This window comes from Trachurus trachurus (genome assembly GCF_905171665.1).
Source record: "Trachurus trachurus genome assembly, chromosome: 21".
NCBI lineage: Eukaryota > Metazoa > Chordata > Actinopteri > Carangiformes > Carangidae > Trachurus > Trachurus trachurus.
The window spans coordinates 16,895,087-17,005,054 of record NC_139899.1 but is presented as its reverse complement, the minus strand read 5'-3'; the positions used below and the strand labels follow the sequence as shown (position 1 = coordinate 17,005,054).

Below are 109,968 nucleotides of genomic sequence, written 5' to 3'. Positions count from 1 at the left end.
CTGCTGCATGTACCTTTATCTTTTACTCAGGCCATGTATAACTGTAGACTATATGGTTGCCTGGCAACGACTCTCATCAACCCATCCTTTCTGCTAGTGAGCAGCAAGCAAGCACACTGTCAGATCCAGTCGTGCCACGTTACTATGAGGATGTTGACCGCATCTTGTGCTTCATGGGATGGAAATTAATGTTTATTTCATTGTCAGAGTTTCTGATTATTCTTAGTTAATTACACATCCATGAACATATCGTTGAACTTGAAAATAAGGTCGGAGAGGTTTCAGTGTTTTAAATAGACTTAAGTGCAAACAGTGCACTCCCTTGGCTTGTACAAAATTTGGATGTGGCAAACACAGAGTGAGAGAGAAACAAATTGGGCATAATGTCTACTTATTAGTACAATGTTGAGGTAGCTTAGGTACTGGAGCATGTATGCTTTTTAATAGTTCGGCCAATTTTATATCCCACTGCATTTCAGATGGGAACATTTTACTATTCACCTCTTATTTATCTCATAGCTACAGTTACTAGCTATGTTGTATTACAAGATCCTCTGAGGGTACTCATTGTCCTGCATAATAAATGTGTAATTCCCACAGGATTCTTTGACAACTGAAACATAATCGTGAGCCATGTTTTTCTGTTCACAAATTCTGGTTGCTGTAGATTAAACTACCCAACAGCACAAACATCAGATAAAATAGCAGATTTAAAATAGCCTACTAGTTACAAATAATGCATTATAACAATTTCCCAAACTGTGTGTTTACTTTTACTTGTAATGCAGTCATTCCATATGTCTGTATGTTTATTTAATGGACCAAACTAGAGCAAAATGTATTGGACTTGGTGTTGCTACATTGAACCATTTGGGGTCATTCCTATGTTCCCACAGCCCTATGTTCCCACAGCCTCATGTTCCTTTATGCTCATAGAGAGAGTGGGATACCCATGCTGCCCTTCAATTGTTAAATCTGCCATGTTAACATGAAGTGATTGTCTATGACCAGTAGGCTACATTACCAAATGTCCACTCTCACAAGGTTGGAAAAAAATCTACTTAGCAATTTAGCTGCTTTTCATGATGATTGTTAAGTTAACAGGCTGTAGGGCCAAGAAAGTTGACAACAAGGTGATGGGGAATGTAGTAGCCTATAGGTAAATATTTGAGTGTTGGGATCATCTCTAAATTACACTTTGAGGTGCCTACAAATAGAGAAGTAGCAAGAAAGCAAAACAGCAGTGAAAGCATGATATGCATACTGTTGTAGCTACTAAATAAACGCTGGTAGGTAAGGGATATCATTACTGTTACAGTGAGTGTTTGAAAGGGCAGAGTGTGAGATGGTTGGCAAAGTGTGAGATGGTCTGTTGCTCATTAGGTAGGCTATATGGTGCTCCAGTGGCATAGTAGCCTAGAAACCAGTTTACTCTTTTCACACACTGATCGTGGGGAAGGTTTTATGTGCAAAGGTAACTTGAGAGGTAGTCTATTGACAAGGGAAGCCATAAACTCTTCTCATCTGTCAGGGCCTGTCTCAAAAATGGTTGGATATCAGATTTAATGGCTGACGTGGCCACTCAGTCTGGACTCAGCTCCAGTTTAAACTTTCTCCTGTCTAACACCTTGTCATTTCCACCTATAGCCCTAATTGTCACGATTTAACATTTTCATTTTAGGGCTTTCAGTTGTAGAGCAAAGAGGGGGACTGGAAGAAATCGGTGTTATTGTGTAGGAAGGCAAAGAAGATGGAAAAAAAACAAACAGTGCATGTGTAAGTTAACTTGAAGTGGCATTATCTTTTTAGCTGTTTGCTGCTCCCTCAGTATGAGGCGAGTAATAAGATCAATCAGTAGCCTATCAATAAGAAGCCAGTGTATGCGAGTGTATGCCATTGCAAAGCTCTGGTGATGCAATAAACCGTAGCTAATAGGATTGGCTATTGAAAGTTACGGTATCGTGAGGAAGCCATTAATCAAACAGATGTGAAGGTCTTTCTGTCACGTAACCAGAGACTGTTGGGAAACAGGACGGAGCCAGCAGCATGATGATGAAACAAGTCACATGATGAGCCGTGACGTCAGCCGGGAGTAACTTTACCGGGAGGAAGCGGCAGCACGTCACTAGCGACCGGCCCGGCCACAGCAGGACGAAGACCAGAGGAACTAAAACTCAGAAATAAGTCGGACTAAGACATATTAAGAAAAGGTAAGACGACGATTCCCAAACTACACAGCTTTTCTCGCCGCCGTGTTCAGTGTGGAGTTGTTTTATGCGACTTAAATTCGCGTTTGCCGGTTTCTTTTGTGACAACGTGGTCTCAGTGTAAAACGCCGGTTGTTTCCCGAGGTCACACGGGACTTTCTTTTTTTTTTTATCCCGAGACTTTGATCAGTTTAGTCACGTGTTAACCAAAATATACCTTTATTTAACTTCTATTTGCTACTATCAGAGCTCATTCATATGTCTTTAAGTACAATATGCCTATATAACGTTATTTGGCCTTTTGTGAGATACGTCTGCCATGTATTACCGCTATTTGTTGTTAGAAATCTTATGAACAGCACGAAAACAGTGAATGAAGGCTATACACAGCTTTCTTTGTTTTGTAAGAGAAACTGTTGTAAAACTGAAGTTACCTAAAACGGTTTGGTAACAATGCCAGGCCCAGACCGGTTGCGCAACTTATTAATGGGCGCCATCTTGTGGTTACACAAGGGTATAACTATCATGGTACTTTACAAAACCAGATGAGATACAAAGCATAATTTTTTATCAAATAGCCTACTGTTGTTCCAAATTAGTCCAATAACCCTATGTGTGTTTCTCCTTAATAGAAACCATGCCTGGAGACGTCAACAAGGGCAAGAAGGCATTTGTCCAGAAGTGTGCCCAGTGTCATACTGTGGAGAATGGTGGAAAGCATAAGGTTGGTCCCAACCTTTGGGGTCTGTTTGGACGCAAAACAGGCCAGGCTGCGGGCTACTCCTACACTGAGGCCAATAAGAGCAAAGGTAAGTGCTTGTTTGTGTGTATTGAGTGTTTTTAGAGTCCTAGGAATTACACTGTTTGGGTAAAAACATTGTGTCCGTTCTCTCTAATCCTAGGCATCATCTGGAACGAGGACACCCTGATGGTTTATTTGGAAAACCCCAAGAAATACATTCCCGGAACAAAGATGATCTTCGCCGGCATCAAAAAGAAGAACGAGCGTACCGACCTCATAGAATATCTGAAATCTGCAACTTCATAAAGAACTCTCTCATCTTTGCCAATTGCTGTGTCTTCACAAACTGCTCAAGAGGCCAGGACTTGTCATTCTCTTAAAAAAAACAGGCTGAACAGCAAGTAATCTGATTGGTGCCGGCAGCTGTACCTCTGTTTCTAACATGATCCTCCATTGTGGCGGAGTAAATGATATCCTGGTTTTAACAGGTTCCTTTTCTAATATAAATTATTAAACCATATACTGTCTACTCTGAATGATGTAGGGACTTGAAAGTTATGTTTAATGTTTGCTAATTGACTGTCTTCCAGTATTTTGTTACTCCATGATTTCACAGAGTTGTCTTAGTAGTTGTCTAGTCCAAGAATAATTATACTTTTCTGCTTCTGAATTGATGATACCTCAACAGTCTTTTATCATATGATGCCTTTTTTGAAATTACAAGTTAAATAAAACTGACACTAATCATTATCTTTGACAATTTGTTAGTCTGAATAGGTCCCTACACGTGACTGTGTGGTCAGTATTAGATAAAACGCAGGGGTGCAAATGACGATGAAATGCCTTTTTATTTTTTGTGTTTAAACAGTCTTGGCTACTGTAGTAGATTTGTGAATGAAATAAATTAAAGTAAATGTAGCTGAATATTCATATACCACAGTGTGCTCTCAAATTTTCTCCGACAGGGAGATGGTTAAATATAACATGGCATGTCCCCTGCATTGTGTAATTCATCTACAAGTGCCCCATAACTGGAATACCACAGGTGTCACTGCTGTTTTGATATGTGACATGCTTACTGTACGTTTGATTCTTTTCCCAGGGAGATTAGCCTTTTTCCCTTTTAATGAAGAAACTTGAAATGTATATCTTTTAAAAGTCTGATTTTGTTCAGAAACTGATATGAATGTCATAAATGCTGCATGTTTTTGAGGATGTTTGTCCTCCATTAAAGTTGGAGAAGTTCCTTCTTGTTGACTGTCAGTTTCTGAATGCGTCCGATGGATCCCTGTTGAAAGACAAAAGCTGGCATAAGACAGAATTACGTAATAAGATCTTATCAAAAGCTGTACAATCTAAGAAGAGTTCAGTTTTCACAGTAAAAAGATCATGTGACAAGGGAAGTCGCAGCCAACACTGCCATTTACGTCACAGTTGGGACTGAGCTGTATTCCCAGTCCATGTTGTGGAGTGTTGCTCCCTCTAGCGTTCAAATATCACATCTGCACAAGATCCACTGTTAATAATATTGTATGAAGGAATTTGATTTTCTGGCTCCCTCCCCTTTGCCAATAAGAGCTGCGGTTTTACAACTAAATAGTATGGATAGCCTGCATGCAGATCAAGTCTGATGCATGTGATATAAATATGGAGCGGAGATGCATTAGGCTATATGTTATTGGTGAGGTGAAACACGTTTCCTCAAGCGGCAGTCATTCACTTTAATTACTCTTGTCAGCCTTGTAGCATCACCAACGCTTTCTCAGGTAATGCATTAGAAATCATTATGTTTGATGGTAGGCTACTTAAGCAAGTAATTACAATGCGCAAACATGAGGGTGTTTTTTGTGCTTCTTACAGCCTTAATAACAGTGATTATTGCTGAAGGTAAATATCATATTTTTAATATGTTGTGCACTATAGGATATTCTGCAAGTCTGGGCATTTGATGGATGAATTTACCCCTGTTATCATCCTCGGCATCTTCATTATAGGCAGTGTGCCTCTAAAGGAGGGCAAACGGTTCAAATGGCCAGAGCGCTTAGTGCTGAGGCAACCCTGAGCTCCAGTGTGTGTGTGTGTGTGTGTGTGTGTGTGTGTGTGTGTGTGTGTGTTTGTTTGTGTGTGACGAAGCGAGCGTCAGCGGGACAGAGCCAACCACAGCCAGCGTCATTTGCACACAAGAAGACTCATACGACGGAGATGCCTCGGTGTAGTTGCGCTGGTAAGATTTCCTCTGCCTGTGCAAGTCTACACCTGAGCCCGAATTTGCGTCCACGCTGGATCCGCTTTGAAGATCTTAAATGAAGTGAAAGGTGTGGAGATGCTGTGGAGGGATGTACTGGTGCGCAAAGGGAGTCTCCATCCTTCTCCCCATGCAGCCAGAGCTTCAGGGGTGTTACCAGCATCTACATCTTGGAAGTTGTGGTGTTCAAACGATTCTCTGCTTTAACCCTCGGTAAAGCCTCATCGATGGTATTTCTCTGCGCGACTTCATGGATTTGGTTCACTGAGGACCATCAGAAGAACAGACATGGCAGTGCCAAATATGGTGTTCTCTGACGTGGAAACTTTTCTGGACTCGCACCCCGAGTTATTCGAGGACTACCTGAACAGAAAGGGGAATTATAGCATGGTGGAGAAATGGCTCAAGAATCATCACCAGGCGAGCAGCAAAAGTCCGGCGGCGGCTGCTGCTCCCGCCGCCGCCGAGTCCAGGGAGAAGAGCAGCGCGTGCAAGGACAGCTGGGCGAGCAAATGTGACGGTCTGCAGCGGAGAGCCTCGCAGAAGGAGCTGCGCAAAACTTTCGCCAGATCAAAGGCCATTAATGTCAACAGGACATACGACGAGCATGTTAACTCCAGGGCCCAGGAGCCGCTGACGAGCATGAGGAGGAGAGCCCTGCTGAGGAAAGCCAGCTCTCTGCCCCCGACCACTGCGCACATACTGAGCGCGCTGCTGGAGTCCAGAGTCAACATCCCCCAGTACCCATCCACAGCCGTGGGTTTTAAATATTACCTCAAAGAGCACAACGAAAGAGAGTTTTTCCTGGAGCTTGTAAAAGACATATCTAACGACTTGGATCTAACGAGTCTCAGCTACAAAATCCTGGTGTTTGTTTGCATTATGGTGGACGCAGACCGCTGTTCCTTGTTTTTAGTTGAGGGCACGGGCAACAAGAAAACACTGGTGTCCAAATTCTTTGACGTGCACGCGGGGACCACAGTTTTACCCTCAATGAATTCAGATGAAGTTCAAGTTCCGTGGGGGAAAGGGATCATCGGATATGTGGCTGAACATGGAGAGACAGTCAACATCCCGGACGCTTATCAGGTCCCTGCTCCTCCTTTGTGCATTTGCATGGGATTTTAGAGATTTTCAGTTCGTCCTTCTATTTTGTCCCTGTTAATTGACCACCAGTCAAAGTATGTGACAGAGCTGAGTGTGTGGAAATCAACACCACCAGCAACAGTCAGCTGGGCACAGTTTATCCAAGATTCAGGTTCACACAAAACATCACAGACGAATAAAAACAAGGCAACAAAGGAAGTGTAATAGCCTCTTAAGAGTTAACAGTAAGCTTTGACAAGGAAGGCAATACTAGATTACATTAAAGAAGTAAAGACCAAATTGCCTAATGAATGATGCCATCAGCTGCTTCTCAGAATAGAAACACCTGAGTAGACCTGTTTTGGACTTAGAAAACATTGACAGTAGAAATGAAGAGTTAGATTGGTTTACTAACAAAACACACTAGCATACTTAAACTAAGACACTTGTCCAAGTAATATTTTATTGAGAAAAACTTCACCCCATGCTGATGTTTGTCATGCTGCGCCTGCATTTAATTTAGACTTTTTTGTTTATTAGTAAGACTTAGAGTAATGCACTGTCATCTGAAAAGAAAAGGGGCAAACCTGCATTTTTTTTCTCTTTGCGCTGAGTGCTTACATTGTGTCTTTTGTTTTACACTGTCCCTGTGGATTGCAGGATCGTCGGTTCAGTGATGAAATTGACAAGCTGACAGGGTACAAGACAAAGTCTCTCCTGTGCATGCCCATTCGCAACAGTGATGGAGAGATCATTGGAGTTGCTCAGGGCATCAACAAGACGTCAAGTGGAGAACTCTTCACTGAAGACGATGAGAAGGTAATGTCATTATGATGATTGTGAGTTTATAGATGTGTAAATCACCGTGTTTGTTTTTCTCAATGTTGTCTGGTTCCACAACTAGTCGTTATCCTAATTAAAAGTAGACTTTCATCTTCACTAAAACCCCCCATAGTTGAAACTTGTGATAATCTTTTTTTGTGGTGACTTACTTGAATTAATTACTGAAAACACTGGGTGAAATCTCCCCTTTATAAAGAGTATGTAGAGTTTATTTCAATAGAATAGCAAACAAGAGACAAGATAAGGATTTTATGCGGACATGCTATTTTTGTTAATTCAGAATACACAAATACCTTACCTACATTGTCACATGTTTCTACAGCTGATCATTTGGTCAGAATCTAAGCCACAGTTCAATCCACCTCTTTTGTCCACAAAACAGAGATTTTGCATAGATATTAATGCTCCTCAGAGGATGAACCACAATGACTACTAATCTCACAGTTTTTCATCCAACTCTACAATGATGTTGATGTTTTTCAGCTTGTGTGAAACACCTTGTGTAAGATTTCTCCAAATTTGCCTTGTTAACTGGCCCAAAATCTCCCACAGACATTCAGGTTTCCTGATGATTAATCCCCATCACCACGTGATCTTCTGACTTTGCATCTAGAATCATTGACTGGTTATTACATTTTTAGTTGTTTTTAGTTAGTTTTTCACCACCTTTTGGATGAATAGCAATGACTTTTCCCCTCATCAACAGCTAATGTTGACAATATCAACATTTTTGGTTAATGAACAGTAACTGGAAACATAATTCCAAATCTACATGAATAGCAAAACAGACTAAAGACAAGGTACACATAGTGTAAACATGGTAAGCATTAGACTTGACAAAGGTCCTGTGCCGAAACATTGTCTGAATAAAGAAAAAAAAATTCTGCACTTCTAGCCAAATGTGCAGCAGTTTTTTTCCTTTTTTCAAAGCATTACTTGCCGACCATCAGCATGTAAGCACTGCCATTATAAGTATGTTGTCATTGCTGATATTAACGTAGCCACAGTTGTTCCCAAACATAGCTATGTAGAGCAGCATGGCCTTAGATTCTTAGTCTTGTTATTATTGCAGCACAGGGAAGTGAAGTGCAGAGGAAAGTGCAGGCCTGAAGTAAATGCTCATTGTCTTCATGATTCATGTGTGGCATTTCAAAGATGTCACAGTGTTTTTTTAGGGCGAATGCTGTGATGTTAGTGGTACACAAATGAAGCAGGACTGTAGTGATGCGAATAGTCATTTCTCATTTATGTTATACTCACATAGTTGCAATAACAAACACGCACACACGCACACACACACACACACACACACACACACACATATATATATATATATATATATATATATACTTTACACATGAGTAAATTGGGATTTTTCTCATATTTTGTCCCCCTGTGTATTATGATTTGCACTGTGGCCTGAAAACAGCCATTCATTGGTGGTTGTGGTGACTGACGGATGAAAGATTTTTACATGTGTTAGGCTACAATTTTTGCACCCATCCTATACAGGGACTCTTTCCTATATTTAATATAGTAACGAAAGCCTTGGATTTATAAGTACATTGTGTGTTTTTCTACAGTAATCTTTTAAAAACTGCTTATTTCAATTCAACAGGCCTACATTATGTGTGCAAATTCACATTAACAGCTATGCATCCAAATAAATTGACATAGTAGCAATGAATATTGGTACTGACAGGACAGCAGAACTAAATCAGACTTAATGTGTACACAGGAAGTACACATGCTAGACAATGTCTCAGTGCTTAGTTTCTAGCTGGGTCATAGCCTGTCTCTCAGCATTATTCAATTTTCAATATTCAGAACATGGAAAAAGAAAAAGAAAAAGTATCTCCCGAGGGGCCAGGACCCTGCTGTAATATCACCAAGAATATCAACTTTATATGAGTTGTTCTGAATCTGAAGTTGGTTGGTGCTTTAATTATATGGTGAGTGTCTGTTTTTAATTTAGTATCTGTGTTCAGATGTCATTATTTACAGTATGTGACAAGAATTAACACCATGCAGCGCAACAGGACTTGTGGAGGAGAGCTGTTCATTGGAACAGATCAGACTCATGCTTGTCAGCTTCCAGGTGTGACTGTGTGTACCTGTGTTGATGGGGCTGCACGGATGGTGTGCTGTTGATCAGATGCTCATTTAGTTTTTTACTCCTTTACGCATCAGCTTGCCCTTTCAAGAGACAGACACAGATGTTGATGAATGAAATTGATTGTACAAATATAGTTTGTCAAAGCAGTGAGTGGGGGTCTTACATGTTGCGCTGATCCAGATAGTCTTCTGTTTCTGAGCGATTGTTTATTTGGCTTATTACCATCACCAGAGAGACATGGGGAGCATGTGTTTGTCCATCGGCACACTTGAATAGATGTTGCAGAAAGGCACTGACAGGCGCACACTGACTTATTCTCTTATTACAGCTATGAGCCCCTGAAGCGGAAAAAAGATGAAACATGAAAGCACAAAACTAGTTGTGTTTTTATTGTAGAGTTGGATTTCACTGTAGCAAATAGCTGTAGTTTTTTATCAACAGTGTTTTTTTTCCTCCATTGGAGCTCTAGTGTCAAAATTGCATTGTAAGACTCTATCCATTCTTCATAACAGATGGAGATTAGGAATTCTTTTTTCTCTCCCTTGTTTTGAGCACACGTTTCACGTTGCATTAACATCACACAAATGCTTGGGATGGCTACAGCTGAATTAGTAATGAAATGCAATACTAGCGTCACAGTAAGCTTGCTGCACAACACCGCTGCAGCTCTGCTTTTATGGAAGACCTTGTAATATGAAAATATATCACAGCATTAAATGATACTGCAGTAGGAGATGTCATCAGAGACTTTGTGTACCTTTATTAAAACAATTATTGTTTGCTACATACTGAAACCTTATAGGATATTTAAACACATTATATGGCGGGTTTTAAATCCCACGCTGCCTTAATTGTGTTCTGTTGATCCCTGCAGGATTGGAATCTGTTGGAGAGCTTGGATAATGGTTTAACCCACGTATAATTGCACCGTCTCATTATCTGTAGAGAAATACCATTGGCTTAATTTGAATGTATAAGCTGACCTCATCCTGCCAATTCCTCATCTTACATTCTTATCTTAATTCAGCTTTTCTTTCACTTCAGATGGCCTTTCATACCTTTTACATGAAATGTACTATCCACAGGTAGGCATTTTCATACATTTTTGCTTAATAAGATGTGATTTCCCCCATGTAGGTTCCATCTGCCAAAATAGTTTAACATCTGTGTGAGTTCATTGGCAAATACCATTCCCCCCTTGCTGCTGTGCTCCCTCCGGCTGCCAAAGTTCCTGTCAAATTGGCTTGAAGCAATACTGTAATAGCCACTTTCACACAATTTCCCAACGTAAATCTACAGCTTCATGTTTTTAATACATCCCTGCAGGATATCAGAGTTCTTTATATGACCACAAAAAGGCACACAAATCCACTTAAATCAAGAGATTTTAAAAAAGAACGTTTGCAATATGAGGCCAGGATGCAGGTAAGGAGAAGAGTATGAGAATGTATTACGTATGCATGATGGTGAAGTGTGCTTCTGTTACTCCTATGCAAAGTGAACAGAGAAAAGGGTAGACCTACCTACTGTACCTGGCCTCTCAAAGTGGAACAGGTAGAGTGGATGATTGAGGGACTGCAGTCTTTGCCGTCTGATATTCTGATTTCATTATAGGTCTAACCACCCAGTGGAGCATAAAGTTGTTTTTCATACGCATATATGCCAAAGAGAGAAAAAAGGTGGACCTAAAACTGTGCCATGGGGGATGCCAGAGTAGGCGACAAAAAGGAGAGGACTCGCCACACTGTATGCTCCCAGAGTAGGACATTGCACCCCACTGCAACAAATAATAATGTCTGAGTGGTACAGCTTTCAATACAAGTAAAACAGATTCAACTTTTAAACAGTTACCGCCAAGAAACAGGCAGATAGTGATTTTTTTTTTGCCTTGAATTGAGCCAATTCTCTGCATTAAAGATTGTATGGAGACATGTTTATTGGAGATAAGTATCCAAGACTTAAAATGTGCGTGTGTGTTACTGATTGAGGGATAACTTTTCCAATCAATTCAGAAAAAACAGAATGAATAGTATAGCCTACAGTAAACCAGTGACTCGTACCAAATTAGGTCAACCTCTGATGTCCACACTAGGTGGCCTACAAACCATTTAACTTTAACTCCCAGCTGGATTAGAAAAAAGAAAAGATTTTGGTAACACTTTATTTGACGCTTATCTCTATATAGTGCATTATAACCATACTTATAATGAGTTATAATGCAGTTATAGAACTGTATAACTATAGTTATAAACACTCATAAATGATCTTTATAACAATAATCATAACACACACTCAAATATGGCTGAATATGGAGTAGAAAGGAATATCAGGGGTCGAGTTTGGGTTTGAGTTTCTGAAAGACATCTATTTTAGTAGGGTGACCATATTATGATTTCCAAAAAAAAAAGACACTCGGCTCCACCTCGAGATACTTAAATGATATTTGAAGTTTAGACTTCAATTACACTATATCTATATGGATAGAAAATTCAGCTTTACAACAAAATAATATCTCTCTATAGCCAGAGACACACATTCAGACAGGCTTCTCAGGGGTTATTAATGGTACGAAAATAAAATAAAATAAGACCTCTGGAATGAAATATATTAGAAAATCAACCTATAAGAAAAGTCCGGCTGGTCTTGAACCTGTGCCACAGCAGTTAAAACTCAGATGTCATTGTGTGCGATCTACCAAGTGAGCTATCAGGACCCACATTTCAACAGTTTGTAATGAGAGGCAATGCTGCCTCAACGTTTACTCACACACAACCAAATGGTAAGATGTGCAATGCACCATCAATTTAACGGTCCCATGAAAAACAATGAAAACTGGACATATTCAGGGAGGGTTATGAATCTGGACAGGACATGAAAAGCAGAGCCATCATAGACTCAGAGTAAAAGTATTATTCTGAGTGGCTACATTCATTTTGAACTGACTTTGATATGAAGAACTGTGGCTCACTGCCCACAAAGCAGTTCCCTGGAGAAGATCATTATAATGGGTAAGGTCTGTAACCATTGAACAAACAGTGCAAATGATTTTCCTTTTTTTGCCGATGGAGGATTTTAGTGTTTTACAGTTTGTCTAGGCCGTCAGCAGTGGTCTCTATTTCTTGCATAGTCTGTGTAAGCACTTTGACACAAAATAGGAAAAAGTGAAATCAAAGAATTTTTTATACTAGCTAACCTTCAGATATGTGTCAAAAATAAGCCCATCACAATATTGTCTTCTTGAGCCAGATTCCCTTAGTGAGGCACCTCATTCCATCATCAATACAACTTCTATTCACTGACTTTAAGCAGTTGACGTAGAAGCAGCGAGTATTTTGGGTTGATCTGATTCAAGCACAGAAAATGCATGGTGCCATTGCACCCTACTGCTCATTAGTAAATCTCTTCATTACATAATTTATAATTATTGAAGTTAATTGATGATGCTAATTTTCTCAGCAATGAAAGTAGCATGTGTACACAAGCTTGTACTGGTGCCAGGAGAGGTGCCAGTACAGTTCCCTTGATGTCCTTGTGAATAAATTCAGTGACTTGATTGAGTGAAACACTTTGGTTTGGTCTTAATACAGGGCTGGTATAGCTTTCACTCTGCATTTAAGTTATATACCACCAATTGTAAACAGTTTATCTTTTAAGAGTAAAGTCATATTTCTTTTTAAGGTTCTGTTTAAGAAGTACAAGAAAACCTCAAAAGAGTCATCGTAGTTTGAGATTTTGTACATTTAGTGGAAAAGTTTCCAGAATTTGTTTAATGGCGGCAAAAGAATTAATCTGAGGAGCAGTAAATGTTTGTAAAGCGTGATCTGTGTTGATGTTACTGCACTAATGCAACATCTGCTGCTTCGTTATTGTGACCTCTGTTTTGCTTCTGGCTTTTTTCCATGTACCTGCGATGTGTAGAAAATTTTAATTATTAATGGATAATGGCTATTGAACAGCACAACTTTTGTGATATAGTGTTAGTGTTTATTAGGTGAGTTACATTGTTATAGCCATAGGTTACAGCCGGTCAATTCAGTACATGCTATGATTTGTATTGTACATCATAATACTAATCGTTGTTATCCTGATTTTATGAAGTATATTTACATGTACTCATGTTGCTGTTTGTGTAGATATCCATGATTCTGAGTATATGACAGCGACTTACTTTTGGATATTTGTCGGGGCAAGGGTTCCTGTTGCATAAATATTTGATGTCACCTTCAAAAGAAGCAATCATTGCTAAGTGTATTTGTAAAACAGCTATGTACTTTGCTGACACAAGCTGGGGAGTCCCATATGAGATTGGAGAAAATTGAGAGCTTCAGTTTTTTTTTTCCGAGAGCAATCCTTGGCAAAACAACAATGGCTTCACCTCAACCCTCGTGCAAAGTGAGCACAGTTATTTAGGGGGTAAGTGGGGGGAAAAAAGTGTTGGTTATGTCATTTATCTTGGTCTAGCTTCATATGAAATTCCAGATGTGCAAAAGGCAGTCACTGAGGTCAGAGGGACCGACTGTCCCTGAGCTCTTGTCCAGTTAGTTTTGTTATTAAACCACTCTTTACTGGTCAGTCCACAGGCAAAAACGTCTTGTTTGTAATGCCATGTTGTATAATGGCCTGTCTGACAGAACGTAATTAGAGAAAGCAGTGCTTTTCTTGGGTTTGCCTGTTAGTTCCACAGGCAGATCCAGCTCAGCCAAGGTCCAGCTCGCTAATGAATCTGCTCCTGCTGGGGCTATTGATGGCCACTGCCTTTCTGGAAGATCATTATTAGAGAATTCCAAAGGACAGCTGAAATAGCATTATGTATGAGCTTATTGTTCGGCATCATCTGTTTTCTGCGTTTGAAAACAACTGCATAAGGCGCTTGATTATGTACTGTATAATGACTGAATTAAGTGCATTAAGTTAATTTACTCATTAGCATGACGGAGTAATGTTTCATATTATGTTACCATTAGAAATGACTTTAATTGTGCAAACAGCATCATAATATGCACATCAGTGCGACATGCCAGAGCAGAATAATTCTGTTTTTTATCGTGTTGATTGAAGGAATTGCACTTGTATATAAGTACAGTACTTTATCTTGTTTATCAGTATTTAAGGCCAAATGGCTTATTTCCTTTGTGGTCCTTCACAGTAAAGCTTTGTCACTGGATTCTCAAGTATGAATAATCCATTCGTGCTGAAGCCAACATGCTATTTAAATTCACAAAGCCCTACCATCATTGAAAGAAATTTTAAAGTAAAGCTAACCCAGGAGACCTTTTTGATTGGAAAGAGAAACTGTAGCAATTAGAGCAGGGTGTCTCAGCCTTTCCCAGTCTGTGATGCCATTTTAGGTCCACACAATAATCATGAACCCAGCAATTAGAGACGTCAGGTTGTCATGGATTTATAACTCAGTTGTTTGAGTACAGAATATGCTCCAAACGTATTATACTTAATTATTAATATATTTTGAATACCAGTTTTATATGTTCTTCTTAAAGGTTGAATATGGAGAATTACCAGAATACCACCATCTATTGATAATAGGAACAACAACAACAGAAAAATAATTCCTGCAGTCGTATCCAGACTGTTGCTAAGTTTAACACACCTTTGCTAGGGACGCTGATCTGATCAGAGTAGCACAGAGGAGAAGAACTATGCAGGATATTTACCAAATGTTTCATTTTTACCTTCATTAAACAGCTTCGGACTAATTGTGACGTTAGACAAATGACTTGTAACTTGTTACAGGGAGAGTGGAGGTTCGCTTCCACATTGTGTCTGAAAACCAAACCTGCATGATCAGAGCCTCTGACCCGCGGTGTCACAGCTCTCGTCCCAGTGGCACCGCAAGTCTGCAACACAAACGCGCCCCGTAAACCGTTATCTCTTGTTTATGACAGATAAGACTACACAAATACACACATCGTGACATGTATATGATAATCCATCGATCCACTGATTGATTATCAAAGGCTTTGTTGAAAACAAATGCACACGTCTGGGAGGAGGCTTAGCTAAACAGAAGAGGAGTGATGGCTACTGGCTGGTACGATGTAAACAGGAAGTCATCGTCGAACCGGTCAAAATTTCCTAAATTATTTAATTTAGACTAAATATAATCTTTTATGGAAAAGCAATACTTGTATTCTGCACACCTCTAAACGCCCCTTGGATGGATTATTTTTGAAAAATATAGCTTTTAATAAGCATTCTCCATATTCAACCTTACTGTATGTATATCAAACACATATAAATAAGCTCTATTAGTCAATTTATTTGTTGTAACTGGGAGCTAAGTACGTAAAAAATGTTTTTTGAGCACATCAGCAGTGCATGCGTCACGTTTTCAACACAGTGCTATAGGACTGTGTTCCTCACATGTTCATTTGCAGCTGATGAGTAACTGATACATTATCTTTTCTGAAAGGTGAAAGAGATATCCCTGTATCAGCAGCCACAGCTGAGTAACTTCCCATTCATGCATTGTTGTAGTGTCCCTACCCTCAGGTCGCACCGGAGGCTGGTAAATATTAGTGGGTTTGTTGTACTGATTGTATTGTTTACACAGCAGCCAGATGCTAAAGATAGATAACTAAACAAAGAGGCAGAGTAAGGAAGCACACAACCTAAATTCTGTTGATTCCATGGTACGAGGGCTTGACTGTCTCTCAGATAAGGGCACATTGTAGAGCAATTGTAGTTGTACAGTTGTATTCAACCTGTGTGTTCATGCCCCAGCTGTTTTTAGGAGAGGGCAGCTCAGCCACCTCCTGTGTAGTGATGGTTTGCATTTTGCTGTTCGTTATGAATGAACTGCGGCACAGAAGAAGGAAATGTAGTTCGATTCCACACAAGTGAGATGTTGATTCGATTTCGGGATATGTAACTACAGTCATTAGGCCACATCAAGTGATTACATTATTTATGTGAAGAAAATATGAGTGAAAAAAGGAATTTATATTATCAGCCCAAGGCAAAAGTAAGTTGGACTCCTCAGTCAAATGGTAAAATGTCAGTTGAATTGATTTATTTGTCGTAGGAAGTAATGATGCCAATGAAAGGCCATTTCTTATTTGTTTCAGTTCAGGAGCGAAGTTTTTCTTGGATGAAAATATTACTCACCTACTTTCTTTTCTTATTGTTTTTGTTCTCCAAATAGCTATAATTATGTAGCAAGTCTAAAAATATAACATTACAGTATTGGAAGAGCAACGTTTTTCAATTGCCCCATTGCCAACGTTAGCATTAACAGCTGTTTATTTAACAGTCTTGAAGAAACAGTACAAGTTCAGTAACAAACAGAAGAACTCTCAGTGGAAAGTAACGCCATTGTTAACTCTTTTCTGATAGCGTCTCACTGTAGCCTCCAATCTGTTCTGAAAACGTACTGCTGCTCATATTATAATCTTAAAAAGATAATAACTAAAGCTCTCATCAGTTGACAAACATCACCACCTGCTCCTGGGGAACAGCAGAGAAAAATAGCTTTAACAATAATTTGTTGCCTTCAGTGTTTTTAGACATCCGCAAAACATTTGCAAATCCCAGTCTTCACTTCTTCACGGCCTGTCATGACTCTATGTTCATTACTGCCATCTGTAGATGAGTGGGACAGTGTGGAAGGACTGTATATTTTGTATTTTTCAAACAAACAAAGTGTTTGAACCACTCATAAAAACACTTACTTATAGGTGTTTCCGTCTTTTGTTTTGTTTCATTTGAGGGAGCCTTTGCAAGACCTGGCCAGGGACAGCAGATGAAAACTAGCCTTTTGGATAAACCTGGCATATTTACTGAAATGTTTATTAATGTGCTCCGTCCCTGTCAAAATAAACAAGTAAAATAAAAAGAAAATAAGTTCGAAAACTGAAGATGTGACAGCTGCACATCACACTTCAATGCTTGTCACAGAGCTAAACTCTAATCTAAAGCCACCAGTGTACGGAATTGTAGGTTTTTTAAGGCAACTTTATATGTAACAGCTGCACTTGTGACATTTGGGGCCATTTGGGTAAATAATCCTGTTTCTTCTGTATGTAGCTCAATGATGACAGTGGTCAATTTGTCAACAGGTGCTGCAGATGTACCTGCCATTCTGTGGTATTGCGATCTCCAACGCCCAGCTCTTTGCTGCTTCCAGGAAGGAGTATGACAGGAGTCGGGTAAGGGCCAATGATCCAGGCAGGATAATAGCCCCCCACCCCCCAGCCCCTCATCCCTGGGATCAGCATTACTTCCTCCCCCCAGATGCTGACATTGAGGCTGAGTATTGATCAGCAGCAGCCCACTTGCTGCCACTGCAGTGGGGATCACAGAGCGCCATGCAGCCCCTGCATGGACAGTTTCTCCGGCTCTGTGGAGGGGGATGGGCCTGTATCCAGATGAGGGCCCGTTCCATGATCTAAATCTCCTAGGGGATGTTAAGAGATGCACTAATTCATGTCACACATTGATCTGTGATGGAAGAGAACATAATGAGAACACAGCTCAGTGAACGGAGGAGAGAAATGAGGAGAGCACCATTTACACAAATGTTTTGATGTGCTTGTATTTAAAATTGGATTGGCACTGCCTTAGGTAATTTACTTTTATTGGGGGAATAATCCCAATATATCACCCTCTTGGTTTGTGGTTTAATGACCATAATAATAATCATACAGTATAACAGCTGATTGAAGCAAAATGTATTTATCACATTACTACCTCCTGACTGATTATTCATTGGGTTTAACAACAGCGTGTGGTTCAGATTGTTGGGAATAATGCTCGTTGTATCTTGTTTTGTTGCTGGTGTTCAGGCACTCTTGGAGGTAGTCAATGACCTATTTGAGGAGCAGACTGACCTGGAGAAGATTGTCAGGAAGATCATGCACCGTGCCCAGACGCTGCTGAAGTGCGAGCGCTGCTCTGTTCAATTGCTGGAGGACATTGAGTCACCGGTACTGATTTTCTCTCTCCTGTCCGGCTGTGTTTGTGCATCAGTCTGTACATACCGGCATGCTTCTGTTTGTTCTTTCGGTCTGACCTAGCTTTCACCAGTAAACACAGTGTAGCTCCATTCAGGTTTTCCAACAGCCTTTTTCTAAAAAATTCTTCTGTTTCAAATCCCACAGGTGGTGAAGTTCACAAAGTCGTTTGAGCTTCTGTCCCCTAAGTGTAGTGCAGACACTGAAAGCAGGTATGCATTGTTTCATTGACATCTGGTCTGATGGCTAACCCTACCGTATCTTTTCTGTCAGTTTTCCATCTTTTCACACTAGTAACCATTTCACTAAATAACCACATTTCCACCTTTGTTTGCCTCTGGCACCATGCCACCCATAAATACTGCACACAGCTTTCTTGAATCTGTAAAGCTTCCATCAATGACAAAATAAATAAAATAAAAACAAGGGAAGTATAAAAATTGAATATTCTGTAGTGCTGTGGGAGTAATATGCTGAATCTGAATAGAAGGCATACTTTTGGAGCACTAATTAATTGGGTTTTGCTGCTTCTCACCACTGCTAGGCATGGCTGAGTGGAGAAAGAGAGGCTTAATATTGTGTGGGATGTTTATGGATGGAAACCAACGCTGAGCGGAAGACAAATTATCCCCTGAGTCCTGCACTCGCCGTAACTGATGTGGTCACTTCACGTCAGCAGTGATAGCCACAACAGTAATCTTAACACAAGAAATACCAATAGTCAAGTAGTCACCAAAGAAATTAAACTTTCCTTGATTACCCGAGTCTTTCTGACTAAACACACTCCCCTCTGAGCTGTGATTCAGGTGTCACATATTCAATAAATAGTGAGTGTGCGATTTTAAAGTAATAACACCACACAACATTTTTAAATCAAGCTTCAATAAGAAAAGCACAGGGTCTTTATGATGACCCCGGTTTTCCCAAAGGTTCACATCTGAATAGGAAAAGCTGCTGTGCAAGATTTATGTGTGTAATTAGGGTTCTGTACTGTAGGTTTTCTAATATGCCTTACAATCCCCCAGCCGCCTCCATGGGGAGGATAATGTTGAGTGACTGTACAGCGCTGCTAGTTTATCTGTGGCAGCTAAATGACAGACGTGAGGCAGGGAAGAGACAGAGGGGACGTAGAGAGAGAGAGAAAGAAAGAAAACGGTGAGGTATCTTACTATGTCACTCAAGAGGTTTATTCCCTTGCGCACTGTGAGTTTCACATCCACAGCTCAGCTGTTATCACTAGATCAAAGGGATTCAAAAGATCTGACGTCAGTGTTTCTCCATCTTTATCATAATATCAAAAGACAAATCGAGTGACGCCAAACATTTACCTGGTTATGTCTGAAGATAAAGAGTCGGCGACAACCCTCTGCGATAAATGTGAATGGAGAAGCCTCAGCAGGGCTACAGGTGCTACAGTGGCTGAGTGTGGGGGCGTCTGGAAACGAAGAAGGCAATCACACAATTAACTTTTCAGTGCTTCATAAGCTGCAGGAGAAGCTTACTGATATCTACTGTATGAGAAGTTCATTAAATGCAAGTCAACGTGAAAGAGACTTCACAAGGAGAAATAAGAGTGGTCTTTTGCAAGCTTGCATTTCAGGTGTGAAAAAGAAGAAAACCTATTTTTTACTTGAATACAATAAAACATTTTTTTGTTTTTATGATAAAGTTATCATCCAGAGAGTGTGTTTTGGTTCCACACTGTTTCTTCTACTCTTTTCCTTTTGTCATTTCCCTCCTCTCATTTTCTGTCCCTAGTTTCAAAGACAGTATGGAGAAATCATCGTACTCAGACTGGCTCATCAACAACAGTATTGCGGAGCTGGTGGCCTCCACAGGTCTACCTGTCAACATCAGTGACGCCTATCAGGACCCCCGCTTTGATGCTGAGGTAAACACACAGTAATGCTGCTTTCACATTTGATGTCACAAGGATTTGATCTGAGTGAGATAATTAGCAGACAATTCAGTCATTCAAGTATGAATTATGTATAAGTACACGAACAATCTATAAGTACATCAACACTTGATACAGTGCCTGGTGTCGGAGCCATTTTAAGACGCCTCTTTACTTCCAGTGGCTCCTTTAAACCACTAAGGGGCTGTTCACACTTTGAAGTCACATCCAAGTGGGGTCAGATGGGGAATTTATAATTACTACTGTATGAAAGGCTTCACCGGAATGACACTGTAAGTGCATTTTGCTGAGGGGACAGATGTTTTTTTTAACAGAAGAACATCAATGTCAAATGGTTTACATCCATTTATGGTCCTGTGTTTGACATTACAGTTAAAATGGTTTCATAACAATTTACGCCTAGTTTTTTTTAACAACTTTATTTAAGGTATTTTCAGTTATACAGACAAAAGTTAACATAATTTATGCCTATTATTAATTGACTTTTGAGATGTCTCATCTGAATTTAATTATTCACATGTGATCTCTTGGACATAAAACCGACCAGAGCTGATGAAGCCTCCGGAAAAATCTTCAATACCAAAGTTAAAATCTTAATTGCCTTTGGCTTCATAAAAAACACACAGTTCTCGTCTTATTAGCACCACATAGAAAGAAATTACACACTATCGAGTTTTGCACTCTGTCAGCTGTTAGCTGATCTCTATAGGATGAAGCGATTACCACAGACAACTGTGCTGATGCTGCGTAGATCTAAACAGAATCCCACACTGGCTGGCGCAGCAGTCCACGCTGCTTTCAGCTGCAAGCAGTAAATGTCTGACATGGTCAACCTTAAGTAGCAGTGGCAGAAAAAAAAAGACAACTTGCACTCATTCATGGCACTACCGTTACTGCCTGGCTGGGCAAAAAGGCGACTACCTGGCTTTCACTGAAATTAACTGAGATGGCAGCTTGATGCCCCTATGGATCCTTACTGTACATTGAATCCTTTATTTCCAATATATCTTAGTAGCACTGCTCTGTCGTGTGCATAGTTAATACTCCAGTGGTGAAAATATAATTTGGTTTAATGTAAGTTAGATGTGGTTTTAAATCTTTCAGTAGGAGTGGCGACACTCCACTTGAGTGTCAGTCATATTTTAAAATAGGTTTGAAAATAGTACAAAAATCTCAGAGCGGTTTTCATTTATTTATAATGGAAAATGTATATTTTCATTTTTAAATTAGTCAGTTTTGTCATTTAGTTCATAAAACAGTGGAACGTACCAAAACAGTTTCCTGAAACTTGAGGCGATGTTTTCAAATGGCTTGTTTTGTGATGTGGAAACATTTCTGTTTAGGTCCTCATTTATACTGAAAACCAAAGTATAATCCTGAGCACAGTGCATGGAAATGTGTTTCTGTATCAGGGTGGGTGCTGTCATATCACACCGCATTTATACCCTTTATCTTTTTAGGCAGACCAGTTCTCGGACTTCCACATCCGGTCTGTGCTGTGTGTTCCTATATGGAACAGCAACCACCAAATCATTGGTAAGTTTTTAAGTGTTTTCTATCTTTTTGGGTGTATTAATGTATTAACTATATTGTAAGTACATATAAACATTAAGCATTTATGAACTTTTCACATTTTAAAAGGGAGATTAAAACTCACATTTTATATTGTGAGGTTTTGTGTTTTTTTTTGTATTCTTTTTTTTTATTATAACACAGATCAAAGGTCTGTGCTAATTCTGTGAAAGTATGCTCAGTCCACTGATGAAGACTGGCATCCCAGCTCTCATCAAAGGTGCTGGGTGGGAGCTAAGGTCAGCGATATGTGCAAGCCAGTCCTGTTCTTCCACACCATACTGGGAAATTCCTTTCCTCGTGGACCTCTCCTCATATAAGACCCTCAAACTTAGACGAAAAACAGGCAGAAACCAAGACACGTCCACATACTTTGGGCTACATGTTATATGTATGATACAGGTACATTTTATTTGGCACTTACATTATGTAGCACTAACATGTGCTCATAACATAGGTTTCCTGATTTGTTTTCTTCCGTATTTTCTGCAGAGTGGACAATAGAGAAGCTTGAGTGTTCACTCAGTTGAGGCTGCATGTGTGTGATTAGATCCACGCTGCAGCACCACTCCACACTTGGAGGTTTCCTTCTCCTGGCTGTGTGCGGTGTGTTTGTGTATCAGCCCCAGGCCGACACTACACTGACACTCTGATAAATCATTGATCTTTTGCGCCTGGTTTTGGTGCTGGATATTGCAGGGGGGGGGGGCACTGACAGCAACTCGGCTTGGTCCACTGAGATTTCATGCAGGAAGTCATTAGTTTTATTTGAGTGCAAAGTGATCAGCATATTTGTGTGTGCGAGTGTGCGCAATGTCCTTGTGCGCTCACTTTTTTTTTTTTTTTGCGTAGGTGTAAGTGCATTTGTCGGTGAAAAGAGAGGGAAGAGTGAAGGGGCAAAGAAATGCTGTGTGTGGGTGGGTGGCACCTGAGGATCTGGATTGAAAAACCATTACACAAACAAAGCAGCAGGAGATTAAATACAAGTCAAGGATACATTCGCTTAGAAAACAAATGTCGTCGAGTCATCTGCCAAGGTTACATCCAGCTGCTTCAGAATGTAATACAAAAAAATACTGTTGAGACTAGACACAATTATGAGGTTTAATGTCAAATATTAACTGTGAGTAACATCAATTCCAGCATTTCCTTTAGAAATATGCTGTGAAATTCACCGTAATAACCAAAGCTGATACTGTTTGTTGTGGTTCCTTTGGGTGATTCACGGTTCAAATCCCTAAAAAAGATAAGTTTAAGTTAGAAAGAAAGTACTGGTTTTACTGGTGTGATAATAAGACTGAATTACCATTTGGTCTCTGACTCTGTATTGCTAAAAAAAAAAAATTGGCTGTGGATGGTGATTGAGAGAGAGCCACACTGCAAAATTTTAATTATCAATTTCATCACATCACAACAAGCTAACTTTGAAATAAAGCAAATAAATAATTTAACTGAATTGCCTCAGGCCAGAAACACACCACTGTAGCAGGATTGTAGCTACACTTTGATAGAGTCTGCTCACCGACTTGTAATGTGTGGGGTCAGGATTCACATATTCAGATATGAAACATGTGAATCTGCAAATTTAGTTTTAACTGTTTAGAGCAACAATTAAAGGATTGAGTGTGTATTAAAGTCTCCCTCTCCCCTCTTCGTCATTTTAAAAAACTGCTCATGCGTGCATGGTTTTTGTGAGTGAATTAAAAACATTTTTTTAAATCTATTCTCAGTTGGATTGACATGTTGACTCTGTTTATATATACATATATATATATATATATATATATATATATATATATATATATATATATATATATATATATATATATATATATATATATATATATATATATATATATATATATATATATATATATATATATATATATATATATATATATATATATATATATACACTGCCCATCCCATTTTCATAAATGGCTACTTTTTCTTGGTGTAATTCGGTTCAACACCCAATGAAAGTGCATTGTACAGCCACACAACACTATGGGTCATCTGTGTAAACAACAACAGTGCTGTAAACGACTGTCGTGTTATGGTTTTTGATAATTGAGTAACACTTGTGACAGTGGGAATGTGGTGTAGTTAAAGATTATGTGATGGTTGCAGGGCTCTAAGCAGCCATTTCATTTGCTTATGCTTGGGGGCCACCTGAGCTACAGCTCATCACAAACTACATGCTCATTAGAGAGAGCAGTAATAGATCTGACAAGACCTGTATTTTACATCTAATGACACCACAGTGAAAATTGTCGTCAGCTCCGGCACTAATCCCTTCACCTCCGTGGATTTCCAAGTACACACTGAAATTAAAATGTCACCATGGCAGGTTCGTTTGACCTCCTAGAGATAAATAAAATGGTAATGTTTTGTGTGATTACCTTCTACCTTCTCTTACTAATTTCTTAGGAACAATAAAAGTCAGCCCATGTCAATTAAACATTCATGCTTTATCACTAAAGGCTTTCTGTTTCCGAAACACATAATACTGCTCACATTAAATGGCTGTGCAGCATCCTGGACAACATTTAATGTATGTACAGTGTATCTGTCATCTTGTCAGTCTCGTAAAGCTATCATTGAGTCTGCTGACATTTTTACATAGTTTTACAAAACCGTCCCTATTGAATCTCTACATATACATATGTATATATCTACTGCTATTTATGTGAGAGGATGTTGTGTCTCTACTTAATTTCCATTAATAATGCATGTAAGTCAATGACGTACAGTGTGTGGGTTTGATCCTCTTTTAATTGGAAGCGTATTATATACATTAGAGCCTTGCCAATATCATGCTTAAAATATTACTATCATTAAGTTCCTATTGTTTGGATAAACTGACTTTGTGTCACAGGTGTCGCTCAAGTGCTGAACAGACTGGACGGGAAACCATTTTATGACGCAGACCAGCGTCTCTTTGAGGTATTACAAATGTATCCACACCTTTTTTTCTTTTCTTTTTTTTATGTCAAGTATCCATTGGGTGCATTAAAAACTGTGTTTTCTGTGTTTTGTTCTCTCCTTAGGCATTTGTGATCTTTTGTGGGCTGGGCATTAACAACACCATCATGTACGACCAGGTGAAGAAATCTTGGGCAAAGCAGTCTGTGGCTTTGGATGTAAGAACACAACACCTTATTGGATTTTCTACCTTATGTCACATTTTGTTATTTTAAAACAAAAAACAAAACATTACTTTGGAAACTCTGAGTGTTGACCTCAGTTGACTCCGCGCTGCCCCTGCTCTTAACTTCAGTTTTCTTTTGTCATTCACTGTGTTTATATTTCCTTAAGTATATCTTTATTTTCCCTTCCAGTCAACATAGGCTTCTGCACAGCTGACACAAAACGTCTTCTGACTTATTCTTTCTCAGGGGTCTTTATGCTTGGTTCCTTTTTTTTTCAGTCTCATATTTCCACAAGAATGTACGCATGAAAAAAGTGCTGATCTTCCTTTGTAGATAACCTTCTCACAAAGGTTTTATTGAGAATTAATGAGAGGCAGTGAGAAGCAATCCCTCATCTGCCCCGCAGTATGTAGCCATTCAGCACTACTCAGCCTTTACAGTATGTCCTTAGATTACAATGGGGAGCTTCCAGGTGCATTATAGTAGTTAGCTCTGTTTCAAGATAGCGGGAGGAGGGAACAGAGGGATGGAGCAGTTAAAGGAGAGACATACAATGCACTAATATGTAGATGCATTGCTCCTGGCAGTACTGAATAAACATGAGCGTTTATGATCAAATAACCAACTGCAGGTCTGTGCGAGGTATTTCTCTCAGGAAATGAAGGGAACATGGCGATGGAATCAGGGCTGACATTTCTGCTCTTGTAGACAGTTCGAGAAGCGAGTGTTAACTTCCTTCATCTGGAAGATCCCCCGAAATGCAGGGTGGGGTGGGGGACGCAATAACAAATGTGCAGAATTTCCAGTATTTTCTTCTCTTGGAGCTCTTACTGCTTATTCTAATGATTGTAGAAGTATCTTGAGTGACACCATGTCATTATTTTGCAGGTTCTGTCTTACCACGCCACTTGCTCCAAGACTGAAGTTGACAAATTCAAGGTAACAAATATTGACAGTCGCCTTCAGTACATTTGTCTGCGCAAACCCATTTGTTTCTCTCAACAGTTACAGTTGTCTGGGGTGATTCAGTTTACGGTATTCCTCTGTGGCATAGCCCTCTGTTGGTAAAAACATATGACTGAGCCACTAAATATGGGTGTTATATTGAGCCAGTTCAGCAAACATACCAGAAGATCTCGTTGCCAAATGTGTACTGATGGCCCCTTGTGGCGCTCTTGACCACAAGTAGTACTGAGCAGAAAGTGGGACCCCCTTCTTTTGTTTATATTGTGTGAATTGTGAGATTCATATCATGCCTTCAGTTTCACATTATTTTGTTGAAACACAGTCAACACGACATTTTGTTTGTTTTTAGGTTAGCTTCAGAAGCACCTTTGATCTACAGCTAAAGAAAGGCCTATTTAAGTAAGGTTTGCTTAAAACTACAGAACCCAGCTGTTTCAGAAATACAAAAATAGTTTTACAAAAATAGTTTTACAAAAAAGTTTTACAAAAAATATCCAAAGTGATAGTTTGGGTTATTTGATGGGGTTGTATGAGGCTATCTGTAATCAGTATATCGCCTGCAGTAGGTCTGAGTCAGAGCACCCCCCCCAGTTTGGAGAAGCAGACAAGAAACTGAGAGATGAACTGCTGTGGATGGAAACAGCAGAAAAAATGGGTTTATTCACTACCAAAAATGCCTCCCTAAAAAAACAATATGATAAACTAATAATTTTGAACATTTTCACTGCTTATTATTTCTGTCAAATACCCGTTTATGACTCAACAGCTAATCTGCAGTGTTATGCAGTATGTGGTGTAACTGCACTTATGCATAGAAATGTGGAAGTTTAACAGTTTGAGAAAATGCAGCGCTAAAGAAAAGCGCTGTTTGGGCTGGCTGCTTCTCCAAACTGGGACCTCAGGACTCAAAAGGTAAACACTGACTATGGTTAAGCACCCATTACAATACCCATGTCAAATAACCTCAACTATCACTTCAGGACATCTATTAACAAAGACCAAGCTCATACTGTAGGAGCGCATGTTTCTGAGTGTTCATGAAGTGTGCTTTCCCTTTAATAAAACAGCAGATGCTGTTAAAAGTCTAATAGCAGCTCTGTAAACAGGAATTGTTGGTGCAAGCTATTTTTAGAACGGCGGAGCAGAGCCGCGAGCTGCTCAGAGCTACGCTGGTTTCCCTCATCAAACTCATCAAATACACAATCCAACAACTCCAAAACTCTCTCGTGGACAAGTTGTGACCTGCACATTCACCACACTATGGGCCCTAGTTTCTTAGACCGAGCGAAGTCTAACCTCAGGGCAGCTTCGCCACGCCAACGGGGCGTGGACCAGGTCCATTTCGCAAGATTGGTGGGCCGCGCAGTCAGACTACCAGCGCAAGCCCTCCCCTCGTCCCTCCCACCGGCGCAAACGGCGAAGAGGGAGGAGACAGGGCAGGAGGGAGACAGGAGGAGGAGAGAAAGGCGTGGAGTGGGTTTGACACAGCCGAGTCAGATCTTCACCAATCAAATGAGCTCCTCTCCTCACCTTTAACTGCGCGGAGGGCGATGCGCCTGCAAGTTTGTCATTTTATACTTGGACATGGACGGAGGAGACAGCGACGCCAGAGGCCGAACCTCTCCCCGGAGGAAACAGCTGTTTTGGTCCGGAGGTCCAAGCTCAGAGTGACCAATAATGAGTTTACTAATAATAATACAAATATCCTTAATCAGGTTTGATCTGATACACTGAGAACCCCTGCCCAATGTAAGAAACAACAACTAATAAACTAATAAAGAAACTCACATTTATTCAAACCCTGTGTAAGCAAGATGAGAGGTGTAATCACAACATAAACAAACACCATGTGTAACGGATGAAATCAGCGTAAAGGACGCTCTCTATCTCTCTCTCTCTCTCTCTCTGTCCGTCTCTTTTTTTTCTGTGATAGAGATGCTGAGTATACTGTAGTAGGCTATATACTGACTATCTGATACCGAGGCTGTTGTGGTGGACTAAGAGAGATGAAGATTTGTGTTTTGTTTTTCATTACGGCTGCCTGATGCGGTCGCTTGCGCTAATGAATTAATAAGTAAATAAATAAATAAAGCGATCATCACAAGGGCAGAGTGGTATCTCAACACGGCAGCGACATGCAGTCATCCACCCTCAGTCCTGCTTTTGGGACATCCACAGCTGCTTTTCAGTGCCAGTTCGTCCCTGCTGTGTTAATTCAGGTGGAGTTTCCTTTACGCGCCGACAGCCTTTGATCTCTGCTTTGATCTGACGTCAGATGTGACGGGACAATCTATATAGATATAAATTCACGTGTTGATTCCATTAGTTGCATTAAATAGTGGTTATTGTGGATATTTATTGCATTGAAATGTGTCTGGAACTGTGGAGATCTGCCTGTGAGGTCTTGGTGACGTGTGTGCACTGCAGGTCAGTCAGTCAAACTTCCACTGCACCTGCTGCGCTCCGCCCTGCGCTGAGAGTAGACCTGGTTGGAGGTGGCGAGCTTTCAGCGCAACCTCGGCGAGACATTTTCGCACAAAACTTCCACTGCACCAAGCTGAATCTGTGACGCCTCCCCCTGCTGCGCGGCCACGCCTATCTCAGCGCAGCGCGATCTACAAATCTCCCAATCTGACTTTGCGCTAGGCTGCGCTGGTCGAAACTTGCATTAGACCGGCTGCACTACCTTGCGCCACCTGCGCTGCGCCAGCAAACTAGGGCCCTATGAGATAATAACAGAGCGTTACGAGACAGAGTTGTTTTCTAGGTAAATTCATGTAAAACCGCTGATGCGCGTTCCCGGGGGATGCAGTTGGCAAGCTGTCTCTGAATTTACCTCGAAAACAACTCCGTCTCGTAACGTTCCGTTATTATCTCATAGCGTGGTGAACGTGCAGGTCACAACTTATCCACAAGAGCGTTTTGTAGTTGTTGGATTGTGTATTTGATGAGTTTGATGAGGGAAACCAAGAAATCCCATTAGCCTCCGTAGTGTAGCTCTAAGCAGCTCGCAGCTCTATTCCGCCGTTCTAAAAATAGCTTGCACCGACAATTAAAGGTAACAAACCTACTCCTACGGTAAGACTATAGGGATTATGGCAATGGGCCAATTTGCCAAAATGTTTAACTATCCCTTTAAACCCTAGTGATGTGAACAAGTCTAACAAAACTGCTTTGTCCCTGTGAACATTTTGCGTTGATGAAAGTGTCTCCTGTAGTTTGCAGTGTGTAGGTGTTACCCTAACCCTCTCGTGATGCAGGTAATTGCCATAATATAATTGTGTTGTTCTCTTACTTCAGTAGATGTGTTTCTTGATATCTTGATATCAATTGAGACATATTAGAGAAAATAACTGTATCAACATTGCATTATAATTCTATTAAACCTCTGTCACTTCATTAAAGCATGAAGTGAGGCAGTAAAGTAGACTTACACTGTGGTGTACACTAAGGTAAAATCTTAGATATTTACGCCACAGTTAATTTGTTTTGCTCATGGGCCCTTTAATTAAGATTTTTTTTTCAATAAAATAACAATATCTCATTCATTTTAATGGGAAAAAATCTATGGCAACACAGAGGAGTTATTGGCAGTCTGTCTTCGAGACTCATTCTCCAGTTCCTCCACACAACTGTGGTTGCATGGATGCATAAATATGGGCAGAGAATTCCCCAATGAAAATAAACTAATTGTGGTATTTGAAATGGATTACCCAAATCAATAGACAATCATTCTCATTGCATTATTTATAAAGATGAAAATATGAAAATATCTACATTTTTAATTGGCATGACATTTCTGAAATATAGATATGACCTACTTTCCTGCACTTTCATGTGTAGGATTTTCCCCTGTGGCCATTACCGTGAAGTAGGAACCCTGCTTTCCAGTGTGCTTGTGTGATCTTTCAGCCCCCTCATCCAGCATCGTGCTCCGCTTCCTGCCTTTCCCCCACTTTCTTTCGTAACTGCTCTACATATGGAGCCACGGCACAGCAAACAAACCTGGCTGACTTTAGTAACCCGGGGCTGTGAATTAAGAGAGAGGAGAATACCTGCTGACCTGACAGGCAAACATTTGTGAGGGAAACACTGAGCTCTGGTGGCTGTCAGACAGAGAGGGGAAGACAGACACAACTGTACTGAAAGTGTACCAGGATTTTTAAATGGAGCTTCGACTCTTTGGATGGAGATGGAGGTTACTTTGCATGAAATGGGTCCATTACAAATACTGACTCGAGCCACAAAGGACATGTCTGCTCATTGTGCTCATTAGACCACAGTGAAGACAGAAGACACGGATGCTTCAGTGTGAATATGCTTAATTGGAATCACGCATGTGTTATGTGTTTTTGTTTGGTTCATAATAGAAGAGGAAAAAAAGCTGTTGATGATCACTGCTGCACAACTATGTTTGTCAATGAGTTCTGAAAGTAAATAACAGTGAAATCTGCCCTCATTAATCTTAACCCTCTCCCAATGAGTCCTCAGAGTCTTAATTAGCATGTCTCTATATTTCCACGTATCATCGGAAAATGGCACCGAATCCTCTGACCTCTCCATCCTCCTCTGCTCTCTGAACTCATATTCTCCTCAATTTCTCTTTTCCTCCCCGATGTTTCTATTTGACCGTGACCAAACAGGCTGCTAACATCCCCCTGGTTTGCGAGCTGGGCATCGATATGTTGTCCTTTGATGATTTCTCCCTGGATGTTGACGCCATGATAACAGCCGCTTTGAGGATGTTTATGGAGTTGGGAATGGTGCAGAAATTCAAGATCGACTATGAGGTTAGACCACTGCCTTCTTTTGTCCGTTTCGTTTTGTACACTTGACAGAGTTCACCCACAGCGCTGCTCCTTTGGTATCCTTGCCCAGGACTACTGACCCATGTGCTCATCTCTCTCTCTCTCTCTCTCTCTCTCTCTCTCTCTCTCTCTCTCTCTCTCTCTCTCTCTCTCTCTCTCTCTCTCTCTTTTCCTTCCTCCTCTCCAGACGCTGTGCAGATGGCTGCTGACGGTCAGGAAAAACTACAGAATGGTCCTCTACCATAACTGGAGACACGCATTCAACGTCTGCCAGTGCATGTTTGCCATGCTAACGGTAAAGATCATGCCAACATTTGCTCTACGATGGAGCTTGCAAAAAAATGTGGATTCTTGTCACCTTAATGAACATATTGTGGCAGTAAAGCAGCATTACTGAAAGCCTGCCACACAAGGAGACCAGCAATGGCGGAAAGCAACTAGCACATCTACTTATGTCCTTAATTACAGTGCAGTGGTACTTGTGCTGTACTTGAGTGAATTTTCCTGTACTATAGTATGTTCCCACACTACTACATTGCGGGTGGAATATTGTCCTTGAAGTCCACGTCATTTACCTGACACCTGACCGTTGTAACGGATCAACAGCTGCTGTGTCCTGATTCACAGGCCACGTGCTCTTGGGGAACCTTAACAGCATGTAATCTTATTTTCGCAAAACCTTGAGGTTTGAAAGGCGTCAGTTTTAAAAGTTTTACATGGAAACACAGTAGTGTTGGTGCTGACATATTATTTTCATATCCAGCATGCAATGAATCTTGGGATATGTCTGGCCACAAAGCATTTACTCATCATTACATCCTTTTGCTGCCCGGGAAAAGAGAGCTGCATTTCTCAGACACATTTAAAGGAGACTACATAATTGGACAGTCTTTTCGCATCACTGTCACACAATTCACTGTCTCAGTCATCACAAAACTGCATTTTTAAATACTCCAATCATTTCCTCAGAAAACATGTATGGATCATGATGCAACAATAATACCCCTTTGCCAGGGTTATGCACTATGATGAGTGCTGTAGTCAAAGTTAGGTAGTTAATGACACAGTCCTGTGTTTAGATCAGAGTGAAATGGCGAATAATTGCATTATTATCAATACAAACAGCCAATTCTGTGCAGAGCCAGAACTAGAGATGTTTGTGTAAATGGAGACCCCTAGAGAGTTTCTTTTTTGCAGTTCCTGTAGGCCTTTACTTTATCAGGTCCTTAGGGCAACACACACACACGCTCTTATACAAACAGTACAGTGTAGTTCATTTAATCAAGCACAGCATTAGTGAATGGCGTCCCATCTGAATTGATTATTGGCAAAAGGAAATGAAATAATAGTGTGTAAGCTGTTCTGGGCCCCTCCACTCTCCTGCCATGTGTTTTAATGAAAGGGCCGTGCTATCTTTGCCGCTATCCCCACAATGACCTATAGTGACTCATTCAGGACATGGCATCCAGAACCCATTCATCCAAGCCATAAATCTCCCCTGTGCAATTGCGTTACTGCAGTCCCACTGGCATTATAAGGAGATACTGTTTTTGTTTTTTTGGGTTATGCTGCTGTTGGAGAGTTTTCCATTTTTATTCAACCTTCCCCTCACAGCTTCATGGAATAAAAGAGGAAGAGATGCAGCTGTGGGGGCGCATAGTGTGTGTTTTGTTTGTTTTCTAATCGGCCTCCTCTCCTCTGTGCTCATCAGACAGCGGGCTTCCAGGAGACTCTGACAGAGGTGGAGATCCTAGCGCTCATTGTAGGTTGCGTGTGCCATGACTTGGACCACAGAGGCACCAACAATGCTTTTCAGGCCAAGTAAGTGTGGCACTCCCAACACAGAACAGGGCTACGTTCAGACTGCAGGCAAAAGTGGCCCAAATTGTTTTGGGGTCAAGTGACCAGGTCACCAGGACACTCAAATGTGGCCCAGATCCGATTTTTTCAAATCAGATTTAGACCACTTCCATATGTGGTCCTGAATCAGATTCAGATTAAATTTTTTCCAGTGCGACCCCAGACACACACACACAGAGTAATAAAAAACGGCTCGATAAAACGTTGCATGCAACGGCGTGTGTTTACTTACAACAGAACAGTAGTGAGAACATGGGCGAGAGGAGATTATAAATAAAAAAGGACACATGGTGTTAAACTTTGGGTTGTATTTACCTTGTTGACGTTGTTTCTTAATAAATATAAATAAATATTTAGATGGCAATGTGAACAGCCAAACAAAAAATCGGATCTGAGCAAAAAATCCGATTTGAGCATTAAGTCTTGCAGTGTGAACGTAGCCACACCAACGGTGCTGTATTCTACATAACTGCCTCTTTTGAATGAAAAGGGACAAAAGTTTTCAGCCTGTTTGTAAACTGTATTCACTCACTCACTCGAAACAAAGCACACCCCTGATAACGTCTCAAATGATGTTAAACAACATAAATATTACCGAAATAAATGTTATGTTTTTACTAAATCAGCTATTTAAATCTAACTTTATTTATGAGTAAATGATCTGAAACGATTTTTCCTTTATTAAACTAAATTACTTTCTGTTTAATAGCTTTATTTAATTATTTCCGTATAACTTTATTAGTAACTAACTTGTCTTTTACAACGGGGCTACATAAGTGTTCTCGCTTCCTCTCTCTCTCTCTCTCCCTGACATAAACACGCTCCCTCCTACACACTGTTTATAGTGTGTTTTCCCACCCGCAGCTGTCTGCAGTGGCTGCCCAGATCAGCAAGAGTCAAGTGGCAAGTTGTATAAGGCTTATATAAGGATCTGCTTAACAAAGAGACTGAAAACAGTGCTGACTCGGAGCACATTTAGATCAGCAGGTAAAATTGCTATTAAATGGCTTAAAGTCAGTGTTTTCTGGCCTCGCTAATGTTGCTAAGTTGAATCTCAAACCAAGATGGAAAGCAGGTGTGGGACAAACATCATCATGAGCTGAACAAGGGACGTTTTTGTATTTTCATCTTTGGGCTTGAATACGTTTTGTACATCATGAGATGAGATCTCAATTAACTGATCTGACCCACTTTGCTCTTGAAATGTTGGTGTTGCCAGTCTCATCATATCGGCTGTTGAAAACAGCAGATATTAGAGTTTTTGTTTGTTATGTTGAGCTAAATCGTCTGAATTTAGATGACTGTTGTTGACTCGGCTAGTCCAGAATCAGTTTAGGTGACAAAAGACAGAGGTTGTAATAAAGATCTTGTAGCCTATAAGGCAGATTTTCACTATGAACACATCCTCTCTGTTTAAGAATTAGAGAGCTTTTAATTTATTGTCTATGGAGATGTGTTTTTTCTTCATCAGAGGGTGTACTGTAGCCCTAATGGAGGATGTGTTGGGAAAAATAAAAATGTTTGATTTGTTCTGTACTCCAGCATAAAAGAAAATATACCTACAAGAAAATAATTGGAAAAGTTAACATATGCTTGAATAAAATAATAACTATTGTTTGTGGTCATATTAATTTTAATGAAGGATATCAGACCTGGACTGCAGTCATTCTCACTTGTTGATGGTTTCAGGGGTTGTTTGCCCTTTTCTTAGGTCTTTAGCAAGTAAAAAAACATCTTCAGGTGGACTGAGGTCACCTCGCTGATTTGGAAAAGATTTTTCTGAAGAGGCCGTTGAGTCTTCTAACATTTTATAATGTTGTTTGAAGTCACTGTTACTGTTACTGAAACTAGCACAGAAACTACAAAACTCAGACAAATCAGCACCCAGGCTATTTGCATGTGTTTATTTTAACTGTGGAAACAAATAAAGATACAATTTGATTATTATCTAAATTTGAAATGACACTGAAATAAAAACCGAAGGCAACTCTAAAATATTACAAAAAACTAATGGAATATCCCAAAATTTAAAACCCTGGCCCACTCTCCTCAGCACGCGAGCTTCGGCTCTCATGAGTATTTTTTCACACTGAATGATGATCGTAGTCAATGTTGAACAGTTGAATTTCAGCCGCAGTTTAGGTTACGACTCTCCAGCTTCTTTTATTATTGAGCCATAAGTTGGCGACAGTGTGCCAACTGAATTGGTGAGGGAATTACAACAGACTCAACAGCAGACTTTGTTTCCCAGTATGTGCTGAATGCTGATTATGTTATCCCTCTTCTTTATCCCTGTGTGTGTGTTGTGCTTGTTTGTTTGTTTGTTTGTTTGTGTGTGTGTGTGTGTGTGTGTGTGTGTGTGTGTGTGTGTGTGTGTGTGTGTGTGTGTGTGTGTGTGTGTGTGTGTGTGTGTGTGTGTCAGGACGGGCTCAGCCCTGGCTCTGCTTTATGGGACCTCTGCTACACTGGAGCACCACCACTTCAACCACGCTGTTATGATCCTGCAGAGCGAGGTGCACGATGTTCCAGTATCTGCTGCAATGCAGTTACCATGAATGTTCTGCTAATGCCTACCACTGCATGTTGTATTTGTGCAATAGCAATACATTTCCTATTATAACAGCATTATCACCATTTGCAACTGAGTTATTAACCCCTTAACAGCCCTCTTCCTGTGGAAGTTGTTTACTCTGCCGTGTCTTATTTATAAATTAGTTTTATGAGAGAGCCTCCTTTTGTAATAATGACATTATAATGTTTATAATTACAGCAATAAGTCAGTTAAAAAGAAAGAAAGCAGCGGTGAAACAAATAGTGTGAATGGTGGCTCAGTTCCTTCAGGTGACCCAATAAGTCAGCAGTATGATCCGTACCAGGATCCTGGCTCATCTAAATTATGTTATTATTAACTCCTGTGCTTCTCCTGCCAAAACATGCCAACATGAATGTTGTGAGAAACGTCTGTTACTGTTCCTGCAAGTAGAACAAGATCAAAGTTTTTTTTACTTAAAAGGGGGAGTTTGATATTTTGATAGTGCTCTCTTGTAAAACAAATAGCTTAGCTTAGCTTAGCACAAAGACTGGGTACAGAGGACTGCTAACCAAAACCAAAAACCAAAAGGTAAAATGTACTACTTGAAGTGACCATGAAGTTTGCAGACTCCAGGACAGAGAGAGTTCAGATGTTGCCTCTGGTTTGAAGTCTTATGCTGCTGGTGATAGACTCATCTTTACCCCTCAGCAAGAAAGCAAATATGTGCATTTCCCCCCAAAAATGCTGAAATTTAATGTAATCTGTGGCTCCATCGTACCGTTACAAAACCCTTCCTTGACTTTGTAAAATGGGCACAGTTACTTAGCCGTCAAGTCATGTGTGTCCAGAATCAAAGTCAGAAAGCAGTCTTTGGTATCTCTCTCTCATTCTCTTTACTTTACAACCATGTAAATTAATCAAAATGCAGAGTTTGTGCCCAGTGAGCCTGAAGGTAAACGGTGTGGTACCTCAACGTCTGCTCTGTGTGAGCGAGTAAACAAATAGCTCACGCCGCCCTCAAATCAATGTAATTACAGAGGCGATAGATTTGGTGGTAATTGGTTGAGAGAGACATTTTACCAGGTGACTGGGTTTGCGTGAAGTTGTAATTAAAGACATTTTGAGGGAGCAGCTGAGACGAGGCTTAGCGGCGCAGGTTCCAGTGGCTTCATTATCACGGTGCTGACAACACAGTAAGCTGACAAATGTTTGCTCAGAATATCATAATGGTTTCTGTTGATACTGGGGTTGGACTACCGCTGTCCTATTAGCATATAAATGAATAGTGTGGCTAATTTGAGTAGAAAGGAAAGCTCACGATTCAATCCGCAAGCCCGCACCACCCATTAATTAAAACGTAAACTTTTAAACGTCACTCACTCCCTTTGTACCTCTCGGTTTCCTCTCGTCAGTCTCACTTCCCATTTCGCCTCGCCTCCCTCCTTCATCTGCTCCAGTTGTGACAGAATGAGAGAAGTCTTTTGTGCCTCTGCTGTTACGTAGATCAATATTTCATGGGAGCACACGAGCTGATGGAGGGAATCATGGGCGCACTGAGGCCGTTGTCAGACTTGAATTGTCGGTCTTAAAAAGGAAAATGATGGCCATCCAGTTTAAAAAGATCTCTTGTTTAATTGTTGTGCCATTATCATCCCCTCACTCTGGTCCTTTTTTTGTTATCACCTCTTCATCTTCCAGCAGCACAGACTCTCCATCCTCGAGAGGAAGGTGTCTAAGTGGTGAATGAATGTATAATACATGAAGGGGAGAGGCCTGTTTTAATGATAGAGAGCCTCAAGTGCGAGATGCTGCTTACTTATTAAGAGCTTCTGGCCTCCACAGATCCATTCACTTTTACTGATGCATGTTTCCTCTCTTGTACCATTAAGGTTTAATTGTGCAAACAGGCCTCTTTTTTTTTTGCAAAAGGCTTTTTTGACACGTCACAGAGGGAAACGTGGAACAACTCTATACTCAATAATGAGCAGTAAACTGAGATTTTAGATGCTTATGAATCCTTTTCAATTTGTATCATCACTGCCACCTGAGGTGTTGCATGTATTCAATGTGACACATTGCACTGTGCGATTATTACCAGGAAGTAAAGCACAATGGTATAGATGTGACTTTTGTCTTGGTGCTAAATTCATATTCAGAATTTTGACACACGGACAGCAGATATAATGTGTAACATCTGTGCACCAACGGCGCTCTGTAATATAAGGAGTGATTTTGAGTACAGTCGTGGTGTCATATACCCAACCCCAGTTCATGTAATTGATGTTAAAATTAATGTTAATGTAATTACAACACTTGTGCTTTTCAGTCTAAATGTCTAAAAGATAGATAAACAAAATCCAGAGCTGCTCCTCTGGTCTTGTGATGGCTCATCTTATTTTGCCACTGGCCAAGTTGTCTTTGACCAAAGCAAGAGTGAGCCAACAGCTCATGATCCACCCAAGAAAACCTCCACTGTGGTTTCTGTAAAAGGAGGTGGCCTGTGTTGACTAATTTGGGCACAAAACTGATTAATAATCACAGTTTTCATTTTCCTTTCATAAAATGATTTACATAGCCTGATAATTTGACTGATTTGCCTTTACATTCATTCTATAATTATGTGAATTTTATTCATTTGTATCTTTGATTCACTGAATTGACTGAGGTCACAAACAAGACCAGAGACCTTACAACACCACCAAGATTGAAGAAATATGTTCTCTTTATTTATTTGATACATCTGGGTGATAACGGTATTATGATTGAGGCTGACAACTGGAAAAAGCAGTATATTCTGACCATTGCTCTTGATGACATATAGACATAAGACATTCAAACCTTTTAAATAATTGAGTCATTATACAAAAAAGATCCCAGTTAAAGCTATCTAACAGGTAATGGACTTGTATTGAATATGTGTTACCCATGCTAAAGGTAATGGTTTGGTTTGGTTTGGTTTGGTTTGGTTTATTAAGATCCCCATTTGCTTTTGCGAGGCAGCAGCTATTCTTTCTGGGGTAATCATTGCTGTAGGTTATCTTTAGTGTGTTACTTCAGATTCTCTGTTCTCATGGAAAAATGACATACATGTATATATCTAGAAATTCTTCATGTTTTGTTTGTATCTGTCTCCACAGGGTCACAATATCTTCTCCAACCTCTCGTCCACAGAGTACAGCGACCTCATGCAGCTGCTCAAACAGTCCATTCTGGCCACAGACCTCACACTTTATTTTGAGTATGTTCTGCTTAACACACAATCTCCACACTAAAACACACTTAGCTGCTACTGTGCCCCCTGAAAAACGGTTCGCTGTGGGTTTGTAGACTTATTTTGGGTAACACCGCCCCCTTGTGGAGCCTATTTAATTTACAGCTTCATATTCAGATTCTGTTTCTCCCGTAGGAACAGAAACACCTTCTTTGAGCTGGTCAGCAAAGGAGAATACAACTGGAATGTGAAGGCTCATAGAGACATGTGCAGGTGAAGCAATAACAGCTCTGTCACTTTTAGATGTTTTTGTACTAAAGGCAATAAATAAATCTGTTGGACTGATTCTCCTCTCAGGTCCATGATGATGACAGCCTGTGATCTTGGTGCTGTCACAAAACCTTGGGAAATATCGTGCAAGGTGAGAAATGTAGGGTAAATTCTCCACCTGTATGTAAAATAAAGAAAGAAGCATTCAAGCAACCTGAAGCGAAATGACAAAATATCTAACTGGAAGACAACTGACAGAAATCTATTTTAATAATCAATTAACAATTTCCAATTGTGATTTTTCAAGATTCTCTAGTTGTGGGTATTTGGTGCTTTTATTTATCTTACAATCCAAATCCAGATATAACCTGTTTCTAATGATACCTGTCAAACAAAACGAGCTGTTTTGTATCACCACCTTTATTTTCCCCCTAATTTCCTGACTTTTTTACCAACCAAACTACGAACTGATTCTTTGAGACCATAACTGATGAAAATACATTTTAAAAAGAGTTATTTACTATTGCACATTAATGGTTTCTGTTTTTTCAGGTGGCAGAGCTGGTGACCAGTGAGTTCTTCGAGCAGGGCGACAGAGAGCGATCAGAGCTGAAGCTCACGCCCTCTGTGAGTGCCGACGAACAATCTCTGGCTTTAGTGCTTTCTGCAGTTTGTTTCACCTGCATGACCTCCACAAGCTGATGGTGCTGAAGATATGTTTTTCTGTCCGCAGTTCCAAACATAACTGACTGCGTAGGAAACATGAGAGCTCGTGTCTTGTAGTGTGAGAAAAGTGTACCGTCAGCTTGACCGCTCCACTGCCTCGCTGCTGTGCCAAGAGCTAAACCGTAGACCGTGTAACAATCATTCTTTAAAAAAAAAAAGGTCCTCCTGCACAGGATTCAAAGCAAATACTGACCTTTCTATTCATTCAGCTGTAAACATGGAAAAGGAGGTGTTTTGGTTTAGTGGAGCTTTGACTCTCTAATAATGGAAGATAAATTGTCTCTATTTTGCATGTGTAAAAATAGCATAATAATAACAATAATGAACAGGGAGTTAATTCTTCATACTGTGCTGGGAGCCACAGCACCTCAACACAAGAGTCCTGTCTGTTTGAGTGAGGAGCTTTGAAGACTGAATTGTGTCTCTTAGTTCTTAAAGGGGGGGGGGGGGACGCTTTCTGTTTGCAATTAATGGCTGTTGACTAATCGAGCCAGGCCACATTGCCTCCCCTCTGAAATAACTAATGCAGTAGCCTCTGGTCTGCCGCCAGTGTCAAACCTTTACCGCTCTGTGTGTGGGTGTTGGAAATTAAATATTAACTTCTAAGTCGTAGCCCAGTAACTATCTCTGAAGCACAGCCTCAGTGGAGCCTCTCAAGTTCAGGCTGCAGAAGAATGAAGGAGAATAGAGAGTGTACATGAAATGAACTCATTTGTCTCGAAGGGAGAGAATTTTCTTTAAGCAAAGCAACACTTTCGGAACTGTAAAACCTGACTTGAGTCCTATCTCAGCTTTGTCTCTCCAGTTCGAACACGAATGTAGGTGTAAACAAAGTCTCTCCTTCTCTCTCCTTCGTGTTTCAGGCCATCTTTGATCGAAACAGGAAGGATGAGTTGCCGGGGCTTCAGCTGGAGTGGATTGATGGAATTTGCTCTCCGCTGTACGAGGTAACGCTCAAGTCTTCCTCTGACATCAGCCCTCGCTGTCCTTCCTCAGCTATTGTCCCTGGACTGACGCCAGCAATGAAACTGTCACAAACTATTCAACCTGTGCAGCCGCAGATTTCTCTCTGACAAAAAAAAAGAAAGAAATGCTTTATTGAAAGCTCTGAACTTCAAGGTTTTCATCCTGTTCACGGCAGAATGAGTGTGCGCTTTCTGACTGCAAGAAAGCTCAGCGTGTGAATAGAGCTGTGATGTTAGATGGGAGAAATCCCCTTAGTAAGACAGTGTGTGCGTTGGGCTGCTTCACTGTACAGTAATGAAATAAGGACTGATTCTTGACACACATGGACACAAAGGCGTTTTTGACTGCAGGATCCCAAAAGAGCAAATATCAGGGTCAGAGTTGGAGTCGGTGACTGTGTGTGAGGGATAAAGGAAATCTATAGTGTCCTCGCTGGTATCGTAATGTGTGTGTGTGTGTGTGTGTGTGTCTGAATGACGCCAAGAAAGACTCACCTGCCCCTCCCACTGCCAGCAGCGGTGGCTGTGTGGGAGGGAGAAGAAGAAGAAGAAGAAGAAGGACGACTTAGTGAGGAGATCAGGTCTGTTAAGAGATGAGGCGTGTTAAAGGCAAATTCATGAAAGTCAAACAGAAGAGGAGCCGTGAAAGAAGTCAGGGATAAAGTCGTTCATTCATTCTTACAGCACCGGGTGATTTTTTCACTTTTGTACTATTAGACCTCCTCCTTTTTTTTCTCTAATGCCATATTAAACACATTACTCTTAGTCTCCATGGGTAGAAAACAAACAATGGATCATCTTCACTTCTATTGAATTATCACAGGATCAGTGTCAAAAGTTAGAGCAGACTAATCTGTGCAGCGCTCGGGTTTCACCAGTTTTACTGTCTGTGTAGTGTAGATAAAAAGCATCAAAGTGGTGTGTGCGTGTGTGTGTGTGTGTGTGTGTGTGTGTGTGTGTGTGTGTGTGTGTGTGTGTGTGTGTGTGTGTGTGTGTGTGTGTGTGTGTGTGTGTGTGTGTGTGTGTGTGTGTGTGTGTGTGTGTGTGTGTGTGTGTGTTGTCTGCGTGGGGGGTTTGTCTCCACACTGCTTCATGTTAAGGCTGATGTTTGGAGAATGCAGATATGGTGCTCACGATCATGCTGCTGCCAATTAAACTTGCGAGGGGGAGAACAGAAGAAGTTGGGAGGCGGCAGGGATTTTGTCCGTGGGCGGAAGAGATCTCGTTCTTGATCTCGCTGATCTCTTTCTCCTGGTGGTGGCTCGCTACTTTGTGGAATCCTAATCCCCCCCACCACCACCATTATATAACCTTCCATCTTCATACCCCACCATATGAAAGCCAGTCTCTCTCTATCTCCCCTTCCTCTGACTCTACCTCAGCGGAATAATGAGGTTTGCACCAACCAATGGCTGCGTCCCACCGAGGGTACGCACACCACAGAGAGCGTGGGGAATTGTTCTCCTGTAGAAAATCCTCTTTTGTGCAGTCGAGACAAATCCACAAAGATTTAGATGATCAGTTTTTGTACTTGTTTAAAATGACAGTTGTAACTGCTGTAGGCCACACACCATCATAGTGTAAGGACGGCTTCAAGTAGTGAACATTTTCACAACACTCACTTTAACATCATACAAACATCTAATAAATGATTTATATCACAATCTCATGTAAGCAGATATAAATGTGTATTAACATGTCTGTAAACGATTGTAGATGATAAATGTTACCTATACCGTTTAAGTTGATATAATATGTGTATTAACTATTAAGATTAATAATAATAATAATAATGATAATGATAACAATTTGTCTTAATAGGAGTAGTTTCATACAGCAATAAACACTGATAAATGTCCTCAAATATGTAACCAAGTATATTATGAGGTGTTATTAACTATGATATGAGAGAGAGAGGAAGTAAAGTCAGTTGTTTAATACATTAATAACATTTTATATAATTAAACAGAGCTGTATTACAATATCTAACTTATTCTTATTGGCCTGCCAACTTACATCCTTTGTGTCCGATTATGCGTTATGTGATTTAAAAAAAAATCTTAATCAACTATAACAAATGTCAGAGAAAAGTGAAGAAATGCTTCTTTCTTTTCTTTAAATCACTCGTTTTGTTCCACAAAAGTCTAAAACCCCAAATCACTGATTTGGTAGGCTGGAGTTGGGCCTTTATATTAAAAACGTGAGAAAAGTAATTAATCAATTGTTATTTGCGTTGTGTTTTCATGAAGACAGGGAAGTTGTTATAATTGTTCAAAAGAAGGAGTGAATCCACCCTCTGAATATAAATGCATGTGTAACAACCTGCCTGCATTTAAAGTTCACTTCATTGACAACTGTAATTAGTTGTGTTACAGCAGATATGACTTACCTTTCATACAAACAATAGACAATCCCCAGCGTAGGTGTACATTATGCACTTGAATCATTTTCAAAGGCTGTCCATCCAACTCCTATAGACGCACGTGTGAGAATAAATTAAACATTTTATTGTTCCAAACATGGGACCTGTGCCCACATGTTATATTTCCATATGAAACCAGCTTAATGAAACAGTAACTAATTACACAGACTTTGCTGGAAATCCAACAGACACAGAAGAGGGAACAAAATCCCTGTTTCTATTAGGTCTAGGTCTCTCAGGTAATTTATTAAACTGCTGGGTGACAGCTTTTACTACACAGTTACAGTTAAACACAGAAAAATGACAAAGGCGACTAATCTCAGTCATACATGTGTGTCTAATCTTTAAAGAGCAGCCATTTAACGGACTGCTGCTATCAACTGACTGTATGTTGCTGTTATTGTAGTCGGCTGTTCTTTGTTTTGTTTAATTTGTTTTGCCTGTACAGTGTTCGATGAATAATGTGCTGCTTTTCTAGCTCTAGCTGACTGGATATTACAGTTTGTGCTGCTTGTTATAAAGCTGAACGTCAAGACAAAACAAAACAAAACAAAACACGCGATTATTGTTGTTGTTACAGTATATCCCAAATCCTCAGGGTCATGTCAGACCACCTGGATGAAAAATGTTCTTTTTGAAATCCAGCTTCTCTGTTAAAAAGATACCAGCCTTCCCTCCAGCGACACCATGGCATTTGTGGCTTTTAGTGAAATATCAGCAGTGAATGGAACTGAACTGTAATCTCGTGGATGATCTCCTGACTTTCCCTCTAGCGCCATCACCAGGTCAAATTTTGGATGTGTCCAGTTACGTCAACAAATATACTTACAAAACTGACAGTCCCACCTCTATGCTCAGAGGTAGCTTGTGTTTAGTGTTATTTATTTATTTGGTATCATGCTAACACACTATGCTAAGATAGTTAACATAGCATTGGCCAAACATTGGCTAAATATTATCACATTAGTATTGTTATTGTAAGTGCAGTCTCCACATTTGCTAAAACATCTCAGGATAACAAATATTTAGCTCTATGATAATAAACAAGAATCATAAACTGAACTGGGACTGCTGCTTTTACGCTGATGATGTTTTATTTTATATTGCTTTATTATTTTTGTGTTACACTTAACTTTGAACCCACACATCCATTATAAAACATCAAATTACACTTTATACCACTGCACTGATGTTTGTGAGTAATGTTTATTCTCCTCTGTCTCCCTCTTCCTCTTAGACTCTGGTCAAGTTGAATCCCAAACTCCAGCCGATGCTTGACATGATCAAAGCAAACAGAGCCAAATGGGAGGAACTGAACAGGAAGAGACAACGTGGCCAGAGTGTTTCTGCGCCCGCCAGCCCATGCAGCGGCGACGGTGCAGAAACCGGCAGCTGCACCGTCGCCAAAACCGGCAGCACGCCTTGCTGCAGTGGCGACGCCGACAGCACAGCGTCCAAACCCGTTAGTTAGCTTCCGTCCCCACCTCCGAGCTGATCTCTTAGGCTTCTACCCTCCAAAAATGCAGCCTGCAACAGAGGCAGTGCAGTGCATGCAGAGGTTCTTGGGCTCTGCTCCTCTTCGCTTTTTGCTACTAGAGATGAGCTTTAGACTTGAGTGCGGCGCTATCATAGAGGTTTTTTCCGCTCCCTTCAGTCTTCCCGTGCTGAAGGCTGACGGAGCTGCGTTTGGCAAGCTTGTCGGAGCAGCTACAAATCAACTGATGATACCACATCAGAAACGGAAACTGAAACCACTGTGTCCACATGTCAACCAGTGAGCTAACACTAGCTATCCTGGGCATTGCACAGATTTTTCAGCACAACAAGGCATGAAGAATATTGGCGAGGGACGTTGACCTCTGCCTGTGGTCGTTTTTTTTTTTGCTCTTGACACTCCTTGTTGCTCGCATTTTGTCTGGGGTGACAGAGACCATTTTTTTGTAAATTTGTACATAGGCTATTGGGTTATTTACAAGTGCTGTTCAAAAACAACTGTAAACTCTGGATTGTAATGTGGCTGTAGAGTTTCTGAAGGAGAAAGGGGTGCAGGAACAGCAGGACCTGTGACAGTGCTTGCAATGCAAATTGAGTGCTCCTCTCCCTCCCTTCCTGTGCCTTGTTTTAAGATCCTAATGAAAAATGCATGGCCTCTTCACCGAGATTCTTAGATAGTGTTGAAATCCATGTTGAAACGTATTTTTGCCATAATTTGTAAAAAACCAATGACTGCAGTTTTCGTCTCAACCCCATGTTCGCCACTCACATTATATACACATGGAAATCTATTTTGCCCAATTTTATAAAACGCAGGGTCTCACTTGTCTCACACACAAAACACACACACACAATGTGCCTTGATGAAGTTGTTCTGGTATCACATATGAATTTCTGCAGAAAATTATTATCTACTGATTAAACACTGACAGCTCCAACACAAAGCAAAGTAATTTACTTTAAAGGAACGGATCGAAATTCCTGGAAATACAATTACGTACTTTCTGTTGAGGAGTTCGATCAGGTCAATCCCACTGTAATTCTCTATTACATGTCACAGCTAGCAGCTTAGCCTAGTTTAGCATGACGACTGTAAACAGGGGGAAACCACCTACCAGCACACCCGAAGCTCATTAATTAACACTTTAGCATTTCATTTTGATCCATACAGAACCAAAGTGTAGAAAAGACCTGACAGTTTTACAATGGATAACGTGTTGGACGATCTCTTGTCCGCAACCATTAGACTTATTTCTTAGTCTCCACCGGTTTATTCAGGAAACATTTGAAGAAGTAAACCAGATTCATACTCATTGTGCTAATTAAAGAGCTTTAAAGGTGCTGTTTGGTGGATTTTCTGCTTGTTGGACTGAGCCAGGATAATATTTCAAACTGTTGTACTAGCCAGCTACAGTAGCTAACAGCAGCTGATCAACTGTAGCTTCACTACTGACAGATGCAAGATCCATATTTTCTCACTTTATTTCCCTCCCAGTAAACAAACAAGTGCATTTCCTGAAATGTCCTAAACTTTTGATTTAAGTTTTTTTTAGCCTGTTCTCAATGCTCACAAATGCTACTTAAAACAGTTTTTATAAATCTCTAGAAGACTGAGATACAGAGACTTGTACTGAAGTGCCCATTTAGTCACAAGCTATTTATTTTAATTTTATTCTTATTAAGTATTTATTTTGGGGTGGGGTGGGGGTATGCGTTATGAGTTGTGTTGTACCTTTGTTAACTGGAGTTTAAAATGTGACTGTGCACATTGTATGGCATGGATTTGTGTGCTCTACTGTATTTTAGTCGAAAGAGCTGAATTGAGTCAACCAGAAGAATTTTGAATTGCATGTTTTATGCAGTATTAAATTCAACCACTTGCTAATGATGTAGCAAACATGTGAGCCAACAAATACCTCATATTTTGAACTTCATCAGTAAACACATTATCTCATTGGAAATGCATGATTTAAATTCTATTGCATCATGTTACATTTATTATGAATATTGCTGTTCTATTTTTCTATTAGGTCTCCAAATGGGGCCAAACCTCTACTCGCATTTTTTTTTTTTTTTTTTTGCAATGTAACATGCTTCTTGTAATTTCTTCTTTCCCAGTTTGGACTCTGGATTTATTCATGGTGGGCTTAACTGAAAGAAACCTAAGGCATGAAAAGGCAAATGTGCAATGTTTCTGTTGAGAGTTTAAATAAAAATATGCTGCTACTTGTGCTCTGGTTTATTCAGTCATCAAAGTCTTTTTCACCACTCCACCACATTAAATATCATACTGTAAATGTCACTCTACAAGCTTCACTCTGTAGTGGTTTTGATGACTTCATTGCTGACCAAGTACAACAGACAACTTGCACTTTTAAATGCATCAGTAATGCATAAACCGATTTCAAGCATCCAAACAATTCGTTTGCATCAGTAATGGGGCCTCAAAGCTGAGATTGTTGTGAAAATTGTGATGTTAAACACAAAATTTTGTTATATGTAAGTACCTTTAAAAGGGGGACTATATACTGTATTTCAATACAGGATATTTCAAAATCAAGAAAATCCCCTTAGACCTCAGAGTAAAGAGCCTTAACCCAGTTTCCACAGTATTTCTCCCAGTGCAGTGCTGACCTCCTGTGGACAACTGTATTGATGCACACAAGTGGTATCTCTCAATGAAATACCACTGGCATAAGCACATTTCATTGAGACACATTTAAAGTCGGGAAGAAAAGATTGCATGACGCATTCACACTATAAGGAAATTAATGTTTTAACAAGAGAATGGGAGCCAACTGCAAATACATGAGTATGCAATCAATATTACACAACTCTGACTGTTGCAGTGTTTAATCAGAAGTGATGTTAAAGTCTAAATCCTTTGTGTCTGATTTATATTCAACACATTCATTCAGACAATCCTGGGTATTAGGCCACAGCATGCTGCAGTGAATTTCATCGTCCAAGGCTGAGCTCTACTGTTGTTGATAGGTGGCGGTGACGTCAGCAAGCCAGTGTGTGTGGGTGGCTGTGTGGGCGAAGATGACTCCCAAATGAGCCTGTGTGTGGATATATGGGAGAAAAAAAAGAAGAAATAAAAAGCCTGTCAGGAAGCGAAAGACAGGCTCTGTCAAATTCCTCTGTGGTGGTTTACCTTGAGCTCAGTGGGGTGCAGGTAGAAGAAGAGCGAACAAAAAGCAGCTCTCAGCCTCTTGTTGAACCTCCCAGCACTGGCTGACAACATAAATAAAGGTTACTGCTCAAGAGCTGAGCAGGAATTAAAGCATATAACAAGGCTGTGCAGGGAGGTTGTGGATCTCTGCTCTCTTAACAGTGTTGTATATTCACTTAAACAAAAAAGAAATCTACGACTGTGATGTTTTAGTTCGATTTATTGCACAAACAGCGTTGACAAAATGTACTTTGATGTTACTACATAGTTAGGAGAAGTGGGGGGGAAAAAAACATACATCCGTAACATTCAAAAGCTCTCACACATTTATGACAGGTTAAATATCAGATGGTGAGTGGATCCCAAACAAGTCTTTTTATTTGCTGGGGTATTAAGAATTAAAAGTACATGGTGGTCCAGGTAGATGTGAAGCTCAGATCAGTGGGGAAGAAAAGCAAACAGCTCTCTTATGACTAATCCTGGCTTCAAAACGAGTAGTTAAATTAAATGATACAAGTCTGGGTATCAAATGTTACAGAATCCATTCTAGAAACCGTTCACATAATATCCATACACAAACAATCAACAACAAATAACAACCAATCATATGGATCAGAAACAATTCAGATCAGTACAGTGTATTTAATAACCTAGGAAACATGATGTCATTGAGTCTTTAGCACATGTAACAGTAACAAACATGGACATTTTATAGCTCTCAGAAGGGTCGTCTTTGCATATGTGGATTAAAAAAAAAGAGAAATCTAGTTTATCTGAGTGTGGTGTTACTGTTGTGTAGAGATGAAGGTGGCTGTTACACAGTCAAACTGATGTTTACAGTAATGTTCATATGGTCTGATGCGTTGAGTCTTTGGTACAACGTGAGCACCGGGATCCAGAGGCCTGAAACTGCTTAACACGGTCACACTGAAGCAGCCATGATGGGGAAAAAACAAGATGGCTTCTATTTTATTTCATCTTTTTAAAGCCCCCCCGCCCCACCCTCCAACTACGTTACTTTCTCAGTAACAAACCATGCAAGGAAAAAAACAATTTGAGTACAAAAACTAGACACACAAGGAATATCTCTCTTTGTTATCATACTGTCACTCTGAGGGTTGTTAGATATTTGGAGGAGTTTTTTCTTCTTTCTTTTAAAAAGTTTGTCAGCGGAGGAACACGCACATATACAGTCGAGAAAGTCTCTTTATGGCAATAGGTCAGTACAACAAAAGGCTCGAGGGGATGAAAAGGACAAAGAGGAAACAGGAGATGCTGAAACCGTCATGTCTCTGTGTCTGGGTCTGTTTCACTTCACTCAGTGCAGCCCAGAGTGAGGAGGAGGAAGGCAGACAAACGCTTTAGAAAGGCACAGAGCTTTAGAAAGCGCATTCATTGAACTTACCACTAAAGAAGTGCCCCACTCACACACACACACACACACACACACACACACTCACTCACTCACACACTCATACAACACGCAAATTTAACACACATACAGGTGTAACATTAAAACAAATTAATTGGTGAACTATGTTGGCAAGGATTTTTTTAAGGAAGAGATTAAACAAATACAAATAAATGTGATAATAATAATAATTAAAAAAAATCAAGGTTTAGTTGCATCCTGGCCGCCGCTGAGGCCTCAACACAACAACATGAACAACAATGATTGTTACAGCATATTAAGTGCAATATAATGTAAAAGAAACGACAACAAAAACAAACAACCAAAAAAAAAGGGTTCGGGTGAATGAGTAAATGGCACCGAATTACACTATTGATGAAAAAAGACATGATGTCTGTCCATGTTAGATTCACTTTTAGTTTCTATTAATCCAAAACGCACAGGGTGCTTTTTTTTTTTTAGAAAAAGGTGACATACAAGATGGACACGAGCGGGGGACGAGATTAGAGGAGGTTCCTGTTGCCGAAGATGTTGTTGGGGTCCACAAAGTCTTTGACAGACTTAAGCATCCCAATGCCCACGTTGGAGACGGTCTCTCTCATCCACTCCTTCCGAAGTTTCCCCACTGAATGACAGAGGAGAGAGAGAGAGGGTTGGGGGGGGGGAGAGAGAGAGATAAATAAATAAAGTGGTGGAAGAAGACCGAAGGGGAGAAATAGAGGAATCGGCACGGCTGATTGCTCAGCAGGCTGCTGGGAGCCAATCAATCTTGTGAGAGTGAGTGAATAAACAGAGGGTGATAAATGCTTTTATTCAGAGAGGAGAAATGTTTTGCATGGCATGATTTATGGAGCTCAGCAGACTATCAAACTCATTAGGCTCTGTGTGTTCCCAGAGGAGGAGGCCGGCTGGCGGTTGTAGCAGGCCGTCCCCGGCTCCCTCGCTCTTTGAGCCACCACCACTCCCCTCCAATTCCCTCCCTCCGCAGTCACCGGGGGTGGGTTTTCTTTTTTTTTTTTTATTGTTGTTGTGTGCGTTTCTGTTTCATTGTGCACACGAGTGCGCTCCTCCTGCTGACCCTGCCGCGGCGTTGTGCTCGTCCGTGCCCTCTGACACCGGCCCCGATCGCCAACGTGGGGGCGCCCCGAAGCCAACCGCAGAGCGCCGCACAATGGTCCTCTGTCCTCGGCAGGACTTTGGCTCCGAGCCGCTCTTCACCCCCTCCCTCCTCCAACCTGAGGAGCGAACGTGGCTGTGGCATGGAGCCTAGTGAGGGTGCCCATTGCTTCACCAGCTGTCCGGTCCGACATACTCCACGGCGTCTGTGCCCGACAGGTTCTCAGCGCCGAGTCTGGAGCCAGCGTGAAGTCTGGTGTCTACGGGTACAGGGGGGGGACTGGGAAACCTCGCCGGAGACAAACTCTTGTTGGAAAACTTCTAATAAAAATAGTAACTTTAATTGTTGTGAGAGCAGATAAAGCTGCACAATGTGGTGGCACGGTCTCTGAGCTTCTACATTTTGACCCATGAACCTGAATAAAGCAGCAGCGGATAAAACTGAGCCACAGCTGAGATGTAAAGATGCTGGGACCAACCTTTTTTAAAAGGTTGCATTTATTTATTGGTATATTGCACTGATTTGATGGTTTGGACAAAGATGATGGGCCATGTAAAAATGGATTACCAATTGAAATAAGATAAGATTTTAAGATGTTATTATATAGTAAGGCTGGACAGTTAATGGCTATATAATCAAAACCAACCAAATCAATATGGCCAAGTGCAATATTCAAACTATAAGGGCGACAATGTTTTTGTTAATAAAAAGTAAAATGTGATTGTTGTGCATTGTTATCAATGTAAGTGTTGTGCCCTAAGCCTTCAAGAGAAATTGGTCCAACACCCAACTATATATTTTTAAATGAAAATTTTAAATGAAAATATAAAGCAAGAATGAGCATTCATACTGAAAACTCATAGCGCAATATCTGTCCATATAATTGCAATTTTGTGTATATCGTGCTGTTATATAGCATCTTTTGTTGGTTTTATTTAACTGGGCATTTTGTTCAGGACTCTGAGCTGCTGTATGAGCTCATTTTGTGTCCCTGTGACCACATTGTGATAAAGTGCTGTTAGATAAAATGACCACAATAGGGATCCAATGGCCAAAGTTTGCCCCAAGGCTCAGTAAAAGCTTGACCCTGCCATGGCTAACAGAGTGGAATTGATTAGTCAATCAAAAGAAAATACTAATCACATATCAATGTCAATTCAAACCAGGCTCCAGTTTCTCGATTGCGAGCATTTGCTTCTTTTCTCTTGGAATATCTTTGGGTCTTAGCTCAGGGTTGTGAATGGACATTTTCCAAGCAATTATAGATTAATTGATCATTTAACAATATTTGTTAATTAAAGCTTTAGTTGCTCGGCCTGAATTGAACTGTTGCAGTTAAAGATTAATGCATCTTTGAACACCGATCTCCAACATCAGCCCTGCAGCGTCCATAGATTTGAACAAAGTCACCATCAGAAGATTTAAGGTGAGTTACAGTGCGGTGTTGGACCAGCTCTAGGTAAATATGAACTTTCGAAGGTCACGTCAACTTCAGAAAAACACTCGGTATCTTTACTCCAAAACTCAAAAAAAAAGATAAATCTGAGAACAGATCAGCCTGGGCCAGCTGCTGCCTGCTGGGTAAACACTTCCACCCGGAGGCGTAATCGCTGAAGATTAGATACAGAGGCCTGAAAATACGAAGGTGTGTGATGAGTGTTCACGTGCCTTTCGTCTGCTCCGGTAGCAGATGCCCCCCCCCCCCGTCTCTCCCTCAGCATGTTAATAGGGCATGTTGAGGGAAGGGGCCGCCCTGACACATTAGAGCACCGTGTTATCAGAACCCAGCCAGGAAACCCAGATGGGGATCAGCCGTAAGGCTAGTGAGGCCCGTCTCCTGACAAAACAGGGCAGACAGCGGGGTCACCAGAGACTCTGATACCGCACCAACCTCCAGATGGTGACGGAGGGACCAATCAGCTGCTAACCAATAAGTAAGAAAGTAGCCTGCTCTCTACCAACCTCCTCCTCCTTAGTCCTTCCCCCTTGTTCCACCTCCGTCCCTCCCTCCTCTAAGGAGAGAAAACAGAAGGTGCTGGGACTGCATCATTGCCTCCATCACTGTGATAATTTACACATCTATCTTGTCATATTCTCTCTTTTTTGCCTGCTATCGCAATCAATCTCACCATGCTTGGTCTGTGCAGCTGAGACATGCAAAGAAGTGCAGGTAGTTATTTTAAATGACAGATTTTTTTTTTCTTTTTAAAGGTGGCATATTTCTCTAGTGTGGAAAAGCCCGGGGTGGATGGCACGAGGGGAACTTTACTAAATCAGGTCATTTTTTTCTGTCTCTTGGGTGCAGGGCCTTGTGTGCAGGTTCAAGTTGGCAGACTTAGAGAGACTGGAGAGGCTGTGGAGCCACAAGGTGAGGTGAAGACGCCGGGCACCCAGGGGTGGCCTTCGTACGGAGGAAGACAGCGAGAGGCCGAGCTGAGCTTCACCCCTCCAACACGCGGCTCTTACTCCTCGCCGCGTTTCTCTGACAAATGGGGGTCAGGACATGAAAGAGAGGATAAAGTAGTGGCCCTGCGTTCCTGTGATACGGCCGAGGTGCAGGTATCGGCTGAGAGGCTGATAGATGGATGACTCTCCTGGTGATGGATGTTCAACAACTCCTCACCACTGTGACACTGGTGACCTAGTTAAAGAGGACGTTCCTCGCAGTGTTGCGGCTCCCAGAAACCAAAGAGTAATCAAACAGAGAGAGGTTTAGCCGGTGAGGAGATGCGATAAATCTGACTCTCTGTTAAGTGAAACTCACCAACACTGTTGAGATGGAGCGCACTCAACACATGAGCTTGAGCATTATGTCCTGCAGAAACACCAGATTCCCTTACCTACGCCCACGCTGGCACAGCGCTGACCTGCTGTAAACACGGGGGCCACAAAAATGTATATTTCCTCCGGTGGCCTCCCACCTCACCATCCTTGACTACATCTGTTTTGTTTGATACACAAAAACCAGCGAAACTAGCTCCATTTGTCAAGCGCTGATTGTGGGCAGACAAACCGGCCTGTCTGCGCCCAGATAGCAAGCCCCGCTGTTATTAATCACAATTACAGAGTGGGCCCCGCTCACGGGAGCTGCATCAATATCCCCTCCTCTCCGACACCCCCCCGTCACCTCCTTGTGCTGCTCGGGGTGGCCCGGGCCACCATTTGGAGGTCAGTATACAGCCCGCGATAACGGCTGCATCATTTACCCCGGCCTGCCGCCTCCTTTTTATTAGCAATCTTTTAATTTTGAACCCGTCCCCGCCTTCAGGAAAAATTGTGATTTAATATCGCAGCTGATTCACTGCATACTGTTTTTGACAGGTGTGATGAATAGCCTGAAGTGATGTATGAAAACAGCGAGGCGGATGGCAATATAGATAAGGCAGCCATTTCGGTTAGCCCTGATGGGGCCCAGAGAGTTGCCCCCCCCCACACACACACACACACTCCTACCCCTCCCCACCCTTTCATTTGGTCACTGGTGAAATGAACAAATAGCCGAGTCAGAGGCGTTCGTGGGAGCTGAGGGAAGATATTTTGGACACGTGAAGGAACCAATGAAAAGATTTCTGACCACATGCGTGTTTACAGCACGACTGGCTGCCTGATCGCCGGCGTGGAAGAGAACGCAGGGAAAGCTCGCCATGCTGCCGCTGCCACTCACCACAGCCCCTTTTCATAAATTATCATTTAGGAGAAGGTGCAAATATAAATGTTCATGTTATGAAACTGTCATCCAAATCAGGCTGCTACTTGTGAATAATGTGCAGCTGTTTTCAGCAGTGACACAGTGTGTGTTTGCAAATGTATAAGTGTGATATAGATTTAGATATTTGCAGGATGATATATTTTAAGTTCAGTACCTCCATGGTGATGTGACAAGCTCCCTCCATTGGCAAGGATTTCTTCTCTAGCTGCATGCTAGGGAACAAAAAAAAAGAAAAAAGAAACCACAATCATTTTCATTATATCATATAATACTATATTCTGACATTCACTCTGTGGGGTGCTGGCCGCTGGGGAGTCAACATATCATTACATGAGCTGTAATGACAGGACAGAAACGTTGCATGATGCCGGGAGCTGGACTTACCTCCACTTGTTCATACACATGTACTGGGTCACCGAGTCCCCTGTAGTTGAAGGCAAAGTAAAAGTAGACACAAGCACCAGCGTCATACGTTTGAGTCACCCTGTGGGGAAAACACACACAAGTTGTGTTTAAACAAGCGAGAAAAGACTCATTATTGAAAATCTAATTTCCATGAAACCAGAAATGCAGTGTTTTGGCAAGACGTTCCATTTTCATATGATAAGTGCATTCCCCCCCTTCCTTCGTAATTGGAAGACAAAGTGAAGTGGGAGGTTTGGCTTTCCACGGTGAACCTCTGACCTCAATTCTATTCATTGTTTCCAGAAAGCGGAGGCAGTGTGGAAGCAGTGTCACCTTTAATAATATAACATTATCAGACATGAAATGGCCATCAAACACTTCTAATGAATCATCTGAGCCACATTTGCACTGCAGGTAAGAGGATGACTCAACTGTCACTTTGAAGTGGAACAAAACATTCATCAGTTTTGTTGTTTTCCAAAAAAAGAAAAGAAAGAAGTGGTTTCCTCCAAATAAAATGCAGATTGAATTGAGGTGTTTTTTCTCTTCAACAATATGTGTAATAATCTCTTTGTTGAGGATAAAATATTCTCTCTCTGACCTGGTTCCCTGTGGAGGAGCAGGGTGCAGAGCCCTTGTTCATTTGACATGGCCCATCACCTGGCACACTGACTGTTCTAGAGGTTAAATGGACAAATCAATCATGTGACAGACTGCAGCCGGGAAATGAATGGCTGTAGCATAATCAGGCTGAGGACTAATCGGTCCTCAACCAGCCCGCCGTCTGTCAGATTGTCTGTCCTTCTGTCCGTGTGGCCCTTGCTGACTCACGAGGGGTTGGGGCCAGGACGGGGAACGCAATCTCATTTTTTTGGTTGGAAGAAGAAAAAAAAAAACCCAGTATTTTTGATCGTTGTAAAATAAAAAAGTTCCAAATACCACCACATGTTTGTTTTTTGTTTTGTTTTGTTGTTGTTGTTTTTTTTTTACATTTTTTGTCAATTATTTTATTTACACAAAGGTCTTCACTGCTTAATGTGTTCAATGTGTTCAGACAAAGTACTTCTTCTGGATCTAAAGCCTTACATATTGTATATATCGTATATATTGTATATTCCTCTTTGTCATAGACCTGAGGTTGTCCAAAAACTATTACAAGCACATCAGTAAGCTACACTGCTGCACTGGGTGACATGCTTCTTTGTTATAATGAACATGGGCACTGTAGTTTATTATGAATCAATCCCCACACATCTTCCTGCCACCTGTTCATACAGTACGTGCTCGCTCACCAAATAAGTATTAATCCACAACACAAAACAGTCCCCAGCTTTCCCACTGGGAAAAGCCGGCACGACAGGAAAGAAGAGTCAGTGAGTATTGAAGGACAGCAAGACGCATTGTGGGTTTTGGTGGTTTTGTAGAATTACTTTAAATAAATAAAAATATAGCCGGCCTTAACAACATTTAGGAATATCAGCTTTTTTTGCTGAACGAGGAAAAGATTTTGCAGAAAAACGTGTTTATATTAGAGATGGAACATTCACTTGGTTGATGGAAAAGAAAACGAAATAGATTTATAATAGATTGATTGTCACTGAGCAAAGAGGTCCAACATTGCTGCTTCTTAAATGTAATAATTTGCTGATTCTCTCAATTTTATATCAATGTAAATTAAAAATGTTGTGTTTTGAACTGCTGACTGGACAAAATACATCAGTTTGGGCTCAGTGAACTTGTAATACTGAATGCTTGATTGATTAACTGAAAAAAAAATCTATACATTAAACAATAAGGGAAATAATCATAAATTGCAGCCCGTGTTGAGAAAGGTAATCAAATTTGTCTTTGGTGTTGGTATGGGATATAAGAGACTGTATACTATCTACACTGGTATCCATTGACAGTGTGAGGCAACGTTTGTCTTCAAACAATACCTGCATGTGGATAACGGTGGAAACTGCACTCCTTTCTCTTTACACTCTCGAACGATACGCGCCTTTACGTTTCGGCAAATGTCCAACACCCTGGAAGTAAAGTGAAAGGCAGATTGAAAGAAATGTGTGGGTCAGACCAAATGGATACAAATGAGACTTTGTAATGGCACACTGCTTGTTCATGAAATGTGTTAAAGATAAGAGTCCAAACTGTGGCGGCTGTGTGTTTATAACATGATAAAGTCAAGTAGGGTGAATCTGATGCAAAATTATTCAAAGTTAGAAAAAGATCACAAGGCCAGGAAAGAGGAGGAGGCAAGACTGACTAACATGATGGCCATTGTGGTGTGGAAATGGCTGCCAGCCCTAAGCATGTGCAGCCGTGTGTGGAGTGTGGAGGATGGGGAGAAGGATGGGTAATGAGCCAGTCACATATGCTCGCCTCAGTGCCTGATCTCTTGGTCTCTCCCGTCAGGCATGTTGCACGACAAGGAGATGAGTGTGATCCTGTTTGTTGTGTGTGTCTTTTTAAAAAAAAGGAAATATGTAGAAAATGCAAAACACACTACATGTGGATGCAAGATGAATATGTGTCATACATTACATTTCCCCTGACACTAAACATACGCAGATATCTCCTCTCTGGATGGGTACATGTGCATGTGTGTATGTGTGCATTAATAGCAGTGTGTTTGTAGGCTGAGGAGGCAAAGCTTCCGCCAACGCAGAGCTGGGTAATGGGGGTGGGGGTGGGGGGGGGGGGGCAGCCATGAAGATGAACATCAGGGACAGAGGCAAAGAGAAGTAAAAGAAAGGAGGGGGAAACAGGAGCAGGAAGAAGACAGAGGACTCTCTGAGGTCTGAATGTGTGGGAGGTGAGTAAGGAAAAATGTTAATGGCATGCTTTTTAAATTTAACAGAAGAAAGCCGGCAGCTAATGTAGGTCTATTTACCTGTCCCAAGGCACAGAGGTTTCAAAGGACTCTCCGATCACATAGTAGTCCATCCCCAAGTCCTGCGCGGAAGACAATATTAGCATTAACAGGCTGAAAAGTCATGTCATGTTTCCCTAGGAAACCTGGTTAATACCGTTCATTGGGCAACAGGTTTCCTCGTGCTAAATTTTAATAGTATTAATCATACATTTCTTTTGTACTTAGTTGTTTTGTTTGTTTGTGTTGATTTTCTCATGTTTTATTGTGATTTGTTTTGTTGATGCATGTTTAGGAACAGGTAATAAATTGGAAATTGGGCAAATGAGTCTTTTCAAGCCAAACATTCTAACCCACGTTTGTGCAGAAGACGAGCCAGTAGTAGAAATAAGAAAATGTTAAAGGGATAGTTCAACATTTTGGCAAATTGGCCCATGCCATAATCCCTATAGTTTTAGGAGTAGGTTCATTACCTTTAATTGTCGGTGCAAGCTATTTTTAGAATGGCGGAGCAGAGCCGCGAGCTGCTCAGAGCTATGCTACAGAGACTAATGGGATTTTTTGGTTTCCCTCATCAAATACACAATCCAACAACTCCAAAATGCTCTTGTGGGCAAGTTGTGACCTGCACATTCACCACGCTATGAGATAACAACGGAACATTACGAGATGGAGTTGTTTTCGAGGTAAATACAGAGACTGCTTGCCAAAAAACTGCCCCAGATGGGCACTCGCATCAGCGGTTTTGCATGAATATACCTCGAAAACAACTCCGTCTCATAACGTTCCGTTATTATCTCATCACCCCTGGGTGCTCCCTGCTCCTAAAACTATAGGGATTATGGCAATGGGCCAATTTGCCAAAATGTTGAACTATCCCTTTAAAGACTGTATCTGTTCAGCTCTGCACAACTCCTAGAAGTTAAGACTTCAACAGGCCTCTTACAGACCTGACCTAAGACAGCGCTCTATTGTTATTCTGACTGCAGCCACTGTGTTTTCCCCATGACATAGATACCTCAGTGTTAGACACCCTGACAACAACTGTGACCAGATCAAATCAAAGACCTCCTGAGGTCACATTCTGCAGCCTCTCTGTGGTGCTCACTATCCTATCTGCTGTCAGGATGCATCACCCCGCCCGCCCCACCTGCCCATCAGTTCAGGCTGAGGGGAAAAGAAAAAAAAAAAAAGCGCCAAAGGAGTGAGTGACCCACCCGGAGGTAAGCGATGACGAAGGTCAGCATGTAGCCTCTTTGCCCATTGTCTTCTCCAGCTGCCAGGCCCCTGGAAGCAGATAACAGGGTTAATATTTAACAGCTCTTTTCTTCCAGCTTTGTTGGTCCGACCGCTCCCCCTCACAACAGCTGCCTGGGAGCCTGTCAATCCAACAACGCACAGATCAATGAAGCTATGCTCTGTGCATCGCCACAGGTCAGCCACACATCCATCACCTGCAGTGGGTAATCAGATTTTCATCTACCACCCAAACTAATCAGGCCGAGCTCATTAGAAAATCACTATATTGATTTTCACCCTTCTTCCTGTTTCCAGCCACCACAAGAAAATATTCCGCACAGAACTGCACTAATCCATCACTGGCTCTTGATCTGATAGGTGATCACGATTTATTTGAAATAATGCAATAAAGCAGAGGGTGCTGCATGTAACTGACACGTTTCCTATGATTTAATTGCTGGCTACTACCAGGACCCATAACATAATCAGTAGACAGTAGCCTTAGAGGATCCCTGGTAGTTCCCTGTTTGACTGGTTTAGGTTTCGGTTACAACCTATTAAGAAGAACTGTCTATACGGTATACTATTTGTATGTATACTACACTGTCTACTGTTAGAGATTTTGTTACGATTTAAATTTGTTTTGTTTGAAGGAGCACATGTTTGATTTGGTTATTATGTCACATTGCACCATTGCAAGAGTTCACAGCCATCATCAATAAAGGGTCACTGTTGATCACTATAACCGGTTGAATGGCACAGAGGTTAATCTGTGGTAGGATGAATGGTTCTATAATGCTTCTGTTTGTTGAACAACAGGCTCAGGAGAGAGAGAGAGAGAGAGAGAGAGAGAGAGAGAGCGTCCCTCTCAGGCTGACAGGTAACTGATTTCCACCATAAGTCCTCATTGATCCATTTCATGATCAATCACAACAGCGGAGCACTTCCAGGCTGTGTCCTCTCGCCCTGTGCTGCCCGAGGGGAGCTGTGTCCCGCTATCACCGCCCACACCACACCTACTTTCACATAAAAGCTGACCTGACAGGAGGACATCCACAGGTGATCCATCAATCCACAGCGAGAACAACTACAGAGTGCAGGACCAAATCTGAAGAGTGAAAACTGTGCTTCTCCATCCTCTACACTGCCACAACCACATAATGGGTGCTTAAATAAAGTGGTATCGACGCCTCAGGCAGCTTCCTTTCAAGTTTGAAATCAGACTAAATGGGGCTTTTTCATTTCTGTTCTCTTCCATGGCCAGGATCTTTGACTGATCTTTGGAGTGCTACAAGTCAGAGAGAAGGAGGGGGAAACGACTACTCACCCAAATTTTGCAGCAATGTCATAAACTTGCTTCTCATGCTGCAGGACCTTCTCACGGTCTCCCTCAAACAGCAGGGTGGCCACACACAAGCGGTTGGGGTCGAACCCTTTGAACTGGTGATTAAAGAGTTGGAATCATTTTTCATAAAAAAAAAAACACTAGCGGGAAAAAAATGGTGATGTATGACTGAATATTTTTGTACCTTGGTGATGTAAAATTTCTTCAACCCGTCCAAAAAGGATGTGAATATTGAAGACACTTGAGGCTTCAGGGCATGGCCTATGGAAATAACAGATAAAAGTCAGCTCCATTTATTCACAAAGATGTGAGCCTAAGAGACTGATCATATTTTTCGCACGTTAGTCATACCCTGCCTCTGCTGGCATGCTTCAGCGTTCTGAGAGGGCAAGCGAGTCAGATTTATTTGGGGGTTTCAAACAAAAGGAGGAAAAACAAATGGTAACATTTGAATAACTTTACAACTGGCCAGTGGCTGCCAGCGACAGCGACTATAAATCAGAGGGTTTCCGAAGGGAAGTGGGGTTGACACAGCGATATCCGTCTTCCTCACCCACACTTTTTGATTTATTCCTGATCGGACGCACAAAAGCGCCTGTGGACAAGCGAAAATGAGGGGCTGGGGCCAATGGGATGGTTATCAATCACAGCGGGGAAGTCATGGGTGATGTCGCCGAGACTTAACAGTTCATTTATTTCCCTCCATGCTCAAGTCTCTTCATCACTTAGTGTCCTAATTGTTTCCATTCCAAAATTTGATTGCAGGTCTTTAGGTGTCTCACAGCTTTCATACTCGTTAATTAAATACCAAACATCCAGAGAGAGAAAATTACACCTACACTGTGAATAATTTCACTTTTAACTCTCTCCTCTAAGGCTTGTTTTTTTTTTTTTTTTTTATTCACATCTCAACACACCTTGCTGCTTACTACAATGTTCTCATTTTTCATCTTGTGTATCACGACAGGCGGTGCTAAATTGTACTTGTAGTCCCAATCTGGAAAAGACCTGTGAATACATCAACTCTCCTTACTCAACAGCCAGCATGATTAAAAGTGAGGACAAGCCACTAATAAGCCCAAGAAGGTATCACAGAGCCATGAGTTTTAGTTATTAGTGAAAAACCTGGTCGCTTCATCTTCCCTACTTAATGCTAAGAAGTGCCTACTCTGTGAAAAGTGGAAATATAGTGGAGATAATGAGATCCCTGGAGACTGGGGAACTTTACAGAGATCTCCGGCAACGGCAGATGTATTCCACTAGACCTTAAGAAACAACATCATAAAACTTCAATGTAACAACTACTTAATTTTGGCCAGGGTCTTTTTTTTTTAATCTTGTTTGAAGTTTAACTATGTGTGTGTGTGTGTAGAAATAATAATCAATTTAACGATTCAGTGCTGCAGAATGAGGGAAAAAATTATTAGATTCTGTGCAGTGCTATTAATTGTTCTTCTCTCAGAGGTTTACAACACATCAATGAAGCATCAACCCAAATATTGAAAAAGATATACAGTGTGGGAAACTGGGAAATTAACCCTAAATTAATATGATTAGTACTATGCTGCTGGGTAAAGGATCCTGCAGTCTTTGATCAAAGCCAAAGGTTATGTTTGGGGGCAAATGGGAAATAAAACGTCGTGAAAATTAAAACCAGGTCAAATTAAAAAAAACCTTTAAGGCAGTGATATGCTGAGCCTGGGCTATAATTTGAATGATGTAACAAATTAACTTACCAAATTTAAACTGTTCATTATCCATGAGTCGTATAGATGCTGGAGCACATCTCTGGAGGAAAGAGAATTGATTTATATTAGTTTGTTGAGTTATGGCAAAATGGCAGAATAATGTCAAATGAAAATAAAGCTTTCAGGTAAGATCTGACCAAATTCATTCAATATTTATTAGAATCAAAAGTCAGTGCAACTGTTTGGCTTTAAAGCCAAGTTTCTTGTTTGATTTTTTTTGAATATACAATAAACAATATACAAAGTCTATAGACTTTAAGTCAGTTCCTACAGCTCAATGCATTTGATAAAAAGTTTCACTTGGCACTTTTAATAAGCTTTGTTCTCGCATCACCAGCCCATGGTGCTTTGGTTGTAGCAGGAGAAAAGAGGAAACAGTGATCGGAAAAAGGATGAACCGTACTTAATGTGTGAACGTACTGATCAACATCCAGAACTATTGACAGAGTGCTGATGAGAGCCTAAGGGTTAGGTTAGGTGCTGTTGGAAATGCCCATAAAAACAGGGGTTGGTGTGTCAGAGCCTTCACACAACAAACGTAAAAACTGACCCCATCGGGGCGGCATTTAGCTCACTTGGTAGAGCTGCCGCCCCATGTTGAGGCTACAGACCTCACTGCAGGCGGCCCCGGTTCGAATCCCGCATCGGGCAGCCCTTTCCTGCATGTCATTCCCCCTCTCTGCCTCCCCATTTCCTGTCTCTCTCTCTCCACTATGCTATCAATTAAAGGCATGATAAGCTCTAAAAAAAATGCTGACCGCATTGTGTTCTACTGGTGAACATAAACACTAAAGATGCTGTTGATACAAAGACAATGTTCTGCAGTTTGGGCAGTCAACAGTCTCAAAATAGGGATTTGATTTAAATTATTTTGCAAATGCTGCAAAGAATTGAATTTTATCTTACCTGACCTTTACTTTTTACCTTTTTCTGGATTCGTTTTTGTGTTTTTAAGAGATAATAGGCCGGTTTAAAAATACATTTTGATGTTTTCCTTCTGATTTCTTTTGGCAGGTCAATTGGAAAGTTTTGTGAAATAAGACTCTAAACACCAAACTTTCTGGCCTTAGTCTCATTTTATGACATAACATTTCAAAGGCTAAATTAACACCGTACCTGTCTGGCAACCTCTCGAAGACAAGCAACTCCCTGCTCAAAATTAGGGAAAACAACAGAGCCGTATTTCTGATACTCCGGCATGGGACGAATCTTCAGCGTTACCTCGGTAACCACACCCAGGGTTCCTGTGGAAAATCATAGTAAAAGATTTTTCAGTATCACAAAAAGAAGTAAATCAATTCCAACAATTTATATGACCTAAGCCCCTCACAGAGCGGAACTCAAGACCGTTTTACAGGGTTCTGGTACATGTCCCAAGGGTTTTTGGGGTGACCTCTGTATCACATTTCACCCAGTAGATCTGGTTTTCTACCACACACTGGGGGACGACTAAGATTTATCAGCTTAAGAGCAGGAGGAAATAAAGCAGGGCTCTATCAAAGGCAGTGAGGCCAACAGCACTCCCACCACATACACAGGTACAAGGAAACCTCTGGCTGACCTTATGACCCTGAAAACTGTCAGTCGTAAGCTGCTGCCGCTGAAGGAGTCACATTGCATGTCTGAAAACCAGAGGGTCTGCTCTCCCTCCCACAGCAAAATGTGTCTGGGATTAATACTTGGAGAAAAGGCTGTTCCCATACAAGTAGCTAAGTTCACAGTAAGCTTTAGCTAGGGAGTGACATTTGCCATCCCTTTGATTTCATCATTATTTTTTTTAGAAGTTAAAAAAGGCTGTGTTGACTTGTAAAGAGAAAGTCAGAGCACTGCTTATTTTAACATTTTGTTAAACATCATTTCTCTCTCTCAAGGAGATGGGTAAGAAAAGGACTTTGAGTGACAGAAAAAACAGAAAACATTGAAAAAACTTGGCGCAATCAAACAAAAGAGGATTTGACAGAAACATGCACAAGATGCTGGCTTGGGCAATGTTTTTCCCCATTTGGGAAATGCTTGACACACACACACACACACACACAAAGTGCATGGTAAAAACAAAACTACACCCCAGTTTCTGCCACAATAAATATCAGCAGCAGGAATTCTAGCCAAACTTTCATCTTAATGAGATAAGACAATGTGTCACAACGTCTAACCCAAGTACAACAACTGTTCCCAGTAAAAATGACAAATGTGTTGGAAAGCCTTGTGTGAATCATTATGGCTGACAACTACAGAGATTGACTGAAAGTCACGATGAGTAGAAACTACAGACAACAGAGCATTTTAGGGAAAATGGTAAGTTTACGCATTATGTCATCTAAGATTTTAATATTCTGCCACCAGCAGTCAGTTTCAGTTGAAATTTCTGTTGCTAGCAGCAACTGCTAATGTCACAGCAGCAATACAATCTTGCCTATTGAATTTTAAGATGTCAGTTTTTCTTCAATTAAATTATTGCTAAACAAGCAGCAAGCAACAACAGTCTGAGGCTGTGTGTTGCTAATACATTCTTAATTATTATGATAATATAATATTTGTAGAAGTGTATGAAGTGTTACAGTCCCGGAGCATTGTGTTTTATTTGTCTTTTTTTTCTGCTTTGCATCATAAAAATGAAACATATTTGGGTTTGGACTATATGTCGAATAATCCAACTACAATGGACATTTAGGACATTTAATTGTTTCTGTGATTAATTGTGAAAACAATGAGCAAGTAAAAATCATTAACACAACGATTCTTATTTGCTGTTTGTGAATTTTATCAGTGTGAAACTGAGCTTTTGACATCTTTAAGCCTGAATCTTTTGCGTCACTACAGATGCTGTCCATTTACAGATGCATCACTGCTGAAACATAGCCGGTCCATTAGGAGGCCTCCTCTGCCTGTTATAGCCGTTAATGAGCCCTCAAATGTGACACTACATGCCACACGCTGCTCCCTAGTGGTCCAGTGGAAAACATGTGACACCATTAGGCTTTAGTCAAGGAAAAAAAGCTCCTCCCTCATGATAGTAGGCAGGAGGAGTCACAGAGAGCGAGAGAGGAGGAGTCAGAAAGGCAGAGAGAGAGAGAGAGAGAGAGAGAGAGAGAGAGAGAGAGAGAGAGAGAGAGAGAGAGAGAGAGAGAGAGAGAGAGAGAGAGAGAGAGCGTAGGAGGAGCTAGAGCAAAGGGGTAAAGGAGGGTGAACAGATGAGGAATAAAGGGAGGTAATAAGAACAGCAAGGTCAGAAAAACACTCTCTTGGGGGCAGATGCAATGCAAAGAAATTGTGGGGTGCAGCTTAATGCTTCTTTTTTTTTTTTTTTACAGTGACTGGGGCTATTAAACCATCCTCATCTCACAGGATTAGTATTTGGGGAGAGGAATGATTCACTACCACAAGCCTCTCTGCTTTTACCATTAAACATTTTTGACCAAAAAAAAAAAAGCTTTGGGGATAACACTGACCACTGAGCCACCACTACAGAATCAAAGAAATGCCTCTGTCTATTAGTTTAACACTGGTTGGCTTCACATAACGACATTACAACCTCCACAGTTGAGGAGTTTAAAGGACAAAGGGATTATCATTGATTATTCCAATCATCCTTTCCACTGGTTGTAGCGGGGCCAATGAAAATACTTTGCATTCGGGCCATTTCAAGGTCAGAGAGATAGAGAGACCCAGTTGTTGTGCGGTGAATGAGAAATTCGGGGTTTCACAGTAATTTCTAATAAAATGGATGCGTTCCACTTAGCATGCAGAGCGGAGCTGAGGGTTTTAAGAGTGGTGCTTTGTTGTCGTTGTTGTGGCCTACTGTCAGCCTGCAGCGCGGGACTTCTGGGGTGAGGAGATAGATAATTTTAATGAAACTGAGCAGTGGTGTGACCTCTTAGCTCCAGTGTTAGGCCTCCCTGAAGAACTTGCACTCCCAGAGACGTGTGGTCCCGTCCTGTCTCCACTTGCGCAACAATTCCCCGCAGTAAATTCACCTTTTTACTCCACATACTCTTAATGTTGTAATATGAGGCAAGAGAGTTTATAAATTGGGCTTTTTAAAAGATCCCTATGAGAAAATAATCTCTCTATGTTGAAGCCTCATTTTTTGTTTCCTCTCAAACAAAGGTTGAGTTTGTACAAGCGTCAACATTTCTGTTATACAAAGATTTAACTTTAAAGAAACACGTTGACAATGAGGAAGCAAGACTTCAGGAGGAGGAATGAAGTTGGATGATGTATTTAAAAACCCGTGGCTATTTTGGAAACATCAAACTTGTTTGATGTGGTTTTGCCAGCCAAGTGTCAACGCACTTCCTCATCGACTGCATGGAGTTTTCTTTTGTGTGACATCTGAAGTATACAGTGTGTCTACCCCTCTGAAAATGACTGAGACTGTCATAATGTATGAATTATTTTACATGCCTTTTACACATATACATTTCTATGAGAAGGTTTCCTTTGATTCTTAGTTCATACACATCAGATTGGAAATCTCAAGAGGGCCATCATTTTAACATCAGAGGGGAAGTGTTGACAGGAGCCCTGATGTACAGTACTGTGTTCGCTGACGTCAGTGCCCTACATATTTTCCCACTGGAGAAGTGAGATTAAGGGAAACTACATGAACTCCACATAACCTCATGAACTTGCATGTGTTTACAATTTATGGCAAATATTATTCAGGCTTTGAGAATTCATAAGATCATTAAGTGAGCACTGACTGAGTCATCCAGAGTAAAAAAAAAAAAAAAAATCCAGCTGACTTCATATAAAATATTGCGAGCATGGCAAGTGTCAGCCAAAAACAGGAGGCGTGATTGTCATCAGTTTACACAGGTCTGAGTTAAGTACCACAGATTTATATTGCTTATGCTTATATTGTATAACAAGAACAGTCATCATACAACTTTTTTAAAGTCTTGCCTGCATCTTGTGCATATGTATTACTGTTCATATGGCAATAAATAACTACATTTGATTTTGAATTTATACTGACGCACTCTTGGTACTGGCAACATCTCTGAATAGTACAAATGGAGACTTCGTCCATGATCCCAGCCTAGTCAGGGAGCAGATTGCTGAGCTTTGTAGGGTGAATATAAAGTTTGCATCCACAGCTGTTAAACATAACGATGCCAAGAGTCTCTGAACCTCCTCATTATGTAGGGGGAACCTGGCATATGGCAGTATTCTCTGTGGGCGTTCACAAGGACAGGGCACTGCAGATGGGGTGGGGAGGACACTTGCTGGTTCCTAACTAACACCCCTCCAGATTCACCTCCTCACCAAAGCTGGTTAATGTGTAAGAACCCCACGGCATGAGAACTGTCCTGATGTTACAGTTTTATCGCGAAGATTTTACAGTCCCACGAACCCATGTTAACACACGACCTCGCACTCGCACATGTGCACATGCTCACATGCCCTGCTGCAATGAAGTCACATGAGAAAGGGAGCAAACCTTCTGAGCCCATGATGAAGTGGTGAATGTCTGGCCCCGTGGACATGCGTGGGCCCTGACAACTCTTTTCAATGACACCACGAGGGGTCACCATCTTTATGTGTACGACCTAATCAGTGAGAAAAAAGCAACACAATAAACACTTGTTAGAAAAATGAATACAAACAGTTTAACATATCTCTATTCTACAAATGTAGATGTAAACATTATAATTTGGACATTGTGTGCCATATGTTTCGTGCTCATCATAACAGTCAGATACTGTGTCAGAGCATGAGGGGAAAGTCCAAAAAAACTTTTGCTAATAATTTCCTTTTTAATGACTGCACAGTAACTGCTATGACCCAACTGTCACCCCGTGTTTGGAAAAAAAACTGGAGTAGGAACACAGAGGTGAGAGTGGTCCGCTTACCAGGTCTTCAATGTTGCCGTAGATGTTCTTCTTCATGCCTGATGCTCGGGTTGCTACCCAGCCCCCCAGGGAGCTGAACTCCATGGAGTCAGGCTCGTGCCCTGTACAGTAGCCACTCTCATTAAGCTGAGGCAAAAAAAAAACAAAAAAAAAACAGGGGGAAAAAAAGCATATATTTGTTTTTGTAATTAAAAAGGAGCCAAAAGTGTTTGGAAAACAGTGACGTTATAAATCCACAAGAATGTTTTAATAACATCCAAAAAGAACGAGAAAGCAAAGGGAAAAAAATAATTGCAGCTCTGCCGCTGAATTTCACTGCTCTCGTTATGCTGCAAAGCTAAAACCCGCGGTTTATGACTTCATAGATTTTTACAACAGCCTAAAATAAACCAAGTGGAAAGACCATGAAAAGAGTAAGACGAGAGATCGGTGCATTATTTTGACAGAGCTGAATTCTGCTGCTTGACTGGAGCATTAATGTCATATGTAAAAAATGACAGCGGCACACTTTCAGGGGACACATTTCATTTTTCATTCAAATGGCAATTACAGAAACTTTACCTCTGTCTGTCTATGTAGAACTGTGTGTTCTGCAGACATGACACAAGGTTGCTGAGCACAAACCTCTCTTTCTTGCCACGTGGCCACAACAACGTGTCAGAGCACTTTTGGGATTGTTTTGTAATGGCACATGAGATGAACCATTTGGACATCAGGAAGCCAAATACTCTCTTCAAGGCAGTCTAAACCCCAAAAGACTGCATTTGTAGGCATAACATTCAATAGTAATAATAATAATAATAATAATAATAACCTTAAAGAACATCAACAACCCCCACCAGAAGCACAATACAGGGGTAAAAAAAAAAAAAAAAAGGCCTTGTTTTATCACAGCACTCCCCTGGAAGGCAGTTTATAATGCAGACCCATCTGCTCCATCAAAATGGCCCAGTCTAAATGCAGAGGTTGATTCTGCTTTAGATGCAGCTCACACATTCCTCCACATCAAACGCCCACTCCTTCTCCATTTTTCTGAATTAGCTTGATGGTGCCATCTGCTCATGACCATCGCCTCACTCTCTAATCTCTCCCCTTCAGCACTCTGCTCCCGTCTCAAACGCCTTCCTAAACCCTGTTCGATCCTCTGAGCAGAAAGTACCAAGGTGACTGAGCGTGGACAACCTGCGTGCGAGTGGTCACACAGCTTGACTGTTGGCACGTTTTTGTTTTTTTTACAGCGATGGAAGCCCGTCCAGTAATGACTATGAATATGGATGAGCAGTACTTACCAATCTCTCCAGATCCTGACCAACGATGCCAGCTTCCACATGGGCAGTTAAATTTTTCTCGTCAATCCACAGAATGCGGTTCTGCAGTAAAAAAAACAAAAAAAACAACATGACCAAGGGGGTCATAAACATTTGGTATGCATGTTTTTCTGCCACACAGTATAAAAATAATGTATGAAGCTGTGTGTTTCCTTCACATCATTCATTTAATATAGGTTAAAAGATGGTTATAAAATGTCAGACATTAAGCTTATGTTATGTTGACTTAAAAATATCTCATATAACATAAATGCTGCCTTCAAGCTCAGTGCATGAAGACACTTCCCTCGGCAGTTAGCATACAATACTGAAAGTTTTGCACTCGTATGTCCTTATAGTTTGACGGTCACATGTCTGTGGGTAAATGTGTGCAGAGGGGCTAAGGGACAGAGAAAAGAGTCAGTTTCCCCAAGGTTAAACTCTTATTTAGCCTCTTATTTGGGCCGCCGGGCACTTGGCCTACCCCTACCTGCAGGAGGTCATTTCACACCTGCCATCAATTATTCTCCGGGGGTAATAAACTTTATGTTCCTACCACACTGCTCCTTTCATGTGCTTCCAATGGAGCCACCTCAACTCTGACCCCTGACACAGAACACTGGTCACTGGTGTCTGTGGCACCAAACTCAATGACCGGTAGGCTAGCAGCATCCAGACAGCTTATATATCACTTCTATGTGCACAGGGATCAAAGGGCTATACTGTACTGGTCACAATATTCACCATTTTATATTATAACCAATGAAACTTTATCATTTTCATCATGAGGGCCGCGCTATTCCTTTAAGATTAATGGCTCCAACCACAGAATCATAACTGTGTCCCAACTGCACACTGAATACACACTCAAGACATTTTTTTGGTTTCAAAATTGATAAAGCAGGATATTAGTAACAAACTGGAAGGTATTCAGAAACAGTTAATGTGCTACAATTTATATTTTTTCAGTCACGCCATAATATCACGGCCTCACTTCATGATCTTATACCTCCCAATTAGTCTCTCTCTTCCACCCTCAGTAAACAGTTACACCAGAAAGGGTGATGCAAGTTATTTCAGAAGCCCTGTAATTACCAGCTCTGAAACCCCATTTAATCTAAGTTAAGATGGTGTCAAGACATGTTGGATGTTGCGTTTTAGTATGATAAATTTTGAAGCTACCATTTATAGTGGTGATATCTTACTTAAAATTATATTAATGGCTTATCATTTTATATTTTGTCATTCTGCATTTCCATTAAAAAAAAAAATGTATGAATGCCCATTTCTGGAAGCCCATACCACAGTCTCTAAGATACAGTCTCAGAAACTTGGCATTTTAAGTTTCAGAGTGGTAGCATTCATTCAACTCTGCATGACACTTGAACTACACTGAATTTGTTTTCAGTTTTTCTTCTCATCAGTGTACATCAAGCCCTGTGAAATAAACAGACACAGGTGTTTACATACCATCTGTGAGGTATCCAGAGAGACAATGGAGCGAGTTTCCTCTTGGGGGCACTCGAGAGCACTAGAGACACTAGTCCCTCCTAAGAGAAGAAAAACAACAAAACACACAATGTATACATTTAGATATACATGAACACTGCTACCCTCGGTATCCTGCATCAGTGTGAGCTCTGGCAGACGTATTAACCTCAGTGCCTTAATACCTGCTCTACCACCGAGTATTGAAAAAACACAGTTTGCACAGTGCAAAGGACACAATTTTTCTAAGATGACAGGTTCATTCATAGATTATGCGGCTTCATTAACAAACAAAAAAGAATTTCACCAGCATAGGGTGGAAGTAAAGTACATCAAATGTAAATACACACTGATACACACTGATTTGAATCTTTAATGTCACCTCATGACTCACCTCCATACGGCATCAAACAAACATTATGTTTGGATGCGAGTTCCACAATTTTCACTACATCATTGTGACAATCTGTAACGACACAGAACATCGTTTTAAAAAATTAGAGGCCATCATATGAGAAATGTTTGTATTTATTGTGTTATATTGCATTCATAAATTAAGTGTTCTCATAATAAGAGCAGACACATTGCACAGGAAATAAGGGACGGCACAGAGCACTACATGTATACAGAAGACAATAAATAACTTTATATGGCCTGAGCCATTAGAGCAGGGGGACCGGCAGAGGCATGGTGCATTTTGATTCGCCTGATGGTTGTGATATGCCCGGGGCTTTCCTCAGGCGGAGTCAGACTGCATGAAGCTACGCTCTCTGGGGTGGGATGTGCTGGATCAATACAAATGTGGTTCAGCCAATCACAGAGCCTACATCCATTCACACCGGAGTGGTGAGCGAGTGGGAAGAGAAGCAATACCCACCTACATGGATGTGCTTGACTGGCCCCAAGTGCCTATAGAGGCAGTGAGAAATGCCTTGGGTGCTAGTACATTTTGCCATCCAATTAAACACACAGCTTTGGCCTGCGGATTACAGTTCAACAAACTAAACCTTCACTTAAAATACACATGTCGACTTGGAGGGACCAGTGAGGAATGCAAATTGCAGGTCAAAACATCCATTAGACACACAGTAAATGAGAACGTATTTGCGAGGTCAGAAAAATTAAAATTTGGTGCCAGTATGGATGAAACGATGCCTACAGTTGCTTGGTGATTTGCTGCCCATTTGGGAGGCTGCTAATCAAGTTTCAACCATCAGTCAACACTCATTTGCATGATAAAATAGTGCCAGCCATAACAACAGAAAACCAATCTCAGAATCATAATTCATGGGTGTACTGTGCAGGGCCAGACTGTGGAGTATTGGGTGTCAACCGTCCTCCCCCTGACGCTTCTTATTAAGCCTCCACTCATACATATTAATATCCCTGCCTCTGCAGAGATTAACCCTTTAAATCACCTAAGCCAGTAGGGGGATCAGTGGTGCTAGGCGCAAAGAGAAAAACAGACCAATAAAACACACACATACACACATGCACACACACACACACACACACAGTTGACACAGCTTCTGAACTCACTTGGCCAAACCACCATATCTGGAACACGACCAAGTTTCCCTTCTCGGAGGGCAAAGATCTCGTGTAAGCAATGGCCTGAAGGAAAATAGAGAAATGAGAACAGAGAATCATGATCACCAGAAATAAAATAAAAAATGCATTATTTCAAAATTAAAAATCCAGGCTCATGCAGATTGCAAATGAAGGGTTACAATGTGATTTTTTGGGGTTTTGTTTTTGGGTGGGGACATGCCTTACCGTGGGCACGAAACACTCTGTCCTCGGCATCATGGGAGAAAGGAATACCTGTGGATTTCAGCTCCTCAATGAAGGTCTCATTGAGGGTGGGGGGCCGTACAGAGCTGCTATTCAGAATGGGCTGAAACAAAACAAGCCATTGAGGTTTTGAACCATGACCGAGTGCTCTTCTTTACTATTCACTAACGAAGCATGCCTTGTACTCACTGTTGCTGGAGTTTTATGCTGTAGACTGGCTCCAAATGTGCCTTCAAACCAATCTTTCAGACCGGGGATGACCATACCACTTAGTCTATACCTGGGTTGTGAAAATACAGATAGTGTGGATGAAGTTGAGGAAGAAAAAAACACAACAGAGCCTCGTGTATTCAGCAGGGAAAGTCACAAGTCCTGAACTGAAAATGTTTTAGTGCTTGTCTGGTCTTATTTATTTGGAAAACCAAGCGTGTGTCTAATAAGAACAGAGTGTGGGGTTTGAGTCCAATGAGGTTATTAGGCAAGCAGAGCAGTAGTGACAGTGCTGTCCATTCGAATGCCCTCACCATCCCTTGCATAATTGAGCTGCTGGCACAGCCTGGGCCAGCCCATCAGGGGGACTGTGGTGTGCCTTTGTCCAAGAGACCATGAAACACACTCCGTAATGAAAAAAGCCTCTGTCACAGGGAGCGCAGAGGAGGAGAGCACTGTCTTTGACATCCATTCAACTGTGCCCCTGTCTTGGTTACTGTACGCCGCCTAGGTAGCTTTTCAGTCGAGGAGGGGGGAGCCGGGCGGTTTGTGGCAAACTGCTGCAACAGGAGGAAACCATTTGTTGTGCAACATCCTGTTCAGCCCCACTCATTACTCAAAATACATCCTCATGCGGCCAGTGCCAGGTGTCTGTGTTTACAATTTGATGGGAAAGGCTGCCTCTACCAAAGTCATATGTCATGATTACAATAAAAAGATCCATCTCTACTTCTGCTCTTGTCATGAGAGACAAGGATGAAACTGCAGAGAGAGCTATTCTTTGTCAGTCTGAGCACTGCTGGCTTTGTTTCTGCACACCCTGAAGACATTCAAACTAAATCTTTCTTCTTAAACTGTCAGTGAACAACTGTGTTTACCCCCACAACTCTGCAAAGACACATCAGTAATTAAAAAGGCAATGCATTTCTGAACAGATTGGGGGAGAGGTTGGCTGTTAATGAGCAACAGAGTTTGGGAAAAGCCGAAAATCCAAACCAGTGACCTTCTCAAATGACAATGAGCAGTTCAAATGCCAACCACTAGGTGGCAGTAGCACCACATTGCTGTGAGCGTAGGAAGGAGGCAGCAAACTGATTTCAAAAGCTGGCTTCACAGCTTTTGTGAAAAATGTTCAAGGCATAGCTCCAGCCTCAAGTCACAGCAAGTATGGAGGCAGAAGCTTAACACCACCGCTGTGCTAAAGCTCAATCAGAGGCTGTGTGCTGCTGATCCACTTCCCTCAACCGTTAACAGTTAAGAGAGGTGGTGTAGTATTATACTGTACCTTTTGCCTGTAAATTCAGCTTGACCTTTCTTATTGAAGAGGAATCTTGAATCACTGTATCCCCAACCATTCCACTTCATAATCTCCTGCCTGTGGAAAGATAAATATTGGCACAGGTTAAGTTAACAACTCATATCCATACACTGAGGTGAAGACATGACATGAAATATGATCACAGGTAGTTACAAAAACACATGTGAAGGTGATTCTTTGGGGAGGTGACCTGGCAAATTCTTAATTTGCACCACAGTCTCTTTGGGATGTTAACAGACTTTACATAAGCAATTTCCTCAAGATAAAAAAAAATGGGGGGAAAAACATCCCTCCTGATAATCTAACACTTCCTGCTGATATTTCAACACAGCTAGACACACAGCAAAATGTATGTTTCCTCCTTTTATCCAGTCCTTCACAGCCTTTCCAGTCATAACAGTGGGGGTGGCTATCAGTTGGCAAATTTGCTCTGTGGGAGGCTGCAGACAGGCACACCTAGTGTTTTCCCCAGATGCCCACCACTACACAATGCTGCGAGGACAGGCTTGAAGGCAGGCAACTTGTTGACATGGTAATGGAGAAGAAGCAATACATTCAGACAGCAGAGCAACAGCTATCAGCAGAGGAAGCCACAAAATCTCCCTCCATATGAAAATATTTCACATTTTATGACATCTAACAGGCCATTCTTATCCGTGGCTACTTTGAATAATGTTTCTATAATTAGGCCTAGGTCCCAATGTATATCCTTGTTTGAGAAGCTTCAGCTAATCATTTAGGAGAGCAATCCACTTAAACAGCAAACAAGCCCCAGTTTCTTTGCTGGCGCAGCAGCGACCACAGTGGAATGCAGCCAGTAGCTAATTAAGGTATTCCCCCCAAAATGGCTGAGCTTACAATCCAAAGAAGATGTGGAATTTCTCAAATGAATGCTACTATGCTATTACTGTTGAGAGATATCCCATTATAATCACCAGCTGCTCGGCCGGAGACGATGCTACATTGTCTTCGCTGTGTGACACTGTGCAGAGCTTGTGTGCTTGTGAGTATATGGGTTCGGTGCAGAGAGAGACGGCTCTACCACCACCACCACCACTCACAGAGCAACCATAACTCACAAGCCACTTGGGATGGGATTCTAACACAGTGGAGTAAAAAAGCCATAATTAAGATTAATACCTGCCAAAATGGAGTTTCCTATAAATTAAGAGTGAGAACAGAAATGAGAGTGACACACTGATTCATACTTTAATGAATCCTGTCCACCAGTGATATGTTGTCATAGGTACAGAACATACTGACTAATAATCAATCAATAAGAGGGGGGGAATGTGTGGCAAGGTCAGTGAGTACAGACAACTGTTACAAACTATCTAAGGATATTAGCGAGGTTCTGTTAAAGTGTGGCGCTACTTGAATTCTTGAATCCACAAAAGAAAAACCTCCGTGAATCGTGTAGAAGCTTTTAATGCTGAACTAACATTCCTTCCTGTATCAATATCGAAAAAAAAAAACTGTCTTTCAAGCATATCTTGTGTATTGTAATACTCAAATTGCAAAATCGTTATTTAACATTAAGACGTAGTCAACCTTGGGTCAGTCGCCCTTTGACTATGAGCCCAGAGAGGAGGTTATGAGATCTGTGGATATGCACATGCCTTTAATTAAATGTAGCCTACACTACGCATGACAAATTGTTGAAATACCTCTCAGTAAAATGGGATGCAGTTCAACAGGACTTCAAACCACAGCCTTGAGAGTGACACAAACCAAACATTTTAACCTGGGGAGTGGGAATTATATCACCTCATGTTGACTGCCAAATATGCAAATTAAAACAAAACTGGATATCACTTTGTCAAAGAATCAATGATGGTTGCAGTGGCTGAGCTATATCCTTATGCAATGTTCAAACTCTTACCTGGGCCCCCACTAAACCAGTAAATCTGGATTTCCCCCACTTACGGTAACTAACCATACAAGACATATAGTAGCTACTCAGAGTGTCAGAGATCTATACAGGCTGAAGTGAGGAAGTATGTTGATACTTCCCGAAAACTACTGGTATGTTGTTATTTCATCATGGTATGTGACTGTTTTCAAAAACCAGGGTCATCCGACATCAAGTGTCTTCCTGAATATTCAGTGCACCATCATGTTGCCCCTGTTCCTGTTTGAAAAAAAAAGTATTGTTTTATAACTCTGCTCTGTGTGGATATCTATTGTTGCTCTGTTACGGTAGTGTGACTTGTGATGTTGTTGGACAAGCTGCTCTCAAATCTATTGTTGTTACAAAACTGTTTAGACAACAATGGCTTAAGTTGGCAGCCTGTGTTGATGGTGTCATAAACACAAGGACAGGAGGACGTGATGAATTTCACATCTAGCCAAACTGTCTAAACTCCCCCAGAGCTAAACTCACTTTCAGCTTCAGTTATAATGTCAGACTGACACTAGATGTCAGCACAGTGGTGGTGTTTCCTCAAAAGGAGCTGAGCTGCCAATAGGTTGAAAGTCAGACCACCACTTGTCCGGACCAATCAGATCAAGGACAGGAGTTTCACTGTCTCCTCCGACAGTTGTTGTTACAATTACATGTTTTTTGTTTAGGCTAGCTACTACACCAAGAAATCCAGTTAAACAAAACTCAAAAACGTATAAGAACCAGCTCTGAATGATTTCTACTACAAACATATGTCGACTGTCATAAGGATTACGTGTACAAGACAAGTCGGAATAAACCACATAGCTTACAGATACTGAGTGATAAAACTTATGAATCAAACTGTAACTACGTAACGATTGCACGTAGCAGTCAAGGTTACCACAACAACTGTAGCGACAAGCACGGTTACAGTACAGTAACTTAACAGTTACAGTAGCAGGCCATTTATTCAACGACACTATTATTATTATATCTGAAGCATCGGAAATTGGGATAGGCTGTAATGATAACTTAACACTTCGGAAAAAGCTTTCACGTCCTCACTGACACTGGAAAAAATATATAATATGATGCGATATAAGCTAGTAGTAAAGCTACGGTTGACAAACTTTGGAAAAAGTCGACCACACCAACATTAAACTCTGTGTAAACCTAGCCGCACCCACTCCGTAGGAAATGAATGGCTACTCTGTCATGTTAGCTAGCAGGCTAACTAAAACAGCTCCAGTTGTGTTTCCCTGCGTTATCTGTGTTTACCGGAGAGACGGGAGCCAAACTGTCACTGTATGTCACCCGACTGTTGTTGTTTAGCGAGTGAGCCCCAGTGCTGTTGGACTTAATAACAAGCTAAAAGCCAGCAGGATGGACCCTCGTCCACCCGCTCCATCACAGCCTTGTACCTCCTCCTCGGCACCGTCTTCTCCTCCCTGGAAGCGTCCGGCTTGCTGCTCTCCTCCTGGGCGTTGCACTCGGCGGCTAGGATGGCGGAGTCACCGGCGTCCACCGGTCTCTGTAAATGCCCGGCAATTATCCTCAGTCTTTGCTGTGCTACCCGCTGCTTGTCGGAGGAGCCGCCGCCGCCGCTGCTGTTGGACGCCATGCTGCTTCCGTGTTTGTGAAAGGAGGGAGCGGATCCATGAGCGAGCGGCTGTCAGAGGTCAGCGCAGCGAAAGTGCACTGCGTTCAATGACCGTCGGAAATATCACACTCGGTTCACATTTTAATCCCTTTTGGTCACGTTTGTTGTGTCAGAGACAGCCTGCATTATGGGACACATTATATACAAGTATAGCTTGTTAAATGTAAGACTGATCATTTTCGGTAGTGTTAAAAGGGTATATCAGGCATCAGATTAAAACCCCATGTGACAGATTTGCAATTTGTGTGACAGATATTTCACTCGTAGGCTACCATCATATTTGTTGATTCTAGCATACGCTTTATTTTACATGATTTTAAATCATAGCTTATTCCTATATTTGGGTTTTAGACAGTTATTTGATAAAACTACCATAGAAGATGTGCTACATTCTGAGAATACAGAATATGCAATTATAATCAGTGCATTAATCAATAATAATAATACAAATTCTCAGTTTAGATATGTAGGTTATAATAGGCCTATGATGTGGGTTTGGTATGGTTTCAGGACAGGGCTAACGTGGGAGAACTATTACTACCTGTAACTATGATAGGGCCCACTGTAAACGTGTTGTTTTTAGTTCTCTTTACTTAGCCTAACTTATAAACACAAGGACATAGACATAGTTACATGTGTTCATTTCATTCTGGAAGTGGGGCTAACGATGAGCCTTGAATGCACCACCATACGTATTTCCCGGCATGCCTTGTGGCATAGGACTGGTTGCTATATGGTCTTCATTGAGTCAGGAATTTACAGTCAGTTTACATAGTTGGGAAGCAGTAACATAAGGAATTCAGCTCTGTTACCACTTGAAATGTTCAAAAGGACAGGAAGTGAAGTCAAGAATGTATTTTAAGGGAACTGAAATGATGCCTAGATTATCATCTAAATATCAGTTTTAGGTTGTTCTTTAATTGTCTCATATTACATATTTTAGTAACACTGGCAATAAATAATGTAATGACAGCCCCATCTTTTAATCACTTCCTAAATCCCACTATCTTCCACATTTTTAGAAAATAATCCTGTATCTAACTTTGAATCTTTTCATTGAATACTATACCGTTGGTGGTTGGCTATCATCAGTGTGTTAAAATGCCACATGTGTTACTTTTGTGATGTTGTTGTAAAAACTGAGAGTAAACCGAAACAATGTGACTTCACTGTTTATCTTTCTTCCTCACCTCATTGCAGTCATCTAACCAGTGTGACTGCTGTTTCCATATGGCACAAACCAGTGCTCTTTAAGTAATGTTTTAACACAAACCTACAGCATCATATTTGCTAGTGTAGAATAAAAATGAACGGTTAAATTATCAAAAAAGAATAAGACAGACTCTGAATAAAATACTTAAAACACAGACAAACTTTATTAGAGAAAACAGTCATTTGTCAACAGAAAAATTACATCATTCTATAAACTTAAATGTCCAGATGTTTGAGGATTTACTTCCCACAGGTTTTAAGTATTAACTCCCAAAACAAAGTTCTGTAATGCACTGACTGCAGGCAATTAGAGTCTAAGTGTATCACAGAACTTTATTTGGAAAGCCACAGTGCCACCTCATAGGTTTGTCCTTGTGCAGAGCCTTATCCTCCTCACGACTGGGTGCTCCTTTAACCTGTAGTAAGGCACAGAGAGCAAGGGAAAACAGGACAGCCATGTTGGATTTTAATACTTTAATACAAAATGTTCTCTACAATTATACAAGAGAAAATTCCTACTATTGAACGAAGTAGCTAAGACTTGAATGCCATATGACCAGGCCTACGGAAAGGCTTGCGGTAGAGACCTACAGGTTCAGCAGGCCATATGGAGTCCTTTTATACATTATCAGAGCTCTACAGAAATGATTAGGTATATGGTAAGATTTGATTTGAACATGGGCAGTTATTGATCTTGATGTATATACCACCTAGAAAAAGATCTCTGAATTGATTTACTTACCTCTGGAAGCATGACCATCTGGTTGGTTGCAAAGTTGAATTTCCAACCAGTCTCTAACACTGACTGAGCTAGTGATTTATCAGTTTTAGTGATCCTAACTTTTGCAGGATTATTCCACTGTTGTGCCAGTGGTGTCATTGATTCTACCTGTTGAGCTTGAGCAACTTTGAGGGCTGAACAGGCCCAGGAGAATGAGCTATTCATCAAACAATGCAGATGGATATGATAGCAATGAAGAAAGTGCAGAAGGCCAGCTGAGCTCCAGGAGTATTAAGTTCTGTCAGTTTCAAGGTACTTTAGGGCAACTTGCATTCAGCAGCATTGACAGCAACTTTACAAGTGCAGCATGATGAAATCAAACAAGTGGGACTAATACCACCTTTCAGTCATTATTATGGTTTTATATGTGATATACGAGGGAAGAAGTAAGTTCGAGAGCCATACTGTACCTGGTGTAGGTAGACGCAAGGGAACCAGCTGCTATCCAACACGAGGGGCAAACAGTCTGGATCATAAAATGCAAAAAGAAAAAAAGAGAAAAAAGCAGAAAGCGATCTGGTGACATTGCAGGCCATGGCCGGGTCCACAGTGCAAACGCTCGTTTTCACTGCGGTTGATGTCCTGTCGGTGGACTTGCAGCGCTCTAATCGTAAGGTGGCTACCGCCGCTTTCACCTTTTCTTCCCCCAGTCCTGTGCAGTTCACTATATGCAGCTGGAAGAATGTCGACGTGGAGCTGCCAAACGTGAACGCGTGTTCAGGAGCGCGCATGAAGGGGGAGAAAAAAAAGAAGGCTTTTTTAGTGTAATTTCACGCAGTGGCACAGTGAGCTGCACTTCAGTGTGAGCTTCTTTACAGATATGTGCTAGAGTCCGCCTCATTACCTCTACATATTTTAAAAGAGACTTCATTATATCGTGATCCCACTTCTTACTTATCAGAAATGTGAGACTTGTTCAAATTTTTTGTCAACTTCGGGGGTTGTAGACGCCTTAGCAACTAAAAACTAAATAGTAATCTTGGATTGACCCGAAGCCACTTAAAGTTTATATATGGCAGATCATATCAGCACGTCTGACCTGTCCTCCAGTGTTGAAAGAATCAGTCTACTCAGACCCTGAAGGTTTCTGGTAAAAGTACAGGAGTGTATCAACTAAATGTTTCTTAATAGCATCAAAAGTAACAGTATAATGGAGGTTGCCTTCTGTCAGATAACTGGGTTGCTATTTTGATACATTGATAGTATCAGTCAGTCAGACTTTATTTGTATGGCACTTTTCATACACCTATAGCCTTATCCAAAGTGCTTTAGAGGATAAAAGCAAAAATGTTAAAGATGTTACATCTGCAGAACCAGCTGGAAGAAGTATTCAAACCCTATACTGATAATGGTTTCAATACCACTGTCATTACTAGCCTACTCTGTTTTGGTTAAAAGCCCTGCTTTCATGATCTCACTCAAGATTTGTATCAACAAAATACTTAAGACGATATTTAAAGATCACACAAATAGTTACGTATTATAATACTTAATATACTATTGTTGCTGGTAAAGGTGGATCTCATTTTAATATGTGGGGCAGGGAAGTTTAAGCTGTAGCATTGCAGTGTTTTTTGTGAACTGGTAGAAGTAGCCTACTTTACAAATGATAAAATATTAGTTTATACAAGTAAAAAAGAAAAAATACCACAGTTCCCCCTGAAGTGTGGTAAAGTGGCGGTATATCAGAAGAGAATGGAAAAGTACAACCCAAACATATTCTACTATATAGCACTGCATATAGCACATAATAGCCTAACTACATATAGCACTGCATCATTTAATAAATTGATCACATGATTTGCCTGTAAAGTTTTTATCGACACAGTGACTAAACTGTAACAACATTTGAATGTCAAGTTAATGTATGGCATTGAGTAAAAATAAAACTTGTCCATCTGAAAGTGGAACACAGGAGGAAATGTAGGCCCACACAAGTAAATGTCACCACTGTACACCATATGAGACTGTGTGATGTGTAAAAGTTTCATTTTTAATCACATTATGTATTACGTAAAACCGCAGTTTAATATATCTAACAGACTAATAAACTTTAGTACTTCATCATCAGTATATAAACTGACCAGGTCAAATAAACATGTAGCCTACTATCACAGCATACAGATCTATATGTTTCCAGGTAGCATTTTATAATTTAGGCTGTTTAATATGGATATTTGCACCTCCTGCTCCTTTCAGATCACCACTGGACCTTCTGCTGTCATCAGACATGTCAGGCGCATCCCTGCTGCAAATTCCATGAAACAAAAGTCAATTTGTCTCTCATTTGCAGTGAGTGACCTGAAGGTTTCCACAGGACAGTGGGGTCCAGCGCCACACCGGCCGCGGTTACCAGCAGGGGGCGCTATGCACCAAACTAAACTCCTCGGATGGAAAAGTTTTAATTTAACAATTAGCTTGATAGGAAATAGCTACAAACTGGACTACAAACGTAAAACTATTGTTTTTATTTAATACATGGCGTTCATTTTCCGTGTCTTCAATGATTTTCAGACACAATAACAACCAAAACTTTGTTTGTTTTTATTATTATGATCCATCATGTGTAGTCAGCTCAAGTCTGTGTGTTGTTTTAGCTTCTCAGTTTTATTAATATGTTGTCTTATGTTTTTATTTAGTAAAAAATGATGTTTCTTTACATGCCTGTCAGCTCAGTCTAGTGTGCTCCATAACGCATGCACACGCCGCCCTCAGCTCCAGCCTCATAGGCCGGAGAGAGGGGGACGATCCCGGCGCCGCAGCTCAGTGGGCAGGGCCACCATTTCCGTAATGTTCATTAGATTTTTAGAGGAGGCAATATTTCCCCTCAGCTCAGCGGCTGCGACGGCGACTCTATATTCTAGGCTCAGGACCAGTTCGCCATTTTAATCCGGCGTTTGAGGGAATAACACACGCGTTTATCAGCCATAGACCGTCTCCTCACGGCGACTCGGATCTCCATAATGATGGAAATGGAGGTGATGCGTCCCGGTCAACAGGTAAATACACCCGATTGTTACACGGGGATCAGAGGGGATGAAGCGGCCGGGAACTTTTTCTTGAATGCGATCTGACAGGGAGACAGACGTAATTAGGCTATAGCTCAGGTGAACTTTTGTAAATGTTTATTATGGCGAATCAGATCAATAATATACAGTGACAACCTTATTATAGCGCAGATATGACACGATCATAGAAATAACCAATAGAAAATAACATCTCCGGCGTGAACAAGACCTTAAAAAACACACTGTTGGGCTTTATTTCTCAGATTTTAAGGTCGCCCTCTGTACAGCTTTCAGTTCTGCAAGTCATCCACTTGTGACGTTTTTCCTGGGCAGGAAATAAAACCACTGATATTAGAAAAAAAAAGAAAAACAGGCTGATATTTTAAGTGATATAATTGGCTGTGTTTATTTAAAAATAGATGACATGATTGTATATTTCCTCCTCAAAAAAGTTTGGTAAACAGAAATCCTCTCGAGCTGTTTCTCGTAACTGCCTCCCCCCTCCTCCTCCTCCTTCTTCCCCTTTCCTCCAAGCATGTGATCCAGATCTGATACAGACAAACTTGGTGAATTATGTCTAGAAAGGATTCACTCTTTCCGTTTCTTCTTGTCTCTGAATGGGTTTGTTGGTTTTTGGTTACATTTAAAAACATGTTAAAACAGAGCAAACAACCTGACTAGACTTGTGTGTGTCTGTGAACTTGAGCTTATCCCTCATGGTGCCATGGTTATGTACATAGATCTTCAGTGTTTAGTTGGATATGTCACACACGCCCACCCACCCACCCACCCACACAGACACACACAGACACACACAGACACACACACATACACATAGCCTACACACAGGGTCAGTTGAAGTCCACATAGATTGAAGAGGCTGTTTTGGAAAACGTGTCCATGTTTCATCATCCTTGGTCATGGGTGGGTGAATGATGAAAGAAGGAGCAATAAGTGGTCAGCCCCCCATCCCTCCTCTGTGAGCTCCCTTTATTCAGTTGGAGAGAGAGGTAAATGAACAACCCACACTTAAAGCAAACCACGGCTTAAGTTCTTTTCTTTTCTTTTCTTTAATAGTCTTTCTGTGTTTCCTGACTATTGGGAGTTGTGTGTCTTTGTTTGTGTCTCTTTTATAAACTGATGACATGCTGTTTAGCTCGTACACCTGTGTATTGTCAGGGAAATTTGAGTAATTTTCTCAGCTAGTTTCCTTGTTTTGGTGCCAGTTCAGGTCTTGTGACCATCATGATACTGACACCACACTGATAACCTGATCGCGCACACACAAACACACACACACACACACACACACACACACACACACACACACACACACACACACACACACACACACACACACACACACACACACACACACACACACCCAGTTACACAAGCTATTTGGCAGTAATACAAGTTAAGTATAAGTAAAGGTGAATTAACTTAATTGCGTCAGAAGCAGTGAAAGGGGCCGACTGACCCTCCCATGTGTAGGTGTAGTAGAGTTTTTTTTTTAGACATAGGCGGTTGTTTTCTAAGGGACTCGTGTGACTTGTCTGGTGAGCTTAGAAGGTGTGACCAACGGACAAGTGTGTGGTTTGTGCAGTTTTGAAAACATGGATGACCTCAAGAAGTGCGCTCAGACGTCCCGCATAGGCATTCTGGGGCATTTCCTCATTCCTGCAGTAGCCATAATGTCTGGTTGAGCGCTCACCTCACAGGCGGTGAGTATGATTTATAGTGGGCAGCCTTAGTAACGCATAATCCTTCAACGGTCATACCACTGATGCAACACAGAGGCAAAGAGGGTTAGTGGGTTCTTATTTTGAAGTGTCGTAGCTGAAGTCAGAACAATCTGTGTCAACAATGTCTTAAAATATGTATTGGTGCTTGTTTGCTGCTATTATTGTCAGCAGGGGAAGGTTTACCACGGACCCTTATTGTCGTTGAATCAGAAAAAGTCAAAAGAGAAACATAATTATTCAGTGTTTTCTCCTCCTCTGTTTCACATCCTCTTCTGCTGTTTGTTGTTCTGCTTTGTGTGATTTGTTTCTCTTCGGGTACATGTTGGCTTTTTATAGACTATGTATATTCTGGCCTGTAACCAACATTAAGCATTAATATAAAGCCAAGGCTGTCGGTTTTGTTGATTCTGAGGAACAAACAAGTCACATGCTCCTTTTCTTGTGAACCAGTGTCTTGGGTTTATGCAACATCCTAAGGCCTTGTGAAATGGTTTCCTTCTGTAAATAAGTAAAAGACTGGAGGAAGAGAGAACCACAGTTTATCTGAACAAACTCGTGTTTAAAAAGTTAAATAACATACGGCCCATGCAAGGGGAAATCTACAGGAAATGGTATTAAAATATCCCCACAGTTGTCAGTATGCTGTGTGTCCAGCGTTCTGTATCATAGGCAGCACTCAGCTGAACGAGTAAATACTAAATCTCACTGTGTAGAGTTGTGCAGGGGGCACTTGTCAGGTTTTAGTTGGGAGTTATTTACTTGAAAACATAGCCGAGACTAAAAAAGGTAACAAAGTTTGTAATTCTACCCAGCAACACATCTATGGTCTTGAATTCCCAATTTTATTCCATTTCATTATACCATAGCTGTAACATAAGAATTAATTAATATGTTCTCTAATAACCATGGGACCACATTTTTGTAGATGAACTTCCTGATTTGTAACTGCATTAGAATGCAATACAATAATATTTTGGATTTAGCTGTACTTCATTTAAAAGTAGAAACCTAAACTGTGAAGTATTGAAGTATTTTATGCAAATTTTGACAGGCTGTGCCCAAATGTGAGCTGGAATGCAGCAGTCAGTTTAACACCTCGGTGTAATCAGATGGGTAATGACCACTTCCTTTGCACAGGCTATCAAGTGGGGATACGTGTCTTTGGCGGGTATGTGGTGGCAACAGGGGAAACGGAGACGTACATCTATTATTCATGCAGCTTCTCCGCCCCCCCTGACATTAGTGCCAGTGCCGTTGTCAGTGAGGAGATACTGAGGGACAGGGTGTGGCAGGTGCAGCAGCTACGCATCACAGCAGGGACGCTCTTCCTTGTTCCGATGCTGCTCACACTCTCACTGCAGGGCAGCGATGGCTACACTGCTCACAACTCTCTTAACTGATCCGAGCTCCTCTTCCCGCAGGACATGGACCTGATTGACATCCTGTGGAAGCAGGACATTGATCTGGGAGCCAGGCGGGAGGTGTTTGACTACAATCACCGTCAGAAAGAGCATGAGCTGCAGAGGCAGCGGGAGCTGGAGGAGGAGAAAAGGCTGCATCTGATCCGGGAGCAGGAGAAGGCCCTGCTCGCACAGCTACAGCTCGATGAAGAGACGGGAGAGTACATACCACGCCCGCCGCCGGCCAGCGCCCCACTGCAGTCGGCCGTCACACCTTTGGAGGTTACACAGGTACGTGCACGTGGTCTTACTCATTACTCATGTCAGACGGGGACCACTCCTACCACGTTCGATTGGCTGCGGCTGCCTTGTAACTAGGGAACCACCTCATCCTGTGTAATTACAGAAACACAGGTGGTTCTGTAGCTTTGCATCGGTGTATTCTGCTCCAGAAACGACTCCACAGAGACCTAAAGCTCTATAAATACCACACCATGTGCTGTTTTTAAGAAACGGTGCAACACAAGTGACGCTAGAGGGTAAATTTAACATTTATGTACCTTAACCTCTGTTGCAGAATGTCAGCTTCACAGAGGAGAATGGCGATGCCATGTCATTCGATGAGTGTTTGCAGCTATTGGCAGAGACATTTCCTGTAGAGGAAGCTGAGGTAAGAATATTGACTAACTTATTACCACACATCTTTTTAGCTTTTAACCCACATGTGAGCTGTGAACTGAAAAACTGCCCTTCTGTCATTGCATTTATCTCACAGAACACATCAGTTTGCCTGGACACAGCTCCTGTTTCACTACCAAGCAGCACCATCATGATGTCCCCCGAACAGACAGCCGTGCCGCCGGCCACCCTCTCCCCAGGTCCGCTACCGCCGCCACAGAGGATGTCCCCAGATTTGGAGCAAGCGTGGATGGAGCTTTTGTCCCTCCCTGAGCTGCAGGTATAATACATGGATTCTACCGCCTCAATGGCTCAGTGCTGTGTGTTGTGGAGCAAACATCCAAAGAATGCATCAATGGCAGGAGCTCGGCATTAGAGGACAAACACGTTTTTGTTCGGCCCATGAGAATGGGATCTCATACATATAGAGACGAGAGCACACACACCTTATTCCACTGTGACTAGGCCTCATTGTTGAGACATTTGAGCGCACACAGGGATGTGAGCGCCGAAGTAATGATAGTGTGAATGATTGCTAGCCATTAGCTTCACTAAGCCGCACTGGAAAACATGTTCAGAGAGGGTGTGGGTGTGGAGTTAAACCATTGCCTACTTTCACAAAGGGGACGTGCACAGTGTTTTTTTCTTATCAGTTTTGATTCAAGGCAACTCATATTTGCATTAGTAGATGGGAGGAGCTATGTACCAATTGTTGCCTTTGCCTTACAATATGGCCCACGCACCTTAACTTAACTATCAAGTAGCACTTCATTTGTTGTTCTGGCAACCTGCTGATAAGACGTCCGTTGTCTGTGTAACTTGTTTCAGTTCTTGGAGGCTGCTTTGTAGAGATAAGGTGGCTGGTTAACGTCTCAGCAACAACATGTAGGGAGATTGGTATTGGTGATTTTTGAGCTATTTCAACAAATACATATCTAGTTAATCCTGAAAACCAGGCTAAATGTTTCAGATGTCACTAGCAAAGCTTTATTGTTGAAGGTAACAGATTAAAGGTCGTGTGATATGGAGGAAGGGAAACAAAATTTTCAACATTTAGAATATCACGGTTCTGCATGAGATAAATGGAACATGTACAGTCTCTGAAAGCCTATTTTCACAAGTGGTTAATTGTGTCACATCATGAAAAGCCACACATGCATCAACAGCAACATGTACAATACACATACATAGTAACACTTGTAAAATCACACACAAAACACAGCAGAGTTTGTTTGAACTTGCACTGTGATGAGTTGATTGTATTTATTCTAATCATTTTCTATCTCGTTGTTTTGGTAGCAATGCCTGAACATGCAGATGGAGGACACACTGGAGACTACAACATATCCTCTTGCAAACAGCCCCGAAGTGCAGAACCCAAGCTTCACGTTTTACCCCATGACCAATGTCACAGAGGGGGAAACAAACAGTTTAAATGTTTGTCCTGCAGAGTTCATCAATACATTTGATAGCTCAGTTTCCAGTATGGCTCCACCGGACAATCTGAGCCAAATGGAGGCGAAAGCTCCTCAGCTGAATACTAACTTTGGTGCAGAAGGTTTCTGTGACATATTCTACCCCAATGCCATTCTGGATGAGAGTGGTGGTCAGCAAAGCCTAGAGGGAAATGAAAGCACCACCATGACTGACATCCCAAACAAGCCTCCCTTCATACCCATGGACCTTTACAGCCTCTCTCCGGATGGAGCGCTGGACAGAGGCAAACACAGTCTGACGGCTGAAATGCCAGACTCAGATTCAGGAATCTCCTCAAACACAAGTCCAAACGCCAGTTCGCCTGCAAAGTCTGCATATGAAGATGGGTCCTTTGGTTACAGTGATTCAGACATGGAGGAGATGGACCATAGCCCTGGAAGTGCAGAGTCTGATTACTCAGAGATGTTCTCGCTAAATTTCCAACCTGATGATTTTCAGTCAGCGATTGCGCTTTCTGCACCAATAGGGCAGCTGCAGGAGAAGAAACCCAAACAATACCGGACAGAACCATCAGAGGAGAGCGGCTACAACAACCCTCCCTTCACCAAAGACAAGCAGAAGAAACGCGGTGACGTGCGTCTCCCCAGAGACGAGCAGAGGGCCAAGGCCCTCAAGATCCCTTTCACTGTTGACATGATTATTAATCTGCCCGTTGATGACTTCAACGAGATGATGTCCAAGCACCAACTGAACGAGGCCCAGCTGGCCCTGGTCCGAGACATACGCCGCCGCGGGAAGAACAAAGTAGCTGCCCAGAACTGCCGCAAACGGAAGATGGAGAACATCGTGGGTCTGGAGAACGAGCTGGACTCGCTGAAGGAGGAGAAGGAGCGTCTTCAGAGCGAGAAGAACCAGAACGCCACAAACATGAAGGATATGAAAAAGCAGCTCAGCACCCTGTACCTGGAGGTCTTCAGCATGTTGAGGGACGAGAAGGGGAACTCCTACTCTCCATCCGACTACTCCCTCCAGCAGTCGACGGACGGCAGCATCTTCCTCGTCCCCCGCATTAAAAAGACATTCATCAAAAGAGAAGACAACCACTTATCTCCTTTGTAATTTGGTACTACATCAACATAGTAATACTATGCAATAACTTTGTAGTCACTCAGCTTTAAAGCATTAGTAGCCCAGCAGAACTATTGTATAGTTTTTGCTTACTTCTCTCGAATGTTGTAATATTTTTGATATTTTACTTCTTTTGTACTCTGATACCCTCACAGATTCTTTAACCAATATTGTTTGTAAATATAAACATTACACGCTTTTGAGATTGATAAGAATGTTACTGTATGTACATATATATATTGTATATATTATATTTCTGTATGCTAAATGGTTGTGTCAATCATTGCCACTTATATTTTATAACTTTCCCCTCATGATTTGCTGCCCAGGTTCTTTTTTTTAAACTTAAGTGCTTTTCAATAAACAATTCCTATAGCTATATGGCCTCCTGTTTTCTGAGAAGAGAACATTGTGTGTTGTGAGCTGCAGCCACAGCCTGCAAACAGATTGATGCCAGATGGATGTATAGTCCAAGGAGCGATTACATAACTTACCACATGTTCAAGTCAGGTCTTGAAGGCTTTACCAAGGGGGCTTAAAAAGCAGTAAATAAAAGGAATCTTGTACTGAAACAAAAGTTGTCACAGGCTTAAACCACTTTCCCAATCTGCTTGCTATTGATTAGAGCAAGCTTGTTTATCCAGTAACCTAAATCTTTTAATGCGCTGAAAAACCTCCTGTCGCAAAAGGAATCACACCCACTGCATTCATTATGTTACACAACAAAAAGCACAATTGTTGAGCCACGGAAGAGTATGTTCAGTGTGAAGCATGCATCACAACTTCACAATGGTCCACCGGCTAAGCATAGTCAAAGGTAAAGCCCTACGCAATCACTATGTGCCCTACATGCACTTTTGCACACAAACACTACCTTTGATCGCCGAGCTTATTTTCTGCTCTCACGACAAACTTCAGAAGGGAGGGAGTCAAATTAAACCAGAGGGCAGGGCAACAAACTCAAGGACGTATGTGAATCAAGTAAATCAAACAGTAAAACCTGCTGACAATGATAACAGCCATATTATACAATAAAGATCAAACATTTACAGCACAGCATTTTGACTCCAGCTGCTTTTCACAAATTGAAAACTCAAGTCAAGGAAAACATTTTTATTTACGTACACAAGTTACATTTTACATTTACATATCTTTTACACTTAAAACCAACATGGTTCAATGACACCGGTGTGCTTTCGCCAAGCACAACTTTTATTCTGTGTAAGGAAGTTGTCATTCTGCATTCCTCAGTAGAAACACTATCCTGTAACTGACTGGAAACATTAACAGGCATTGTGTTTTTTTGAGCAAGCAGACGTGACCTGCCTGAAATCCAAAAAGTTGCACATATTACAAAACCTTAAAAAAAAAAAAAAATGCTGAACTTATTTTCAAGCATCATATTCTGTAGGTTTAATCTCTCCTGCTGAGATCTTATGTGTATTTGACACTGTGTGCATAAAATGATTCAAAATTTTTTAAATCAACCTTTTTTTTTCTTCCATCCTCTAATACTACAAGTTAGAGACGAAAGGTACAGGAGAAGTAGACCTAGACTTCCCTTTATTTTGAAGGAAACCTTGCAAAATTTCCCCTTAGATCTCAACTTATTTTGAACACTCACAAGGGGTAGACCAAATATGCTGTAAATATCACCTCAGTTAACACTTCCTGGATAGGGCAAGGTCAAATATATGAGCATTTGTGAATATATATCATGTCTGCAATGTTTCTATTTGTTTGATAGTTTCAATTTATGACCACAGAAACATCAGTCGATACAGTTTGTTTAGTCCCTAACACAGATTGTTAGAGTTTCTTCTTCTTTTTGGGAGGATCTGTTATTTGAGAAGAGGATCTGAGCTGTAAACTGCCAACCTGAACATTTTGCTGTCTTAACCTTAAGAGCTGTATTTACGATTAGAGGCCCTCTTCAGCCTTAGAGTAAAAGCTGCTGCTCCATGAGGTCTGTATTGTTGTACTGAATATTTAGTGATGTAAATTTTTTAATATTTTAAGACTTAAATGATAAATTAACATTTGTTTAGAATGTAACTGGAACTATTAATTGGTTAGTTGATCAGAAGACAACGTTGAATAGAAATTACTGTGATTACTTCTTTGTGTCCAAGCTAAAACACAAAATGTAAAAAATTGCTATTTTCATGGTTTTATATTATATTAAATTGAACAATTTGGGTATTGGATTGTTGATTGATCAATTTAAAGAATTTGAAGGCCTCATCTTGTGCTCAACGATACTTTGGTTATAATTTTCCACAATTTTTGACATCCAAGAATGCAGTTATTTAGGGAAATGATTGTTTTTTTTTCAAGATTATTGTTTTCTTCAAGAGTATTTCATAATTATCAATTGAGCATCAGGATTGGCTGAGAGTAAAATGATGATTGTACATTAAAACAACATATTTTGCCTTCAAGATATACCAAGCAGTGAGGTAAAAGTCAAAGGTTAATTCTGATCATAGTGGAACAACATTCCCATGTCGTCCTGCTCGGTTTACCTTAGAAGACTGTTCCACCTTATATTATCACCATATATTAGATTACAACATGAGCAGCCTTGGATAATATTTTGAAAAAGTCTTACCCATCCAGAACCTTCCATGTTATCAGGTCTTTACAGATTTTCAGCAAGAAGAGAATGCCTCTTTCCACATCTGTAAATCAAGCAAAGTGGTTACTCTTACCTGCTCCATCTTCTTAAGTCAGCTTTTGTGAAATACTCACTCCCTTTTCTTGTTAATGTCTGAAATCTAGCATGTGCTGGTAAAAACTGAAGTATCTCTGACTCAACAGGATCTCCAATGTGTCCAGGAACTAGTCTTTCTTCGCTAGCACCAGCTGCTGGAGGGTTTAGCTAGCCTTGAAAAGAGAGATAGATGCTCACTACCAGGCACGACACTGCAAACTTCCTCCATGGGCGTTGTGCTCGATGCTGCCTTCTCCCTTCTCCCTCAAAATGCTGACTGGTCCACTGTGCTGGGGCTGAAGACGTCCTGTCTGACAGTCATCTGCAATCTTCCACACTAGCGACGCTGAGGGCCCAACTGCAGGTGCTTGTGGCTCTTATAATCCTACTCGCTCAACACTGGCATAAGTGTTGTATGGGCCCTTCCTCTAGGACTACCCACAACTCCCTTGTCATTGGCCCTGATGCAAGTAGATACATTCAGTATGTGCACACACTACATTCACTCGGGAGAAAGTTCTGGACAGGCTGAATTTCTAAACTTCACAGTCACAATGTGCAGGCAACAGATAAATTAATAACTCATTTAATCTTTTTCTGAACCAATGACGCACTGAACCTCGTGTTACTTTACTACACAATTTTATTCGGTCTTTTTTTCTACTAATCAAAATATTTGAACAATCTAGAATTTGTTTTGCTGGGAACAGGAAGAGTGAGGGTTTCCCTTAATTCTACTCCAGACTGCTTATATTTGTTGACACTGGTACTACGAACGATTTTACATACTGTGCTTCACATACAAAAAGCAAAATACACTTGACACTTGAAATTGAGTAATCATAATAACTTCAGAAAGAAAAAATGGTGTATGGTAATTCTAGCTCATCCGAGGGCCTGATACAACTATTCTATATGACAAAAAACCAGGTTAAAAGATAAAATTAAGTAGCCAGCAGAAAACTAACGGATATAAAAAAAAAAATGAAAGGAAAAAATAATAGATATAAAGAACTGACTTTAAAAAAAACAATTCACTTTTTACCCCTGATACCATAGACACAATTACACACACACACTTCAGACGCACAAAAGGAAAAATTTCTTCGTCGGGAAACATCTATCACAATAAGGGAAGGGCATCATCTGCACTCATGTTTTGTGTACACAGTCCTTCTTGCTGCAGTAATGTCTGACTTGTGTGTTCCTCTAATGCTTTCAGATGACTGCCTCAAAGTAACCTGCAGCTTTCCTGACAATTCCTTTGCTCACCTCCTCGCCTCTCCTGCTAAGAACTGAAGCCTGTTGAATGGATACAGGATAGAACAAATAGTTATTCTGCACTTTCATGGGCTCACTCTGTACTGTGCTAAGAGGGTGATGTGGAACTGAATGCAACTTACCAAAAAAACATGAAATAACTAATACCGCCGCGAGCCATAGCCACCTCCGCCTCCGCCGCCGCCAGAGCCGTAGCCACCTGAGGTTCGGGATTGGTTGACACAAAAAAAATTGTTTATTCACTGGATGTGCGATTTTGAAGGCTGATTGTGACACATGGGATTGGAGGGTAAAACTCACCACCATAGGGACCACCACCCGAGTTTCTGCCACCAAAGTTATTTCCCTTCATGGGCCCGTAGTTCGACTGCTGTCCACCATAATTCCCAAAGTCATTGTAATTTCCACCTCCTCCGTAACCTTGAAGAGATATGGTAGTTTTAGGGCACAACTCTATTCCAAATATTAAATCCATTACTTCATTAACATGCAAAACTCAAAAATTTAATTTGTTTACCTCCATCATTACCACCGTAACCTCCATCACAGCTGCCACCAAATCCACCTCCCTGGTTGCCATAACCTGGACCACCGCCTCCGTAGCCCCCTCGACCTCCTCCATAACCTGGTCCTCCACCATAGTTTCCTCCTGGGCCTATCGTAGTGAAAAACCATGCAAACATATATAGCTGAGAACCATAACAACCTCTGACGACACTGACACCATTAAACAAGAATAAGAAGTCCTTGTCACTCAGAAACAGAAACTTTCTACATTTACAACAGCTCACCATTGTCAAAATCGTCCCCATAGCCACCTCTTCCTCCGCCATAGCCACCTTAAAAACAAGAGTGAAAAATAGATGACACACGACAACAGAGGTTGCTTTTAGGGATGCACATTTTGAATTTTTTTTCTGACTGATAACCGACGCTCGTTAACCGATTATTAACCGTTAACCGATAAGATTAAGAATCTTGCGTGCGCCACGACAGCTGATCAGTGCGCTCTGTCTCAGCTGATCGCGCTCTGGAGGTTAGATCGTCCAATGTAGAACTGTTTTTATACAAAGTGCAGCCAAACACCAGGCTGAAGGAGCAGCAGAGCTCCTCTGACAGCTCCTCTGTGGAGCTGCAGGAGAGCTGCAGGTGAACAGGCTGGAGAGCAGCGACGTCCTCGTCCTCTTTTTTTTTTTTTTTTTTCCTCAGCGCCGTAGTTACAGGTGATTCACATGTATGTCCGTGTAGGTTACATTTATTGTCTGATCTTCCTTCATGGGGGCTGCTGCACATACTGTCAGTCCTCCTGTGTAACTTTTTGCTGCGAAATATGACTGAAGGCACGTGAACTCTGCACGTGTCGACTCGACACGCCCCCATGAGTTGACGACATAAGGACCTAATAAAATAAATAAATAACCGATAGTATTAATCGGTCAAAGTTCTTGTTATTGGTTAACGGTTAAACGGTTAATCATGTGCATCCCTAGTTGCTTTGTTTATTCTTCTTTGTAAATGACCTCTGTTCACACAAATCCAATCTCTCCCTTGGTTCTGCTTAAAAGTCCCAAACTCAAGTAAAAGCTGTACTCTAACGCAGGTAAGAGCTGTGAAAGTGTTTTAAGTGGAATGGATATTATGCAGACATGTGACCGTCAGCATTTCCCATACATGACCTTTACATCTACACACAGCTGCAAAATTAAAATGACAAACCTGTGTCACCTTACAGCCTGTAATCACTAATTTTGCATCTCAGTTGGGTTGATTACCTTAGATGTGCCGTCAGATATACTGTAAATCGGCCTGTGTGTCTGACAATTGCGTGAGAGTGAAATTATGAGCCTGGGAGTTACTACAGTCAGCAGCTGTTATTATGTAACCTTTATGAGCTTTAATCAACACTTTTTTGTCCTCCTATAGTCGGATAAGGACTCAATTAAAGTGAAGTCCAACTAAAAGCATGTGATCACAGAGTTTGTGCCAACATAAGTGGACCAGGCCAACTTGAGTAACTGGTTTTGACTATACAGAATTTATTTGACTACGTTCCAACATTGTGAAGAGGCAGGAGTGAAAGACATATAAGTATATTGCTGTGTTGTATCAGTGTAGATGTGACACTTTGACCTAGAAAATATTATTGTAGCATTAACATCAGGAGTATGAGCATGCATGTGTATGAGGTCACAGTCTCTTTTATCTTACATGCAAATACACACCTCTGCCAAAGTTGCCACCACCTCCAAAATTACTTCCTCTGCCCATGAAGTTTCCAGATCCTCCACTCCTGCCTGAGGACAAGTAGGTGTTATTTTGGAGATATTAAATGCTGCAATAAACATTCATCTTCATACAATAATTCTATAAAAAAGTAAGAATAACTATGTTACATTTGATGAGGACTTACCCCTGTTAGTGGATATGGCACTCATTTCCTGTTTTGAGAGGGCTTTCCTGACCTCACAATTGTGGAAGTTGATTGTGTGGAACTTCTGGGCTGTAAAGCAAAAAGTGTTAAACAATGGACTTTCAGACTAATGCTTCAGGTTTCCTAAGAACACATTTTATTCTATAGTCTAAACAACCACATACCAACAATTTTGTCAACAGTATCATGGTCATCGAATGACACAAAGCAGAAGCCTCTCTTCTTCCCAGTGGAGCGCTCCTCCATGATGTCGATGCATTCAATTTTTCCATATTTCTCAAAATACTCCCGGATGTGGAGCTCCTCCGTGTCCTCCTTGATACCACCAACAAAGATCTTCTTCACTGTCAGATGGGCACCTGGTTTATTTGAGTCCTGAAACAAGGAGAGTGAGTGAATGAGCACTGATAAGCACTCTGTAAATATACAGTATTGGATTATCTGCCTTTAGTGTGTTGTTATTTTTTATTTTTGTACCTCTCTGGACACAGCCCGCTTGGGTTCAACAACTCTGCCGTCTACTTTATGGGGCCTTGCTTTCATTGCATCATCAACTTCAATCACATTGGAGTATGTTACGAAGCCAAACCCTCTTGATCGCTTGCTGTTGGGGTCCCTCATCACCTGGAAACAGCAACATAATACACAATGTTAAACAGCGGAAATGGTGTGTAGATATATGTATAATATATCTATATAATTTAATTTCAGATGACAACAAAGCTGCTTACCACACAGTCTGTGAGAGTTCCCCATTGTTCAAAATGGGCCCGTAAACTCTCCTCGGTGGTTTCAAAGCTCAGTCCTCCAATAAACAGCTTTCTGAGCTGCTCAGGCTCTTTAGCTTCATGGTCCTATAAAGTCAAGATGACAAAATATATGGAGTTGAGTGTTTACAGGATACCACTTTCAGACACAACACAGTGTGGTCACCAGTGATTGAAATAATGGCGTTATTAACGGTGCTCCTTTTTTCAGTAACGAGTAATCAAAGAAGTTACTGTTTCTCCCGTTATAACGCCATTACCATTACAGTACTGACAATAAATAGGCTACTTGAATCAAGAAGTCCTGTCACAAAATAATACACCCGTCAAAGTGTACCTTATATAGCTACACATTATTTTCAGTCCATTAACTAGTCCAAAATAGCTGTTTATCTGTAACTAACCAACTCTGGGGAATATCGAGTGAGTTACTTATAAAGATGATTTTAGGTTAAGTTGATTTGACATATTCGAGCATTTTATAAAAAAGTAACGCAATAGTTACTTTTCCTGGTAATTACTTACTTTTATAATGTAGTAACAGTTACATTTGGGGGAAGTAACGAGTAACTATAACTAATTACTTTTTAATACACACACACACACACACACACACACACACACACACACACACACACACACACACACACACACACACACACACACACACACACACACACACACACACACACACCATCCTGATGTCTTGATCTGTCAGTACTGGGGCCGTGACGTTACTCCTGCTGCGGCCACAGGCTAGGCTAACACTGAGCTACAGTGTATCCAGTATCCAAATAGATAGTGAGCAAATACAAACCCCATTTTTAGCTGCATTGAAAATATTTATAGACAATATTAAATGCACATGAAAAATGTAACCAAAATATAGTTTGTTTTTTAATGCATTTTAGTTTTCTGGTCCATAATAGTGGCGCTATACTGACACAGTTTGTGCAAAAGTGGCGACGAAGTGGCCTCGGCCTAACCGGCAGCACTAGCTTTAGCTCAGCTTTTACCGGCTTTTACCGACAATTAATTAATCAACGAAGCAAAAAAACATACAAATGTATTGCATATAACAAGTGGCCAGCTATCTGAGCCCAACCCCAGAGCTCTCGGCTGCTGCTGACACAAAAAAACAGCAAGTGCTCATTTGTGACCACCGTTAGCTTAGCTTAGCAGGGTTAGCTAGCGACAGCAGCGCTGGTTCATGAGCTCCGTCGACGCTGCAGAAAAGGTGCATTTTACGATACAATAATGTCACGCATTCATCCGCTAACGTGGCTGCTGTGTTGTCAAGCAGCACCATCAGTTAAATACACATAGTTTTTAATTGCAACATCTGCGGAGACTCACCTCCATTTTGCAGTAGTCCTCCATAGACGCAGTTTGGAGCAGAGTCACGTGACGAGGAAACCGGTGTGGTGGTGTTGAACGATCCTGCAGGATGTCAGTCCATCCCGGCTCATTGAAAACTCAACACAGAGGCAGCACAAGACACAGCTGTGATTCATGAGCACAAATAACAATGCGACAATATATCCATATATGATAAATTAGTTCCTCATGTTGTTGAAGGTTATATGAGTAGCCTTTCTGCACTTTTGCTGTTTGTCTTGGTGCAATGGAAAAAAGGGGAAATTTGCGCCATCTACTGTTAAAAGTTTCACCAAAACAACTATTAATCAACAGCAGGCAGGTCTTCAATTATAATGACTACTTGGGTGGTGAATTTAAAAGTAGACCATCTTTAGCGCTCTTATAGTTTCCAAGTTGAAAATACACAAAACTGTGCAAACATTTTTTTTTTGTCACTTTTTCTCATGAAATATCCGAATACGTTTGATTGGCCCCAAATTATTTCTGCAGAATGATAACTGCAATAGGCTACACCAAAGTCACTGAGAGCTATCTCAGTGACCAGAAGGAGTTCAGCAACAGATTATAAAGGCTAAACGGCTCACCTGACCTCATGGAGTCAGTGTGGGCCTGTCAATGTTTTTCATGATGATTTGAACAACCTATTGATACCTTGAAAAACTATGTGCAAGTGCATATAAGAGAAATGCTGGTGCAAAAAAAATAGTTATTTTGTATTATTATAAATGTTTTGTTTGTTTAATGAACTTTAGCCTATATTAAGTTCAATGATAAAACTAGGCTACTAAACTTTCCCACAGGTGCCTAAAATTCATGCATTGTAGGCCTACGGTAAAACATGGTATGTTAAATACAAAAAAGTAGTCTACAGTTTGGTAAAGCTCATTGTTCAGCTATTGAGACAGTCTGGTTCAATGTGATGGTTTGAGCTGTGTTATTCCTGTTCAGATTTGCTTGTTCGTCCCTCGAGGCCCTTTTTCTCGCAAATGAACAGCAGCATAAATTGCATGTTGCTAATAAAGAGGCACAGTAATAGACTGATTCAATTTGAATTATCCTTGTGTGGTTTATTGTCAAGCCCAAATAAAAATACAAACGTGAATATTAATAAACTACGGGCCATAAAACCTGAGGTGATATATGAGCCAACTGAACAGTGAAAATGACTAAAGCCTAAAAGAAAGGTTTAAATTTTACAATGAATGTGAAATTGTAAAAAAAAAAAAAAAAAAAAAAAAAAAGCAGATTAATTTGGAAGTAGCAAATTAATTAGCAGGATATGTGGCATGTAAAACTGTCATGTTTCACTTGCCTCAGTAGGGATAGTGCCCTCGCTGCATGGCCTGATAAACATGAATAGGGGCAAACAGTGCCCTAACCCTAACCCTTCCCATTGAGTTCAGTGCAACCATAGTTCTTGTTCACAAATAATACTTAGTTTGTGGTAATTTGATTTAAACCAATTTGTAGGAATATCCAGTATGTGTAGCAATACTAGAAACTATTCTAGCCTCGACAAGCGACCACAAAGTGGAACGAGCATCCAAACGAAACACATGAATGTCAAAGAAACATGTATTAATTGCAGGCATCTGTATTGTGTTAAGGGGTGTCATCATCAACATCTCCATGCAGCACTCAGACTGTCAACTTGCCAGTCTTTTATGAGACACTGTTGAGCTGTTATAGCTTCAGCAGCGGCTCCTCAGACCAAACCTCCTCAGAACTGTATTCAGCTGTAATTGTGGAAACATGACATACATCTGTGTTTTCAGTTCGAGTCAGAGCTCTGACAAGAATACTTGATTGGGCAAATATGATCTACGAGCCACATGCTACTGAGCCTTGCTGACGCTGACCAGCATCTCCAAATATATGACTGTTTTATGGTTTAGACAATGTCTGTCATTAACTTTATTGTAGTGTGTGGGAAAATACAGCCCCAATAAAAAGGGTAATGTTTTTCTGACAATATTAATGATGAGTATTTATGATGAGACCATAGTTCACATTCAAGAGCCAGTCACTGTTTCCCCCTTCTGCAGTTACTGTATTTGCTCAGAGATAATAGAAACGTTCATAGTCTTACAGGAAGGAAACATTTGAAGTTCTTCTATGGAGTGATTCACAATCTAAACCTCCAATTAAGGAATATCCAACATACTTGCAAGCAACAGTAGGCTCCTATACCGAAAGTACAAATGCCACAGTTCTATTTTTTATTTCTATTTATTCATTTCTGATCTCCTGCCATGTGTGATCATGTGAAAACCTGACGTCCACTTTGAAAACTAGACCCTGTTGCACTGTTTGAAGCTGGTTAATGGCGCTGTGGACAATTAAGAGCTTCATTTTATCTGTACATTTTCAGTCGACACCTGTTCAAGCAAGACCAGTGTCACATTTGGCATGTGAAGTCATGTGCGAGCCTCTGTTGTTGAAATAGGGGCAGATGGTCAGGAATATTGTCCAAATGTCATGATGGTTTTCTCTTGTCTGTCTTGGAGCAAGCAAAGAGTTACAATCCCAAGAACACATTCTGTAATTGCCCTGCAATAAAAAATCTCTGCACACCAGAATAGTTAATTTCTGTAAATGTACTTATTCAGAAACTGAAAGGTCTCTGAAGGCCACAGTGTCGTAGCTTTTGTTCTGGAGATTACATGTATTTTTAGACTTTAATAATTTTCAAATTATTATTTATAACCAAGGATAAAGTGACTTAATCTCCAGGCAGCTGATGTTTACCCCCTGTATCATCATAATGTTTGCACATTATGACCAGCTGGTGCCCTGCAACAAATGATAAATTGGTGTTTTGTAGTTTATTTTTCACATGGCAGTTTGAATTTGTTGTTGTAACTTCATTAAATGTCTTCAGAAATGTCAGCGGTGGATTGTAATTGAGTACATTTACTCAGTTATTGTATTTGAGTACACTAACATTACTACATTCAAGAGGTTGGATGTAGTTGACTCCACTTTTCATCGTGCAGTGATATTTACTGATACACCAGGAATTACAGTTTTTCTCAGTTGCTTTGGTGCATTTCTCAGATCAAAATTTAAAAATTCTCACAACTATTAGTTCATCCTCCACAACATTTAGTCATTTGTGCACACCATAGTAGCAATTTCTCATTCCTTTGAACAAATTGCAAATGCTTTTGGACATGAATCAGTTGCTCTCATACAATTCTCTGCAGTTTTATAACATTATCATTTACTTATGTCATGTCAGTCAAAATGAACTATACTTATGAATGCTGAATAGTCATTCCTTATAAAAACTAATAGTCCTCATTCATTTCATTGCTTGAGTCATTACATACAAAATTGTTGAACTAGTTGTCAAAATCTGTCAAGTAAATTTTACATTGCCGGGAGAACCACAGTAAATTCAATTATTCAAACATTTCGTAGAGAGAACAGGTGTGTATAGTATTGGACAGTAATACAGCACTAAACAATCTACACTGCACTGCTGTCATTGTGTCACACATTACGTAAGCTTACAGTGGGACAAGAACAATTAGACTTACAGCTTTATACGGCCCATATTTACAGTAACTGTACTGCACTGTTATTATACACTACAGTAATATGGGTTAATGCAGTATATCTCATGTTTACTGCACATTACTGTAATGCAAGACAACCTTGCAGAGGTGGAAGAGGGCCCATTTTTACTCTGCAACAAGAGGATTCTAGTTACGCAATGGTGATTGCAAACAATGCCACGAGGTTGAGAGAGATACAGAGCAAGGATGACAATATCTTTGGGAATATTGAATCTGTTTCAATCGTTACAATTGACAGAGTGATGTAGATGAAAATATGTGGCCAGACAGACAGGAACGTCTGGATGTGCAGGAATGATTTACAGTACTCTATATGTTCAGTTATAATATGTACTCCACTATTGTTTACAGTTATGCACAGCTCCACCCAAAGGGTGTTTCTTATGTTTGTTGTAAATAGATGACTGTTGTGTATTTTGCATAATGCTGTGAACAAATTAGAATTGCAAAGAGCATGTAGTAAAAATGTGAAACATGTGTATTCATGTCTTGGATTCAGTTACTCCACTAAATACAGTAATGTGTAACTTTACTTATTTTTCACATGGCTATACAAGTAGTGTATAACGCTGCCTTGAGCATTTTCAGGTATAGTGTCACCAAAATCTGACTTTTTTTTGCATTGTAAAACACTTATAGAGTAAACTATCATAATGAAAACATGACAAAGCCATTTGACTATCTTGTTCATAAACAATGGTGTCTGGACTTATCATTTTGATGACACTGACAGTTTCATTGACATGAATACTTGCTTTTGAGGAATGAACTATCCATTTTAAGCAAGTGACACACTTTTGCAGGTTATCCAATAGGTTTTGCAGTTTGTATTAATTGTTTTGAGAAATGCACTAACTGTTGTGCAAATGTTAATAGTGATGTGAGAAATGCACCAAAGCGACCGAGAAAAACTGTAAGATTTTACAGGCAAAACCACATAAATGTTATAAGCTGATAAGATATAAAATCCTTATACTATGATACAGTAGATATGTAGTTATATTACTGATAAACATAAAATGCATTACATATTAGTGTATCAGTAATAATAGTTATATAATTTACTGTATTAATAATGTAACCCTGATATATGTACTGATGTAACACTTTAAGTGCAAGGCAGGTTTATTATAGAGCACCTCAGGAATTCAGAGTGCTTTACATAAGAAATGAAAGGTATTACGACAAGATATAAAAGTTATAAGCTGTATGTATATATACCATAACACCAGAGAATATAAAATTTATTGAAATACAAAGCCCTTTTGTAATGAATTCGCAACATGCCCACAACTTATCTGTTATTTGAAGAACTGCATGGTTGAAAATGATAAAGAGTGCAGAGATAAACTATACTGTAAAAATGCTTGTGTTTCTCTGTAATGTTCATTCAGATCACCAAAACCCACTGTAAGTGTTATGTGACCTGATGCTGAGAGAAACTGCTCTTTATTTTATGCTGCATGTTGGCCACTGTAAATAAGACTCTTGTGACCACAATGAACCAATGGCCTGTAATCATCACCACTGTGTGGCTGATAAATAACCTCATAATTGAAAGTTTACATCTGAGATTTTGCCCGGAGAAGCTGATCTGAGTGCAGTGGGAGTAAACGGTACAGTATCAGCCTCTCGCAGATGCAGTTTGATGGATGCTCTGTGTACACCTACTCGCCCCCAACCTCAGGACAACATGTTTGTTTGGTTGTTGATCACATCCCTCAGTCTTTGTACCTAACTGCCCCCTGACACAGAGATATATCACAGGTCCCACACACTGTTACCTGCCAGGGACATTTCTATTTGTGCACTTGCTGCTTTGTCCTTTCATATGGCATTTTAGAGAACCGGTGAAAAGGGGTTTTATACAATTAAATGGGTATCAGCTTCTGTTTTATCCGTGTAGATCTGAATATTCATCACAGCTGCATATGCTGGTTGGTCCTGAGCTAGGTCCAGTGCTTGAGGACTGAGATTTAAATGCAATTAGCAGTTCATTTACATCAAATGGTGTAAAAAGGAATAAAATTATTAGTTAATGATACTCATAAAAAAGTCTCAGTTGTCTCTGATTTATCATACAGCTATACAATCTTGGTCTTGATTGTAATTTTTTCCGTGACAAATGAGTGATATAACGATCCCCTGAAATAGAGGGGGATGTCATCCTGGTCTGGACTAAAAGGCAGCACTTAGAAGCACGATTAAATAATTAATACAGGTTTTATACCCATTTTACACCTCCAAATTATGGTCCGCCATATATCTGAGAAGCAGCGACTGAAGAGTACCATGTCAGCAAAAATTTAATGTACAGTAAATCTTTGCGAGGGAGGAGCCAGTGGCTGCAAATCATATGTGAGGCGTGGGGGTGACATGAATACAACCTTTCCCCCTTTATTCTTATCAGGTGGGGACAGGTGAGATCACAGAGTATGGAGACACATGCACACTCACTTATCAAACTGCATAGTCTTTTGACCTCTGTATCGGTTTGATTATATAAAAATGATTACAGCTCCTATTTGTGTGCCTCAGCATTAAGTTCAGTTATATATAGGTGGTGATCCAACAGTAGGTGGCACCATATCATAATGTGTCAAGGATCATACATGCAAGAACTGCTAAGCCTGCAGGGTTTCCTTTACACGTAATCTACTTAATCCACTTTGAATAAAATAGAAATGACCTTTTCCTTGGAACAGTGATCCCGCGTATGCCTAAACACAGGTCTTACAATATGCACACAGCACATTAACTACATTAAGAACACTGTACACTGCTGATAACGGCTGCATTTGCCTCCTTGTCCCTTTGTTTTCATCGTCCTCTAGATGGCACCATGGTCCACAAGAAGATGGACCTTTCATTCTCAAATTATCACCTTGTAAATGTCAAACAATATTCCTCAAAACTAAATTATTATTTTCCCCATGTGTCACATGTCAGACTACTTGATGATGTGCAATCATCTCAAAACCATAATTATATTTGTTCCCTATTTGTTTACATAATTAATGTAATTATGGGAAATACATTTTGATTATTGGCCTATTAGCTGTTGCCACAGAAAAATGCACTTTATTACAGAGCCTAGTGAAAATGGATTGGTTTATTTAAAGCACAGGTTTCTAATTTATATTAATTGAATATTTGCACTTTTTCTATTGTTTCCTTCCTCAGAGACACAAGTCATGTGTGTCTACTTTGTCTTGTTATTTGTCACTGAATATATATATATATATGTATATTATAAACGTAATGTTCCTCACAGATCTGTCTTCCACTCCCTGTGGTATCTGGGGTGTTGAGGCTGACCTTGTCCTGAGAAAGCGTGGACTTGGCTCCATGACTCCATCAGGGAAGCCTGGCTGCCATAACCTGGGTTTGGGCAGACGGACATACGCAAGTGGAAACTCTGAGGAAATGGAGATTTAGAGCAGGGAAACCAGGGAGTCAATTTAGTCACTGTCTACTACCTTTTCGCATGCAAGTACAAAGCCAATCTCACACATTGGTGTTGACTAGAATCTCTCTCTGAGGAATTCAGCGAAAGAACAATTCCTAGCATCTGTTTCCTGTTCACTTGCATGGAGGAAACCGGGTGTAAATCACACCATATATAAATAGAATCAGCATTCAATTTACAAGAGCTAAAGTTGGTTACTGTGGCCTTGCATTCTGGATCTCTCTGTTGGTGCAATGGTGTTAAGACTTACAGTAAGAGCTGGAAGAGGACATGCCACTGAATTTAAATGCATCACATGGCAATAATGTGCCTTTGAAACTGAAAATAAAACAAGGCAAGGATTATTTGTTTTCACCTCTGACCCCAGAACTACCAGAAGATGGTACAAAAATATTGAATATTACAAAAAAACACATTTTAATAGGAATATTTTCTAAAATGATCCCTGTGCCTTTATAGTCACCTCGAACACAACATTATGACTAAAAGAGGGTTTTAGAGTTCAAGACCATAAATATGTGCGTATAATTTACAATCTCTCAGGTTAATTAAAAAAAAGGAATGACAGCCAGTGGTAGACTAATTCATTCAGAATGCTAGACTTTAGTTAACACAAAAAAACTCACATCTATGAGTTCATTTAATTAATCAAGATATTAAGAATGACAAAATGACCCAGTGAGGACTTGCTGTATTGTTGTGGTTAGTTTTGCTTTATCGTCTTGTGTCAGTTTTTTATTTCTATCATTTATGAATTCATGTTTCACCTTTCCTCAGTTTTTGGCATCAATAGTTTGCTTTTAATTATTGACTTGTCTTGTCTGATCCATGGTGGCCATCACATTGTGTATTGATACTGTCAGACAGGAGAGGACAAAGCTTTTTTAAATGAGCCACAGGTCAGGATGGACTCGAGGCTCTCTCCTTCTCCTGTATATGAACAAATAATTGCATTTTTTTTCCCGAAATCCTCTGTGGAGCAATAATGTCTGTTGGGTTGTTTGGTTTGTCAATCCTTTCCTAAATGAATAATGCATCAATAGCATACAAGGCATTTTGAAATAAAAGTTAGTGCTACAGCAAAAATATACCAATCAATCCAAAGAAGAGATAATTTTTGTGATTGGGGCGGTGATCCGGCAGCCACAACCTTTCTTCTCCTTGATGTAAAATAGAAGGAGGAGGAGTGATTAAGCTCGGTAACAGTCCAATGTATTGGTCTATTGACGTCCAGAGAAGAGACACAGATAGTGTGGTGTAATAAAAACCTTTATTTACAGCTCCTCAGCGGAGAGCAACAGAGAAGCGCTGTGTTTCCCTCTGGCACTAATTGACTGCCTGCAGCAGGAGAAACATAGACTCTCACCCCTCGTTGGTGCACTGCTCTCAGATGTAATAATAACCACTATGCTTTCTCTCAATGTACTTCCACAGTCATTGTTCTCCACAGCTATCATAACGGAGTGTTTTAAAATGCAGGGGATTGTCTAATAAAATGAAGATTCGGGGACACTGTCTCTGTGCCACCTGCAGGTCTGCTCTTTGTTTAAGGAGCTTGATCCGAGCTACTCCGAGTCAGTTGTGTGCGGTCCATTCAGTGCATGTCTTCTTCACCCTGGGTGAGAAATAAGGGAGGAGTGTGGGGTGGGGGGGCAGGTGTGGGATCCAAGGGAAAACCACCTCTCCCTTCCTCTAATTTTTGTGTACGGGCAACAAACGACCACAAAAGTGCTGCTTTCACAGTTTTCCGTGGCCCGACATTGAGCTCCCAGCAGAACGAGACAAAGGAATGGCGGGATGATGAAGTCCCGAGCAGTGCGGGGCAGGTGTTTCCTTGGTCTCCTGGGAGACGAGGAGTACACCTGCCCACTACTAACCCACTGTGATGGATCGATGAAGCAGTAACTGACTCAGCACTTCAAGAGCTCTACCTGGGATTAGAGCACAGAGGACCTGATTGAAACACACTGTCATCCCACAAACAATAACACACATCCATCTTGGAGGGCCGGCTCCTCTTCCCTCCCCTGTGCTTTACTATCACCGAGAATGATTGCACTGTTGATGATGAGAGGAGCAATCTGTTGGATGAGAGGGAACGGCTACATTTCTTTAGACATGATGTCTAATGGCACCACTTGGATACAGTAAACACTATCTGCATCACTATGAAGCAGTTGAATTATGACCTTCGCACCTGGTGATCCACAATTGGTTTACAGACTTGTATACACACACACACACACACACACACACACACACACACACACACACACACACACACACACACACACACACACACACACACACACACACACACACACACACACACACACACACACACACACACACACACACACACACACACTCGACACACATGCATGGATTCATAAACACAAGAATACAGACATACTGTATATGAGATATACCCCCCCACACACACCTACACACACAGAAGCATTCTTGTGTGGGCTTATGCAGTCAGATAAACACATTTCTTAAATGTTTTGAATTAGATGACGCTCAATTTAAAGAGGAATAACCACAAGGCCCACGTGGTCCCAGGGGTCGATGACTAATGTTGTATAATAGTCAGTGCTGGCATGGGTCATTTTGCAAGTCGACCCTGGCAAATCCTCCATGGTCTTTTATCCAGTTAGAGAAATGATTACTATCAGTGCATTTCAACACATTTTCCAGACTTTATAGAGATCCATTTACATCATACGAAGCCCATGGTAAAAATGAAAACAGCTCCTAATGTGCAAAAATGAATTTAGGTGGCAGCATATTTGAGAAACAAAACTGATATTAAGATATTCCCTCAGTTCTCACTAAAAACAAATCATGTTGTTATATTCACTGCATTGATTTCAATTAAATTTTATTGATTTCCACTTTTCTTAAATGTAACTTAAAATAGCGAGTAGTTTAACTTTCACTAATGGGACCAGTTTCATTGCAGAGCACTTTTATGTAAGGGTATGTAGCCTAAAAAAAAATAAATCACATGCAATGCTTAGACACAACTATGGAGGGAGCCTTAAGCATGAGGCTGAACCTAACCTGGGAGCCTATTGTCAGGAGCCCCTCTCTCTTTCCTTCAGCAAACACTGGTAATGCAAAAACAGAAGGAAATTGTGATGTGTTCATTTGCAGTAATTTGATACACAAAATAATTCATAAGAAATGAATGGTAGAGTAGTAATTTTTTGTGTATTTTTTCTGTTTGAACAAAGTATGCAGTATTCAACAATATGCATGTTGTTTCTATCAGTTTAGATCAAAGCACAGTAGTTAATAGTTTCTTAAAATAATGCTTTGTTGGGACAATACAGTAAATGTTAAGAGAGACACTGGAAGCTGTTTGATCTGGAGGTGGCATCAGAATATCTGGCTGCACTTTGCTGTAGCCAGTCACGCTTCCTTATCTTGTCCTGTTCTGCTTATCTGGCCTGTGTACAGAGTTGGGTCTGTAATGAGCGTCACGCCTACACCTCTCCCCATGTGGATGGACCGACCGCTGTCCCACGCATCCGTCCACACATACAATAGCATGGTGGTGGTGGGTGGTGGTGGTGGTGGGGTGTTTGGTTGTGCACACACAAACACCTGTGTATCTCCGTCCACATGTGCCCACCACATGCACATGAGCTGCGAGCCGGGTGTTGTGGTCAAATGTTGGAGCCCTGGTCCAGGTGGCAATGACAGATTTAGAGGATGTTGTGGACGGAGGTGGACAGAGGCTGGCCTGTGGAGGATATGTGTGACATGTTACATGCAGCGGTGGCGTGGAGTGATGACATCCTCTGTTTAATGAACAGAGTTAACGCGGCCAACGTTAAGAGCTGCCCGCCGCGGAGAGCTGTAAATCTGCCTGCTATCACTGCTGCCCCACTAATACAGGAAGTATTATCTAATAAGAGCAACTAGGAGGACTAATTTCAATAGAGCTCATACCCCCCACGAGCAGTTTTCAAGCTTCTTGCAGTGGAGAGGTTAACCCAGTTAGAAACTTTTATCCACATGGAAAGCAAGTGTGGAGTTGGTTTAGTGGGACAAGCTCTGGCCAGATACTTCTCTTCCCTTGGGTTGTCTTATGTTGAGGTTAGTAAAAAATCAAACACGGTGCCAGACAAATCCCAGACGTCTGGTTGTTCTGCCCCAGCTGCCTTCGCTCTGCCACATTCCTGGGCCACGCTGGAACTCTAAAAGACCTCTGTGTCAGTGCCCCCGTTGTGGCCTGCCCTTCAGCCCTGATTTGTAGAGTGCTGGTGTCAAAGGGGACTACTTTGTAGATGGTGTGCTCTGCTTACCTGTTTCCCCACAGCAGAAGCAGTAAATGTCACCCTATGACACTCTCTGGTCTGTCTCACCCTGACCATTACAAGGCTCTGGGATCACTACACAAACACACTGAGAAAATCAAACGTAAAATAACTTGTTAACAAAACCCATCCTTATTTCTAACTTTTTAAAAAAGACGTTTTTTTTCTGTGTGCCTGGGTTGTAAAAGGGCAGATAGGCGCTTTCTTTGTGGATATGGTGTCTGGCATTTTGTCTACAGCTGTAATGCAATTGTGTTTCAGAGTTTTCCTCCACTGAGCGGGGGGTAATTGCTGACTAGTCTTTTAACCTTATTAAATCATCCTGAGGCAGTGTTGGAGCGAAGATGGAGTTGATGATACTGCACCTCTCGTGCTTTTAGGAAAAGGAAAGATGCTGACTGCACTTCATCCAGGGGATTATACACTGAATTCAAGCAAAACTGCTAAAGCTAATTAGAGCGAAAGGGAAGCACTGTGACAATCAGCATGGGATGAACCTCAGGCACTGCTGGTGGATTTTTTTCCCCTTCTTTTTTTCTCCATTGCAATTTTCACTTTTTTTGTGCAAGTTAACTTGCCAGAGCCATTACTGTTACTGTTTTGGATATTATTTTTTACAACACGTTACATTTGCTGTCATTAAAATTTATACGACCCCTTATGCATAACGATCGTCAGTTTTTTATTACCGCATATCCATTGACAGCCATTATTCTATCACTGTGATGCGTGTTCATTAAAAACACACATACACAGGTTTGATCGCTCGTGGCCATTTCTCAGAGTCTGACATTCACAATATGGCTGCTGAAACTCCAAAGAGGTTTGGGTCTGAGCTTAATTAGATCCTGTGGAGCTAAATCAAATCAGTCTAAACGAGAGCGGAGAGCCAAAACCCTCCACATACGAACGTGTGTCTGTTGTCTGCCTCGGTGTGATTGCTATCTCAACAGGAGTCTGTGTTTGGAAGCGGGAGCGGGGGGGTCGCTGGGAGGCAAAGCCACCTCTCCTCTCTTGTCTCCTCTTGTTCACTTCCTCACCCTCTCCTCCTGCCTCTCATGCATCTTTTTCAGTAGTCAGGCAAAGAGGGAGTGAGAAGGATGGAGAGTTTTCGCCTCTTACTCCTCCCCCTGCTCGCACTGCTTAACCTTGACAAGTCAATATGATACAGACGCAATTTGCTTATCTCCTTCTGACATTACCACTGTTCTCCCTGCTGCGGGGGCATGGGGCCTGCTCCATTAGCATAGCTTACAAACACATCACTCTCTCACCCTCTCTCTCTCTCTCTCTCTCTCTCTCTCTCTCTCTCTCTCTCTCTCTCTCTCTCTCTCCATCTATACTGTATAAACAACAACATAATTACAACATATCGCCTCAAACGGCTTAAAAAGACCCTCTCCTTTCTTTTAATTAGGCCTCCTCTTGATAAATAACTCATATTCCTGACAGGAAAGCAAACTTGTACACTGGTCCAGCAGACGACTGAGGTGACAAAGTCTTTTTCCTCATCAGTTCCTGGCTAACCTACGATCACATGGCCACGCCACTCCAGGGTTCACAGTCAAATGTGCTGTGCAGATATATATACCTGTGCGTGTCAGGACGGTGAACCGAGCCCCCCTCAGCATCTGGCAGGTCCTCCCTGGCCAGAGAAACCGTCAGCTCCCCGGTCCGCAGCGGCAGGGTGGCTCCAACCCAGGTCCATTAGTCACCAGACCCTGGACACCTCTCGCTCATCCCACCACATAAGGTAGCGTAATTGATACCCATCAGCTGTGGCAATAATCTCCTTGGTGGGATGCGGTGCGGGTGTGGGGATGCGCACCTCATGTTTGGTTAAGAAGGTGCCGAGCAGGGTCCAGGACTCCAGGCCTGTCTCTTTGCCATCACTCCACTTGAAGGTGAGATGATTTAGGGGCCTGGGAGAAAGTTAATTTCTCTTGATCATTGTGTGCAACCTGGAGCCTTAATGGCGGGCGTAAT

General features: G+C 41.1%; 5 protein-coding genes across 6 annotated transcripts; 3 read left to right on the top strand and 2 right to left on the bottom strand.

Annotated features, from left to right (window-relative positions):
• Positions 1-2,048: 2,048 nt before the first annotated feature.
• On the top strand, positions 2,049-4,181 carry LOC311004264 (cytochrome c-like). The gene is made up of 3 exons (XM_083996245.1): positions 2,049-2,210; positions 2,840-3,016; positions 3,110-4,181. The coding sequence occupies exons 2-3, from the start codon at positions 2,845-2,847 to the stop codon at positions 3,253-3,255; spliced, it is 318 nt and encodes a 105-aa protein (XP_083852371.1). The 5' UTR covers positions 2,049-2,210; positions 2,840-2,844; the 3' UTR covers positions 3,256-4,181.
• Positions 4,182-5,482: 1,301 nt separating this feature from the next.
• On the top strand, positions 5,483-44,082 carry pde11a (phosphodiesterase 11a; the record flags this gene model as incomplete). Its single annotated transcript, XM_083996278.1, has 20 exons — positions 5,483-6,283; positions 6,941-7,099; positions 17,315-17,404; positions 18,041-18,181; positions 18,356-18,420; positions 19,967-20,099; positions 21,587-21,662; positions 24,577-24,644; positions 24,749-24,841; positions 25,739-25,789; positions 30,460-30,606; positions 30,812-30,919; positions 32,336-32,445; positions 34,907-34,997; positions 38,155-38,255; positions 38,424-38,501; positions 38,586-38,649; positions 39,051-39,125; positions 40,088-40,171; positions 43,849-44,082. 20 exons carry the CDS (start codon positions 5,483-5,485, stop codon positions 44,080-44,082), a joined length of 2,769 nt encoding a protein of 922 aa, XP_083852404.1.
• Positions 44,083-47,902: 3,820 nt separating this feature from the next.
• On the bottom strand, positions 47,903-76,616 carry agps (alkylglycerone phosphate synthase). Its single transcript, XM_083997495.1, has 20 exons — positions 76,405-76,616; positions 73,066-73,155; positions 71,760-71,850; positions 71,553-71,673; positions 71,316-71,390; positions 70,171-70,242; positions 69,759-69,838; positions 68,271-68,351; positions 66,982-67,107; positions 66,570-66,678; positions 62,240-62,367; positions 61,112-61,163; positions 59,560-59,636; positions 59,358-59,470; positions 58,009-58,078; positions 56,813-56,874; positions 55,860-55,949; positions 53,902-54,001; positions 53,672-53,729; positions 47,903-49,316 (listed from the first exon to the last, which is right to left on the bottom strand). Exons 1-20 carry the CDS (start codon positions 76,602-76,604, stop codon positions 49,195-49,197), a joined length of 1,917 nt encoding a protein of 638 aa, XP_083853621.1. The 5' UTR covers positions 76,605-76,616; the 3' UTR covers positions 47,903-49,194.
• A 4,833-nt stretch (positions 76,617-81,449) lies between these two features.
• On the top strand, positions 81,450-88,416 carry nfe2l2a (nfe2 like bZIP transcription factor 2a). The gene is made up of 5 exons (XM_083997226.1): positions 81,450-81,635; positions 84,811-85,080; positions 85,367-85,459; positions 85,565-85,747; positions 86,767-88,416. Exons 1-5 carry the CDS (start codon positions 81,600-81,602, stop codon positions 88,021-88,023), a joined length of 1,839 nt encoding a protein of 612 aa, XP_083853352.1. The 5' UTR covers positions 81,450-81,599; the 3' UTR covers positions 88,024-88,416.
• Positions 88,417-89,130: 714 nt separating this feature from the next.
• Positions 89,131-96,658, bottom strand: hnrnpa3 (heterogeneous nuclear ribonucleoprotein A3). Of its 2 annotated transcripts, none has more exons than XM_083996325.1 (11): positions 96,581-96,658; positions 95,189-95,311; positions 94,935-95,081; positions 94,622-94,832; positions 94,437-94,526; positions 94,249-94,320; positions 92,818-92,865; positions 92,544-92,681; positions 92,327-92,446; positions 92,149-92,225; positions 89,131-92,047 (listed from the first exon to the last, which is right to left on the bottom strand). In XM_083996325.1, the coding sequence occupies exons 1-10, from the start codon at positions 96,602-96,604 to the stop codon at positions 92,167-92,169; spliced, it is 1,032 nt and encodes a 343-aa protein (XP_083852451.1). In that variant the 5' UTR covers positions 96,605-96,658; the 3' UTR covers positions 89,131-92,047; positions 92,149-92,166. The 2 variants fall into 2 exon arrangements, with proteins under 2 accessions (XP_083852451.1, XP_083852452.1); XM_083996326.1 differs by having other exon boundaries at positions 89,131-90,713.
• Positions 96,659-109,968: the final 13,310 nt, after the last annotated feature.

Excerpts from the sequence above, each read along its gene's own strand:
- nfe2l2a (XM_083997226.1), top strand. The coding sequence starts at position 81,600 with ATGATGGAAATGGAGGTGATGCGTCCCGGTCAACAG. Across the intron at positions 81,636-84,810 it reads TGATGCGTCCCGGTCAACAG|GACATGGACCTGATTGACAT; the intron begins GTAAATACACCC and ends CTCTTCCCGCAG. Across the intron at positions 85,081-85,366 it reads CACCTTTGGAGGTTACACAG|AATGTCAGCTTCACAGAGGA; the intron begins GTACGTGCACGT and ends CCTCTGTTGCAG.
- LOC311004264 (XM_083996245.1), top strand. The coding sequence starts at position 2,845 with ATGCCTGGAGACGTCAACAAGGGCAAGAAGGCATTTGTCCAGAAGTGT. Across the intron at positions 3,017-3,109 it reads TGAGGCCAATAAGAGCAAAG|GCATCATCTGGAACGAGGAC; the intron begins GTAAGTGCTTGT and ends CTCTAATCCTAG.
- agps (XM_083997495.1), bottom strand. The coding sequence starts at position 76,604 with ATGGCGTCCAACAGCAGCGGCGGCGGCGGCTCCTCCGACAAGCAGCGG. Across the intron at positions 61,164-62,239 it reads TTCGAGAGGTTGCCAGACAG|AGATGTGCTCCAGCATCTAT; the intron begins GTACGGTGTTAA and ends TCTTTCCTCCAG. Across the intron at positions 58,079-59,357 it reads GACATTGCTGCAAAATTTGG|GGGCCTGGCAGCTGGAGAAG; the intron begins GTGAGTAGTCGT and ends ATCTGCTTCCAG.
- hnrnpa3 (XM_083996325.1), bottom strand. The coding sequence starts at position 96,604 with ATGGAGGACTACTGCAAAATGGAG. Across the intron at positions 94,833-94,934 it reads AGCGGGCTGTGTCCAGAGAG|GACTCAAATAAACCAGGTGC; the intron begins GTACAAAAATAA and ends TCCTTGTTTCAG. Across the intron at positions 92,866-94,248 it reads TGGTGGCAACTTTGGCAGAG|GTGGCTATGGCGGAGGAAGA; the intron begins GTGTGTATTTGC and ends CTTGTTTTTAAG.